Source organism: Sphaeramia orbicularis, chromosome 20 (assembly GCF_902148855.1).
Source record: "Sphaeramia orbicularis chromosome 20, fSphaOr1.1, whole genome shotgun sequence".
Classification (NCBI taxonomy): domain Eukaryota; kingdom Metazoa; phylum Chordata; class Actinopteri; order Kurtiformes; family Apogonidae; genus Sphaeramia; species Sphaeramia orbicularis.
In genome coordinates, this window is record NC_043976.1 from 21,816,672 (window position 1) to 21,938,567 (window position 121,896).

The following is a 121,896-nucleotide window of genomic DNA, read 5'->3' on the forward strand; positions in this document are numbered from 1 at the left end:
TTTTTTCTACATTTAAACTTTTCTAAGTGGTCTAACACCATTTGTTATAATGTCATCTTCTACATTTCTTCTTTCTTAAGTGAAAATCTAATTATTTCCTACACTTTATTTACCAACCAGATGGATGTGATTGAAAGGTTTTTATATCAAAACAGAGAAAGCTGAAGAAAAACAGACTTTTTTCCAGCAAAATATATGATTAATTGAATTTTTTTTTAAAACAAAGATCTACAATTGATTTTTTTTTTCAGACATGAGTGTTATTGGTGAATCGATGTTGCAAAATAATGACAGCGTTTCCATGTTTACTACGAAGCCTCAGAATGTCCAAATGAGACACATATGATCCTACTGAACAGCTGAGAATTAAACATTATAGATCAGTGGGTGTTTTTGGGCATTGGTTTGGTCTTTGAGGAATATTAACAATAAAAAATCAAGTAAAACAGCTATAATTTGTATCCTATAAAACTGATTCCCATTCCACTGAGCCAGCATATGAACAATGTTGTGATTCTGCCAAATATATGTTATTTTCTGTCCTGACATTTCATTGCCAATGCTAGAGCCATGCCAAATGCTTACAGTGTTGTGTGTATATTACCCAACCTCCCCCGAAAGGGAGGCAAGGGGTATTGTTTTTGGTTCAGTTTGTTTGTTTGTTTTTTCACACTCTAGCAGCAAAACTGTTGGTTGAATTCATACCAAATTGTGTTTATAGACTGCCAGGGATCTGATTACAGATCTGATTACATTTTGGGAACAGTAGGTCAAAGTTCAAATTTTTTATGAATTTTTAAAATCTTTTTTTCCCCATTTACTTATAATGGGCAAAATTTCAAATGTTTGTTGCAGCAAAACTATCAGTTTAATTCATACTAAATTTGGTTTATAGATTGCCAGTGACCAAGAAGAGATGTGATTACATTTTGGGAAAGGTAGGTCAAAGTTCAAATTTTTTATGAATTTTTTTTAATCCTTTTTTTCCCCATTTACTTATAATGGGTGAAATTTCACATGTCTGTAGCAGCAAAACTATTGGTTGAATTCATACTAAATTAGGTTTATAGATTACCAGTGACCCAGAATAGATCTCATTACATTTTGGATAAAGTAGGTCAAAGTTCAAATTTTTTATGAATTTTTAAAACCTTTTGTCTTCTCCCATTTACTTATAATGGGCGAAATTTCAAATGTCTATAAATTCATCAATTTTGTTTCAATTTACTTCAAACTTGGCACATATTATATAGAGGCAATTGATATGCTGACATCACCACATGCATAGACATGATGACATCAGCTGGATCAATGACAAATTAAACTACAATACGTACGAGGGGCGGGGTTTGTTCCACTTGTTCCATCTGTGTCCACTCCACTGAAGCCTACGAATTTAGTAGTAGTTCTTTTTTGTCTATGAATAAACATTTAATTAGAAATTTTGCTGTACGGGACTGCAGCCTCTCCTGTCCTTTAGCATTCAGGATACCGAAAGGAAAAATTCCGACTTTGGCCAATTCATTAGTGAGAGGATCATCAAGGACCACAGAGGCCAGTTCTGATGCCTCAATGGTTCTGAGCTGTCAGCGTGAAGGGCAAAGAAACTGCAACAGCGAGCCCAAATCAGCAATTAACAAATAACCTTTCATACTAATTTATGACCAACTCTTAAATCACACTGGAATAATAAATAACGTATATTATAGATCTCATTGGTGTGAAATTAATGTCTACTTTCAGCACTGGGGCATTGGGTTAATGGAGTCTGCATTTAATTCCAAATCAGACAGAAATATTCATCAGTACTCAGTGAATACCCTTTACAATTATTCTGCTTACAATACTTTGACATGTGTGTATTTTATCTGATTCATATCATTAGACCGGTTGCCATGTCTCTGAGATATGCTTTCCTTTTTTCAGAAAGTTAAGAGGATTTCCTTTCTCAATTAAAAACATAATTACATTTTTTGTGACTCGTCAGATGTGCATTAGTTGTCAGATGTGTTACAACCGAAACATTTAGTTCTGACACGGAGCAATTAATGTGTTCTTATAAGCGAGAAAAACTAAGTATCTGTTACTGACACAGCACTCCATTCAAAGGGGGTTCAACTGCTTTCATGATGAGCTTTCGTTGGATGCTGAAAACACCAGAATTATGTGTCTAGCAGCACAATTAAAATCATTGATTTTCTAGAGGGTGGCTACAAGGGGTTTCTGTCCTTATTGATTGTTTGTCCATTCTAATTTGTTGATTATTTCAATTGATTTCAAGCTTTGGTGTGATGAAACCTCTCCATGTAAGCGCAACTTTTACATTAAAAAAAAAAAAGACAGCAACAAATCAAACAAATACTTCTCTTTCACTGTCATTTTGAAATGCAAATCACAGCTGAAGGGATGTATGCACAAGTCAGAGGTTTCTCAAGTCGCTTTTCCATTGAATATTGCGCAAAACTTTACCAAAATGTACTAAATGTCGAAAAAACAGAAGTGCGTAATGTTGGTTTTTCCATTAAATCACAAATGCGATGATTTGTTTATTTATTATCGCGAGATGACACGAGAAGTCATTCTATAAACATGGCGACGAACATAAATATGGTGTTGATTTACAGTTATATTTATTATTATTATTATATATTACCCCTCTATCCCGTACTAAATTAAAAAATGATTGGCTTTCCTGGTGTGTCCACTCATACTGCGACATGTTTCTTCTACTTCTTCACTTGTTGTAACGTCCGTCAACATGCGGTTTTTTAATTCACCTGACTCTAGTTGCAAAAAAAGGTCTTTCCATTGCAGTTTTACGTGATATAGTATTTGCACCACACCCGGAAAACCACCTCTTGCCGGCGCAAAAAACTTTTAATCAAAAAATGAAACTTCTGGCGAAATTGTTGTTTTTCCATTAGGTAAATTTTTACGCGCAAGTGATATTCAGACAATTTGAGGGTCAATGGAAAAGCGACTTCAGTTGTGTCGTAATATTTTAAACACCTCAGTTTAATTAAAGGTCTTTTTTGATGGATGTCTTTGATTCTAACTGCACAAGAGCTCATTAATGCGAACACAGATCCATGGATGCATTTACATTCACATGCACAAGTTGGACCTAAGTCAGTGTGGGCCCGTGAAACTCCTTCTACTCCCAGTGGTCTGCTGCTGGATAAGCCTCTGTTAATTTTACTAACCACCTTGGCCATCTTCTCCTCAGTCATCATTAATCATCCCTCTCCTCTCCTCTCCTCTCCTCTCCTCTCCTCTCCTCTCCTCTCCTCTCCTCTCCTCTCCTCTCCTCTCCTCTCCTCTCCTCTCCTCTCCTCTCCACCCTTCCCCCACCTCTCTGCCTTTGGTTTCCTCTCCTATGGTACAGCCTATTGCTGCTTTGGATCTGCAGTGATGAGATTACATCAGCTGGCTTAATGACAATATAGTGACCTGATAGTTTTCTTGTTTCTTTGTTTTTTGATGCACATATTTATGTAATTATTATCCTTTATATTTATAGCCAATCTAAGCCTTTGGTCACTTTCATATCCATTAAAATAAGATGAATATGCACCCATAGCCATATTAATTTCAGTTAATTCATATAAACTCAAATGGATAGTAACCGATACAAATACATTATTACAAATATTAAGTTGTTTAACTCATTGTTGTATTGTGGCTGCCTCCGCTGCTACCACCACCACAATAATACTAGCAAATTAGGCTACTGGTATTATTATTATTATTATATATTTTTTGTATTATTACAACAATTATTATTGTACCCCTCACTCCCCCCTCTCTCTTTCCCACTTTCATTCACACTCCCCTCTTCTCCTTTTCCCTATCGCCCCAAACCAAGCTATATTGTTTAGTTGCTCTTTACGTTTATTATCTTTTTCATTGCAATATGATGTTGTCATTGTTGTTGTTTGTCATTACTCTGTCATTGTTGTTGTTGTTGTTTTTTGTTTATCTGTTTAATTTTCCCTTTGTTTATGTGCTGCTGTTGTTGTTTTCTGTCCACAATGTCTTGTTAACTATCACTAATAAAAATATAAATAAATAAATAAATAAATAAGATGAATATGCACTTATGAGGGACAGCTGGATAAACATTATTCAACACATTAAGAAAAATTTACCATCACTATTTTCTTATAATGCTTTTCATTTCCTCCTCTGGCATGTCTCATGAAGTGTACATGGTAAAAGATTAGGGCAATATGGCAAGAACCCCTCTGAGATTAATTATTTAACTGCCATATTGCAACATTTGTGCAGGCTGATGACTCACAAATGAATCCATATGCTCCTGTGTCCTAGTGTTTTTTTTTACTAGAAAGAAATGTGCTCTTCTCAGTTTGTGTGGTCAAATTAACCTTGGAAAAGTTCATCATTATATTTTATACACAGGATACTGACCGCTGACATTAGGTTATCATGCTTTGTTCGTGTTTCTACTGCAGATATCTGCATTTTAACAGTTTGACTGACTCTTCTAAATTTTAAAAAGATACAAACTGCGTACTGTTAGAATCTGTTTGGTTTTTATATTTTGCATGCACAGTCATACTCAAAAAATACAAGTGAAAATCTTTCAGAATGTATTATTTTACAAAAATGTCTCTTTTTATACATGACAGCAATGACTTCCCAGCCACAATAAGGATGAGGAAATGGTGTTTAACCATGTGCTTTCTGCTGTATTACTTCAAATGTCATTCCCTAAAAAAAAAAAAAAAAAATCCAAGTTATGAGATTAAACTTCAGAGTTTGAATTAAACTTTTCTCTTTGACTTAGACAAACTCATTTCTCCCATTACAGACATTAACCGCTGCCCTGTGTCCCAGAAAAGTGAATTTGTTACACATCACAGGCTTGACTCCACATATCAGTGAGTACAGTAGGTTAGGACTTCTTCATATCATACAGTTTCTACCACAGCGGTGCCTGCAAGGAAGATGAGTGAGCTCTTGTGGGAAAAAGAAGTAATGTAATTAAAAATTATGCTTGAATATAATGTTCGTGCCCACATTTTTGGTTCAAATGAATAAGAATGTCAGGGATAGTGAATTTCATTTTTCATTTTCCTTTTATTTCACTTTTTCACATTTATCAAATTTCAATTACTGAAACACAAAACATCCTATTTTATCATGACTCACTCTCAAAAGGGGAACTTCACTGTGACATTTTAGAGCAGCATCATTGACTGCACTTGAACTGAGTGGAATGTACTGTGCACGTCTCAGCTGTAACTGACAATGTGGAAACAGAGTGGAGATGTTTAAGGGTGAGGGGATCTCAGCAGCTAGGTTCTGTCTTCAAACACTGAGGCCAATAAAGGTCATATCTCCGCACTACACCCACCCCCACCTGGCATTTCAGCAGAAATAATCTCTCACTGCCAGTTTACAGTCGACCTCCTTGAACACAGGACGAGGACGAGTAATATTTTTACACTTCCACAAGCGGAATGAGGATGTAAAAAAACAAAACATGGGTATTACTAATGATTTCTTGTTTTTATAATGGCGTGTAAATGAAAGGAGGTACCTGCAAATTTCTTAACACTCTTTGCACCAGTGCTGTAAATCAGTGTTTTTCAACCTTGGGGTCAGGACCCCACCTGGGGTCACCTGGAATTCAAATGCGGCCCCCTGAAATTTCTAGTATTTGATAAAAAGAAAAACTTAATAAAAACTAATAAAAAAATATATGGTGAGTTATAGAGACAATCACAATACATTAAAGACATGACAAACTCTGAAGCTGAAACTGAAGCACTGTGGTACTGTTTATCTTTCAAATGTTCATTGTGGTCAGTTTAAGATGCTGCAGATCTTTCATAATTCATAGTTTGAGTTATTGTTTGTTCAGTATTAATTGTCAGCCTTATAAATCCAAGCTGGACTGACTGTACATATCCTGACCAAGGAAAATTAAATTCTCACTTTGTGCAGTAATCTACACTAGGGCTGAAAGATATATCGTTATCGTATCTATATCTAGATATGAACATTCAAGATATTAATATCAAAAAAGCAACGATATAAACGATATAGATTTCCCCTGCGCTCGCCCTTCATGTACAGCTCTGGAAGTCACAACAAATTTCATTTTTACGATTGCCCTTGAATGCACCGCTAAGGCCAGCCAACTACAAACCTTATTTCATGCTTGCTGTGGATCGACAGCAAATAAAATTGCACTTTCCACATTCTTTTGTATTATGATGTTTGTATTTTTCTGAAAAATGCTTAGTTTTTCCCCGAACCCGTAGTCATATCGTATCGTATTGATATCGAGATATCTGGCATGAATATCGAGATACGAAATTTTGTCCATATTGTTCAGCCCTAATGTACACCTGGCTTTTCTGCCTCCGTCCATAATAATATACATTATATAGACTAAATGTCATCTAAAATTAACGTTTATTTGCAACATAGTACAGCAAACTATTACATGATCAAAAACAAATTAATTTTAGCAAAAAAAAAAAAAAAAAAAGGCTCAGTTTTGAATGTCTGGGCTCGCCAGAAATTTGTGATGTCAAAATGGGGTCACGAGCCAAAAACGGTTGGGAACCACTGGTGTAAATAAACTTTGGCTTTGGTTTGGTTTCTTTATGTTTACGCATTTGGCAGACGCTTTTTTCCAAAGCGACTTACAGGGGAAAACCAATTAAATCACTCAATCAATCAAATTTTATTTATAAAATTCTTTGCCATTTAGCTTGAAAAAATGTGTGCTCTTGTGGCATTATGACATTGGTGACTTCAACTCCCCATAAGGGGTGTTACGCCCCATGGAGTGACTCTACAGTATCCATGACACTCCCCCACCAAGTGGCTAATGAGGTCAAATGACGAATTACACAGTCAATTTAACTCAGGGGCTTGGGATTCATACACTGAACAGATTGCAGAGGGTATATTATCCCAAATCCAGGACACCTGTGAAGCAGTAAATCACTGTTTCTGTTCCTGACTGATCATACTGTATGCATAAGAGGACAGAGAGAAAGGTATGCAGAGGCAGCATTAAAAGCACAAGATAAGCTGAAAATTCCTGAAAATCTGTCAATTCACACATTCTCAACACTAAAGCTAAAACTAAAATCTGCAGACGTCTAGGTTCATAGACAGTGCAGCTACTCCTCGTGGGCTAATGTTAATTGCTAGATGGGTAAAGCCACTGTGATTGACAGATGAGTTGCAGCATTGAGGAGACGTGAGAGAGGTTCAAAGTGAAATTAGTGTTGAGCGCTTTGAATTCCTAAAAAGAAATAATATGCTGAAATCAAATAGTAGGACTTTGTAATGCAAAATATTATTTATACGCTCATGAGCAGTCAACCGCTTTTAGCAACACTGAAAGATTTGTAGATGGAAAATTCATTTGCAGAGATCCACATTTAGAAATAGCTCATTGGTCTGTCAACCTTGAATTACATAAAAAAGGATCTAAAAACAGCTTTTACTTTCATCCTCCACTCAGTAGTTTGACGTCAGTGAAGCCACTAGTCTAAGGTACACGTGTCCGGAATACTTGTTTTAATTTTTCACAGGAAAGTCAAGTTTAAGTTTGTACGTTTCACTGAGAGACTCTGCACCAGTGATGAAGTATAGATGACCTTGTGGATGCTCCAAATCATATATGGACTGGAACACTTCTTATACAATAGCATGTGTGTATTAGAGCATGAGAGCACAAGAGCATGTTCTACTACACATTTGTATCCATTCATTCCAAGGCTTTTGTCCAAGTGAAGTGCAATCCATAGAGCGAAGTGAAGTACTGCTGCAACAAGAAGTACACGATGTATTACGTGTTGTATTTATTTTTTTATACTACAAGAATTACATTAATATTAAGACGTGAACAGGGAATAAACCTCGTCTGCACTTTCCTGACTCTTCATCACAAGGTCACTATGATAACTTTAAGTCCATGGCACTGCATAGGCTTTACTGCAAACTAACAAAGACACCTCAACAAAACATGTATCCACAGGTAGTTTATAAGCTCTAATCTGATGGATTTATTTTCCCACTGGCTCCATGTGCAGAGTGAAGTTAACAGCAGCCTATCAGCAAAGACCCAGACAACTAATGTAGCATAAAATGTAGCTCAAAATTTGTCCCATGGTTGGAACGACCCTGTCTTGTAGCTGGATCTTGCTTAATGAACTACAAGGCACCTTGAATGACAAATAAATTGTGTTTTTTAGGCCAACAAACTGCTCAATGCATCACTAATAAGGTTAATTTGAGTCCCACTGGGCAGGAGGCATTAGTCTAAGTGTTTATCCGCTTTAGTGATGTCCCTTGTTGGACTGAAAAAAAGAAACTGTGCTGCCAGTGTCATTAGGGTGACACTAAGTAGAAGGTGAATGTCCAATTTCCTCATCAACTCTTTGCCAAATGAACAGGATGCAATGACGAATTTTATCTTCACAGCAAAATAATGCAGTTGTTATGGCTGTTCATTTGCATATTGCATTTATATACACAAAGGTGTAGTTATGGAGCTGCTTAACAATACATAATCACAAGACTTAATCAAACATACACATGAAACAGGGCATTGCATGTGTAAGACATTGATTTTCTCGTATGTGTGAAACTCACAGTTCCCTGCCTGAATGTCCCATTTCCCCAAACTGATTACAATTACAAATTTAGGTGAGGCCAACACAGCACAATAGTTATCTCCGGCCAAAGAGATAGACTTCCTTAATTAAAAATGGCAGACTTTGAGACTGCTGGAGAATACATTTTTTTCTCTCCTAGATGCTCCCACTATCTCAGTGCTATTCAGTCAAACAGACAGTTTATACATGCCGGAGAGCTAAATGGAGGCTGCTGTTAAATTCACCAGGGCTACTGTTGCATACAGTGAGCCAGATAAGCCTCATTTGAATAATTCCCATATAGCCCTGCTGCTTTATCTTGGAGTTTACCCATCAGAAACGTGTGGTGTTGTGCTTAGAAAGTTGTTAAACGCCACAGCACCACTGTTAATCAATAACAGGCTTTGGGCACCGCATTGTATTTTGCTGCAGATATTATTGACATCCCCTCAGACTGTAAGATCTATAATAGGCTTTGCCTTTTGCAGAAAAATTGACATTTTAAATTCTTTCAGCCATGTCTTTGTTGTTTTGGGGAAAATTCTAGAGGAAGGGGTACATGCTGTGCTACTCTGTGGGTTTCAAACTACATGGGTGTTGATCATACAGAAGCAAGAAACTATCTAGCTAAGCTTCACATTTTTACATTGGGGTGTTAAATCCAAAGTCCATTAAATCACTCTGTATAACAGATTAGTAGGAGTCTTTAGCTGAACACACTGCTGAGATTTCCCACTCCCACAGGTATCCTCAAAGCCATGCATGGCACCTGCAAATTCTTGTGTTAGTTGCTTTAAAACCAAACACTTTAGAGCAGTGAGTAACCGGCCAGTGTCAGGGACAGGACGTAATTAAGAGGAGGACATTAGAGACAGTGCACAACTCTCAAGAGGGTTTATGTGGAAAAAACACAAAGAGAGGAAGAGGAAGACATAAGAGACAGAACAGGCAAAGTCACTGCACAAAGGTCTGAAAAAAAAAAACAAAAAAAAAACAGCTCTACAAAGGAGTTTCTAGCAGCATGCATTAACACTTCGGTTCATTAACAGTATATTTCAAGCTGGTCCAGCTTGTCCAAAGAATGCAAACCAGTAACAATAACACACACAGAGGGACTGAGTCCAAGATTGCCTCTGCAGCAAGAGTATCTGAAGATGGATATTTTTTGCCGGGTGCCAAGACTATTTTGGGAGCCCGAGCCCCTGACTTGTCCCTGGGCACCTTCTGATCAGCTTTGTCATCAGGTGTGAGAGTAGCTACACACACAGTGGATGAGTGCGGATACATCCTGACACTCACACCTAAGAAAAGTAATAGGGCTTTCGAACTTTTTTTAGACAAGAAAAAAAAAAAAAAAAAAAAATAGAAAGTTGCAGGTTTCGCTTTACTGCTCAATTTCTTCAAGAAATTGGCAGCACAGAGGTGGGGGGGGGGGGGGGGGGTAGGGGGAAAATCTAAAGATGTCACCCCTAATGACACTGTAGTAGGAGTTGTAACTACTGTAGGTCATTTTCTATGCGTAAATGTAATAGATTACCAAAGACATGCTTGGATGCGCCCAGTTGTTTTTTTTTTTTTTTTTTTTTTTTTTTTTGCATAACAATCTTTTCAGAATAATTTGAGCAAGTTTTCCATGTTTGATCATGCTGACAGAGCTCAGTCTTCGAGTTGATACCGGCTTTTGTTTGTTTATTTCATTTCATATCTCATTGCCTTATTTTTTTTCTGCTTACTTTTCCGTTTTTCGTTGCGCGGTGGATGCACGAGTAGAAATGAATTCTGCAGCGCGTACTTACTGTTGAAACACACACACACACACACACACATACACATTAGCCCTCCCTTCTGTATTCTGATGCTGATTCGTGTGCGTGGATGAAGTCGTTTCCGGGAGAAGTTTTTAATACGTGCATCAAAAGTACGTGAGGATTGTGGCGCATTGGACGGCTGTAGTGCTGAATGGAACGGAAGGAGGGGGGAGATCATACATTAACTCCTACTGGCTGCAGGGACTCTCCAGTTAATAGAAGCCAAGACAGAGAACAGGGAACACTAAGAACACTGACAGCTTTTGAGAAACAAAAAAATACGACAAATGAAACCCAAAAGAACGTCAACTTAATTTTTTTTCCTCTTATTTGCCAAACCGGGGGATTTTACGCACCGCGCAAGAGTAAAGATAACGCTGCAGAGATGAGTGTTGCGCGGTTCTACATGCTTCTAAAGGACCCCCTCTCCTGATAAAGGGACCAAAGAGGACAAAAAAAAGGCTGTCCATGATATTTTCCAAAAGAAGATCGCAAAGGTGGAGCGATTAGAGAAGGGCTGATGACGGGACTATTAATCCTTTCAGTGCATCAAAAGCACCAAAGGGTATTAGAAACGTTTGGATGGAAATCGGGCGAGTGTTTAGAACTGTTTTTGGTTTTATATGAAACTGGTGATTAGTTGTTGTGAAATATCAGCAAGGATTCCTTTTTTTTTTTTTTTTTAATTGTTTTTCCCAGGAGTAAATTTGCTTTTACATTTTCTTTTCCAGCAAAAAGATTGTATGGTATGAGCACTTTTCCGTTGTGAATCTTCAGAAACTCTCAATCTTTTTTTTTTTCTCTCCAAGTATTCCTAAATCTAAATGGAATTAGTTGAGTCTGAAGCCGTTTGTGAAAGGAACAGACATGGTACATGGACACAGCTTCCATCACGGTAAGACATGCGTATTCATCAGCTGAAGCATACTTGGTCAAAGCATCCACTGCTTACCCAAACATGTCTTACCCTGACGCAGAAGAAGTATAGTAATCCTTTAATCGGTTTAGAGGGACGCAAAATATCAGAGCAACAGATAAATAAGCAAATAGGCAAGGAATAGTGATTTCTGTGGATAAAACAAATATGACGAGGTAAGATACGCACACATTGCATCCTACAACCTGTAAACTCACCGTTGAAGGTCACACTGTAAGTTTATGATGTTTTTTTTTTTGTTTTTTTTTTTTTTTAAGATTTGTCATTTTTGGTAAATACAAAAACAAAGATAGTGACATTCAACAGCTATTCATTATTAACTCTTTTGGTTAGTTCAGTCTGTACTTTTTTTTTTTTATTTTTAAGAGATTTAAAGCAGAAGAGCCACAGATTACACATATGTATAAAATGTGGTGCACAAAGTTACAGTACAGGCCTATAGGTGTTTGGATATGAAAGGCCTATAAGCAGAATACAAGCAGCAAGTTTTGGACTTTTTGACTGTAGAAAAGGTGTGTTCATTACAATTTTGGGGGGTATTCTGTGCCATTTTTGCCTCTTTTAGGTTACATTTGGTAGGTACATCTGTAGACGTCTATACAATCCTGAACCTAAAGTGTGTTCTCTGCTGACTCAGCCCTCGCTCGGCTGAAATAAAGCTCAGGACAAGAGCAGAGGGATGTGTACATGACAGTGAATTTCTTCAAAAATATGTTTGTATTTTCTTCACAGTTGTTGCAAGTCTTCTCATACTTGGGTTGTCTGGGGCAACAAAGAAGGATACAGCAGGTACTGTGATCTCCGCCACCACAACCTCACATCTTTACTGCTCAGATGTCCTCTTCCTTTGCTTTAATATCTGTCTTTTACCTTCCTTTCACTCCATATATTTTTTTGTAGTGAAAAACAATTCTGGAGTAAAACCTGCAGGTCAATGTGGAACATGGGTGAAGGAACCAGAAGGAGGGCTCTTCACTTCTCCCAATTACCCAAACAAATACCCTCCAGACACAGAGTGTGTTTACATCCTTGAAGGTAAATATCCGCTTTAAGCAGCAGCAGCAGCAATAAAAACCAAGGAGATCCAGCTTTTTATTCTCTGTTAAGACATTCCTTTTGTTATCCTCAGGGGGAAATCATTAACTGCTGAGTGAATGATTAGATGTATTCGTTTATTAGACAGGTAGTGGCAACTTGAGACTGTTATTATTTCATATTAGGAGTTAATTTCTGATTCAGTGATAAAGATTTGTTATTGAACTGATTATAGAAGCTCAACAGTTCCTACATTAGTTATGTTGTTTATCAGATGAATTGACTAACAGTCAGGATTTGAGATCTGTATTGAACCAGTGGGTGTGCTGATAATGAAACAGGTTGAATGTTCATCAATGAATGGCTAATACCTCACTCCTGCGCTACATTAGATGGTAATTATTTTCATTGTGTCTTCCAGCTCCTCCAAGACAGTGTATTGATCTACACTTTGAGGAGAATTATTCAATCGAGTCCTCTTGGGAATGTAAATTTGACAACATCGAGGTCCGGGATGGGCCATTTGGCTTCTCCCCAATGCTCGGACGATACTGTGGTCAGCACAACCCGCCTGATATCAGGAGTAGCGGCCGATACCTGTGGATAAAATTTGTTACAGATGGTGAACTGGAAGCGGTGGGATTTTCAGCAAGTTACAACTTTACTGCAGGTAATTTTGTCTGTTTTGCAGTGGTTTGCCTTGCTGGTGTTGTCAATTAATATATATATTTTTTTCCTTTGTAAGCATATCCATGCTCAATAGCTCGAGCAGCAATGCTCCAAATGAATAACAAACATCATCCAGGGAAGACAGCCATGTGGGGGCCTCTTGCAGTTTTATTGATTGTCTGTCTGCACACTCAGTATTTCCATTGGCTATATACTGTCATTGGCTGGGACCCTCTTGTGACTGGGTAGGCTGTTATTTCTCTTCTCTATAGCTGTCATGATGTGAAACAGTGTCAGATTTTAATTTGGTTCAGCAGCATCACTCCTCAGTGTACAGAGCTGGAAGAAGCTGACTGAGCATCGCAAAAGTATTTTGTCTGTATTGTCGAACACAATCGTAGCAATTATGGTTGGGCGTAAAACCGTGGCTTTCTTAATTTGCCTCAAATTTGGTTGTGATCCCATTACACAGGCAGAATGATGACTGATGGCAGGGAATCAGGGCATAACCATGATTTAATATTCTGCCATCTACACTTGACTGGGCTTAATAACACTGTCAACTGTTTAGTGTGTTTGAGGCTTGAAAAGCGCAGTGCACATGACATATAAAGTATGCCAGTTTGTTTCCACATCCACTGTACTTCCAGAGAAATTTTGCCATTGTCGACTTGAGTGAGTCATTGTTTATACGATTAACACATAATGTCAAAAACACTCTTGTGGCTCGAGGCTATTGAAGACAAAGCCATCAAGGTAAAGAGCTACTGTATATGAAGAGCTAAGGGACTCAGTATGAAAGAAGCTATTTTTTTAATATATTCAGAGAGTTATGATGAAGAAATGAAGTCAGAGGGAATGAAATCTAGTTTTAAAAAAAAATCATTAGTGATAGATATGTAAGTATTCACACTTCAAGTTAAGTTACTGAGAGCATCACTATCAAAACAGATGCACATGAATAAAAACAAACTTTAACTCAGGCATGATTCAGTGCTGTGTTGTACTAAGTGTAATCTCCTGAGGCATGAATCTCTCATTCTGCAGATAACTACAGCTCTCTCAGCTTTGATTTACGCTGTAGAAATGCACTTTTTATTTTGCAAATGTGTTAGCAAAATAAAAAACATGCGATAACATCACTATTTTCTATCCAAGTACAAACATCATTTTGCAAATATTAAAAATCTATCTACACAGGAATGATAATTTGTAATTTACCACCCTGAAAGTCAGAGACACTGTGAAAATCTAGATCACATTTTTTTTTTCCTGTAATATGCAATTTACAAATTGTTTTTTGTTCTTGCATCTCTTGGGAGTCTCATTGAAAATGTGCTGAGAGGAAAGAAGCTCTGCCTCTTCAGCTGATAGGAAATATCTGTGGCATATGATTTACATAATTAAAGAAGATAAAAGTCCTGAATTCACTCGACTTGATACTCTGAAATCTGGCGGTGTGAGTAGTGCCTCACATCTGCAGCTGCTTTGCTAACCACGTTAATTCATACGGGCCTCGTCTCATGAATGAGTGAGGGAAAAAAAAAAAAAAAGTGCCAACAGAGATGACATGAATCAGCTCCTTTATTCCTTCCTCAATCATTTTAGGAGTGGAGTGATAAAAAAAAAAAAAAAAAAAAATCTTATGTCTCTTCTTCACATTCTGCCAGAGTCCTTTCAGAAGCCTGATGCTCTTGATGACTAATGCAGCCAGTTAGTATTGCAGTCAGTGAAGAAGAAGAAGAACCAGGAACCGGAATCTCACAATATCCAGTATACGTTGAGCAGCTTGAACGAGGCATTTAAAGTCTGCAGATGTTGTGCATTCAATTTATATGTGGCATCAGAGGAAGGAAGAAATACATTGAACAACAGCCACCAGCGATACACAAAGAACAGTGATTAGATAAACTTGGGTCTCCCAGAAATGTGCTGCGCAATTAATTTGGGAAACAAATTACACCCACATCCCTCCTTCCTCTGCTCTCCTTGTATCATTGAATGTTTGCAGCATATATATTGTCCACTCCTATGTAAAATGCATGTCAGCTGCTTTTTGCAACTATAATGGCAGCTGCATGAGGTTTTAGAGAGCACATATGTGCAGGACTAAATTAATTTCACTATTGGTGAGACTGTGTTGCATCGTAGCAGGATGTGGAGTCCATCTGGCAGGCTGCATGTGTGACTCACTTCTACCTGACTGAAGGAGAATACCTTACTCTGTAGTCAGTATCTTCCCTCCCACCTCTTTCTCTTAACCTCTTAGATGAATCACACACACACACACACACACACAGCTCATCTAGATTATTTAGGTTAATAAGAAGCTGCTCCTGTATTTGCACAAGTGTACATTATAGTATATTTAAATGCCTGCTGATGCACCTTCCACCAGGGTGTCACATGTAGCTCAAAGATATACAACTTAACATTCTGTTGTACGTGCAGAGACCTACCGCAAGTGCATCCCAGAAGTCATTACACAGTACTGCACCTTAATCAAGATTATATATAAAGGCAACTCAGACAATTAAGTGAAGACAGTATAGGACAAAAGGGTAGGCGTTAAGTCATTCTAAAGGAAAAAGGCGTAGGAAGTCAAGGAAATAGTGGAGCCCTTTTCAAACCATGATCCAGCCATGGTACCATTAACTCATTAACTCTGCCTGTTTACACTGCACCAGACAAAAATGTCATAATGCAGTCCAGTTGTGGGTCCGATCAAGCCAAAGTGAACATCAACATGAAAAAGTAAATTTGCGCACATCATTTATCATGTTTGCTCATTTTTTAGGTAAAGACCTCTATTTTATGGAACTGTTATCCTTCTTAACCCATAAGGACCTGGTGTGACGTTTGTGTCAGTTCCCAAATGAATTTTTCTCAATATTTATCTATCCCTAAGTGATTTATCACCATTTATTGTGATATTATCTTCTGTATTTTGTTTTTTCAGTGAAAACCAGGCATTTTTCTACATTTAATTTACTAATCATGTAAATGTTAATAAAAGCTCAGAGTAAAGTTGAGGATTACAATATCAAAAATAGAGGAAACTGAAGAAAAAGTGACTTTTTCAGCAAAGTACATCATTAAATGAACATAAACCCAGTGTGTCCATCCACTTTCATTGATCCAACTCCATGGGTTTTACTGGTGAATCAATGTTGTAGAAGATTACGGTGTTTCCATGGTAACTACGGAGCCTCTGAACATCCAAATGGGTCATATCTGGTGACCACGAAAAGATGAATAACTGTATTTTACACCAAATATTTACATGGATTAGTGGATCAACAGGGATTAAACAGTTTATGTCAGTAAATGATTTTGGTAGATGGTGGATGTTTGGGTCTTTATGGGTTAAAATACCGCTTGTAGAAAAAAAGTTCTAACCGATTTTATCGATTGTACTTCTTACACCACAGCCATGCCTATAAAGCTTGAATTTGACATTAAAAATTATATATAAAAAATTTGAAAATTTAAATTTGAAGGATTAGATTTTCATTATTGTGTGAATATTATTGATATTTATGAGTTTGAACATTTGTAAGTTGCTTAAAAGGCCCTGTCTACATGTTACCACAAAAATACCAATTTTTAATTTTCAAGTTACTTATAATTCAGAAATTTGAGTGAAACTTTCAGAAAGTAATGATCTTTTGATACATTATGGGTGATGCATACAATGGTAAAGAGTCGTCCACATGTTACTATGGCAACCTGTCCACGTGTTACCACATTCTCATGTCAATAAAACAGACTTTTTAATATTTTATTACAAAATTTATTTTCAGCATAGTTGAACATAATATCTAAAAGGTTTTGTCCTACTTGATATCAATTTCTGTCGAGAACCTCATGTTTTGAATGTTTGTGTAAAGCTTAAAAAATTGATGTCTGTTTCAAGTCCACGTGCCACAGAGCAGTTATTTGACATTTTTCACCTAAAAATTTTAACTCTCCAAATTTTGTTACACATAATATTAAAGGGCTTATAAATACCTACACAAATATGTATAATACATGCATATAAGTTACTCTGCTTACATGACAGAAACTATTAAACACAAAATGTGTTCACGTGTTATCACTTGATTGGACCCTTGTGTGAATGTAGATCGAATGTATGTGTTTCATGTGAAAGGAATATAAAGGTGAAATATAAGTGCCCTGGCCAGCCATCTGCCTCTCTCAATAAGAAATCCGTTTGGAATCGAGGGACTTGAATCCAAATATGAAGGCAGGACTAACAGGCACAGAGTAAACCAGTCACAGATAAGATGGACATGATGCTTTTGTTAGAGAAACTTCAGAATACAGGGTGTAATCTATAATTCAATCCTTATTTTGAATCAAACAGCCGACAACAGTTGTAAAGAGATTTGCAGACTTGGAACTGACTTTGACTCGCGACAAAAAGAAGTGTGTAACACATTGCAAAACACCCGCCCCCAAGACTTGTCATTGGTCAGGTATAAAATAGATGGGGCATAATTCACAGCGACCGGACCAGTTCCAGCCTGTTTTCACAGTACTGAATACATTGAGAAAACTGGATGGCTGGCCAGGCTAAAATATAAGCATAATGTCTGGTAACAATAATGGCAAGACATTCCATCCCCTGTTCATTGGATAAAGAACAAATGGACATGACTGGCATTGTGAACAGTAGTTTCTTCATTATTTTAATTGAACATTGTAGGCTGCTAATGGTTTGAGTTGACAGGAGTTGAAATCCCTCATTGATGGGTTCCAAACCTAACACATCATCAAAGTAGAGCAGTATAATTTTAGATAGCAAATATTCTTAATTTGACTTTTTAGAGGCATCATACATGTGGTGTCCATAAAAAGATAATAACTGTGGTAAAATTGTCCTGCCGTGCTAACGTTCATTTTAAATGGCCTGTTTAATGACGATATTTGACAGAATTCATTGCACACAGACCTTGCTCTAAGCTATGGGTTTGTAGCATTAATGTCGTTTGCACAGGTTGCTACACTAGACAGTATATCGCAGTCTGCTTACACTGACACTTACCTTCTCACATAAGTGTTCGGATTTAGTCAGCATTAACTTGCAGGGTTTGTTTAACATGTTGTTTTGCTGCTGCTGAAAAATAATGACGCAGAATTATGTATTAAGTTCATCAGCTGTGGGTCAGGTATCTGAGCTCCGACGTGCAGTGATTGTGAATGATGCAGATACTGTAGAGTTACCCTGATGTGAAAGTGTTTGATTCATTATAAAACTCATGTGGGACAGATTAGGCTTTCACAGTCTGGGTAATTCATGGAAATGCTGTAACTATATGTACGCGAAAATATCAACTAGTGTTAACTTCATCTAGGTACTGGAATAATATCAATCCAAAATGATACCAAAAAACAGAATTTCTGGTCATATAATAACAGCACAAGCACAGGTTAAGCCTCCAGAAACCAGACAAAACCAGAGGAAAACCTACAGTTTGGCTGCAATTTATATGAGGTGGAAAATTCTGATTCAGATCCTACATTGTGGTTCTACCTCAAAAGATCATTATATGATCTTTTGGCCAGATCACCTACCCCTATATCAATTTGCCATCCTTATAACCAATAATCCCAGTTTTCCCTTTTACTCAGACATTGGTATAAGTCTGTTTCTACCTCTGTTCATGGCATAAAGGTAGAACAACAATGCCACCCATTCCATATTCATTCTCTTTACATAGAATAGAGATTAAGAAGATTTTTGCCTTGAATACACTGTGTAAAAGGGACTTACTGTATGTTTAAACTTGCTCACAACATGGGGTTAGTTTTATTTTCTCTCACCACTTTGCCTATTATGCTGCGCAACAATATTTTAGTGATTTTAATATTTTAGTTTTGAATAATACCAGCCTCTGAAACCATGTTCTTACACTATTGCCTACAAGCTGATTTTGGTGTATCCAGGGCTTGGTTTAAAATCTAGCTTTTATTAATTCTAGTGAATTATAAGCTTCCTGTGGTGCACAGTGCGTGGTCTCCTTAGAGTTATATTATTTTTTGAAGTAAAAAAAAACAAGAAAAAATGTCATGGTGTGACCAGCAGCCTTGTAGCCATAATATGCAATATGAAATTGTAAGTGGAACAGTTGAATACAGCATGGACAAGAAGAGAATATTACATCGTGCAAGAACCCGGGTGTGTATTTGTGTGTATATGTGTGGAGGTACTCCTAGGGCAATGTGACCTTAGAACCCTCTGGACTGGTAGATTAAGTGGTGTTTCAGCAACCTTAAGCCAAAGCCAGAGCAAATAAAAGCTGCAAGTTCTCCCCCTCTTGCTCCCTGCTCGCTGATCACTGGCTGTTTGCAGAGCCAAGACCCGGTGAAGAGGCAGATGCTTCAAGATGGAAACTCAGGCAGGATTTGGGCATTTACAGCTTCCTAGGGCAGGTGATGTTCTCCTACTCTAGTAAAAGTATCTCAGAGAAATCACATACATCTCTGCAGACCTGTAAATAATTTAAAAGATGTAAAGGAAATAGGAACTGTGTATATTTTCAGGAGGAATTTTCTGTTGCTCTATTATGATATATTTGGTTATCAACTGTATTTTGGAAATTGTAAATTGATTATTTTAATACTTTTAGTCAGATCAATTCAAACTGATGCCAAATAGATAGAAGAGTTGTATTAATTGGAGTATTGTTTAATATTTCCAAGATTGTAACTGAAATAGGTCAGTCCATACAACCTCATGTGACATATACTTTCACTGCTGCTTGTTGTCTGTGAATTCAGGCCACGTCTAATGAATGTATAATAAAGTGGACACTGATTGATCTAAGCGCCTTATGGTCCTAAGTGGACTGAGAATCATTTTTGGAATGAAATGAGTCAAATGACATTTAAGATTATAACTAGAATAGGATATATGGACCTATCATTAAGGAGGCTGAGCCATGAGATTGAACCTAGATGGGCTCAAACTGGAAAATTGAAAATTGAACCAAAGCGATCGACTCTTCTCTCTTATAAGGAGTTGACTATGGCTGCACTGTTACTGTGTCTGGAAAGAGACTCCGGCTACTTCCCGGGTTCAAATCCGTCTCTCGAGTCATTTGCCAGTGGCGAAACCTGACATTTACATTTTAGGGTTGGTCTTTGTTCATTTGCATCCTATTAGAGCGTCATTCACCCTACTTGTGAATGAAGCTCTAATATGACAAGCCAGGAATACCAATGATGAATCTGGTCAAACCACAGTCAGCAACTAACAAGATCCTGACACTGAAATTAGGATGTTGTTTTGTAATGAGTCTGTTGCTCTATGGCAGTCTTTTTCAACCTCGAGGTCGGGAACCCACGTGGGGTCGCCTTGAATTCAAATGGGGTCGCCTGAAATTTCTAGTAATTGATAAAAATAAAAACATATTAATAAAAAATATATGGTGAGTTGAGAGAGACAATCACAATACGTAAAAGACATGACAAACTGTGAAGCTGAAACTGAAGCACTGTGGTACTGTTTATCTTTCAAATCGGCTAAAATTTGCTTAGAGGTCTTATTTATGTCTTTGTGCATAAGAAATCAATATAAGTGAATCCCCAAAGGAGCTTTGTGTTGGTAAATGCAAGTTATGCAAATTTACAGGATTTCAGTTCTGTTGCAACATGTTGATGGTCATATGAACTATGTTTTCAGCTCAAAAATGTCCAATTTCATCACAATTAATGCTATATTTTCATGTCACAAATGGCCAAGTTATATTTTAACTGAATTTACCTGAAAAACAAATATTCTGTTCTTTTAGATTCCCCAGTTTTTCTAACAAGATTATAAACTACATATCACGTTTTATTTTTACAGGTTGCAATATGGAGTATGGTGCTGATCCATCCTGCTTATGTTACGCCAATACATACATTAAGAATGTCACACGGCACTTTTTAAATCAACAGTTTTCTAATAATAGGCATTTTTATAAAGAAATAACAATTCTATATTGTTATTTACTCTTTAGTGTGATGATAAACTATACAATAAATAATTATGATACTAGTTTTTGCACAGGAATAATTTCTGGAAATGATGACATGGCTGCCGAGCATCAGTATGATGGATTTTGTGTTTTTGTTAAGCTGTTATTGTTTTAGATCCACAATACTAACATTTATGAATAAGAGGAGAATTAGCAATAGTAAGTATATAAGTTTATGACTAATAAAGTACTGGTGCTGACCAGATCATCATGGGTAATGTCACGTCCGTCCACTGTCACGTCCATCCACCAGTTATTTATGCTCTTTCTAATGCTATTTTAAGAATTGTATTCTAATTTATTTTTTCTATTCAGTGTTATTATTTTATATTCTATGCTATATTCTGTTCTGTACTGAATTTGTTAATTTCAATTTAAATACACGTGCATTTCTCAAATGCCACGTCCGTCCACCAGCAAAAGTTTTCACTTACATGTGCTATTCAAAATCCAATATTTCTGAAAATATAGCTTCCACTGTCAAATAATATCAGTAGTCTGTGCACAAATGTATTAGCATTATTTCAACACAGCTCTATGCATTTCTTACAACTTTTTTTTTTTTTTTTTTTGACAAAAATGGCCACTCATTTGACCCCCTAAGTAAATTTTAGCCGTATGTTCATTGTGGTCGGTTTAAGATGCTGCAGCTCTTTCATAATTCATAGTTTGAGTTATTGTTTGTTCAGTATTAATTGTCAGCCTTGTAAATCCAAGATGGACTGACTGTACATATCCTGACCAAGGAAAATAAAATTCTCACTTTCTGCAGTAATCTACACCTGGCTTTTCTGCCTCCGCCCATAATAATATACATTATATAGACTAAATGCCGTCTAAAATTAATGTTTATTTGCAACATAGTATAGGAAACTATTACATGATCAAAAACAAATTAATTTTAGCCAAAAAAAAAAAGTCTCTGTTTTGAATGTCTGGGGTCGCCAGAAATTTGTGATGTCAAAATGGAGTCACGAGCCAAAAAAGGTTGGGAACCACTTCTCTATGGGCAAAAGCAATCCCGGAGAATATGCCAACCTGAGCATTTCTGACATATGTTTCACTCCAAGAGAGTGAAAAAGAAACCCAAGGAGTGCAAATAAATATCCACAGATGCTATGAAGTAAACAGTCACAGTAGTTCGCAACTGTTTGGAAATGCCTAAAAAGCATTTTCTTGAAACATTTTAATCAATATCAACAACAGATGACTGGCAGGAATAAAATAAAACTGGCCTTTATGCTGTAAAATCTTAATAAGTTTGAGATGAGAAACAGCTTGTGCAAGTGAAACCCTCCAAGCTGAAAAATAAGTCATGGAGACGTTGCCCTGCTCATTTTATTGAGGTTCTCTCACCTTTAATATAGCACCTTCGAAAAATACAAATATGTCAAACATTGGTATGCACCAGTAGACCACCTAAGACACTGGAAGCAAATTAAATTCTCTGTGGCCCAACACAGGAAAGGGGCCGATGCACATGGAATCAAGGGGGAAAAAACGGTATATGATCACAGAAAGAAATTGCCTGTGGTGCATTACATGTTTTTCTTATATGATCTCAGTGAACAGTATGTTTCCCTGAATGAGCTGCTTTCTTATAGTCACTCCTCATAAATCACAAAAAGATCATCCACCCAATGTTTTGCTCTAATACGTATTGTCATTACTGCTCCCTACACTGCTGTTCAGAGGTGCCTGCTGTTTCTTTGATTGTTATGGGGTGTATTTTCTCTACTGGGGGAATGCTGAGGTGTACATTACTCACAGTGTAGGTATGCTCTTCCTGTGTAATGCAATTTCCCTCAAGTAATTCTATCAGTTGAAGTATTCTAGTAGTCTCTATTGGTTTGTATTGTCTAGATGACTCAGTTCAGTGTGTGTAATATAGACAAAAAAAAAAAAACAGATTTTTTTGGTAAGGCAGAATTTTCTTCCCTTGACCTAACCTGTCTCATTTCATTAAAAAAAAAATTATGTAGTCATTGCAAAAATAACACTTATTGTTGAGCTCAGCTGAAGTCGCCCATCGCTTGTCACTGCCTCTGTTTTTGCAAAACGAGATGGATAGAGCGAGTTAGCATTGCAGGCACACCTCCTGCAGCTGTGAAAGAGGTCCGTGACACTCTCGCTCATCCTCACTCATCCCTGTGTCCCTCCTTTTTTCAGCCACAACACTAGCCCTTTTCATCTTCCCTTGCCTTTCTTCTTCTCATGCCAAGTACATGGTTTCTGTGTGTTTTGCTTCCAATTCATGGTGAGGTAGACAGACCCTTGTGTGTGTGATGCATCACTTTTATTATTTAGAACTATAAAAGCATGATTGTAATTTACTAAACCAGGCTTTAATTGTCATAGATATGGTCAATTTCCTGCAGGTTATTTTAATATTTTATCCATGTAGTTCTGCAAAGATGGGACAGTAAATACAAATATTAAGATAAATTTAAACTCGGTTAAATCATCTGATGATCATCTGAATACTCTACTGGAACATTATCTTCTGGCTCCTTGATTTAGCAATTACTCTTCTTGTAATTATTATTGTCATGCTAACATGAACGAGTTGTCTTTCTCCTTCTGCCCCTACACCCCCCATCCCCTCTACCTGACTGTTTTTTATCCCTTGTTCTTGTATCTCACTTCCTTCCTCCTGCTTAGCAGAGAAGGCTAAGCACAGAATGTTCACTGGCTTATCACACAATGAGCCTTCACTCAGAGGACAACTAGTCAGTTTATCGCCCCATGGAACTTAACTCAGCATCCAGCAGTATGGCTGATATTTACGCCCTTTGGCTGCTTCAGCTGCTCCTAGCCAATTACCCTTCAGATCAATCAGTGGCTCAGGCTGCCTCCTACTTCCATCCTCAGTGGTAGTTTGTTAGCCAGGCCTGCTGTTCAGCTACAGATGCTATGGGGGTCAGGGCACTGCTCTGTTGTACCTGGAAGCCTGCAGTAATGTAAACCATGCAATTTTGGGGGTTTGTTTGTGACCCGGTTTGGAGATTTGAGTGGAGCAGTTGTCTTGTGAATGTGTGTATACGAGTGAGTGTAAATGTGCAACTTATACTGGAATGTGCATATTTGTTTATGTGTTTGTCTACAGCATGGATCTCCTTGATCTGCAACAGTATCTTGGCTGCTCTCCCATTCAAAGCTCTGTGTCCTTTCTCTGCAACATTTACAGAACAGTCCATTGTGTATTCACGCAGTGTTACATTGTACACATGATGCATATGGTCTCTGCTCGCAGAACGGCATTGGAAATTAGCTGGGCTGTTGTAAATGTGTTTTTTTTCCTCTACTCCCTTCCTCTGTAGGCATAACAGCTTGCCTAGGGCTCTTTGTTTCATTAGCCTATCACCGTGGTGGATCCTTGGCTGTCATGCTGAGAGCCTGACTCTCTCCATTATGCTGTATTAGGTAGCAATGAGATTGAGCTGTGTGTTTTATCTCTGAACACATTAAGGCTTCAACCCATCTAAAATGTCTTAGAGAATTATTCTCTTAAGAGTTGATTGAAAAGGTCTTTTCATATTTGGAAGGTGAAAGAGTTTTCTCTGCTCATCGCTCCCAATTGTACGTCTCATTTCGAAGGACATTGCACAACAGATTGTTTTCCACGCTTGATGGATTTTGCTTTTCTTTTCATCTTCTCATCATAGGGATACTTCATTTGGGAGTTAGTGTATTAACATGCAGGGATAAAAAGTCTAATAACTGGCTCAATAGGAGTATGACTGATGAATGTCCTGTTTTAGCCACACATCCCTCCTCCCATTTTCTTATATCCTTTTTGGCAATGGATTGAATTCTACGTTTCTAGCTTATCCTCTAAGAGCAAAAGTCTGATCCCAAAGGGAAACTAAATTACATTTGGCATCAGGGTAATCTAATAGGTAATGGCAAGCTTTTGTTTTGCCTTTGGGAGAATGATGTCAACAATCATGTTCAACAATGAAGGAGGGCAAGACCATGATGGGATTATGAGATGTGGAATTTGAGTAATTCTTATATTTTAAAATGATAAAACATTTGTAGATTCAAGCTTATGCCCATAACAATATATGATATTTCTGCATTGGAAATGGTTGATGGTATATTTCATGAAATGCAAGTGCTGCCTCAGTCATATACTAGCTGTGCTCATCTATATACTATTAGGACTGTGTCAGAAGGATAATGCATATCATTACCAGTTGACAGGCTTATAGAAGAGTCATGGTAAATGGTTTATGGTCTGAAGGTAGGTATAATCTTCAGAGACCTTACATACCATCATTCTTCGAATATTCTAGTTAGATGAATGATCAGTATAACAATAATGACACAAAATTGTAGAGCTACAGTAGTTTATATTGTTTTGGAAAAGGTGTGGAGAGGCTGTGATGCTCAGTTTGGATAAATGCTGAAGTCTGTGATGTCAATATATTGTAGCATTTCATGAAGCCCATTCATAACCATAACTGTGGAATATTATGGCAGACCAAGCTACACTTTATAGAAAAAGGCCTGCCTGGTTCTTCGGCCTCCTTTTGTTTTCCTGTGTCTTTGTAAAGAATTGGTATTGCCCCCAAAGGATCCATAATGTCAGCTTGTGGACCGTTGAACAGGTCCTGCAGGAAACACCAGGTTAAATTTAAATGTTTAGTGTTTGCTGTGTGTGACATTTAGTTTCCTGGAAGTGTGAAACAGATTGCATGATGTTCCATGTAGTTGTTTGCAGTTCATCTTAAACCATTTCACTGTAGGTGTCAAGCATTTGCTTGGCTCAGGAACCTTGAGTCACATACGCTGAAAGAACTGTCAGTATGACAACGTAACCGGCAAATACGTTCTTAGAGAAGTGTTAGTTATATCACCTTTTTTCCACATTTTCACATCCTTCATTGTTGTCAAAGCTCAAATTGCTCATCCATCTGTGATTATTGAGGTGCAGGGGTGTCCAAAAGAACGTTTTTATTCCTTTCTCAGATCACTGACAGTACACCATTGGAGTCCAGCAAGTCAATTAAGACCATCTTCTTCCACTGGACAACTGAAGCCGTTCTGGCAGATTGCTGAGAGCAAGGACCTGGAAAAGTCAGAAAGTCGATCATGTGTGTTCATCTGTTTCACTCTCAAACAAACACTAACAGCCTGCTGAACAGCATGGCCTTACTGGCATTTCATTTTCTATTTGGCAAGCTCGATTAATCACACCACTTCTATACAATGCGACGCACATGGCCACCCACCGCTGCTGGAGGTCATTATTCCCCTGCACAGGAAAATGTACAGCTAGGAGAAACTGAGGCACAGAAAGACCAAGAACATCACAATGGCTCCAGTACTGCTACATATGAGCGAGACATGGAACAGGAAAGTATCTGCCAGGCAAACGGTACAAGACAGAAAGAAGAAAGGAAAGAGGAATTCAGCGATACAGAGGAAGATTTGGATAGCTGTGAATAGTTTATAGCCAAGCTGCGAGGAGGACTGATAAAAGACTGGGGCTGCTCCATGTCCCCTCAAGGCTGTGCTTCTATCTGAATATTCATTGAGCTGACACTGGCTTTTCTGAACATCGTCTATGAAAGGATGCCAGTTGGCTTTTACCTTGTGGTTTCTAATAAGCCTCTGTGCCTAACATGCATACAAACATTTCTTCATAATAAAAAATTACCCATACACCCACTAACAGACACATCAAATGATTTATTTACTTCTTGTAAGACATCATTGAAACAGTAAAAACAATTTGCACTGTAAAAACACGTCACCACGTAATATTTTTTTCATAGTGACAGTTGTTTGGCTTCATATCTGGAGGACTGGAATTGAGACTATCACACCTTATCTTCTTTCGTGCATGCACTATGATTTTTTATTTGTACTGAATAATAAAATATATCATTGACTGTCTTGGGATAAAATTGCTTCAAGAAAAATTTCAGGTTTTCAAACACACAAACAAATAAACACAAAAAAATGATACATCAATTTCGCACTTTTATGTAATTTTTATTCATTTATAATCCTGGATAGACATGCTTAGAGAACAGCATTTCTGCTAACTTCTTATATTTGCATGATATATACGAAATCTTTGCTGACAATACTGTTGCCTGAATCTGTTTTTTGGAAAATCAGCATTCTGCAGTTTCAGTGCCCCGCAATGATCAGCCCATAGTGAGCTGCATAGAATGAAGTGTCTCTATGTAAACTAGGAAAGTAGCAGAGATTAGTTATTTTATGTGCATCTGTGAATTCCTGCAGATGCAAACACGATGCTGTTCTGCTCTTTGAGTGGGGAGGACATTTCTCATCTAAGGCTGGAGTCAAGCTGGATTTTAGTTGGGGGAAACTACTCAAATCTGTATGCTACTCCTATAATCCGTGTGCACAAACAGACATACACACTGGACCTCTACTGAGCAGCTCCATCTGAACCCTCAGATCAAAAAATCCTTTTCATTTTGTACTCTCGTTTTTTGTAAAGAAGGCGTTGGTTAGTGGTTTTGTATGCTGGCAGTGAAAACAAGTATATTTGCAAGAGAGAGAAAAGAGTAAAGTAATGTGGACCAGCAATTTATCTACATGGGAGACACACACACTCCATATTAACTGCTGTGATTTATCTTTTTGTCAATATTGCACTTTTTTTTGTGTGTGTTTTTCTTAAAAATACTTATAACCAATCTCACCATGTACAGCAATCTTAAATATTCAGGCATAATCCTCTTGGAACACTTCTGGTAAGATGTAGAATTCAAGTGAGATTGAAATCACCATCCCCTCCCTAGATAGCTGTGTGCCGCAAGGACGTAATTTTCTTTTTGCTTAAATTAGAAAAGATTAGGTTGAATCTGTGAGGCTCGGTAGAGAATTTTGTCGCCCTCTGGGCAACACTTACTTTCATAGTATTTCAAAAGTCTGCCAACTTCACCTTCTGATTTAGCTGATATTTGACAGCCTCCTTCTAACTCTCTGTCTGTTTGTTCCAAAAGCTGAAAATGTATGCGTGGGTTACTGCCTAACTGTTGAATTAAAACTGGGCAAAACATTTTTTCTATTATGCAGAATGACTTATCCTTGTAAAGATTCCCAAGTTGTATATTTGCCGTAGACCAATCCATGTAAACTCTCTAGCCTCCAAAGACAGCAAGTAATTCCATCACAAACCATATGCAAAAAGGCAGCTCAACCGCACATATTGAGTTTTTGTTTTGCCTTTTTCCGCTTGTAATCACACAACATTGAACTAATCTCCACAGCAACAGCATTTATTTCAGCACAGCACAAAAGCAATGCAAGGGGGCTTTGAACTGAATTACGGGGTCAATCATGAGACAGAGAAATAAAGAAAAGTGGGGGTGGGGGCACAAAATGGTGGTGGGATTAGGTTTAAACCCCTCAAAAATACCTCATTGTGTGTTTGTAGCTTATAGAAGAGATTGACTGTGATCAGGAGGGAAGTCTGAGTCATTGATTTTAGCGTGCTCTGAGGCTTTGTGGAAACTTAGATTGTGGTAGAAAGAGCTCAGTGAAAATGCTTAAATTGAGTGTGTGGAGTGGAGGGCTTTGGCTGTGGCTTAAACATTCATTTGCTGGTGGCACTAGCATTGGGGTGAGTTTTTAGCTCGTAGCGGCGGATCTCTCGACACACTACTTGTCAAAACATCCGTGGTTTTGTCCTCCTGGCTAAAACAAAACTCAGTAAAAAGCACTGTAAAATGTTGTCATATCATATTAGAGTCAATGCACTGGGATAATGTATTTTATTGAACAGTATGAAAAGGAATGAGCTGCTGAATATTATAATTATAAATCTCAGTTGTTTTTGTTCCTTCTCATTTAGCATTCTCAAGCATCCGTAGTCTTTGTCCATAATGCATTTGCTCTCAGATATATTTTTGAGTACCATAGGGCTCTCATACGTTCATATATGTATGAACATGCTTTGATTAGTAAACTAGGTCAAAGGTAGAAATGTGTGACTTGCATGTTGTGGTTTTGGTGAAATGGGCGTTACGGCGAGGTAGAATACATCCTTATTCACACCATCAACCCAGATCACAAACCCCTCTAAAGATGTGAACTCCAAATCCACCAGAAAGCTTTATTTGAAGGTGAAATCCATAATTTTCCACACACTGTTGCCCTCTGCAGTAGTAAGGTTAATGGCAGTGATGTTGCTAAGGCATGATCTACTACTAAGGCGGTATGCAGAGCTGACAGTTGAGTGAGTTCTTATGGTTTTAAAGATGTTACTGAAGGTGTGCATTTCATTGCCCTCTGTTAGGAAGGAAAATGTGTCAGCTAGCAAAGTGTGTGGGTGTTAAAGCATAAAGAAGCTACAGAATTTTACATGGCAGGGATTAGAGGTGTGGAAATTCCTGATTCAAAGATGCACTGCGACATAATCATACTCATATAAAATCGTGCATCTTCATCCTCTTCTTGTTTTGCACGAGAAAAGGATTTCTTGTTTTGTTTTGTAATGTTGATGTGCTTTGATGAGTCACTAAGATCCTGATATTGCAAAGATGCAGCAGACGCGCACTATTTGAGTTTTGAAACCACTTGATAAATGCATATTTATCTAGCTGTTTGTGTTAATTGATGGAAAAGGAGCCTGGGGCTGTACTCAGGATGAGATAAACTGAGACGCATCAAGAATTGTGCATCAAATGAATCATAATTGAATCAAACTGTGAGGTTGGCAAGGATGTATGTTTTCAGGTTATCTGTCTGTATGACTCTTGCGAACATGATGTTTCAGGAGTATCTTGTGGAAATGTATTTAGTTTTGACACAAATGTTCACCTGAACTATTTAGAATTTAGCAGCAGCCAAATGTCAAGGTCACTGTTACATTGTAATACAGTACTCAAGCCAAAAACAACTGCCTTTAGCTTTGATTACAGCATGCATTCACCATGGCAGCATTTCAGTACGCAATGTCATAGCTTTTTTTTTCATCCAGAGTTGCATTAATTTTTGGCCAAGGTCCGGTACTGATGATGGGAGACTTGGACCACCGTTCAGTGTCTTCTTCAGCACATCCTAAACAATCGCAGCAGGTTCAGGTGTGGACTCTGTGGTGTCCAATCCATGTGTGGAAATGATGTCTCATGCTCCCTGAACCACTCTTTCATAATTTTAGCTTGATTAATCCTGGCATTGTCATCTTTGGATATGTCTGTGTCATCGGGGAGGAACAAATCCACTGATGTTCAGTCCTAGTTATTCAGTATATTCACATTCAGCTTTTTTGGAAACATAACGTTGCTAAACGAAGCATCCCCAGATCATAACACTGCCCCCACAGGCTTGTACTTTAGGCACTAGGCATGATGGGTAATCACCTCATCGTCCTCTCATCTCACCCTGACGCATCCATCACTGTGGAACAGGGTCAGTCTGGACTCATCAGACCACATGACCTTTTTTCATTGAAACACAGTCTAATCTTTATGCTCTGTATCAAACCGATGGTTGTTTAAAAGCTACTCATTGCATCAGTTAAAGTCAAAGAACTTGGGGCCTCTGGTTGGGGCCCTCCTCTGCTGTCTTCAAGGTGGGCACATTATTGTCTCTCGGGGGGGTGGGCTGGATCCCCTGTTCTGTGGGACTGCTGGTTGGTGGGCCTTGGGGTCCTTTTTGTCGGCTGCTGGGCCTTGGGGGGGTTGGTAGCAGTTGCATGGTTGTATTCATCGCACCTCATTCTTTTTGCTCTGCACTGATGCAGTCACTTCACTGTTGTGGGTGATTAATGCGAACAACTGATGTTGTGTTGCTGGTGTTATTTGTGCTGTGGTTGTTTATGATGTTTTGTTCATGTTTTTATTAGGGCTGTCAAAATTAACGCATTAATGCAGATTAATCCATCGTCATGATTAATCTGATAAAAAAATGTATGCAATGAATCCATCTGCAGCACAGAATGACCGGCGACGCATTTCAGACAGTTTGTCCAAGTAGAGTTACCATCACACATGCGTAAATGGGCAGTTGATCCAGTGACAGGCAGCAGAACCAACCCATAAAGATGGAAGACGCTAAACAGCATGTTGACCCTCTGGATGGAAATATGAGGACAAAAAAATCAAGACGGAACAGTCGCCCGATATGAAGTATTATGCACACTCTGCAGGAAGGAGTTTTCTTATCACCGAAGCACTTCCATCTTAAAATACCACATTAACACAAAGCATACATTAGTTGGGGATTCTGCTAGTACGTCGGGTAATGCGTTGGACAAACATGTTAAGTGCATATATATTCCCTTCTTTCTTGAGTCTGTTTGCTCATGCAAAATTAAACAGGATTAATATAGATTAAAAATGAATTATATTTAATTGTGATTAATCGAAATTAACCCACAGCAACCCTGTGATTAATCCAAGTAAAAATTTAAATAAAAAAAAAATAATATATATATATATATGTTTCATTGCAATTGTCATTATTGTTATTGTTGTTATTGGCACTATTATTGTTAATATTTTCTCGTGTGAGGGTCTCTGTCATCTTTTTTTTTCTTTTCTTCTTCCACCCCCTTTGCTGTCTCCTTTGTTTTTCCTTTCCTCTTTTTCCCCGTTTTTTCCTGTCTGGTCCGGCATCAAAATGTGGTTCAACAAAACCCAAAATAAAAATGGTGGAATATCTAGGGGAGCCTTATATACTTTATGAAGTTCCCCTTGGCAAAGCAAATTTGTTCAGCACAACAAGACAGCCAGGCCACCATTCTACTGTTATGATGCAGGACAAGACAAGTTAAAAAAAAAAAAAAAAGTTAGAGAACCTGTTTGAGCTAAAACACTACAGTATTTATCCAATGGAATTATGTTATTTGTACTTTATACTGCTTAGTTAAATCCAGCTGTTGACACTTTTGGCAGTGTACCCTGCATAGACACTTTTCTTTTGTCATTTAATGTGAGTTTGTCATGTAAAAATGATCACTAATTGAAGACAGTATGTGTGTCAATATGATATTTACTTTACCCCCCAAAAGTACACTTACTCTTAATTAGATTTCTTCATAGTCTTTACTGCATATGTGTGTGCAGATGTAAACTGTAACTTGACAGCACCTATTCTATTCTAGTTTGCACCGCTTGTTTTTTGTCAACAAGCCTTAAAATCTCTTTTGGGTGTTCTCGGTGTAATCCTGATTAGGATTGGGTTTTTCCTTTCATTTAATGTGAGAGGGATTTCATCAGCTCAAAGCAACAGTTTGACTGGAGTTCGGATGTGTGAAGCAATAGAAATGATAGTATTTTCTTCCAATGAACTGATGGGATTAAGAGAAGTATTAGACACTGAATGACAAAAGAGTTTACATCAGGGCAGGGCATGTTAGGCAATGATTCCTCCCCATGTCAAAAGTTTCATTATGTGTATTATAACAGAGGGACAGCCAGTTACCATTGTAAAACCCATCATCATTACTTTCCGGCTTCTGTCCCTGTACTTTTTTTTTTTTTTTTTTGCTTTGTGCAATTTGTGCCGCAGCTCGGCCGGCATGATTAGCCAGCGTACCAAAGAGCAATGTTTCATTACATGGCAGTGAGATCTTTATTTGATCCCTCTCTTTTAGCACATTTCCCCATTAATACCCCTTCTGATGTCTGATTAAAAGTCTCGCAGTAATGTCCCTGCAACCCCCACCCGCCCACCCCCCTATACACATACCCTCTATCAGACACAAAAAGCCTATTTGAGAAAATTAAAAATCTTTTAAAAGGATGTAGTTATCTCACCCTTTTCCGACGGACATTTTTATGTAACTCAATTGATGCATGACTGCTTCCATTAACTTTTGATCCCTAAGTTGGTATAAATACTCTTTTCAATTTAGATAGTGGCAAGTGGTGAATGGGGCGTTACGTAGGCGTGCGTGTAGAGTACCGACCTCCGCAGGACTTCTTCACGAATCATTCATTTTTTTTCCTGATTAAGCCGATGTTCACCTGCTGCTGCTTTCATTGCACAGTCGAAAGAATGGCTGATGCTGAGATATACATCTCTCAATATTTCGGTGACTAAAACCTGAGATTGCATATGCAAATTTTTGTAACGCAACCCTGTGTCTGTGTCGCTTAATTTCAACTTAATTAAATCACACTCTGTTTGCTTTATAAGTTGAGAAGATGCTGATGTTATTTATCTTTCCCCCCCCTTCCATTTATCCGACCCATCTTCACTCACTTACCCCGGTTTTATGCAGTGTCGAAGCAACCTTGTGATTTTGCCCTCACACTCATTCCTCTGAGGCTCATAGCTTGTGAGTATGGGGGAGAGTGTGTGTGTGTGTGTGTGCGTGTGTGTGTGTGAGAGAGAGAGAGAGAGAGAGAGAGAGAGAGCAAGAGAGAGAAAGAGAGGGAGATAGCGACACTCTAATGGGGTTTATCAAAGTCAACCTGAATACTCTAACAGTCTGGGCCTGAACATCAAAGCCTAATCTCCCATCCACTGCCAACTACTCTGGACATCCATCAAACACCCAAGCAGGGAAAAGCCTAAATTGACTAAATTGGATGACGGAAATATTTGTATTGTAAGGACAGATACTCTGATGAAGGTCTAATCTCAGCTGTCAATGTGACTGTGAATAAACCTGACATTTTAGAGAGTTAGCTTGAAGTTGCAAGAAGCTTCTTACTTATTTGAAATTGTGTGAAAGAATGAAGAGGCAGTTTGACTCATCCTCATCCATACATTATGCCAGAATGCTGCAAGGTCTGCTTCAACATACTTTATGACATGCTATCGATTCGAAAGAAGATGAAAAGGAAATGCTGTGTGATTTGATTTCTCATTCAGGGGTCTTAATTCCCCCTGACACACACTGAGAAACAGACAGTCCTTTTGATTGCAGTGAATCTGACCAATGGGGTTATTCTCTCTGGGATCAAGAGTGTTTCCCCCATTTTTATTAGACTTCAAAGGTTACATATAGAAATACTAAATAGAGCACATATACGCTATATATATATACACTCATCTGATAGCTGCAGACGCACGGTAATCCATCATGCATCTGTGTGTTTGTTGGAGCCTAGACTATGTCAACAGGGTAGTGTGCATCTTTGTGTACTTTCCTGGCAGTGATAAATGGAACTATATTTTTTATTATAAAAACATTGACACTTACACTGAACAAATGTAAAGGATAAAAATCCATTATGCAGATTGGACTTTGCATTTTCTACAGGTCACAGAAACATATGCAGTGATTGATCATCTTCTCAGCAGCCATTTTGAGTCATTCTTAAATGCTTTCTAGTTAGGACCAGTCCTCTGGTAGAAATAGATTTTGGTGTCAAAGATAGTGCTTAGTAAGATTACACCCCTCTCATTTTTTCAGTGCTTTTATGGCTGTAATATTGTACAGGAAGGAGAAGTTAGAGATGGGACAGACACCATATTGGCCATGTGTTTTAGTTTGTGTCACACTTATATAGAAATGAAATAATATTTGATACGTATCAAATGGAAAATTTTCTGTTATCATGGTTGAGGTCTCAGTGGCAGTTAGGATTATTCTTAAACACTGGAAAACCCCTAAAGCCCCACAGTTTAAACAATGGGTAAGCATGATGATAAAGACTGCTTCATAAGTTTAAGAATAAGGATAGGACTACAGCACCAGTTTGGGAGCCATTCTGGTCTTACATAACTATGACTGACAGTCAGCAGGATGACAGATGAACTGTTTCCCTCTAGTATCTATCTATCTATCTATCTATCTATCTATCTATCTATCTATCTATCTATCTATCTATCTATCTATCTATCTATCTATCTATCTATCTATCTATCTATCTATCTTATTTTACTTTATTTTATTTTTTCTTCTTGGGAACTTCCACGCTTTGTAGCATTTTTGATACTTTTCATGTATGTATAGAAGCCCTGTTTGTTAAAGGTGGGGTCTGAGATGTTTTCCTGGAGCATTTTTTACTATATTCCTTAAAATCCTCTTCACACCCCGATTACAACTAATTAATTAAATGCTCTAACACAAAAATTTAAAAAAAAAATTAGTCACCTGTGGAATGGACAGGAGTGAAAAAAACACCATCCAATCATTTTGAGCACCCAATCAAAATGATTGAACGGTGATATGTCTATCAAACACAACTGCCATTCACACACACACCCCCCCCCCCCCCCCCCCGCCTTCCCCCCTTTGCGCATACCCCTCTTCGAGCATGAATCGCGCATTCCAGAGGCTGGAAGCGCTTGTGCAGGAAGTGAAGCCAGAACCTGGCTATATTAGTTATATTAGGATGGAAAGTTCACCAGCAAACTGTTTTGTCACTAACATAAATCACTAGGAAATGTAAAGTTAGTCAGATAGGTATGAACTGGGGCTGTTCTGTAAGAGCGAGGGTGTTAGATGAGACTGAATGAGGTATGCATGGATACGCGAGCCGGAGCCTCAGCCAGGGACGTAGTCGGCGTTGGAGCCCGAGGCGGGGCTGTACGGGACCGGAGCCGGAGCCTCAAGTGGGGTCGAAGCCGGAGCTGGGGCTGTAGTCGCAGTCACGAGCCCTGCGACTGAATTACGGTCGCATGCGCCTGACAATTTCGGTAGTGCGACTGTTTTTGAGATTACGATCGCACGGTGCGCCAATAAAAAAATGAGCGAAAATTAATGCGTGCGCCTAGAATAATGGCTGCAGAAGTAACTCGTCAGCTGAAAATAAACAAGCTCCACGCCCCGCTGACTGAAGCGGAAAATCTAGTCCCCGCCCCCTCGCGTGCGCAGGCGGCATAAACAAAGGGATCAAATAACTCCACCGACATTTGAAACAATCTCCCGCCAAACCCGGTTAGTAGCGCTGGCGTTGTTCCAAGTATTTTCCCATAACGTAATGTATCCTGCAAGTCAGATGATCATGTTGTGCGAATCAACTTGCTACACGATCAGCTGACCGTAACCAGCGAATCGAGGGGCTAATGAATAAACAACAAGCGGTATCCAGACGTGTACATGATTCGTCAAAAGTTTCTTCCTCAAAAGTTGGTTGTTGCAAATAATGGTGTGATTCGTCTTTCTTCTCCAAGAACCAACTAAAGTATATACCACACATTGACAATTTTTTTGCACCTGTGTCAATGTAAGCTTTTTCTTTCATACTCTATTCAAATACTTTATTCTAGGTTGTTAACATTGCTTAAATACATATAGGAATATTACTTCGTATGGCCAAGAGTTTTGCTTGTTCTCCAAATTTTTTATATTATAGTGGTGCGCCTAGATTTTAGCCTGTGCTCCTAACTTTTTAGGGTTAGGAGCACAGTGCTCCTAACTTTTTAGGGTTAGGAGCACAGTGCTCCTAGGTCAAAAAGTTAATTTTGAGCCCTGAGTCGGAGCCTTAGCTGGTGTCGGAGATGGAGCTGGGGCTGGGGCTGGGCCGGACCGTAGACGACGTCAGAGCCCAAGCCGGGGACGGGGACGGAGCAGTGCCTCAGCTGATGAATTGTTGCTGTGCAGCGCTCGTGAACCCTTGGGAACAAGCATTGCATGTGCCAGTACTCTGGAGGCGTGGCTTTGGAGGGACGTCTGAAGAAAGGGGTTTGGACTTTTGAATTGAGTATTTTCAAAATGTAGCTTGTTTGAACCGTTTTTCTAAGATCTCATACCCCACCTTTAATATTAAGCAACATTGTATGATTGTCATGTACAAAGTGAAAACTCCAATAAAAACTTGAATTACAAAAAAAAGATATGAAATGATATTAAATGAGAATAGGTAATGATAAAGAATTTCACATATACACCATTTTGCAAATAAATCCACGTTACAACTTCAGCAGCAGTATATTTCTTGCAAAAAGGCAGCTGCAGTGTAAAGGAACTGCAATGTTCAATGCACCAGTAACACACATGTACATGCACACAAGCATGCACACACCCTAACTGTATCGTTATTGATTGCTCCTCTCTATTTTGCTGAGACAGATGCTGTTTCTCCCCGGATGGTAGTAGACCACTTGGCTGGTGGCCTCTCCCTCTCTCCTTTACTTCTCTCTCTTTCTAGATAGCTATCCCTCATCAGAAACCACACACCTTCACCTCAACTCATCACACCCCTACTAATCACTTGCTGCTCTGCTCTGCTCTGAATTTTGACAGCTTGCAGCCCCATTCCCATTTTTCCTACACCGCTATGATTCTTTCAGGCTGTTTCCTTCTCCCTTTTCTCAGTGCTGTTTAATAGCATGCATTGTTTGACTTTGCTTTTTTGCCAGCCCCTACCATTTCTCCACAGTCTGCTGTTTTCTTATTCTCTTTTCCCAAAAATCCGTCTCTCACCAGCACCATTATTTTGTGTCAGTCATTGTATGTCAGTGTGTTATTTTGTACTGTGTCCCAGTGCTCAGGTTGTACCCTGCTCCGTCTCTTAGCACCACGCTGGGCATCTTGCTGAGTTAACGCTCACGCTTGGCTGATACTTGTGTCCCACTAAACTCTTCCACTGTTTGTCTGTTTTTTTACAGTGGTGCATAGTTTATCGTTTAGAATTATAATTTATTTTTCCATTTAAGAGGTTGTATAAGGAGAGAATAGAGAAGCTTTATAAAAACATGTAATGAAATAATTTTACTTATGGATTTTGGATTTGTTTATTTTCAGTGACTATCATGTAAACTATTTACTGTAATAGCTGTTACAGCAACTTATCTGATGGAAGCAGATGTTTAAAGAAAGGTGCAGGGAATATAAGTTTTCTTCATCCTCCTCTTTTCCAGTCATTTAGATCAGAATGAATAAATGAATCAGATGAAATAATTTATTTTTCACATATTTGTTAATTATGCAGTTCAGATTCACAGTGCAGAGAAATTCCACATTGTAGGATAGAAATAATCAGACCCATCTCCACATGATACATTTAACACTGTGCCAGTGTCAGAAAGAGGTCTGGTTGAACCCATTATCATACTGCCATAGGGGGGATAAACAACTCCCTGGGCTGCTTGTATTTATTTAAACAAATCACAATCATCTTGGGCAGCTCTAAGCCCAGGATGAATCACTCAAGCCTTTGCAAAGAGTCTGGTGTAAAATTGTTTTGGGAGAACATTTGCACATGGGGAGGCAAACTCTGGCATTAAAATGATTAAATCTCCACCAAAGAGAATACTACAAAGAACCAAGTGGGCCTGCCTTATTATTGCTTGATCCAAATCTTCATCAAAATTACTCATTTTCAGTGTGTACAAGGGAACTGTGAGGTTGTTGTTTCACATAATGAAGGGGACTTTGATAATGGTAATATGAAGATAACAGTAGGGGAGGAGAATTCCTGCTCAGATCGTAAAACCAATGGCAGTCTCATTCCCACAAGTAAGAAAAAAATGTACAGATGTACAAAATAGATCTGCACATATTGTATTATACACTATGCCTCAGCAGATCTGAGGATACTCTGTGTGTGAATCCGCTCATTGCTTGGTGTGCATTTGACAGGCATATACTAGCTCAGATATAGCTTTCACTTTGACATTTCTGTATTACATTCAACTAAGCAGCCACTGCCTTATCGCAATTACACAGAAGTGTAGTTTTTGTTGAGTTAATAAATTTGGAGCTTATGAAGAAAGGCTATCAGCATATTTATTGGTGAAGAATAAACACATGCAATTATGCTAATGGAAATATATTTCAATACTGAAGTTGTTAATTTGAATTAGAGCGGCAACCTGACTACTTCTGGAGCAGGAAATTGTGGTTTAGAAGTTACTCTAGTCCCCAGAAGGCCTCCTTGTTTTCTAACAAGTGAACTGTGACCTGTTGAGTGATTTGGTTGCAGAACCCACAGTTGGAACAGCTTAACCAGCAGTAATCTCCTCATCTGGCACCGTGTGCTGTGTCAAGCACAAGTGTGCTTTATTTCACTCATTCGCTGGCACCCATCAAAAATAGATAGAACTATTTTTAACTTGGCACCTGTGAAATAATGCATGTGAAGAAAGGATAATGACTGATCATAGCAGGTGCCATAAGTATTCATGTTTAAAGCCTTTGGGTTGAGGGAAAATTGGACAGATCTTACTGTGTTTATTTATTCATGTTCAAATCTGGCAGACATGTAGAAAAGCTATGTTGCAGTACAGCTTCCCTGCTGCTCAGACCCTTACAGCTAGTGCTGAGAGCGAGTGCTTGGCTACTTTCCTGTTGCCTTCTTATTGTGCTGGTGGCAGGCAAGAGTCACACTGCCAAGTTGGCCTTATCCCCCCTTAAAGCTACAGTAAATTTGGGAAAAAGCAATATTACTAGTGATAAATGAGGTTGGAGAAATTTAATCTAGAAATAAAATGATTAGTGAGCCAGGATTAAGATATATGTAATTTGTTTTTCTGAAAAAAATCACCTTATCTATGTGTGGAAAAGACTAATAATAAAACTTGTACATGTTTGGGTTGTGTTCAGCTCCCATGGCTGATAAAATGAGGGAAAAAAAACCCTGAAATCAAAATGTCCTACTTCAAATAGGGACTGCTACAAATCTGAATTTCCAATGACAGGAAGAGGAAAATAGGACTAATTTGAATAAATGAACCTCATTAACAAAATGTTCAAGGAGGAAACTACTTCAGTTGTACGTATCCATTAGCTTTTCTAAACTGACAAATTACAGCATTTGCTTTTTCTGTTGAACATCCCACAATCCTTATAAACAGCACGTGTGCGGATCTACAAACACCTGCAATAAAGTACTCACAGAGAGGAGAGCCTGACAAATAATGCAACAGAATCTGCACCGGCACAGGTGGATATTTGCAGCTTGTGCTAACAGTGATAAACTATGTGTTTCTCTCAGCGGAGGAGGTCATTAAAGTTTTTAACTTCAAATGTTTTTCCCAGGATCTCTTCAGTGGAGGTCCAATAATATGCAGGAGGTGCTGCATTGTGTTTTGAACATGTTCAGTAAGGAAACTTTGTTGTTGATGTCCCTTGTGGGGAGATAAGGGTGCTGAATGTTGGAATGGAGGTCATGGTTACTTTCTCATATACTGTTACTTTTATTTTAAGTCTAATATCAAGTTGAATGTTTTAATATTAGTATAAATACTGTAAAAGCTAGGGTTTATTACAATTATTTAAATTGTTTGTTAAGTTTACAACATTTAAGTATCTTCAGATAGTCTGTACCTTCTTAAGCCCTTAAGCTATTTTGTCTGTGTATCCATAGTAATGATACATGACACTTGATTGATTTATCGATTGATTGATTGATTGATATCTTTATTTCGATCATGTAAATGGAAATTTAAAAACAGAAATGCAAATAAATGATAGTCACGAGACTGAGAACAAAACAAAATGGTAACTTAAAACTGCAATGTCTTAAGCCTCAAAATTTACATGAGCGAAAAGGAGTAGGAAGAAGTATAAACTTATCCAAGTCTACCCACTTGTAGCAATACACACATGCTAGACATTCACATAACCAGAACAACATTAGCTAAAAGCTCAACAAAACCAAATTGCCGGACAGATGAACATAATCCAAATAACAAGCACTTAAATGGCCAAATATTGAAAACAAGCAAACAGTTTGAGATTGGCTGGTGAGGTGGACCTTTCTGTATGGAGTTTACATGCCCCCCCTCCCCATGTCTGCTTGGGTTCTTTCCAGGTTTTCCAGCTTCCTCCCACCATCCAAAGACATGCACTAATAGGCTAATTGGTCAATGTAAATTGCCTGTAGGCATGAACGTGGCAGTGAATGGCTGTTTGTCCCTATATGTCAACCCTGTGATGAACTGGTGACACATCCAGGGTGTACTCTGCCTTCGCCTGTTGATAGCTGGGATAGACTCCAGCACCCCTGCAACCCCCTTTGAGGATGTAGCTGCTCAGAAAATGACTGAACGAATGAATGAGTCAGAGACCAGCAGTTGTCATGCATAATTTCCTAAAACAAAAGAACAATGCAACAAACTTTGCAATGCTACGCTAACACTAAGCAGATCCAGCAGTACAACTTATATTTCTCTACCCCTGAAACTCACTCAATGAGCTCAAAGACATACAAAAATAGAGGTTACATCATGAAGTGATCATTGCGCATTGCTGTTTTCAGATTATAACTTGACTAAGAATGAGGCTTCTGTTATGGCTACTCCATTGATTTATGTTACATTGAAATATTTCTGACTGGAAACAAATGATCCAGGGTTTAATGGGTTAACTGTGTTTTCAATATATCATGTTGCTACATAGAAGTGTGCAGGTTGGTGATGAGGAGCATGCCCAGTGTGTCTCACTCTGAGGGGATCTACAGAAACTTTATTCTCATTTTAGAGGTCATTCAGAAAACTTTCTGTTGGCAAAATATGCACACTAGCCTTAATATGGCTTTATTGACTGTTATTTTTTTATGATACATCACACAGAATTAAGTATGCACCATAAATTAAAAAGATTTGCTGCAAATGTTTTAAATATAATCCTCACATTTTACCCTTCTATCCACGGGATGAGAACTGCAGAAAAAGACAGATAAAAGGCAGAGTCTGTGAGAAGCACAACCATAGATACAGAATGGATGAAGAGCCTGACAAGGATTTGTACAGTGCACAGTTGCTACGCAGAGTGCGTTAATTGCAAGTAAACTGCAAACAACATAATTATCATACCCTGCAATTCAGCCACTTACCATAATGAAATTATTTTAACTGACTGACAATATTTATCCATTAGTATTAAAGTTATACTCTGGGTGTAATGTAATGTATAGTGACATAAAAATAAACCCATTCTCCACTACACTGATCCCATAAAATGAAGGAAGTGGTTTCAGTTTGGGAACAAGTCATGAATAAAACATAACGACAATGATGAACTCTGAGGCCATAGTGAGAAAAGAGATTGGAGCAATGTGATGTTAAGTAATGTCTACAAAATAAATATTTATATATGTGTGTATACTCCATAAAGTTGATATGTGTGTTTAAAATGGAAAGGGTTGGTAAATTTAGTATGTTAACATTCTGGTGTGCATGTGATCTCTGACATCTGAGTTGACATATAACATAAAAACCAGCCACTGCATCCTGTATCACCCTGACATTGTTGCCTGTCAAGTTGTGTGTCTCGACATAGATCACATTACCACAGGGCAATACTTGACATCCCGGATGCAAATTGACACTAGACATGTATGTGGCATGTCAAAAGAACATAAACCTCTGGGTCCTTTTTTGTGTCCTTGTTTTTAGACTCTCATCACACTGAGAGCCCAACTACTGACCCTAGAACCTCAGAATGACAGCAGAGACCAACATACATGTTTATGTCAAAACATGAGTGCAAAGATATGGAGATTGGATGATAAACAGTAGCCAATATGAAGCTCATATTGGACACATAACATGATGGGTTAAAACAGTGACAGTATGTCGCGCAGTGGTACAATGACTAACCGGCTTGACATTTGTTAGCTGAGAATGATGGACAAAAGGCGAAAAGATGAAGGAGGAGTGAAGAGGAGAGAGACATTTTCCCTAACCTCTTTCTGTTCTGCACCATGGGATAGGAAGTACAAGTAGGGAGACGTTGACAGAGCTACAGAAAGACAGGTTGGCACTTTGACAGCTGCAATCTCTCCCTCTCTCTCTCTCTCTCTCTCTCTCACACACACACACACACACACACACACACACACATACACACACAAGCATGCGTAATGTGTACATAAATAAAACAGAAGCTGGTCTGATACCAATAAGTACAAAAGAAATGGACAGTAAATGCAGCTACCCCATATCAGCCCTATTACCTCAACAGCTGAACTCTGAGGCTTAGGATGCAAATTGTGTCAGCAACTCCCTGAAGAGGACTGTTAAATTTTTTTATTGAAGCAATATTAAACGTGTACTCCAGGAACTAATAGAGGGCAAAGCCATCAAAACTAAAAGTCTTCAAAGCCCACAGAGCGAAACTGGTGTTGAGTTTATTTTTATTTTTATTGTTTAAGGTTTAAAATAAGGCAATGCCTACTGCTACAGTACTGTGGCACAAAATATTGGTTTATCTATTACCACAGAGCCAATCAAATGTTAGCATTTGAACAAGAACCAATCATGGATACTCTTCCATGAACTCATTAGCCTCTTGTTGCCACAGCACTGTGGTGATATATGGAAGAAAAAACAAATTAGTGATAGTATATAGTATAGAATATGGATTATTGTTGTTAATGCTCTATATGTTGTTTTATGGTGTTCATTGCTCTGTGCAGTCACTGAAATTGAGGCTGGAAAAGGTGGGCGGAGCTACATGTTAGATGCGGCAGTGTGCCGTGTGACTTCTCAGTTCTGTGTCAGTTCAGTGTATTGAGCGCTGTGGTCCAAATTCTGCACTCTGAACGTTGTTCCAGTGTCTGATTTATATCAATGTCAGATTTACCTACCGGTGCCCTTGGTGCAGTGCCCCCCCCACCGACTCCCAACCCCTGTTTGAAAATCTTCCAAAAAAAAATTTTTAAAAATGCTACTTCAACCCAAGTCTTCCACGTTGCAGTCTGATAATTTACCAAGTGCGTTCAAACTCCTCTGTTTTTCAGTATAACCAATTTGCCATCAGATTACTTTGGTACTTTTCAGGATGTAACAAGTTACCAGTCAAGACATGGTATGACAAGGGCGCTGATTGGCTCTGTGGTAATAGACAAACCGATATTTCGTGCCACAGTACTGTGTCAGTAGCCACTTCATTAAAATAAACCTTACTCAAGGATTCTGGGTGATAAATTAAATAATTTATTTAACTATATTTGGACATTTGTCTACCTTTCTATTAAACAATGTGCATAAATCTGGTGTAAAAATGCTAGAATTACTCACCCCGACTGCTGCACCTCTGTCTTCTTAACTGTAGATTGGAGGACACTGTGCTGTTTCTTGCCCCTGTAGAAGACAAAGGCAAAATATGGTTAAAAGAGCTGTTATGCTACTTTTTTGATGAGTTTGCACAAAAAAGATATGTTTGACAGACCTTAGACAGCAATTGATCACCACAGCTTTCAATCACCACTCACACATTGATGTAAAAAAGTGCGTATTGCAGCTTTAATGACCATTCTATCAATAGCTTGCAGTAAATCTTGCCAAAAAGGCTATTGCATTGAAAACTACCAGAATATATTTCTGTCTTCTAGTAGAAGTGACTATTTTAGTGGTCTACCAGGGGGCTACTTAGAGGCTTTCGATGGAAATTGTACAGGGGTAGGAAGAAGAGAAGTAAGATTAAAAAAAAAAAAAAGAGCAAGAATGTGAAAAATGTCCAAGAAAAGCGGAGTTAAAATTCAACCATTCCACCTTTTTCCTTTTACTCCCAAGCTCTTGAATCCTCCTGAGTGTCTAGACCAGGCAGGGCTACATTTCATGGACATCATAAGCACTAGGGACACATATAGATTAGCCCTCAAGGGCAGTCTCCCGTAGATCCCATCGGTACCGACTGATTATAGATTCATCTTGACTGTTCTGCTCCTGCTTGGACTAAGAATATCAGAGGAAGGGGACAATACTTGAACTACTGGGTGCTTGGCTTTGAAAAGCCACAGTCACCATTAATCTTTCACTGAATACGATCAGTGCTGTCCTACAGAAAAAAGGGGCCTCTACATCATGCTGCTCTGGTTTAGGTCAGACATAAGCTATATCCCTCAGCTTTAGCCCTTAAGCCTACATGCTTTTCCAACCCTTTTGTGTCAGTTCATATATTTTAACTTCACATTGTATCAAATGCACAGTCCCTATCATGACAAAAGATTGTACATTCTAGCAGTACACCAATAAAAATATGATATAAATGGTGGGTTCCTGCATTCTGGTGAATTTTATTAACCAGTTTGTGCCATTGGTTTATGCTGGAAATGTTTTGGTTTATGTTAAAGAAAACACAAATTCGAAAAACAGGTAATATGTGAAACAGTGCTTTCAGGTATTCTGTATCACAGTCAAATATTTATTCTCCTGTGCTCTAACAGCCCTCAAAATGTCTAAAGCACAACTTCAAAAAGCATCTGTGATTGTAGTTTTATTAATTTAGTGCCAACAAGCAGCATGTTGAAGAAGGTCTAACCTGAGGCCACTTACATATTTTGAGACTGAGTTAAAACATTCTACAGTTGTAGCTGTCACTCACTAACTGGGATTAACTTGTAGTGTCTGTTCAGCACTATGCACAAGTTTAATTTCACACATTCAACAATTTTATTCAGCTGTTCTTAAAGTGTTTATATGTTGTATTGATTCTCCAAATAGGACAAAGTCATATACCAGAACACACCTAGGACTAAAACCACCAGTGAATCAACGCTATGTATCCACAGGCTGTACACACTGAATAAAGTATAAACCTCATTATTTTCACCTTTGAGCTAAAAAATAATAGCTGATTATATTGATATGTATTCAAAGTAACACTATGTTTTATATTCTCTATGTACTGCATCAGCTGATAGTTTATTATTATAGCTCTGTTAGCTTAGCTCTGTTTTTAGACAAAAAACAGCCACAGTAAAACCACAAATCACCTCTGTTTTCTGTACGGTTTGTGTTATCAATAGCTGCACCAAAGATCTGTTTGGAATCATCCAAACAACCACTAAGACAAGCCAGTAATGTTACATAATAACTTTAGACTTTCATAAACCTTATAATCAAACTCATCCTGGTAGAAGAAATGCTGCACTTGTAGCGTAAGTACTATATTCTTTTTATTTAAAGCTATGTTCAGTGGGGAAAACAACAACAGTACCTCTAGCTTTTATCACACTGGGACATTATTTAATTCTTTAAGTTGTTTCTTAGTGGTTCTCATCCGATCTGGTCACTTTCTGGCATTTGGGTCAATGGTCCATGAAGTCCTCACCATGGGAGATGAGCAGAGTGACTCACTATATCGTCTGTCGGTCACATGAATCTACTGGTTCATCAGTTGATCATATCTTATACATTCAATACATTGGCACTGACCTCAGAAGTCTTTATTCTAAATAATCTAATGACACATTTAGATTTTTTTTTTCCAATATTTGAAAGCACAAATACTATATATAGCCCCTCTGCATGCCCACCACATCTGAAGTGCTATTGTATTATTTCAGATACAGCAGATGTAAGTCTCATATTTTTGTAGAAGCTGTCTTTAGTTGAAACTTAGAAGTGGGTACACAATAAAAGCTCTGTTAAGCAATGAATTGTTTCTATCCATGGAGGCATTAGAGGGCTTGAATTTTGAAATGGGAAAAGGAAGTGTTGCATTTGTTGATACAATATTGCAAATGGTAGCGAATCACCACAAGCTTTTCATTCTAAATATGACTATCTACTTATTAACCAAAGGAAATTAGAAATAATACAAGCCTTTATCAAATAAAAGTCTGGTACTTCCTGCTGCTGTGCCAATATCTATCTATCTATCTATCTATCTATCTATCTATCTATCTATCTATCTATCTATCTATCTATCTATCTATCTATCTACTAATACTTAGTAGTCTTATAGCATTTTCCAAAAATAAAGTCCTCTGCCTGTTTCATGTTCTGATTTGGGGATACAAATGCAGTGTGACTAAATATTAGGAGCATGCCCCCCACCCCCCCCCACCCCCCCCCACCCCCCCACCCGAAATCCACACCTTTGAGTGAAGGTATTTTTTCAGGTTTAAAGCAGGACCTTATGTTTTTACTTTCAAGGGAATTTATCAGATTATAAATATGACTATATGTCTAATATAGATGATGTGGTTGTCCATCAGTGGTCACAGTACAGCCTTTGGCAGCGGTCCAGTCTTGTTAGAGGGCATTTCAGAGGCTATCCCTGACTGAAATGATGAGCCTGTCACTAAAGATGCGTCCATATGGGAGCATGTCAGAGCAGTCATAAAAGTAATGACAGCACGCAGTACAACAAAATGGAACATCTGGACCCACAAAGCTGAGCATGCATGCGAAACTTGGATGTTCACATGCAACCATATAATTGGATGGGGATTGAAATGCATGCACACATGTACATGTCTGAAGCACATGGTACAGCGTATGAATCACAATGACACATCCATGTGCACATACAGTAGATAAATGCACAGCCCTGTGTGAACTCTTCCTCCTGGATCTCTTGCCTGCAGTTTCATTGACCACAACACTATAGTAAACTCATATCTCACAAGCCTCTCAATGAAATGTGTCAGTGCTGACAGCGATCAGTCATGTGCTGGGATAAGGGTGTGATATAATTTATTGTTTGACGCTCAAGTATCACTCCCATATTGCGTGATGGTGACGAGACTAGAGGGTGAGGAGAAAAGATGGACACAGCAGTGGGGGAGGGTATCAGCTGATTACCTATCAGTAGCTCACAGTGCATGCCGGTATTTGTTGCTGTGCCAAAAGGGACTTAATCAAGTGTCAGGAGGTGACTGCAAGTATATTTATGATTGCAAACCAAATTGTATCGCTTTAAAAAAAAAAATAGAGGGGTTCAGGATGTTTAATTGTAGAGAGCAAATCTAATGGGATTTTTCTATTGTGAGTATGTTGATTTAATGAGCACACCAGTGTATCCCCCATCCTGGGTTGCAGCTACAATTTTAATACATTTTGTAATTTAAATAACCTTTAAAACAACTTAGGTACTCATCATGCAATCATCTTTTGCATAAAAACTTTAATCATCACGGCCATGGGTGTTATCTGTGCTATCTCTGTGAGTGTCTATGTGTACACTGCCTGTGAAGTTCTGCTGAAATCTCAATACCGTGTTATTGATTAGTGGCCTCCAGTGCCGTTTATAAGTCAGATTGCCATGTAGATGAAAGTGAGTAACCAGGAGTAATCATGATTGTTAAATTACAGAATCGCTGAGCTCTTACCGCATGGATCAATATGATACAGAAATCGATATACTCGCAAACATTTGGATCTTTTCTACTTCAGTATGAGTGTGAGTTATGAACTTCTTTTTATACACACATACTAGAGGTTGCTGACAACGTCCCTCTTTTTTGGATTTCTTTCCATGAGAAAGGCAATTAAAGCAATACAAGGCTGCTGTAGTGACTTTTTCCTGTAATAATCAAATGGCAGTTGAGTGAACAATCTGAAATTTTGAACATTTTAAGGCAAGTTTTCTAATTAAGTTTGAAGTGCAATTGGGACGTGGATGAGTGATGCTGTTTTTGCTTTTTACTTATAAAGAAAAACGAATTAGAAACTATTTTTACAAAATGAACATGTTCACACATAGATGGTTTAAAAGCAGAGGTAAGAAGGGGATATACAGTCAGGGAAAAAATTATTAGACCATCAAAAGTCATGAAAAACAATGGTAATGCAATCAAATTCTAACTCCTGTGTGTATCATGTGACTAAAACCAACAGAAAAGAAAACATGGAATGCCTAAAAGCACTGTTTTTGGCAGAACAATGCCATAGCTCAGTGGTTCCCAACTTTTTTTGGCTCGTGACCCCATTATAACATCACAAATTTCTGGCAACCCCAGACATTCAAAACAGAGACTTTTTTTTTTGCTAAAATTGATTTGCTTTGATCATGTAATAGTTTCCTATACTATGTTGCAAATAAATCAAAATTTTAGATGACATTTAGGCTATATAATGTATATTATTATGGACGGAGGGAGTAAAGCCAGGTGTAGATTACTGCACAAAGTGAGAATTTTATTTTCCTTGGTCATGATATGTACAGTCAGTCCAGCTTTTATTTACAAGGCTGCAAATTAATACTGAACAAACAATAACTCAAACTATGAATTATGAAAGAGCTGCAGCATCTTAAACCGGCCACAATGAACATTTGAAAGATAAACAGTACCACAGTGCTTCAGTTTCAGCTTCACAGTTTGTCATGTCTTATATGTATTGTGATTGTCTCTCTCAACTCACCATATATTTTTTTATTAGTATGTTTTTATTTTTACTTTTATCAATTACTAGAAATTTCAGGCGACCCCATTTGAATTCCAGGTGACCCCACATGGGGTCCCGACCCCAAGGTTGAAAAACACTAGCTTTTGATGTAAAAATGTAAGTCATTTTGGTTATTATCAAGAAAACCATGGAAAATCACTAGATATCAGCTCTTATATTAAACTCTTATGAGCGATTTTTGTTGTTATCATTATATTTGTCCAAACAAATGTACCTTTATTGGTACCAGTCATTAAAACGAACAAGAAATTGAAGAAAACAAGAGTGGTCTAATAATTTTTTCCACGACTGTAATTACTGAAATACATATGGTTATAGATATCTAAATCAAGCCCAACTTCAGGTTATTGTTCAAGCATTTTGCCTATTCCGTCGTTCTCAAATAGCAAATGAAGTTCAACTCAGCGGTCACCCTCCATTACTTTCTAGTCTGCTCTGCTGGGAGTTGTTTGGAAAAGCAAAACCTGAGGTGGCAAGTGTAAATGCAGTTTTCTGTGTGTAGATAGGAATTTAATTTCTATTAGTATGTGACTACAGTATCACCCTGCTCTCCTTCACCAGCTCTTCCTCTCTATTTCTCTGTTGATTGCATTTACTTATTTGGATCTAATAGCCATGGCTTGGAAATATGCTATGCTGCAAGGAAAGCACTCAGCCTGGATATTTGCCATCATTGTGTTTAACCACTCAGGGTGATTATTTACCTGGCAATTTCATGCAATTTCATACTTAATGTGACATTTTGGGAGAAGTAGCATAATCTTGATGTACACAAAGTAAAATTTCTCTTTCTCTAAATAACATGCAATGAAATGAATGTTCCGGTAAGTGATACCGGAATTGGCAGCCGACTGCCAGTCACTCTGCCGAGTAGTCGCTCCAAGAATAATGTGCTGACTGGTGTAAATATTGTCTGCCTCTTATGGCCTTAATGTGCAATCAGGATTGGTTGGCTAAATTTAGCAGTCTTTTGGAAATAGACTACATAGAGAAAGTCAGTAAGCGTGAAAGAGAGGAGGAAAGACAATAGCGCATAGTTCAGTCCTGGAACACCAAGTTCTGCATATTACTTTTATGAGCTTATGATTGTCTAGATAAGATGAAATGAATCCAACCAAATCCAATTTATACTGATCAAAACTATTTTGCAGTATATGAAGCAGCGATTATTTAACAATGCCATGCATAAGAAAGCAGTGTCATTAGTCTAGTTCAGTTTTATCAAATATTATAGTAAAATAAATGTACAAGAGGGTAAACCATGGCCTTATGTGTCCCTGTACATCTGCTGCTTCACCAGTCCTGTAAGGATAATCCTCGGGGATCAATGAAGAGAATTATTATCATTTCCTTTCTGATTCGGCCAATTTAGCATCTGTTTAATCTGCTATGTAGTATCCGTACTGTATATGTGTGTAGAAACAGAGGTCAAGCAAAGGAGAGACAGAAGATCGAAGCTCGTGGGTTTGTGAGTGTCAGGGTTGTGCTGATTCACTTCTTCCTTTCTTATCCTCATTTGATCTGTTACTTATCACAAATGCTGGTGTTTTGGCGTGAGTTGCATCTGTAATGGTGATAAAAGAAAAGAACAACTTGCTGATGTAGAGAAGGTTCTACACCTGTTAGCAAGAAGCCATTCAGGATGTACTGTATCTGAACAAGGATGTATAAGAGTTTAACATGCAAGGAAGAAGTCAAGGAGATGTTTTTAAACCCAGTTTGGATTGTGCATGTTTGATCATTTAGTGTATCGTGAGTTCACGAGACACATAAAGTAGTCCAGTAAGATTCAGAAGAAATGGAATCTAATTCATAATCTAGTTTACAGTATATTAGCAAAGTTCCAAAAGCACAAAACCATACATTTCCCACATTGCAATATCAAATCATCTGATAGTTCCAGCAACTACCCCATTCATAAATTCCACTAATAATAACCATACAGATGACAAAACTCTGTCAGTGCCACAGTTGAGAGTAAAAATGTTCAATTTTTTTTTTTTTTTTTTTTACTGATTTTTTATTTAACACACACACACATAAACACAAATCCATCAAACACCGAGGAGATGTATAATATGTACAGTTCCATTTGCTTCACGTTATTTTCAAGTCTTTTCTAATTTTCTTATGGACTAGATCTTTGCAAATAACAATCAGTGTCTAATACTTATACAACATAATTCTCATAGTCCATTCCTCACCTTCTCTCCATTCAATTTTGACCTGAGTTCAAGATTAGCAAATGCACTTTACAAGACAAATGTTGCATATTTTAAATGTAAATTAATTCTACTCCTGCTCTCAGTGATTACTTGATTTTGACACTCAACACTTCTTTGGCGCTTGTGCAAAATACCTATAGTAATGTCATTAAAGTGAAATTGGATGTTTACAACATTCATGACAGCCAGTGTCTAATTAAATTGTCCAACTTTAAATGTCAGTTTTGATTCTAGATAGGATTTGCTGTTTTGCCTCATATGCCTAATGTCAGATGTGATGTTATTCTGTAAATGTGCTACTTGTTTTCAAAGGGAACCTGAATGATGGACATTATTACCTTTGCCAAGGAGGTTATGTTTTTGTCGGCGTTGGTTTGTCTGTCTGTTTGTTTGTTTGTCTGTGTGCAAGATAACTCAAAACGTTATGGACGGATTTGGATGAAAATTTCAGGAAATGTTGATACTGGCACAAGGAACAAATGATTAAATTTTGGTGGGGATCGGGAATGGGGGGGTGGGGGGGCCACGGGGGCCCACTGATCTGCCTTGGCAGAGGCCTGCGCTCTCCGAGTGCTTCTAGTGTTTTCATTGGGGTTTGTCTGTTTGTTTGTTTGTTTGTTTGTTTGTTTGTTTGTTTGTCTGTTAGCAAGATAACTCAAAAAGTTATGGAAAGATTTTGATGAAATTTTTAGGAAATGTTGATACTGGCAGAAGGAACCTATTATAAAATTTTGGGGGTGATTGGTGGTGGTGGTGGTCGGGGGGGGGGGGGGGGGGGGGGCTGATCTGCCTTGGCGGAGGTCTGCACTCTCTGAGTGCTTTTCTAGTTTTTTTTATTTTGAATATCAAAAAAAAAAAAAAAACATTTGAAAAGGAGCAGGATGTGCAGCTTAAATACTCCCACCCCTTTACCCAGTCTTTTTCTGCTAATGACAAAGTCCCATGTCAGTTCCTCCAAGTACCTTAACAAATCTTACACGTCAACATAAATTCTAAACAATCCTGCACAAAACAAAAAAAATATTATACATATCAAAAATAAACTCTGTCCATTTCATAGCCGTATTACGCATACAGATAGACTTTACTTCAAACATAAGTAGGCAAACGAAATTCCAGATCCAAAAAGACACTCCAATATATGGAAATAAATCAACCAAAAAAGAAAATAAATATCACACAAATGTACAACAATTTACCTGTGACTCTTCCACAGCATTCAATGTCCGAAAAGGAAACATAATAATGATAATAAATTATTTCCATAAATGTATTATTTCTATAGTGCTTTGGATCAAAGTGCTGTACAACAACAACAATAAAAGAGTGAGAGCACAATTAAACAAATTCTATAAAATATTGGTAATACTTCTGATTTTTCACCACACCTGTTGCTTGCCCTGCTTGTAATAACCATTTTCTTTTAGAGTTCTTGTTGTGCCACACAGCTCCATGGATGTTCTAATATTTATAATGCAGCTGTAAGTCTTATCACAGTTTTCCAGTTTGTCAGTCAGTTTTGAGATCAGAGAGTAGAAACTGTGTATCTTTCCTGCTAAAATTACAATCTACATCTTCATTATTCTCCTTCCTCTGACCATTCTACAGTTTATACATTGTGTTTACATGCTTTCACATATTTCCCCACCACTATTTTTCTCTCTAATTCAGAATAAATTTACTATTCTTGCAACAATTTCACCTTTAAAAGACAATTCATTGCTCTTGTTGCCAATAGCGTGGCAAATATTTTTCTGCGTTCCTGTATTAAACCCACTTGTGTTTGTATTGGCTACTTGCTAAAGTGTGTTTGGCTGCAGTTTATTGCCCCATTGGGTCAAATTGTAGCCTGGTGTTGGCATAGAAAAGTCTGTAAGCCATTGATTCCCCCCTGGGCCCTCTGAACAGATGCAGAGCGGCAGTGAAAATTGAAACAGTAGCCCGGTACCTCTCATAATTCCATGACAGTGAAATGAAACACTATCTCAAGAAAGCAATCAGACTCTCAAATTACCTTTCTTGGGGGGGGCATTGTTTGCAGATCAGCAGAAGTATCCTCGCTCTGTCCCTTTATGTCACTGTATCTCTCTCTCTTTGCCTCTCAGACACTCTGTGTGCAGTAATGAGTGGCAGAGTGGCGATGTTGTGTTGATTTATTGCATGGTTGCCCAAATGGAACCTGGATGGAATGTGTCTGTCATTGGGGCGTCACTTAGATAGAAACACCTGTGATGCCTAGGGACAACTAACTGCTCCATCAGGAACAAATTCCTGCTTGAGCCATCAGCAAATCTTACACACCGACAAAACACGCATGCATGAGACTTTTCAGCAAAACCCTTCAAACAAAAACATACATTCTACGCTGCTTAGTCATTTACTCTAATTTGCTTGTGGAAATTGCCACACATCCAGTATGACAATGTGTGGCGACATAAACTCTAGACAAACACACACATAGGATGGGACATATTGTTTGCAAGGTGCTGGAGTTGCATTGTTTCAGTTGCAGCTTTGTGTCCTTGTCATTGTTTCTCAGGGGCATTATGGGAGGAAGGCAGGAGGAAAGGAGGATAGCAGTTAACAGCTTGATCAATGGAAAAGATGGAGAAACACATGCACACATGGGCACACTGATACACAGCCATAAACAGATTTCACAAATCCATCACTGTGAATAAAGGTGCAAAATGAAGTGAAACTCCATCCTGGCAGCCAAATCCCCTACTGTCCTCTCAAAGCAAAAACCTTTTACCATTTGATGGACACTTTTATTCGATGTGGCATATACTCTGTGAGTGCACGGTTGGATACAATATAAACAAAGATCACTACTGCAGAAGTGTTAGCTTTAACAACTCAACTGGACAGAGCCTAAATATACATATGGATATGTGATCAGACTAATGAATGACCCAGGAAGTGAGCAGATTAATAAATAACCGTTTTTCCTTCAATATGCTCAATAGGCCAGAAAGACAAATGACCTGTAAGTCAATAAAATCAAAGCTAAGTGAGAAACTACACAAATGAAACAATATTCAGTGTTTTTTCCACCAAATTTAGGTTGTGTATTTTACAATGAAAAAAATTACACATTTAAAAATCATAAATGAATCATATGACCCTGGTTAGAGACCTGAGTGTTCAGGTTTTGCCATCCTGATGTCCTTGTGCAAGATACCCAATCCTTATGGCTTTGACAGCATTTCTATAGTTGTTCCCTTATGGTGATCAATAATGTATCGCATGAAGCAGTATTTCACGCACAAGGGCAGAAATCACACAGGTTTTGTAATCTATATGCTTCGGAAATGCAGCGGCAGTCCATTCTCTGAGCTTTGACAGATGATCTCACCTTTTTAGATGGATATTTTCCGACTGAACGTCTGCAATGGAACATACTGGCTCTGCAGCTTCATCCATTTAACCATAAGGAGAAGCCCATATTTGCATTTACTGTGATATTTTTTGTGGCTCTTTGATACAAATACAGGTCAAGGACAGACTTTATTCATGCCTGCTTTAAAATGAATCAGAGTGAGTTAAGCTTCCACTCATGTATTGAGGGGAAAACGTGACTGGTGTTGCTTTGTGCATCATAAGCATGCACTCCTGTCTCTATTGTTTCCTCTATGACTAGTTTAGTACAGTTCTTAACAGGATTGTTGATGTGTAGTTGGTATTGCCTGTGGCACGTCATTGGGGTACAAATCGTTGCTAATCGCTGTTCGGGGCACAGACCCAGCTCACTGGCCATAACACCCAGGGTGTGGTGAATCCTATCAGCCCCCAGCAGATCCTGTGGCCTCCTCTTTTCATAGGCATTGCCCTGTATACTTGTGCTGTCATCCGCGAGGTCAACAAAGCGCTGTCAGAACGAGTGTTAGCTATATAGTTAATCTTTACGACACCATTTGATTGAAAGCTTTTTTCACAATGACCTTTTGTTTCCCCAGGCAATGTTTTTGAACACACTAGATGTATGGCATATGTGTAAGTGTTTTGGGAAGTGGGCTCTGAATGAAGCACTCAAATAAAAAAGAGCAGATCAGCAGTCAATAGAAGAAACTGTGAAAAGTATGACAGGGACATTCACCTCTGCCAAAACTGTTCTTTAGTTGCGATTGGAGGGGTAGGAGGTAATTAAACTGAGGAGCACCTCTTTTCTTCCCCTCTCTTTCTATCTTCCCTCCCGATCTCTCTCTTTCTTTCTCTGCCTGTCTCTCAAACTCCATCCACAGCTGTGCCTGGTGTGATTAATGGCAGCCATTCATTAGCTTGATCAACCACTTTAGCAGAGATTATTAATCAGATGCTTATTTAAATGTCACTGCTGAGAAGCTGAGAGGAAATGAGGCCACTGGGAAATTGAGTTTTTGTGTGTGGGCTCCTTGTGTGCGTGTGTACACTCTGCATATTTGGGTCCTTTTATTCCTGGAATATTGCCACTCACTAACAACCATGAGTTGCTTTTATATGCTGTTTTACATATATAAGGCTGAGCAACTTATGCTGAAAGAATGTAATGTAATGGAATCTAATGTTCAATTTCAAATGAGACATATTATATCTCATTAATAATATATTGTGTTGAGGGTTGTAACAACACATCATTTTACAAGCCTGTGTTAAAAAGAAGAACACAACACTTATGGGATTGTACAGTTATTAGAAATTTACATCTTCTGACAGTTTTGCAATGCTCTGTTTCATTTGTGTGCATGCTTGTTGTTTTTCAATAAAGGACATTTCTCGCTACTGAGCCACACTGGGCTAATCAGGGCCTACTCATGATTTGTTTTGGAAATTTTTGCTACAACAAAATCGTAATGAATATTTTTGTGTCTGGCTGCCAAACTAAATCACCTTTGCTGCACTGCTAGCATTACAAACACGTTTTTGGAGAAATCTGACAAGCAAATTTGAGCTGGCATTTGTAAGCTGCTTGTGTTTACTTCTTGGGGGCGTTTGTGCATAACTTCTGTCAATTCAGCTTTTTTTCTGTGAATCTACCTGTACACCTGCAATACATTAATAGACAGATGATACATGCTTACATATGGCAACTGCAAGAACATGTGTAGTGTTTTATGCTCCTCAAATAGCATGATATTATGTGTATGTGTGTCTCTAAATGTTGCTGGAGGGTAACATGAAGTCTCTGGCTTTAAAGTGAGCTTTTTCTGTGTTGCAAAGGGTAAATACAGTAAGCCCCAGAAGATTACACTCTTAGGCAAGCTTTATGAAGAGAGGAGAGGGTGTGGCCACGTGTGGATGTGCTCTGAATTCAGTTCACTCAGTCAAAGGCATTTATACGATGCAGTGGAGAAAGATAGCACCATCGTGAAGCTGCAGCATGGATACAATGGCAGAGACGAACACACATATTATAGATGCAAGGATATAATCTGCCGCAATGAAATTTCTATCAGTGCTTACTTTGGTGTGTTTGCACAGTAAATTCCATTTATTATCTGTGGTACAATTGAGGTTTGAGGTCCAGTGAATAATGTGACTAAACTGGGTGCACCAGCTTAGAAATAATATGGTTAAATCTCGTGGTGCTATAAAGTACATGTACTTTATTTATTTCATCAATCATTTTATCAATCTGTGTAATTGATTGGATCGATTTATCAAGAAGGGCAGAGAAGGAGAGGAGGTGATTGATGATGGAAGAAATGGAAGCTTCTTGATTGAAATTCAAGAGCCACATTGTAAAAAGGTCAAGGGTCACACGTGATGCATTTATAGGCAGAGCAGCCGCTTACTTGGACCTTTGTTTCCATGCTAAGTGTAGCCTTTATCAAAGGTGTGTGGATGTGCACTTGTGTTTGTGTGCATGCGTGTGCCAGAAAACATGTATGTATTCCGGTGAGGCTGCTTGGCCTTCTGATTGTAGTGGGTTAAGTGATGCCAAAGCCCAATAATAAATCTGTGGTGCAACCAGCTCAGATGACCTGAAGGTCACTGTTTCATTAACTGTCCTCCACTTTGATTTTCTCATCCTTCATGCCTGTCTGCTTCCCTGCCTGCCTACCTGGCTGATGTACACATCCAAACATCCTGCAAAATGTAACAACACATTTCATGTGGTACATATCAACAGGCTAAGAAGAACTGTCTGGACATTTTAGAAAATGCACTCCTGTGTAACCTTGCACTGGTGAGAAGAAACTGCTGTTATATCTGTGAGTATACGAGGCTAAAGCTGAAACCTTTTCTTTTAACGACAGTAACAGCAGCTTACAGTATATGCTTTCTGTATTTTATATACAGTAACACTTTCATAAAAAACAACTCAGGAGTGACATACACATTAGTCATCTAGTGTGATCAATATTTCCTGTGTCTGTAAAAAGAAAGCAACTGGATTACTTTGATTTATTTTTGTCTGAAAAAAGTTAAATAATTACAGCAAATACTTGCGTTAGGTTCTTGGAAACAAAAAACAAATGCAACACTTCTGTGCTGGAGTGTATACTCCTTTGTCAACCTCTCCAGATGGAGGAGCGATCACAGTGTGTTGATAATGTGGGTGGATTTGTTTGAACTCTATAAACAAAGTACTGCTTTTCCCAAAAGACAAAAAATGTTGTCCATGTTCACCCCCACGTACCTGTCCAAGGAAAGAGGAACCACTTGTATTTTTTAAATTACACGGTATTCCCCATTCCGCTTTTTATAGATCGGCTCATTTGAGCCTTAGTTGAAAGCAACAATTAATCAGGAGAGAAACAGTAAAAGTCTCTGGAGAAGCTTACAAGTACACTCAAAGCACCTCTTCTGGCCAGATTTGTGTTCACCTGAATGCTTTACTTTGTCCCAGTTGGTACTGAAAGCACAGAGGAGAGAGGAGATTTGCACTGCAGCCTTGCTAGATATTAACACAGCTATTCAAAAGCCACTTCTTCTTTTCAGCATGAGGTGAGGTTCACTTATTCTGAATCCCCACCTGAATGCAGCTGGAATACATCCAAGAATCTCTCTCCTTTGATTATAGGTTTTATCCAACTAGTGTCATCATCACACATGCTGAATGCTCATCCTCCCTCGCTCACTGTTCCACTTAGTTTTTTTTTTTTTTTTTTCCGTCTGATTTCCTGTCATCAGGCATGTAGTGTTGCCAGGTATGGGAATGCTCCTCATGTCCAGTTTAAACACTGAAGCTCTGACTCATGTCTAGACATAAAAATTAGGGCATACACACAGACAAAAAACTGTGACATTTAGAAAAGGTGTTCATGCTGTGCAATCAGCCCTCATTTTCCACACTGAGCTCAGTCAGTAGTAGCCATGTCTCGATTTGGCAAGGAACAATCAGATTTAATGTGAAGCCTTTTTTGTATTTCCCATTTCCGCAGGCTGTGTCCTCAAAAGAATGCAGCCCAGAGCTCACAGCTAACAGCGTATCTTTGAAAGCACAACCGTTCTGATGGTTGGAATAAAAAAGGATAAGCATTATCATATTTAATGCAGTGAAGGTTTTACTTCATGGTGCCATTATAGTGAAATGGTAGCTCAGATAAAGTCCAACGACTTAATAGTTTTCATTTTCATTTTCTTTTATGCTATTGAAAACTGAGAAGGAACTATTCAACAATGCAGCTATTTGAAAAAAGTTTTGAAATAAGTGACAAAAAAGGCTCATCATAATGTGGTCATTTCCTATATTATTGTGAAAGTGAATTCCAATTTTCATCCATTTCTTTTTTTTTTTTTTTTTTTTTTTTTTTTAATTCAAGAAAGGAAAACAATATATGATGCATTTTAGATACAGCGTCTTGAATAGTTTTTCTTAGTTTAACCAACCGAATCCTCTCCCTCCCACCCTGCCCTCATACATACATACAAACTACCACTAAACATAGAACAAAACAAAAAAAATAAAAAAAATAGATAAGTTAAAAAATAAATAAAGGGGGGGGGGGGGGGGGGTACACAATAACATAAATTATGATATTGGTAAATTAAATAAGGGACACTTTCACTCATTATTTCTAGCTGAGGGCGTTGAGCCTATCAAAATACAAAATTAAGGGGTCCCATAACTTATGGAACTTTCCAATTTTCATCCATTTCAAAGTTATTTATATTTTAAAAGACGCTACATCGGAAACTCTGCTGTAATTGATTAGGTGAAACACACGTGCACACGCATGACATAGGCAGGTAAAAGACAGGTGGATATTGTTCAGGAGTCAATTTCTGCCTTCTGTGAAGTCATCACAAGAGTGATACTGAATCTATGGGGATGAAGAAAAGGCTATGATGTTGCACTGGCAAGATGAGGTAACGCATCTCAGTGAGGCTGGGGTTGTTGATGTAATTTATTGCAACATTATACAAAAAAAAAATGTTAAAAACCTTTCACTTCAAGCTGACTTTCAAAACTTTTGGAGAAGCTTTCCTTATCTTCAGCTGGCAAAATATATTGCCACTGCTTGGCTCCATTTGTTTTTTATTCTAAGTGTGTAAAAGTTTGTTAAAGCTTAGCGTAACAGTTCCCAAAGGTCTACAATAATTTTCTAAAACCTTTGTTAAGGACATTTTTATGTTTCTGCACTTCCATTTATCTCTGTTAAGCTGTACTTTTGTTTTGTTCTGATGCTGCAAAATGGAACAAAGATAAGACCTAAACATAAAGCATGTGGTGAGCGAGAAGGAGATTTCTTTACACACTAGTATTGTGTGTCTGGGACCTTGTCGCTAGTGTGAGTGAATAGAGACACAACAGAGCAGCTCTGGTTTGTTTATTACAGGGAAAAAAACTCAACTAACTGGTTTTCACAGTTAAGTGTATTTTTCTCTCTCTCTCGCTCTCTCTCTCTTTTTTTTTTTTTTCACAAATTATAATTGAAAGAAAAAATACTGTCTAATGTGCTGTAGAATACAACTTAATAGTTTTGATGTGGAGGCTGACTGAAACATCAGAAGAAAATTTTCTTCATAACAACTTGATACTGATCCTCCAAATTTACTAGTGAAAACTTAATTGTTTGGAAATTTGTTTTAGATTTTAACTAGTAGCTCTTCTCTGGGTACTTTATGCAGATTTTATGCAGGATAATGCTGGGGTGAACGTATTTTCTTCATTTACATTTATTCCAATTTAAGTGTATTTTATGTATATTCTCTATTTAGATGTTAGACAGGCTCGGCCTCTGCCGGTATTTAAATCACGTCTAAAAACATACTTTTTCTCGTTGGCTTTTAATCAGTTTGTGAGATGTTTTTTTAGATTTCCTATGTTGTTTTTACCAGATTTGAATTTGTCTTTGTTTTTATGATGGTTGAATTTTGTTGTTCTTAGCCCGCACTGCATCTTCTGTTGTCACCGTTTTACTTATTTATTCCGTTGTTTTATGATTCGTGTGTGGTACTTTGGCCAGCTGTAAAGTTTTTAAAGTGATTTATAAATAAAGTTGGTATGGTATGGTATGGTATGGTATGGTATGGTATGGTATGGTATGGTATGGTATATCATTTTAAAACCTTCAACGATTTCACACAATTACATATTTGTTCTATAAAAACAGCAAGAATTAGGGTGAAATGGAATTTAAAACAAATAATTTCTTAAAAAGAGCTCATTTTCACCTTAATATGATAAATAACAGCCTGCATCATGCCTCATCTAGTATGGAGACAGTGGCTAAAATAATTAATAAGGGCACCGGCTTGTAGTTTTGTGTGCAGGAAGTTCCTGTGTGCACTGATACACCTGATTGTTTCTGGCTCTGGGAGATGCTCTGAGTTTTGTCATCATGCATTAAAAATGAATGCCCCTATTTTCCCCTATCCCTCTTCTGCTCTCTTCTCAGATCCAGATTTTGCAGACTTGGGAGTCCCTCCACCTCTGCCCTGTAGGTATACTCCTTCTCTCTCCCTTTCTGCCTTTCTCTCTTATCTTCCTGGTCTCAATCCCTTTCACCTTCTTTCTGTCCTCTGTCTTACTAAAACCTATTTTACAGTGTTTCCCCAGTTTTATATATTGTTTGTGTTCTATATTTGTCTAATGCATGTGTGTGCTGGTGTTATTTGTGAGTTCATGTGTTGCTTGAACCACACATGTGTGTATATGTGTGTGTGTTTGGGTGTGTTCATGCATGTGTGTGTGTTTCAGCATGTCAGTATGACATGGTTGGTCCAGAAGGTATCGTTGAGTCTCATCAGATCACGAGAGATGGGAAGGCTGGCGCAGCGGAGGCCGTCGACTGTAAATGGTACATCCGTGCTCCGCCTCGCTCTAAGGTTAGTAACATAAGCTACGTTTCCATCCAGCTGTGAATTAGATTTAAAGTTGCATTCGGAAATGTCATGTAAAATAAAGAGGAAATGAAATGTTCACGTCAACTGGGTGAGCTAGATGACAGCGGAATGCGGTTAATGACGGGAAACAAACCAAGAAAAATTGATGCCGCAAGACCCGTTCATTTGACACATATTGCATGTGTTCATCACCATTCCTTTTGATATTCTCAGTTTCAGATATTGAGCATATTTTCTTACTAATTTGCTGTTTCTATTCAGCTTTCTTACACACATGCAATAAGATCAGGGACAGAGGGTTGCATCAGGAGGCTTTGATATTGCAAGTGGGTTTGTCTGCAGCTGTCAGCAGTATCCCAGTGTAAGTGTTTGTGGTTGAGGGTAGACTTGTTCCCCTGCAAGGGTCAGACAGATAGGCAGAAGGGTTTACTTGGGGTCAGACCCATTTTTTTTAATCAGCGAGCTGTTGCCAAGAGGAATGAAGGGATATAAGGCAAAAGAGAGAGGGAGGGGGTGGGGGTAGACCGAACAGAGAGAGGGAGCCTTAGTCCTGATGGAATAGCAGTGCCATGTATTTGGACCCTGAGGCCTCCCACACCATGTATTTGTTTTCTCTACCGGTGTTCGCCACATTCCCCACATGCATATACAAATACAGACATACATGCACAAGCTCACACACATACACACTTATGATACACTCTCTAACACACACTAGGCATGCCTCCTTATCTTCTAGCTGTACCTGTGCTGCATTAATGCCACAGGATTAAAAGTTTCCAGAGGGTAGAGCTGCAGTGCAGGAAAAGGCCACGTTTTACAAATGCTATAACTTCTCATATGAGTCTATATGGCATAATCATACACGCACAGACACAGTCCAGTCCATTATGGCACTAAATCTTCTACTGAAATGGTGCTGGCCCACATGTGGGTGCATTTGCCAGGTTTGATTTACTGGAAGAAGTCCACATTTTCACTTTGACTTTTATGGTTGGAACAATTCATTCAAGGACAGAAGGTATTACAAGGCTGCATTTTATAGATTTCAAAAGGGTTGGTCACATTTATAATACTGTAATTGTAAAGGGAAAAATGACCTACAGTTTATTTCTTTCGGATCTTCATAAAATACGTTTAAGAGTTTATCCAGACCTTTTTAGGAATGTATGATAATATATCTAACATTTACATAAAAACATCCCATAAGCATTATACTGACATCAGTTATTGCCATTGGTTGAAGGTGGCAATATACAGTATATTCACTCACTGTGTTAAGATACACTTTAGAGGTATGTGCAACTAAAGCAAAAGTGAAAGCTCTGGTTGCCAGTTTCTTTTCAGATGAATATTTTACACAATGGAAGCCGACCATATTCACATTCCTCTGATGTCACGTTCAGGGTTAGAAGCTCACATATTGTCCACAAAAATATAATGTCATAGTGCTGTGTTCAAGTGATATAAATACAGGGAATCTGATAAAATATTGTGTCACTGTCTCTCAACTGCTCAGCAACTGAAAAGACAATAGGTAATGAAAACTGTGATGAATATTGCACTATATTTCAAAGTAAAATAACACTTTTTACACCTCTAGATAACAGCTACTGTTCAACTATTTCCTTGCAAGCATTACTGATACCAAAGGTTGATTCTGAAATATCAGTGCATGTACAATATTTAAGCCTGGAAGGAAATTGGACTAGAAATCACAATGCTGATCTATTTTCCAGGGAAAGTGTTTTCATCATATTTCCTGGTATTCAAAACAACATTATCCTAACTGAAATACATACATCTGTGTAATGTTCATATGAATTGCATTAGGTACAAAACTGTTTCAATTACATGGTCAGAGGCAGAAAACACTAATATTAACAGCTGCAAATAAGTGGTTGAATCTGTATGGTAACTGTTGTGTAACACTGAACATCAAATATACTGTTTAAACTTGAAATATGATCAAACATCCCTTCCCATTTTGAGCATCCATTGAAATGATAGAAATTCATCAGATTTGCTACATTCAAGAATGCAGCAATATCAAATAATGTTTTTAATAATAGTGTTTGAGTTTCCTATCTTGAGCATGGCATCAGAGAAAAATAGCCACCCTGTGAATATGGTCCACATGAAAGGCTCTTAGAATAAGGTAAACAACGTAACATTTCCGACTTGACTCAGTAAACACAATTGTTCAGGAAACATCCCACGTAATATCTGGATACACAAGCTTATGGCCCAACGGTCGATGCCAAGAAATGTCCTGAACACACCATAACAAGAGGAGAATAGAAAATGCAAGCAGAGGGTCTCTGCAGGTAAATACACCACCATGCATACACCATACTGACACAGGGTCACAAGGGATGACTGACAGAGATTTTACTGTAGGAATTTATATGTAGTTTTGGGGAAAAGTTACATATTTTGTCTTTAAATATTAAACCTGGTTTCCAGCCCTTTTGGTGTCTGATGTATTCTAAGAGTAGTGCATTGCTCTCCATGAGATGTGATGCCTCTGAGTAGTGATGTTAATTTGTAAGAATGTGTGCATTATCCTAATGCCCCCAGGAGTGAGATAAGGCAGCTGCAATGTCAGCTTAATCATGTCATTATTTGTTTCACTAATTCAGCAACTTAGATGTCACCCTTTGCCTTCGTTACATCCATAGTGATCATTTTACATTAAATATCATACAATACACATCAGGAACACATTCATGTTAAAAGTATTAAAATAAGTATTCCTTCACTGAAGAGGACTATAATTAGGTTTAATTGTATATTTAAATAAATAAATAAGTTTCTGCGCCACACGTGTACATGAGTTGAAAGGCTGATGATAATGGTGACTGATTCATGGCCACATCAGCTGCTGAGCTCAGATGTGACATAATCTTTGAATCACATATTTCCAGCTTATTTCCTTTTAGGAATGGCCTTCAGAGATAACCGCTTAAAGTGGCAAGGCCACAGGGACTATAAGACCACATATTCTGGCTAGAGTGCCTCATAATCAGTACTCATGGATCAGTACATTAAGTGTTACTTTGAAACAAGCATTAGTTGAATGTTGCAGTCAAAAAGCATCATTGATCCCTTAGTTCCTCTAAGTGGAAAATCAGCCAAAAGACCATTGCTAAAGCACCAAAGAAGATTATAAGTCATTTTTAGGTGTGTGTGTGTGGGTGTGTGTGTGTGTGTGTGTGTGTGTGTGTGTGTGTACGGTATGTGTATGGATTCCTGTGTGTTTGAGGCAAGGCCTGTGTATGTGCATGAAAGACTGACAGTGAGAGTGAGTCTGGCAGTATGATGTATTTCACTTGGTCTGAATCAGTGTCATATTTTGCCCTGCAGGAGCGTCTCACAAGGCAAGGCATGGGCCAAAGGCTGACAGTCATTGGCACTGATGGACAAGGCAGAAAATAAAAATTTTAGTACAAATCTATCTTCAGCTGCACATAGTCCTAAATCTTCACCGGCGCTCTTCACACTCAGACATAAAATATAAAAAAATAAAAAAGAATACTGTATCCCTTTGTCTGGTTTGGTTTCTCACTTCCTCTGTCTTTCTAAAACATACGTGCACATGTTACTGCAGTGGAGTCTGTGCAGAGGATACCATCCTCCCCCCACCACAGTGTACATATGTGCATACATGAGGTTGTGCATGCACTGGGCAGGGCTTTCATTTCCCTGTGCTGATACAGTACTGCACTGTACCCAGTGTGCCAGAAACAGTAGAGAGATAATGACATCCTATACCGGAGGCTCTAATTAGACTGCACCGAAGTACTCCAGAGAGAGAGAGAGGCAAGGAGAGGGGGACAGGGGAGGGGGAAAAATGGGAAAAGAGGGGATAAGGGAAAGATTTACTTAATAATGCATTTTATCGAAGATCTAAATGTATAAGGGTGACGTTAAGGTCCAAGAAGGCAGATGGCAGAGAGGGACCGAACTAGAGGTATAAAGAAAAGGAAGACAGGAGGGGGGAAGAGGGGACAGATAGAAAGACATATTGTTTGAGTAAGCAATAATGGCCATGTGTTGTTGCCAGAAGTGACAGCACTGCGCCAGTCTTAATGGCGTAATGTGATTGCTTTACACCACAATGTTATTTTAATGTCAGTTTATCCTAAAAATCAACTTCTGGGAAATAAGTTCCTAAACCATATTAATAAGCTTATATATCAACTTCTTCTGGCATCCAAAGAAACATTAAAACACTAGCTGATAATAAGCCTATGTAAGAGCATCATTTATAAGGATGCAGTGGATGCCAGAAGGAGAGCTGGATTATGACTGTTAAAGTAAAAAAAAGAAGTTTGGTAACTAAGTTTTGCAAAACACCATGTCTATTTAACTGCAGTCTGGTTTTCGAGTACGATTTCTTCACTGCATTTTTGTTTGGATAGGTGTCCAAATTCTGCTGACAGTGGTTATTTGTAGAGGATTAGAAATAATAACTCATTTGCCTCATTTGACCGCATTCTCCTCAGACATCATTTACGTCCTGTCTGTTTAAACACACCTGCACGGACTGTCTGACACAAAGATAATGACCCAAATATGGACGTGTAGTTTTTCTAATTGCAAAGAAGAGAACGAATTCTGTTAAAGGCACCTTTTAGCAACAGTGAGAACATATTCTTCCAGAGTCAGTGATGGATTCTACATCATTATTGGGCACTGCAGAATCGATGAAGAGGCAGCCTGTTTTCCTGCTGGAGCCAATCTCTTGCCTTACTAATTGGTGATTGTATCTATCTGATCCATTGCTATCATTTGGCTTTGTGATGCAATGTGCTACCTTATTTTTCTCCATCATTGGCCTGTTTGAAAGCTTTACCAATAGAAGCATTAGAGAAGCAAGATCAAAATGTTTTATTTACAGTTTGCATCTGTTGGTGTTTGCAGGTATGTGTGCATGAAGAATTTATGGCTGAATGATGTAATAAAAACAATATTTTTTTACCATAAGGCTGTCATCTTTTACAACATAAAAGGGCCTACAAGGCAGTAGTTGTTTTTTTTTTTTTTTTCCAATGTATTGCCCACCTCTGCAAAATAACAAAGAAGCCCAGTACCTTCCTGTATAGAAATTCCAAAGTTTACGGTTCACATGTGCAGAAAGACAACTGCAGCTGAATTTTTTTATCAGTGCATCTGTAGAAAGTAAAATGCCCCCAAACTGAGCACTTCTGCCAAAACAAACAAAAAAACAAATGGTGCCAGGCACAACAAACCCTACCCCTCGCACATATTGTAGCTTATTTTGGCATCGATCCTGCTGATGTCATCATGTCTATGCATGTGGTGATGTCAGCATATCAATTGTCTCTATATATGCGCAGAGTCTGATGTAAATTGAAACAAAATTGTTTTTAGACATGAAATTTCGCTCATTATAAGTGAATGGGAGAAGAAAAAAGATTTTAAAAATTCATAAAAAAATTAAACTTTGACATACTTTTCCTAAAATGTAATGACATCTATTCTGGGTCACTGGCAATATATAGACTAAATTTGGTATGAATTCAACTAATAGTTTTACTGCTACTGACATTTGAAATTTTGTCCATTATAAGTAAATGGGGTAAAAAAAAGTTTTAAAAAATTCCTATAAAAAATTTTAACTTTAACCTACCGTTCCCAAAATCTAATGAGATCTATTCTGAGTTACTGACAATCTATAAACTCAATTTGGTATGAATTTAAATAATAGTTTTGCTCCTACAGACATGTGAAATGTTGCTCATTTTTAAGTAAATGGGAAAAAAAAAAAGATTGAAAAAAATTCATTAAAAAATTTAACTTTGACCAACTGTTCCCAAAATGTAATGAGATCTATTCTGGATTACTGGCAATCTACTAACCAAATTTGGTATGAATTCAACCAAACAATTCCCCTTGCCTCCCCTTCAGGGGCAGGGTAATACTGCTACAGGTGTTGGATTTGCATACAGAGATGATGGGGGGAAAAACTCTCTGTCTTAATACTGAGGGGAGGCATTACCACACCCAGTCATCTGGAAAGATGGACTTGTGGAGGACAAAGCTGTAGGTTGTAACTGAGACACAGGCATAACATGTATTTATTATCAGATTTAAGAAGGAAGCAATTGTGGCCCAACTTTTGACTATTTTCCTCAAAAATCAAGGTTAATGACGTCACCATATTTGGTGCCTTAACCATTAATTAATTAAGTAAGTAAGTAAGTAAGTAAGTAAGTAAGTAAGTAAATAAATAAATAAATATCCAAGAAGTAAATATAAAAAATACTAGAAAAACATGTGTAAGGTGAAAGGAACATGTATTTCAGAACATTAGACCAACATAAAGTAAGTGCTAATACAAACCCTTGTCCACATCTACATTCTCCCTTTGAACATCATTCCTTACATTAGTACCATTACTTCATGGTACCTAACAAAGCAGGTACACTCACTGTTCATGCAGAGGTGGACCTTACAGACCCTGTAGACCACATTGGACCTGAAATTGTTGACTCACTGTCCTCACTGGAACTGGAACTGTCACTGTCTTGTAATGTGTGTGGAAATTACCAAAAATAGTCACTTGCCTGATAAAGGGTTAAGACTACAGTATATAACATACCCTACTGTAAAAGTGCATCATCATGGGTCGGCAGTAATTATAGCTTCTCAACTGTGTTACTGCTGCTTTTGTAGATTATAAAATATTAAGCTTTGATGTAGTTGAAAGACAGGGAATGCTACATATCACAGTGTATTAAGATAATGATTGAGACAGCAGCTCTGAAATATCTTATATAAAATAAAAATAAAACTGTCAGTCTCTGATGTTATGTTTGAAAAACTCCAACCCTCCAGATTCTCAACTGTCGTAGAAGTCAAGGTGGGGGATTTTGTTCTTTAGTGATCGTAGCTTATATACTTTAATCAGTTAATAGCACGTGATAAAGTCAAAGGGACAGATACATAAAAGGACTGTGTCCCTTTTATAAGTGCAGAACTGGTGAAAGTGAGAAAATACAGCTTATGATTCACATAGATTCTGCAAAGGGTGGAATTTACTGCAAACTGCACCACCCAGCACATAGCACTAATGTTGTGCCTTTATTTGCATGCATGTAAATTACGGAACATTCATGCATTCAGTGCAAAATCAGCTCCTTTTATGCAAATAAGTCTCATTGCAAAAAACATTAAATTCACTGCAAACTCACTCACTCACTTTCTCAAAATCTTTGTGTGTGAGTCTTGAATAATACAATTGAATTGAGGTCTACTGATATCAAGCACAAAATATAATGTCAGATATTTTAAGGCATGGTCCTTATGCATGTTATGTCAGAGTTTCAGAGATAAAAGTACAAAAAACGCACTTATGCTGCTCTAACACTGTAATGTAGGTACTGCTAATGCACCATGCATAAATGACTTTGGAGATGCTGTGACATACATCTAACCTCGAACAGAAAACGGAAATTACAGATGTATTCAGTGGTACATAACATTATTTTAAGAGTCAGATATTAATCAAGCATGACTCGGACCTGCCTGAAATACATTGGTCTATTTTGAAGATATTTCATTAGATTTTAATAAGATACAAAGTATTTCGGAGCATGTTTTTGTTATTGTGGAGAACATTTAAGACACACTACCTGAAGGTTTTCCCAGTTTCTGTGGTTTTCATTGTGGATCAATCTTTGCTGAAATATGAAAATGTGTTTCTCACCCAGTTTATGACATGCTTACCAGTATTTCTGGCAGAAGCACATACATCACAGGTGTTAAACATGTGGCCCGGGGACCAAAACCGGCCCGCCAAAGGGTCCAATCCGGCCCGTGGGATGAATTTGTGAAATGCAAAAAATACAGTAAGATATTAACAATCAAGGATGTTAAAATCATTTTAGGTTAATTCAATCTAAAGTGGATCAGACCAGTAAAATACTATCATAATAACCTATAAATAATGAAAACCACTCACTTTTCCCACATTTTTAGTGTAAAAAAAGTAAAATTACACAAAAATATTTACATTTACAGACTAGCATTTTACAATAAAATGTGAATGACCTGAAATGTCTTAAGAGAAATATGTGGAATTGTAATATTCTGCCTGTTATTAAATGTTTTGTATATTTGTAGATCCACTGTGATCTGTACGTTATAATGCACATGTAAATGAATAAAGTATATTGTTAAAACTGTTAAAACTGTACTTATTTTTCTTAAGAATTTTCAGGTTCATATTTATTCATGTTATGTTCAAATACAGTTTGTAGATGTAAACATTTTCATTACAGAATTTTACTTTTTTCACTCAAAAACATTATTTATAAGTTGTCATCCTATTATTTATATTATTTTACTGGTCCAGCCCACTTTATATCATATTAGGCTGTATGTGGCCCCTGAACTAAAATGAGTTTGACACCCCTGACATACATTTAATAAATTTTTTACACATTAAATTGGACTTGTGTGGCAAAAAGCTGCATGGAAATGAGCCGTTTACAGTTACAAATGATCAATTACGAAAATGTCACGCAACACTGGACATCTTCCTTGTAACATCTGTCAAGAAATTATGTTTAGATACTTTTTTAATCTGTCAGCATTCTAAATAATTAGGCATCAATGCAAATATGTTTCCTCTGTGGGACATATTCATTTTCAGAGGGCACCGGCTTCCCATAGGCAGCACTTTAATACATGCATTCATCTTTGTATTGCAGATTCAACTGACATGAGCAGTAGTTCTTCTGTTGCAGCATGGCAGGCAAAAAAAAGTGCTGCTTCTTGTGACAAAGCCAATATAGTCAGCAGAGTGGCAGAATATGACAAACTCTTATTAGACAGATGATTACTGACACCAATATGAAACCTTGGGGGAATTGGGTAGCTTGTTTTCCCCCATGGATCTTTTTCACTTGTCATGTTGTTGAAGCCAAGTTGACATTGCAAGGTCCATTATCCTGCTCCATCTGTAGCTTTCGTCTTTGAGCATTTAAAGCATCACATCTCCCTGTCACAGTTCGGGAGCGGTTCACTCATTAAACGTAATGATGGCTAGAGCTCTGCGCAGCGGACCAGAACCATAGCTGTGATTGGACGATCTCAGCCTGATGAATGACTGACAGACAATGATGCTGGGGCAATCAGGAAGTGGGACTTAGCCTAGAAAATCAGTTGTGAAAATTCAAGGTGGAAACCAAGGTGGATATTTCACTTAACAAAAGGAGATAATAAGAGTCCATTTACTGATTATGTGGATGGAAAGGACACCTTTGACAGAAGTATTTGATTGTCTGTAATTCATCGGTGACAAGTGATGTCAAAGAAATGTTGTGGATGTAAAATGAGCATTTAATGGGTGGGATTTACTCTAGAGAAGCCAAAGCTGGTGATGGAAAGTCCAAGGTCCCCTAAAATTTAACAAGGTTGTAGGTTTTGTGTAATGCTTTATCTCAACAGATATGGATAATGAGTCTAAAGCTAATAGACCCTGTCTGTCTGAGTCCTCATTTGATATGCGTGTGTAATGACTTTATACAAGCAGCAGTCTGTCAGTCTTATTTCATTACAAAGCTGCTAAATCAGGCACTGGGATAATGAGTAAGATGCCATAATAGGAACTGAAATCTTTCTTCTTGTCCTTCTTTCTTGTTTTCCTCACCTCTTTCCTCTGTTAGATTTAGATGTTCTGAGTTTCTGCCTGACTTCTTCTTTCTGTCTTTCTGATTTCCTCCTCTCTGCCACCTTGAATCGGACAGATCTACCTGCGTTTTCTGGACTATGAGATGGCCAATTCCAATGAATGCAAGCGCAATTTTGTGGCGGTGTATGATGGTGGCAGGTGTGACTTTCTGACATTTTCAATCTCACTCTCCTTATTTTTAGGATATTATGTAAAGGGCTACAGTGGTCAAAGCTCCTCGGTAAATTTGAGGCCATTAGTAATTGTTGTGATTATAATTTGATGTTTTTTTCCAATAAATCTGACTTAAATATTTGCTTATCTTAAGAAAATATTAATGGTTTGACCAGATCCAGAGCACATACCACTGTGAAGTTGTGTTGTAGAATATGCTGTTGTAGAATATAACTTTATTGTTAGGAATCTTTTTCTTTCTATCTCAAAGTAATTTATTTTATCGAGGTAAAAAAAAAAAAAAACATTGATGTTTTGAGATAATATTATAATAGATTCATTAACTTTAACCAAATGCACTCCCATACAATGTAATTTATCTTCAGATCATGAAAATATTTATTAAGTGATGCCTAAAATCTTATAAACACTTATGGCTGATCTGCAGATTACTGAGATGCACGGTAAATTGCTATGTTACCTGATAATGAAATAATGTGGATTCTTATCTCATCCTGTCTTACTTCAGTTCAGTGGAAGACCTGAAAAGCAAGTTCTGCTCTACAGTGGCCAATGACATCATGCTGGTTTCCACACTGGGCGTCATCCGTATGTGGGCAGATGAGGCCAGTCGCAAGAGTCGCTTCCGCATCCTTTTCACAACCTACCAAGAACGTAAGACACAACTCAAAAGCAGATTCTTACATTGTATTTATATATATTACATGCGGTGGTCTATTGCCACATTACCTCCCTACTGTATGAAACTGATTAGCTTTATTAATCTGACGACATTGTTCACTGGCGGTGACACAGACTCCAAAATAAAAACAGTCTCATCTTTAGTGTTAGCCATTAAAGGGAGATGGAAGCTTAGTGGCCACGGTTATTGCCAGTGATATTCGATGCCATTCACAGAAAAGGTACTGTCAGAGGTTTCATTTAGTTTTATGGCCATTTAAACAGCAAGCAAGCAGAATCCAAGGAGCATGATTTCCATTACAGGGAGTATTGCCTGTGGGAAATTTTCAATATGACAGTATTGGTGGATTTGAAGTTCAGCCACAGGCAGGGAATATATTAGTCAGCATCGGATGGGTGGGTGGGTAGTTAGGTAGGTAGGTAGTTAGGTAGTTAGGTAGGTAGGTAGGTAGATAGATAGATAGATAGATAGATAGATAGATAGATAGATAGATAGATAGATAGATAGATAGATAGATAGATAGATAGATAGATAGATAGATAGATAGATAGATAGATAGATAGATAGATAGATAGATAGATAGATAGATAGATAGATATGCACACAAACACAGTCCTCCTCATTGTCATTCACTGCTTTTCATTGATGGAGCGTGTACTTTGACAGGGGTCGCAGAGGTCATTCTTTGTACTACTGAGGTGAATGAAGAGGGTTATGTGTACAGTATCTCAATGTCATTCATTGTTTTTAAATGCCACAGTTCCATTCACGTATTTTCACACACACAATGTACATTTATTATTGACTGTTCACTGTTGAGCACTGCATCAGAATCTTATGGCAAATGAATGTTAAACAAAAAAAAAAAAAAGACTAAATAAATAAGAACAAAAACCTATACAACTTGAACAAAAATACAGTGATCAGTACAGTGACTTTGATTCATTATTTTATGCTCCATTTATTTGATGTAAAACTGATCATTCCAGTCATAAAGCATTACTGATGTAAGTCTGTCACTATCATATTTGGATGACAGTTAAAAGGAGCAAGAAATGCCCATAGAAGGAATTTGTATCTACAGGTATTTAAAAGCAAAGTGAATTAACCTTTTTAGTCCAATATGGATGAATCGATTTGTCAAATGTCACAAAGTATTATCACAACAATTAAGAATGACCTGCTCACAAATGGCAATCCATTTGTGCTCCTGATCTGATAACTTCTAGTTTATATGCTTGTATGTGTCTGTTGTAGGATGACATATGTGTAATCACATCTTTATACTGAATGAGCAACAACGGTATGAGCAGATTTGTTTGTGTTGTGAAGACAGTGTCGCTTTTGTAAGGCCTTTTCACCAAGCAAAGCCAGGATGTACTGTTGCCGGGGCAACACGTCTGCCTAAGTCACTCAGGCGATCCCTTGCCAGACCTCAGCCTTTAGAGCAGCATCCACCACCACCACTCAGCAGCACTGCACCAACCCTGTCAACAGTGAATGCACAGGTGTACCAGAGCTGTGAAAAGCAGAAGCAGTGTAATAAATAGGTCCATCTAGTGTCTACGAAGAGAAAATGGAAGTGAAGTTCCAATGTTACAACTTTGTGAAAGTACACTACATGCATGGCATTAAAAGAAATGCTGTAGGACGCGACGTTACACCACACTAGAGCTGCACAATATAACGTTTGAGTATTGTCAACGCAATGTATGTGTGCGCAATAGCCACATCACAGGTCCTGAGATTTAGGAGGTAAATGAACTCAGCGTGTACTCATCTAATTTCAAGGGTACCTGACACACACTGCGATCCACCAATCACAATCATTCTTCATCAGTTTGGAGTGAATCATCAATAACAACATTGAAAAATGAGCAACGACCAAGAGAAAGTCACCAAAAAGAAAAGCACCATCAGTTATCTGGAATTATTTCAGCTACAAGAAGGATGATATTGAAACACGAGTTCTGTGTCGACAGTGTCGTGCACCTGTTGCCACAACGAGAGGTAACAACTAATTTGTTTGACCATTTACATGGGCACCACACAGCTATTATATCCTCCTGAGTATTTTTTCATACCGCAGTATATATCGAAGGGTTAAAAAAAATCGCAATGTCATTTTTTTCCAATATCATGCAGCCCTACTCCACGCATCAGGTGAAAATAGTATATTGTGTAACAACAAGTCAATGTGTACTCTGTTGCAGGTGCACTTGTTGGATTTGCAGCTTATGGGACAGTTTGTACAATAAGTGCTCCCCAGCTTCTGTAGATCTTAAGCCTTTTTATGTTTGTGCACAGCTGCAAGTTCCCAGTGGGACCAGCGGATTTTAGAAAACCATTCAGAGCTGCTGACTCCCAGTGAGATGCTCCAAACGAGGGAGCAATGTTCCCAAACGCAAACATCAACCTTTATCATTTTTGTGGTGTTCACACCTGCTCATACAGATTTTACTGTTTCCTGGGTCAGAGATACGTGCACACACACACACACACATGCACACGCGCGCGCACACACACACACACACACAGACAGTCCTGCAAAAATTCCACTGAATAAATCTGCAAATGTGAATCAAAAAAACTGAACCAGATCTTTACCCAAGAAGCGATTATGTCTTAGGTAATAAATGTGCTTGTGTGACATCTGAGCTGTCAGCATGGTTATGCCTCATCTCTGGGGTTGCAGATGCAAATTTGCTCTGGCTTCACTTCACACATCACTATTTGTTTCTTGCAAAGCTTCTTTACTGTATGCATGAAAGCATTTGAGAACAACGGTGTATGCTAATGTGTGCCAATATATGCAATATACAGATCTTTGTTAGATTTTAGATGAGATTATGAGATTACTAGCGCGTTGACCCGTGGGGAACCACGGATTCTGAATGTTGTAGTTTTTATGCTGGGGAGAGCTGACTTTTGGGGGAGGATGTTTGTCTATATTTTACAAGTACTGACAAAAAAAAATGTTTGGTAAATCATTCTTTAAAATCTAAATAACAATATCGAAATACTGATATCTAGGGACTGAAGTTATTAAACGCATTGTTCCTGTTTTTATCTTCATTTCCCATCATGCAGTGTGGTACTGCACTTCCCGTCAACCATCATGGGCATAGCAACATGATTGTAAGGCTATTGTATTCCAAAATTACTAATATTTCCCAAAATATTGGTCCTATCAACTTGCCAAGATATTTAATGTGGTGATGGGACTATTCCTCAAGTGTAGGTACCAAATTGGCCAATAAAAAACACCTCAATTTCTCAGAACCGTGCAGACACACTCACTCACTCACTCTCTCTCTCTCTCACACACACACACACACACACACACACACACAGATGTTCTGAGACGTTATAGTGCTATGATGTCGATATTGCACCTGTACACTTATCTTGGTTGATTTGGGATTAAGAAGAATAATGTAGGGATATTGTGTTTTAACAATATCATGGATGGATGGATGGATTGATTTGTGCCATTTATGTGAACTATTTAGATATAAGAAGAATGTATGTCAAATTGATGGTTGATAATATCTTAGACAGAATGCTGTGTGGTAAAAACAATACACTGAAAAATAACTCTAAACCCAAAGTCAGTTATGCATTCCACACACATATACAGACTTATCTGACTAGGAGATAATATCAGTTTATAATATACTGCACTACAAACATATCTGCTGCTAAAATTAAGGAACATGGAAAGTTTTAGACAGGGTATCTACAGCTCCTAAAAATATCCTGTATAGAATGAAAACACACAAGCCACCTCTATAATGGTTGTTTAATTTTAAAAATTCATGATAACCCGTTGTTGCTTCTAGCACTTCACTGCAAAAACCTTGTTGCTCCTGAAGCCTCTCTGCAGAGACACTCAGACTATTTTCATCAGCTCCTCATTGTTGGAGTTAATTTATGCTTCCAGTAGTTACTCGGGGTGTTTCTGTGTGGGCAAAAGGGCAGTTTTATTACAAAATGTCTTGAAATTAATTTCACAGAAGATTAGTGTGGAGCACGCTCTTTATAGCGTCTGGTCTCACCCTGTGTTGTGCAGAAGAGACAGGAAGATTCAGAGGCCAAATGTGAAGGAGAGGGCTCCCTCTAGTGGTTTTTAACAAAAGAAGAAAAACTGTTTCAGCTTTGTCATACAGAGTATAAAAGAGACAGAAACAAAGGCAGCAGAGAGAGATGAGTATTAGGACACACACAGAGAGCCAATATGACTCAGGAAATGTTGGCAAAAGACCAAAGCGGATGGGACTCAGAAAGAGATAGAGATAAGTCACTCTAATTTGGTGTGTTATTTTTCACTTGGGATGAGCGCTGGGATGAAAACAGCAATACATCACAGCAGTAACTCTGTCAAATAGTCCCCAGTTTTGCCTTAGCACTGGCAAGCTGCTTTAGTACCTGTACTAGTGTTTGGTGTATGCATATGTGTGAGTCAGAAAGAAAGACACACCACAGCATGTGTGTCAGCAGATGGTAAATCATATGAAGACTCATGAGTGGTGATTCTTTAATACTAAGGATGGACAAACATCAATGTCATTTATGTATATAATCATTATACATATTGTATGTGGTATTTGGAATTACAGTATACTGATCTAGAATATTTGCTAAGAAATTCAATAATAATGATAAGTCAATAAAAATGCTGTGAAATAAATACCTCATATATCAAGGTGTCTTATTACAGTGATGCAAATCCTCTAAATCTTATAGTGCCATAAAATATGTCATGTTCTGTGATTTGCAGTATTTTCTGCAATGGACTAATCCAACAGTGATAATAAAAATGAACAGGAATAAAACTCCAATAGTGAATTTACTACTGTATACAGTAGATTAAGAGTTTTAGCTTAATAGTTTTAGTTTAATAGAAACATTGTTCATCCATGACTAACAGGAGCAGTGAAATTCATTAGTATCATTGCTTGTTGAAAGCAAGGGCACCTTGGCTTTAAATTATAGTGCTATATGATGATGGAGCCTTTAACATTATCACGCTGATTTTATGACCATGTCTTACTGATGGGTGGATCTGCCCTCACACTGTCGTCATAGGATGGTGGAGGCCATGCTGTGCCTCAGGCAGGTGTCATGTTGCACCACATGTTTGAGGACATGTTCTTATTCATCACCCGCTTTAGATGTCTGTTGACAAGTCTGTGCTCCATGTGTACAAATAAGCATCTTTCATGAATAGAAATGATTGGTTTTGGGTGTGTCATGTGTGCATATAATTCTTAAATGTCATAGCTCTGTCTCTCTAGACACTGCATGCACAAATACAGTACACACATAAACAGACCCACACCAAGATATTCATATCCACAAGTTGTCTTTGCAAATGTTTGAAGAGGTGGATGAGGATGAAAATTCATGAAGAACAGATGGATTCAGGGAGAACAGGTCTGATCTGAGTAATGCCCATCCAGAATTATTTTCCCCAATTCTGGCGAGTTGGAACTCCTCTTCTGCTTTACTTCTAATACTGAGTTGTACTGCCACATATTTACATGTCCTACAGATATGCTTTTGTTAATTACATGAAACTTAAAGAGATTTAAAAAAAATTATGTTTAGATTTTATTAGATTACAAGTGAGTGTGTAAAGAGCATCATGGCAATTAAGAGAAGTCATTTTCTAATTTGCTCTATCCTCTTCTAGCTCCTTGTGATGCAGATGCCTTCTTCTGTCACAGTAACATGTGCATAAACAACACACTGGTGTGTAATGGCATGCAGAACTGTGTCTACCCCTGGGATGAAAACCAATGTAAAGGTAAGACATTACATTTGGGATCAGTCATTTGACCACTTAGCTTCAAATGAAAGAACATTTGTTTCTCATCAAGAAGTGTAGTTGGATATTTCAGCACCACGGACAGCAACACTCATGTAGCCACAAATAACCTCCATCTGCTGTGACTGGACTCTATTGCTACTGTTATTAATATTACAAGAGGCATTATTAGCATTTCCCCTTTGGCACTGGTGAAACTGCTATCAGTAGTAGAGAGGCTGTATTGCCACTATGACAAATACAGTCAAATTAAAGTTTCACATTAAATATGTTGTGATAATCTGATGCTCTGATTGAAATGCTAGTACTTTTCTTGATGATAAATGAAAAGGATAAAATGAAAAGAACTGGCATGGGAAATAAAGTGATGCAAATGAAGTGAAAATCAAGCTCACAAATGTAAATTTTTATGACAAGCAGTAAAACTGACAAGCGGTAATGTAGATTTAATCAGTCAGTTTTTAATATCAGACTAATCCTTTTAAAAAAAAAAAATACTTGTTTGTGGATTACAGATAGTATACATGTAAACTCTGGCCTCAGTTGCTCTACTGTGGTTTTTTTTTTACTCTTTAAAGGTACCTTTTTACTGCATTTCTATGCCTCGAGGCAGGCAACATCCCGGATCTATACATCGATCCCCAGTGCTTTGCTGCTTCATAATTTATCTTCTCTTCTGACTGAGATTTCCTGATTGCAGCATCTTCACATATGATGTTATTCCAATAATTAGTTGAGATGTGTGATAGCTTTGGGGATAAGCCATTTTTCTATGTATTTTATCGCCAATTAATTAGTCTGCTGTTCTTTGACCTTTCATGACCCACCACTATATATAAGCACATAGCTTGAGATCCATACTATGGCTCCTCTGGGACCACTTGGATTGCAACTTTAACATCAATAAATGCAATGTGTTTTTGATGATGCTGTAGTGCTTAGCTTGCAGTTGGTATGCGTTTTAGTTTGTTCCTCCTTGAAAGAAGCTGTCTCTTATTCGAACACTCTCTTTCACCTCATAAACTTACTGTAGGCGAAAAAGGATGACAATGAAATCTTTGTATTTTGAATACATAATGTAATCCCGAGGCTTTAAAGGTTGAGTAAGTGATTTTAATCCAGTATACTTTTGTCAGATTCTGCAAATACCTCCTGACGGTGCTGAAAAATTGATGTTTATACACAACTCAAGCTCTTAAAATGGTATTAGGTAAAACAGTTTCATAATGTCAGTCAACAACAGGGTATGTTTGGGCTCAGTTCATGCTAGTGTTGTTGCCTTGGTGTGAGTGATTTTGTGGGGAGGAGCTTCTGAATGAACGCTGAAGGGAGGGGTCTGTTGTTGCTAGGGGTGTGTCTCGACAAGAATCTGGCAATACTATACAAATCACAATACTAGGATCACGATACGATATATCATGATACTGTTAAAAAGGCAATTTTTTAGTTTGTTTCTTTATTTATAATGATTATTTCTTGGAAGAATTGAATTACACCAGAAATATGCACAAATACTAAACATATTTTTATTTGATCACAAGAGAATCTAATGCTATATCACAAAATTTTCCTCTGTTAAAACTTAAATTATGTTTTACAGATATTACAGTTAAAGGTCCTGCTCAAATGTTCATATTCTATTAGTTCATAACTAGCATTATAACATTATTTTTGTGCAATCCTGGCAAAGGAACTGTGCCTTTCTCAGACAGTAAAAAGTGCTTTTAGGATGCTTCAAATAACCATTATTTAATAAATCAGTGTTAAATAATAATGAATGACATATAAACAATAAGAAAAACAAAAAATGAACCTCCACCATATCTGCATTTTAAATTCCTAAAAATATCAATACAGAACTTTTTAATATCGATACAGTATTGTGAAATGAAATATTGTGATATATTGCAGAACCGATATTTTCTAACACCCCAAGCTGTTGCTGTTATGTTAAATATAGACAGTCTGTGTCAGGATGGGCTTACTCCATGTTTTACTGGTGTCACTGACATATAACATGAATTCAATAAATTATGCGTCACGATGAGATGTTTAAAATCTGCAGAACTCAGCAAGACGAAGCTATGTTTCTCAGTCCTCTGTGGTTTAGTAACACATAAAGCCACGGCAGTGCCCACATTTATCCTCATTAGTGGTAAAATGTCATGTTTCATCCCTTTTCTTTCATGGTTGTGAATGTAACCATTTACTGTCATTGGAGCTCAGTGTGCCATGTTACAAGTTCATGCATGTGCATTAGTGGTTCATCCACTGTTTAAATGTCAGAAAAGGACCCAGATTGCTTCTCTCCATAATGTCACTGCTGTACTTTGTGATGAATATACTACAGCTTTAAGTCACTATGACCTGCTTGATTGCTCGTGAAAGTCATGGCCTTAATTTCTGCACATGATTAGGTCCATTTTTTAAGGTGATATCGTCACATGTGAGCTATGCTTTTCTTCTTCTGTTCTTCTTCTGCTCTCATAGGGATACAAGTTCAGGGTCCACATGTTAATTTGCAGCTTCATTAATGTTTGTATGTGCATTGTTTCCGCAGAGAAGAGGAAAGCCAACATCCTCGACAACCTGAACAACACGAACGGGACCATAATTGGTGTCACATGTTGCATTGTCCTCATCCTGCTCATCGTCTCTGTCATCGTCCAAATCAAGCAGCCACGTAAAAAGTACATCCTTCGTCGTGAGGACTTTGACCCCACCATGTTTCAGGAGGTCTTTGAGCCGCCTCACTATGAGCTGTGTACTTTACGGAGTGCCACCACAGCCGCAGCAGCCTCAGCAGATTTAGTGGACTTAGCGGAAGACTTTGAGAACTACCACGCCCTTCGCCGTGCCTCCTCACGCTGCGTCCATGATCACCACTGTGGCTCCTCCTCCAACCCTGGTTCCGCCCACTTGTCCCAGCTGTCACTCAGCGGCCGCGGTAGCCGTGGAAATTTGAGCGGCCGAGATGCAACGGCCGCCACTCTGCTTACAGACCTCCCACAGCCGCCGATGGCAGTGCGGCCTTTGCTGCCAACCACAGGAAACCGTAGGAGCATCTTGGTCATGAAGCACAGCTACTCACAAGAGGCAGCGGACAATGGGTGTGACCTGGACGACGACCTGGAAGAAGTTCCCACCACCAGCCACCGGCTTTCACGCCACGAAAAGGCAGTACAGCGGTCAGTATCCATAGATTTCTGATGAGGGAAGAACTCTAGAGTTAACTATGGGGTGTTTGAAATGTCCGTGGGATATTTACTTTTATGTTTCCTTCTCATTTTAGCTTTGTTCTTCCTCTCATTCTTTTTTTAAGATTATGATAAGCTTCTTTTTTTGCATTGATCCTTGTTCCTCCTCTTTCTATCATTAAATACAATTCAATTTATTTTCCAAAAAGGGCTAAATTATGATAGAAAATTTTGCCCCCTCTTGCATGCTCTTTGTTGAACATGTCAAGCGGCCCCTGCTACTAACTAACTACTGAATGGAGATTTATAGCTTACATCTATAGACTCTGCTGCACACTGAGGTTTTTTTAAGCTCTATAAGCAAACACAGACCTCATTTTAACAGATATTAATTCTGTCATCAGTCTGATATTGACTATTAACACAAGGGCTTGAAATGGTGCCTAATACTCATAGAGATCGTTTACTGACATAAATGCAAACTATTATATATAAAATATGCATTTGTATACTTAACTGTGGTACTAAAATATGACTACATTAGTTCAATATTTTGGCATGAGAACAACTTTTTATAAAAGAAAAAATATTTTCCTGTGTACATGCACCTTGACTGCTTGAAAAGTAATTGTATATGTCACAAAAACAGTATGTGAAGATACTAGAGTCCTTTCTTTGGAGAAAAAACTTGCATGCACTTTCTGTGTGCTCTTTCCAGAGTGTTCTTGACTGTTTATTAATTTTCTACGAGTCTGCATGCAAGGCTCCCACAGACTAGCAAAGCACTAATGACATCTATTGCTGTTATGTAGCACATTATGCATTCTGACCTCTCTATGCAAAAAGAGTTTGATATTAAATGAAAGAGCCATGACATTTCAGGTTCTGCCTCATTGGCTCTTTGAGCAAACATGAATCAGAGTACAACACAACTAGGGTCTAAGAGACAATCTCAAGGTAAGCACCCTTATCCAACAATCAACATCTTTATATGTTGTGTAGTCATCATTTGCCCAGTCAGTATATACTTTTATGTAAGTTTTTTTTTTTTTTTTTCCTTTTCTGTGATTTTTGCAGTTTATATTTTATTTTTTTAATTGTTCATTTTCACCAAGATGGTTCTCCTGCTTGCGGCCATCTTGTTTACTGAGTTTGTTTGAAGTCTCTGTTATGCTCAAGTTTGCTGTATGCCCTCTACACCCGAGGACATACTGTACATTGTGTTATTCAGTGGATATTCATTAGCATGGACCTTTTTTAATCATCTTTAGTTGATATGTCTAACCTCTCAACTTCTCTCCCAGTAGGCCTACAGTAAATACATTAAAATAATACTTGTGTCAAGGCCACCTAAAAGCACAAAAAGAGAACACAATCTCAGATATTTTAATTAACTCCTTCTTTGCAGTACATTCAGTGTTGTACTTTAAGTACTAAAATAGCACATTAATCAAGTTAAACATGCCAATAATGTTCTTGTAATTTACAAGTCATCAATGATTGCACATTTATACAAATTTCCTCTGTAGTTTTGCATGATTTATGTCACTTGTAGTATTTGATTTTGTGTTTGGTTAATTGTGACGCATAGTATTTATGGCTTTGTGTAACATTTTATGTGTGTGCGCCACAATTATGCATCCATGAAGTTGCCAAAATAGCACAATGTAACAAATTGATATGACAAATTCCATCTAGAAATTGTTAACTAATAACAATAGATGCAAAGCTTTAGACAGTTATGCTTGCAGCTTTGTGTTTGCATTTAAATGGAGCAGTCACATAAAGTGCTACCCATTGTTTTGTCGTTTAGTGTGAAAAATGTGCTGTCCTGTTGTGTGTGTCTGCTTATGTTCTACATTATGTTGCATTGTCTCCATCATGTAGACTTCTTGAGAATAGTGCAATCCTGGATCAGTACGAACGGGCATCACTGACATATGAAAAAGCGGAACGGAGATTTACACCAGCATGATGCTGATGATGAAGGGACACGTTGACGAATGGATATTGAGTATGAATTTGTGTGCAAAGATAAAAAAAAAAAAGGACTAGATGAACAAACTTCAGCTGCAAAGATCCGAACTGGGAATTTTTTTCTTGAAAACTAGTCAGCTCTGTACTCTAATGTAGAGGATCCAGATTTTTTTTGTCTCGCCGGAAAGATATGGACCTTTTAGAAAGAACACGAACTTAAAATTTGAATCTGAGACGTAAGTCAGAAACTTATCTGTCATCATCATAGATTTCTCATTGATAATCAAACTAATGTGATCAAGCATCTTTGATTTTTCAGCATGCATTTTTCAAATGAGTAGCATACATACTATGATTTAAATAGCAAATTATAGATGCCTGCAGTTTGGTCAAATTTAGGATGATAGATTTTATTTGCTTAGTGAAAAATTGGATTATAATTCAACTAATTGCTAACAAAATTAAGTTGTAATACTGAAGAAGGTTAAAATTTTGTAACAAAACATGGCCCACTTGTATGGCTTGTGCATGCTTCTTTGATATCCATTAAAACATTAACACATTAAAATTAACCTGTAAAAGCCCCCCATTTACTAATACTTTGTCATATGGACAAAAGAAATATTGATAAAAGCATTTATTTAATTGCATTGCATGCCTTTGCTTAGCTTAATCATTAGATAAGTCCTGTGCTAATAAATCTAATTCATTTTTAAATGAACACGGCGCTGCCTTTTGGAATATGTTGATTTTTTTTTTTCACAGGCATCTTTATTTTGACAAAGAATAATTGTTTTTTTGGCAAACATGTTCACTTAAAGTCTGTTTGTCTTATAACTCTTCTACTGTAGGAGCTTGATATCTTTGTAACAGACTTTTATACAAGGGCAAATTGACAGAATGACAGTTTTTAAAGTTATTAAAATTATCTTTCAGGGCTGGTTTTATTGATGCTTTGTAAAATAATTAACAATAAAGCTTCACCTCTTTTGTTTGTGTTAATGCTGTTTGGTCAGTAGTTATTCTGCCCCCTTGACTGTTTTCTCAAAACGTCAGTACAAATCATCCATATATCACATTCTGTTTAGGTATTTGTTTATTTCTTGTGGGTGGATTGCTTTAAAGATGAACTAAAGTGCCAGAAAGGTTTGTTTCACTGAACAGAACAATGCAATGAGTTAACAAAAAACAAACAAAACAAAACAAAAAAAAACCCTAGGTAATCACAACTATCATTAAAAACCTTTTGTGTTTGTCCTGAAGAGATTAACCTTGTGTAGTAATGCAGACAGTTTCAGAAAAATATCAGCCTCACTCTCTAAAAATAGACACTTTTATTTGTTTAATTAAAACAGAATAGCTTGTATTATAAGGAGAGTAAGAACAGTGAATCAGTTCTGAGCACAAATATATGAACACACAGTTCATACATAATACACACACTTACATAAACCATGTCTTTGTTATTGCTCTTTGTCATTGTCCAAATATCTATTTTCTTCTTATGCATCAATGTTATGGTATTTGCCATCTATGTGTACATTATTTTTTTGTATTCAATGTATGTGTTATTTCCATCCATTCTCTCCTCTCTCTTTTGTCTCCATACACACAATCATACGCTGACACATATTCCTGCAGATACTGAATAAAATATTTTTGTTTTCTATATACTCGTTTTTCCTGAGTTCTTTTGTGTGTTGTCTCTTGTTGTAGGTATCAAAATAACACATGTATTTACTTTTTTTTCCCTGTAAAACACAGGCACACACATTCTGTGCACCAACAAGGTAGGGCTGGGCGATGAGAAAGATAGTGGTTCTTATTGTGATGTAATTTTATATCATACCGTGATATCATTTTCATACTATATCATGATCATTTTCCTTGAAGATCTGCTGCTATCATTAAGATATAGCTTATATTGCGTAATTAGACTTTTTTTATATTTATATAGGGTTTGTGTTTTTTTCATTGTCAAATGGAACACGAAATGTATGAGTATTTTGTTGTTTTACTCCTTTTTACTCATGCATGTTTTGACATTTGTTATTGTAATTTTAGGGATGCACTGATATAGCTGATACTGTTTGATTATTAACAAGAAACAAAGACATCTACATTATATCTAATAGGCTATCCTAACTGTTTTAAAGTCAATTAAACAGATTTATGATACAACCTTTAATAGAATACAGCAGTTAAACATCTGCCACTGTCAGCGGTGAAATGACAACTTACTATATATGCTGATATTGGCTGATATATCAGTGCATCCTTATTTTAAATGTTCTCCCTTTAAATGTGTAAAGTGTTCAAAACCACAGTTAACCATCTGGTTTCTTCAACATTCACTCAGGACCAAAAATCAGCCTATAAACATGAGAGAAAAAATGATTTGATATTCATTGTCATAATTAGATGTGAATTGATATGAAAATTTTGCATCATGATCACATATTTGGCCATATCGCCCAGCCATACAAGAAAGTCATAAACCCATCTGTCAGTATCTAGATCAAGGCAAACTAAGTAATTAAGTGAGTTTGAACCAGTTAAATCACAAGTAGACAACTATAAGGCCCAGAGCATACTAAAAGTGTTTTCATTTCTCTGCAGATACATCAGACAGGTGCATCATTCCTCTGCATCTTGCCAAGTCTGACAGCACTCGGAGCTAAAGTTTCTCTCCCTTGTGCATCTTGAGTGAACTGTTGCTCTGAGCGACTTTACTAATGTAGAGTGTTGTGATGAGAAATATATTAAAAAAAAGAAGAAAAAAAAAAAAAAAAACGGTTTGTGGTGTATGGATCAAGTGTTTGTTTTTTTTTTTCCCTTTGGACTACAGAGATGCATTTTCCCTACCTGTGCTTCACAACTGGCTAGGATTGACGAGCCATGGGACGCTGACAATTTCAGATGTGGGACTAAAATGTTGATTTTTGAAGATTAGAATACCTTTAATGTAAAGCTATTCATGGAGAAAAAAAAATACTGAATCAGGTTTTTAAAAATCATTTTCATGTAACCATTAAAGTATGAAAATGCATATTTTAGCTGCTGAATTCATCTTACATATTTTTTCTTTTAAGTCTTTAAAGTAGAGTGTCATTTTTAATTCTAAGCATTTGCTGGCAGCGCTGTTGAGAAGATAAAAGAAGAGTATATAGAAACGAAGAGTTTATTCAAGTTCATATATGGGTGCATTCATGATTCTACTGAACCATCAACTGAGATTTAATTAACCTTCGGTTCAACTTTTTGCTTATTTTACTGATTAAACATTAATTCTGTATTTATTTTACTGTCAGAATTTCATTGCATTGTTGTGCTTTTTTAAAAAAAATTTGCATATTTATTTGATAACACATTAAGAAAATGCTGGACAGAATGTTTTCAATAAACTAACGTTTACTGATTTTATTGTGATTATTTATTTCAGCGGTTATGAGAACACCAGGCCTAACATTTCTGTCTTCGTAAAATGTTTGATCTTTAGAAATCCATTTACATCCAATAATTCTAGTAAACCTTAAATACAGCACATATTCCAATGGCCTATTTTAAGAGCTTTTAGGCCTCAATAAACTACTGTAAATATTTTTCAAGAAAAAAGGTGGAGATGGTTTTGACACATTATGTTCATGTGTGGGATTAAAACCGGGGAAAAAAAATAAAAATACGAACAGTTACCTGAAAATGGCTCCGACGCTGGCTACGCCCCGACCCCGGCTGAGGCACTGACTCAGGCCCCAACTCGGGCTCCGACTCCGGCGGAGGCTCCAGCACGGTCCCCGGCCTTCATGGCTCCGGCCTGCGCTCCAGTTCTGACCCTGGCTGAGGCTCCGGCTCGCGGATCCATGCATACCTCTTTCAGTCTCCTCCAACCCCCGTGTTCTTACAGAACAGCCCCAGTTCACCTACCTATCTGGCCTTAACGTTACATTTCCTACTGATTTATGTTAGTGACAGATCAGTTTGCCGGTGAACTTTCCATCCTAACATAGATAACATAGCTAGGCTCTGGCTCTACTTCCTGCACGAGCTCCAGGTCTCTGGCAACACATGATTCATGCACAAAACGGGGTACGCGTGGGGGCGGGACAAATGGCAGTTGAGTTTGATAGACATATCACCGTTCAGTCATTTTGATCGGGCGCTCAAAGTGATTGGATGGTGTTTTTTCAGTCCTGTCCGTTCCACAGGTGACTAATTACCTCCGCCAAGGAGGTTATGTTTTTGCCAGGGTTTGTTTGTTTGTCTGTCCGTTAGTGTGCAACATAACTCAAAAAGTTATGGACAGATTTTGATGAAATTTTCAGGGTTTGTTGGAAATGGGATAAGGAAGAAATGATTAAATTTTGGTGGTGATCGGGGGGGCACAGACCAGAAAATTTCATCAAAATCTGTCCATAAGTTTTTGAGTTATGTTGCATGCTAACGGGCAGACAAACAGACAGACAGACAAACAAACCCTGGCAAAAACATAACCTCCTTGGCGTGGGGGGGCCCACGGGGGGGGGGGGGCACTGATCAGCCTTGGCGGAGGTCTGCGCTCTCCGAGTGCTTCTAGTTTTTTTTTTTTTTTTTTTTTTTGTGTTGGAGCATTTAATTAACTGGTTGTAATCAGGGTGTGAAGGGGATTTGAAGCAATATAGTAAATAATGCTCCAGGAAAACATCTGACACCCCACCTTTAACTTGCTAGAAAAATCCCATGGGATGAATTTACAAAAGTCAAGGTGTTAAAGTCATTTTAGTTCAGGGATCACAAACAGAAAATAACAAAATAAAAATACACTGTCGCCCAGTGGTGGAATCATTGTATTTTCACACACATTCTCGTTTTTAATCCTGTTTAATCAGGTGTAATGAATACAAAATGTACAAGAAAATAATTGCAAAAGTGAAATTCAATGAAAAAACAAACAAACAAAATGATCAGCAAAATTAATAAAATAATCAACATAAATGAAGAAAAATGAAAACAAATACACAAATAATTTCTCAATGATGGAAACAAAAAGAATGACGTAAAATGAACAAAACAAGCAACAAAAATAAAATCATTGATGAATTAAGGGTGATTTATATTATTGGTGTTTCTAAATGTTTTATTTGTAGATGATCAACTCACACAGAACTGAGTTAAAATTTAACTGATCTGTCTTCCACCATTTCATGTACAAAACACATCTACACAACTACACAACACATCTACACCAGTGGCGGCTGCTCGTCTTTCAGAGAGGGGAAGCTCATTGTCGGCTTACATCAAAAAAAAAAAAAAAAAAAAAAAGTCACGTTATTTAAACATAAATTTGGCCCTCCCATCCTTTTTAAGAAAATGGTCAGTGACCTTATCGCACCAAGTAAACAAGAAAACGTTGAAATTATGTTAAATTGAAACAAGGAAGTACAATGAGTGTGTTTTATTTACAGTGCAAGAAATGAACAAGTCATTTCATAGTGGTTTCTCTCTCAATTTCACAGCAGAATGCGCGACGGTATTAAACTGAACTCTGTCAAGTGAAGGAGTAGATCTCAAAATAGCTGTCAATCAAATGTGATTCAGCCTTTCGGCTGATCCTCCAATCAGCATGTGGAAGCCCGGTGTCCAGCCCGGCCGAGGTCCACAGCTCCATTCACCCCCAGAGACGCCAAGCATCCGGGGGCGGGACAAAATCGTGGCATTTATCCAATTACCATCCAGTTTTGAGGCAATGAAAAAAACTGTTCCACTCAGTCCCATTGAAGTGCATGGACGCTGAGCGTTTACGGGCAAATGCACTGACCATAGATCGTATGATAAAACAGCACAACGGGAATGTATGAGAAGTGAACATCAAGTCCGCTGATTTGTGATAAAGCTGATTCTGAACGAACTCGTCTTTGAGATGAACGTGTTCTAACACATTTGTAGTCAATGAAATGTCAACACAACTGTACATATTTGACCATTTAATTTTTGTAATTTTAGGGGAAGCCGAGCTTCCCTTGCAGTCTATGAGAAATCGCCTCCAATCTACACATCACACAACTCGCTTTTCCATTGACCCTCAAATTGCGCAAACATAACTTGCACATAAAAATTTGCCAAATAGAAAAAAAGACAATTTTGCCAAAACTCTTGTTTTTCATTTAAAAGTTTTTCTGCTTGCAAGAGGTGGTTTTTCAGGTGTAGTGCAAATGCATATCATGCAGAACTGCAATGGAAAGACCTTTTTGTGCAACTGGAGTCACGTGAACAAAAAAAAACGCATCTTAATTGATGTTACAACAAGAGAAGAAGAGTTTTAAAAGAAACATGACACGGTATGTGTGGACACACTAGGAAACCCAATCATTTTTTCATTTTGTACGAGATAGAGGGGTAATATATAATAATAATGAATATATCTGTAAAACAACATATTTATATTCGTTGCCATGTTTATGGAATGACTTCTTGTAGCATCTAGCGATAATAAATAAACACATCATTGCATTTTTGATTTAATGGGAAAAAACGACATTATGCACTTCTGGGTTTTCAATATTTTGTAAATATCGGTAAAGTTTTGCGCAGATGTCCAATGGAAAAGCGTCTACAGACACACTGAGGATCCTGGATAAATGAGTGTAAATCCTCCAAACAGTGGTTCAATGAATGTGGTTTTGAAGGTGTAGATGTGGATCAGTTTGTCAGAGGAGACTCTGTAGAAGGACACAGATCCAGCAGGACAGTCCACATACACTGATACTGTACCGGAGGAGGAGGAGGAGGGCTGATGGAGGTGTGTGTATTTGTTATTATGATAGACCCTGTATCCACCTTTATAACAGCACAGACTCCAGGACTTATCCCATCCAAACACACAGTCTCTACTCTTTCCTTTCCTTCTGATTCCTCTGTAAGTCACTGATATCCAAACCTCTCCACTCCACTGGACCTCCCAGTAACAGCGACCAGTCAGACCAGTTGAACACATCAGCTGAGGCTCATACACAAATCTGTCCTGATGATCTGGATATGACTGAACCTTCTTCACTCGTTCCACCTTCTTGTTGTTTTCAGACAGTTTGAGTTTTTTGTTCACTGTGTTTGGATCCAGGGTGAGTTCACAGAAATCTGATGGACAGAAGAAAACACAAAACAGCTGCAGTTATTGATCAGGGATCAGCTTGATTTGACATTAGAGAAAGACTAGAGAATGACTTGTTTGTAATTGTGTCCCTGGTTCACACACTGTTACTGTGACACACATGACCATATGTTGGATTGGTGATGTGTGTGTTTTATAGCTGTAAGCTATCTGCTGGCTGTGCAGTCACAAGGAAAGATGCCGCATTAGTTGGAATATAAAAGGACAGTTAGAAAACCTCACCTAGTACCACATTACAAACACTAATACTCAACAAAAGGAATAAAAACTGAAGACACTAATCAGTCAAATTAATCATCAATCAGTCAAATCAATGAAAACGAACAAACAACAAAACTAAATACAAAATTAACAAAACTAATAAAAGAAATATAAAATGAAACAGCAAAAATGAAACAAACTGAACAAAATAATCAGAAGAATGAAGAAAATACTCAGAAAGTTAATAAAACGTTGATTTTGTTGAATATTTAAAGGGTGTCCTTTGTAACTTTGCTGTTCTCACTCTATTTAATTAGTTTTTTGTTCTTTTTGGTTCAGTTTGTATTTCATTAAACACAAGTCATGATAGTTCAAGTAGTAGTTCATAAAAAGACCAAACACAGAAGTCATGAAGTTATCATGAAAATCTTCCACATAAACATCACTAAATAAATGCTGGTTATGTGATCACATAGATAATGTGTGTTCCAATGCAGATGACTGATGGGTAGCAGTGTCACAGCACTTTAAACCTCCACAGGGTGGAGTTCTGATGGTTCTGTCCAAACTCATGATGGACACAAATAAAGGTCTGGTCTTAGTCACTTTTATTTCACAGAAGTAGAGGTCAACCAATAGGGGTTTTTCTAAAGCCGATTTTTAAAAATTCAGTCAGGTGACGGCCGATATCTACAGCCAATTTTCAAGGTCGATATTTAAGGCAGATTTGTTTTGTTTTGTTTTTTAAAGCACACTGACTGCAAAAACTAATTGAAACACTCAGATTATTAAGATTTTTATGCAGAAATATAAATGAAATGATTAATACACGTACACATAGTACTCTTTTAACATTTATTGAACTTCAAGTGCTGCCCACACAGGTGCCTGATCAAATGTCTTATAACATTTTAACTACTGATCAAATATCGGCTTTCAAAAAAAAATTAAGGCCGATATTGAAGAAAATAAATATATCAGCCCAATACATCCGCCGGCCGATATATCAGTCTACCTCTACAGAGAAGCTCTGAGATGTGAGGTGTAGTTGTGGTTTTTCTGGATCATGTCATGTAGGCAGTAGTCAAGGACAGATAGACAGGAAGTGGAATTTACTGACATTTCATTCCAATGGTTCTGTTCAGTCTTTGTCTCCAAGTTCACTGTCAAAAACCTTCTGAACAGAAACAAACTTTATTAACAACCACCTCTGCACACATTTATTCATTTAATCTTTCCCTTTTTCCTAATTGTCCATAAAACCCATAATATTACAGCCTTTATCTAATGGATAATAAATGTTTATGGAAGTAATTGGATGTTTTGGGTTGAACTTGTTACTATGACAAACTTTCCTCCTGATGGACTCAGCTGTGTTTTTGACTTTGTTATTTGTTCATCTTCCACCTTTATCAGACAGTGGCACAAGAATGACACTAGAATGATCCATAAAGACAGAGGAGGTGTGATTGGCCAATGGGCTGAGGTTCTGAGGGTATTTGTGTCCATGTGATCCATGTCCTGACCAATCAGCTGTCAGCTCACCCTCTGTCTTCACTGACAGTTGATGTGTTTTCTAATGTGGCACCAGCTCCCACTGTATGTTCAGGTTGGGTTTCATCTGTAATCCAATGTAAATCCACTTACATTTCCTCAGACCTGGTCTTAACCATCGGACTCCACTGGGCTCCAACCTGAAAGGAGGGGGGGGGGGGGGCGGAGTCAGAGCAGCATTACACATGGACATGACATCACTCTGATCCACTCCAGCTTTTCTGTTCACATCCAGTCAATGGTTCCTGTCTGTCCCTTATTGAAGGTCTGGGTCTGTGACCGTGGTTTGGAACTTCAGTAAAGAATGTGGAATCAGCTGTGACAGTGTTCCTGTCAGCTCCACCTGTTCTATCACACATTATCAGTATGTGCATCAGCTCAGTCCATACCTGACAGTGTCCAGTGTCCAGTGTGGATCCTCCACTAGAGCAGACAGCTCCTGTCCTGAGTCTCCTGGATGGTTGTAGCTCAGGTCTAGCACTCTGAGATGGGACGGATTGGACTTTAGGGCTGAGACCAGAGAAGAACATCCTTCCTCTGTGATCAGACATCCTGACAGTCTGCAACACAAAACATCACACATCACCTGAGGAGGGAAAAGAAGCAGCATCAGCTGTTGGATAGTTATTCTGTGGACGGATTCCATTCCAAATGGGATTTCACTGGAGCCAGTTTCTATTGCACTGACTCGGTTCAGGACAAGATCTGAACTGGACTAAGACTAGTCCAGTCTCTGTCCAAAGTCTGGAAAGACCTGATCTTTAATTGTTTCTCAGACAAATTTAACTGGATGAAGACTGACTTTGACCAAAAAAAGACAAAATGTCCAGATATTGGTCCAAAAACATAAAGTGCAAAAATGAACAGTTTTGTCCAGAACTCTGCTGCCAGGCTCCTGACCCACACAAACAGGAGAACCCACATCACTCCCATCCTTAAATCTCTCCACTGGCTCCCTGTTCTATATCGTCTTCATTTCAAAATTCTTGTGCTAACTTTCCGGGCCCTACATGGCCAGGCCCCTGCATACATTGCTTCCCTGATCCAGCCCTACAGCTCGACTCGTAGCTTGAGGTCTTCAGGACAGTACCTGCTGATGGTTCCACGGACCTGTTTTAGCACACGCGGTGACAGGTCTTTTAAAGCTGTGGCACCACGTCTATGGAATGACCTGCCTCTACACCTACGGTCCATGGACTCTGTAGAGAGCTTTAAGAAACACCTCAAAACCCTCCTGTTCAAAAAGGCTTTTAGTCTCCCACCTGACCCAGGACCACCACAGACTGATTACACTCTATGTATTCATCATAACGTCCTCCATGTGTCACCCCCCCCCCCCCAGTCTCTCTATATCTCTATCGCTCTCTCTTTTCTCCTCCTTTACTCTCTCTCTCTTTAACCCCAACTGGTCAAGGCAGACAGCCATCCTTCAGGAGTCTGGGTCTGCTCGAGGTTTCTGCCCGTTAAAGGGAAGTTTTTCCTCGCCACTGTCACCAATCACAAGTGTTTGCTCCTGAAGGATTCTGTTGGGTCTCTGTAAACTTAATTTGATTCTGATTTGAATTGATAAAGCACTTTGTGACTCTGTCTGTGAAAAGTGCTCTATAAATAAAATTTACTTTACTTTACTTTACATCCTTCACCACCTCCAAATCAAAGGTTCAATGGTTCTTGGGTTCCAGTGTTTGAACAGACAAACCAGTTCCACTCCAGTCCAACCCTCAGATTGTCGACACTTTATTGTCTTTGGATAATATCTGTAGATTTAGACTCATGTGGTTCAAATAAACCTTCATACAGTTAAATAAAGGAACATGCATGTGTTTGATGTCAGACACTGAACAGCTGGTCTGAAAACCAGGTCAGACTGATCCACTACAGGTACATCATGGATTTAATCATCATTCACACTGTTTGAACAATCTAAACCTCAGACTCTCCAGTTTACAGTCTGGACTCCTTAGTCCATCGGACAGGATCTTCAATCCTGAGTCCTTCAGGTCATTGTTGCTGAGATCCAGATGTATAAGACTAGAGGACTGGGATCTGAGAACTGAGGACAGACCTTCACAGCTTCTCTCTGACAGGTCACAGATACTCAACCTGGAGGACACAGATGATATTTGGATTAAAATCAGGTCAGGTCTGGACTGAAGGACCATCACAGTCCACATAGATCTCAGTTTGTACTACAATTTAGATCCAAATAAAGTTGCACAATTTAGTGGAAAAACTTTTTTTTTTTTTTTTTATTGTAAATTGAGTCGTTTGTTTATCAAAGAAAAAGCACAGATGAGTCCTTTAACAATGTCAAATCAAACATAAAACTGAAACTAGAGTAAAATTACCAAAACTTCAAAATAAAAAGCACTTTAATGTTGTGATTTTCATTTTTCCTGTTTTCCACAGTACCTCCATCTGTTCAGTGTCACTAAATCCAAATCATCTCCATAGAACACAGGTTGTGTTGAACTTTAATTTCCTAATTTTCCATCTGGATCATCCTAAATCCACCTAAATCCCGACCTTTAAATTGTGATCTTTGTCCATTTTACAATTACAAAGGTTGATTTAATCATTACTGCAGTGGCCCTGAGGTGCAACAGCCCAAAAAAGTATCTACTATAAGAAAAAAAAAAGAGATTGTGATTTATTTAAAAATAAGTATCTGAAAAATAACCCTAACCCTAATAACCCTAACCCTAATAACCCTAACCCCAAGGGTTTTCTGTATTAGGCATATGAAGTTTTATATTTTCAAACACTCTTTTTTTTTTTTTTTTTAATTGACATTCAGCATCAGACATTCACATTCAGTACATCACATGTACATATAGTATACATTTGTTGTCTGCTCTAAATGCCAGAATATTTTTGTTCTGTCAAAAAAACAAATAAAAGAAAGAAGGGAAAAAAAAGAAAACTACTATGAACAGGTAGGTAGTGATCTTTTCCATTCAACACAAATACTATTTTGTGAAAACAAAATCAGGCCTATAGGGTGTGACATAGTTGACCCAGTTTTCCCAGTATGAAGCAAATTTCTCCAATTTGTGATTAACAAATGCTGTTATCTTTACCATTTTATAAATGTCCATTGTGATTTCCATCCATCCGTTTAAACTTGGGTTCTCCTGTGATAGCCATTTCCTGATAATTGTCTTTTTACAGGACACCAGCAAGATATTCAATAAATGTTTATCTCTTTTTGGTCATTCCTGAGGTATGAGTCTGAAGAACATAGTCTTACTCTCAAAGGGTATTTCACATTTAAAAATATCCTGTAGGGCATTGTGTGTCTCTCTCCAATAATCCTTCAAGTAGGGATGGGAATCGATAAGAATTTAATGATTTTGATTGCATTATCGATTTTGCTTATCGATCCGAATCCTTATCGATTCTCTTACCGATTCTCATTGGGTGAGGGAATAAAAGAGTACAAAGGGGTGTGTTTGCATTGACTGTCTTTTATATTTCCATCTATGCACAGAAAATATAACATATACAGTATGTACAAATAATAATAACAGATGACACTGGGCCCGGTTCGGGGGGGGGGGGGGGGGGGTGCAGTGAAAGTGAAACTTAAGACACTTTACTAATTCCTCTATTGCCGCCACATGTATGTAGTGGAACCAGTTCGATTCAGCTCGGCTCCCATTGTTGTGCACCTCATTTCCTTTCTCCTACCTTCGGAAACTTGTATTTGAGGGGGTACAATGTTTGTTGCCCACACCGAAACCGGAATTGGGCCCGGCGTTCACTCTGCCGCTACATTCACAAGTGTCGCTAAGTGGTGTATCAAATGCATGACATTCCTGTAAATGTATCACATGCTGTGGACAAATGTTTGAGTATATTGGAGGGATTCCACCCTTTTGAAGACATGGAAGCTTTGTAAGTGTTCCAGTGGACCTGGTGTCGTCTGTGTGGACCATTTCTGCCTCAACACCATGCTGGCTACATTCTGACCAAAACAGTGCAGCGTACGTGTGACATCATTGCGCATGCACACCAAAAGGCAAAATCGATAAGCAGAATCGTTAAGCGGGCAGGCAAACGATTCCAAGGAATCGAGCTACTGGGATCCTCAATTCCCATCCCTACTTTCAAGACAAGGCAGTCCCAGAAAACATGGTAATGATATGCATTTTGATGACCACAGTTTGTCCAACAGACAGGGGAGTTATTGTCATGGTGAGACTACTGGGAAGGTGTATTAAAGTACCTAAGCAGGCTTTCCAGCCAAACTCCCTCCACTTCTGTGAGCCGGTACACTTCCATTGATACCTCCATATTGTTGTCCATTCTTCCTCAGATATAGTTATTCCACCTTCCTCTGCCTCCGCTATTTTTTGGTTAGCGTTGGTGAGCTCTGCTTTAATATCGTTTAATTGTTCTTTTGTGTCTTTTCGGAAGTCCCGAATCTCCTCCAAAACTTTGGCTAAGCTTACATCATCGGCACCCTTTGAGCGAAGGTTAGCATTAGCTCCGCCATCTTGTACTTGTGTAGGAGAACTATCCTCCGGGTTTTTTTCCTTTACAGGCTCTGCAGTGGTGCTTTCTTTGTTTGCATGCTTCCTCCCCATTCTTGCCCCTCTTATCCATTCATGTAATATCTGAAAATTTAGTATTTGACAGTCTAACAGGACGAAATATTTATTTTTGCGAGGGAGCCGTTACTTCAGCCATTCAGGGTGATGACATCACCGGAGAAAAACACTCTTTTTTTTAAGAAATATATTTTTAAATGAGTAATTGTCTTTTGTATTTGGATGATATTTATTTTGGGGTGTTCATATTTTAAAACCTAACACTGAATTAAATTTTTTATGTTACTCAATTTTATTTTGAGACACTTTTTTTTTGTAGAAGTCTATTAAATCATACAAGTTTATTTTATTTCTTTGTACAAATTTATTTTTTATTACAAGTTGGGTTTTTTTAAAGAGAGTTTTTTTTCATGCAAGTTTATTTTTATTTAAGGGGTACATTTATTTTTCAGATACTACTTTTTAAATAAATCATAATCTCTTTTTTTTCTTATAGCGGATAATTTTTTGGGCCGTGGCCCCTATGGGCCACTGTAGGTTACACTTGTGTTTGACTGGATTGTGCAGCTCTAGATCTAATACACCTGCATTTAAATAAGTAGAACATGATTTAATAAAACTCAGTCAGGACCAAAAGATCAGAAAGAATTGAATTCAGATTCTAACTTTATCTGACCTGAGAGTCTCCAGTTTACAGTCTGGACTCCTTAGTCCACCTGACAGGATCTTCAGTCCTGAATCCTTCAGGTCATTGGTGCTGAGGTCCAGATGTATCAGACTAGAGGACTGGGATCTGAGAACTGATGACAGACCTTCACAGCTTCTCTCTGACAGGTCACACATACTCAACCTGGAGGACACAGATGATATTTGGATTAAAATCAGGTCAGGTCTGGACTGAAGGACCATCACAGTCCACATAGATCTCAGCTGAGGGAGGAATACGATGCTGCTGAGAGTAGGAGTGGTTGGTTGGGTTCCACTACTAGCATCTATATTTCATTATTTGTCTTCTCTGTGTTCAACTCATGGTGTGCAAAAGTGTTAAAAACTCCACTTTGTGGTTGAGGAGGGGCGGGCCTAGCCTTACCTATCAGGCCACACTCACACATTTAATAGGAAGGATCAGGCTCAGCACACCCTCTTTTCCTTTGCTGGATGGAGCATGTGGTCTGAGTAAGAGACTAAGTTAATGCATTGACTGGATATAGATGCATATGTGAGTAAGTTGTACTTAATTCTGTGGTTATTTGAATCTCCCTCAGTATGTTAGGAATTGTTTGGATAATAGAACTATTGTTTCCCTTTGTTGAACATTGACATCATCTGATCCATTCATCCTGTAAATAATCCTGCTGAAGACTAAAATAAAAGCATAAAGGGAATCCCTGACCAGTTTCATATCTGACCGTATGCCAGTGCAGAAGTTTGAATTATTGAATCTCAATCAGCCCTTTAACATCACCCTTCATAGTTTTTACAACTAGTGTACACTAGTTGTAAAAACTATGAAACAAAAACAAGCTATGAGAACTGCATGAAAAACCAGATTGCCCCATAAACACCCACTAACTTCAATGATTCACGGTAATTTTCGGGAGTTTACAGAGAAGTTCAGCTATACCAGAAACTGCCGGAAACGGAGCGTCAGAGGTGGGGGATATGGAGGGGTGGGGGATTAACACCTCACAGCAGAAGTGTGAATGGCCCTAATTTACATTTGAATGTTACTGGCAGACGACATGTCTGGCCTCAGAAACACCCATTGGATGTTTTTTTTTTTTTCTCTATCAACCCATTGGATGCTACCATACACATTTCAAAGGACAGCTCACACGTGACAGGACAGTATTGGTCATCTGTGCAGCATTATAATATGCCCCACCCTTTAAAAACTAGAAGCACTCGGAGAGCGCAGACCTCCACCAAGGCTGATCAGTGCCCCCCCCCCGCCGTGGGCCCCCCCACGCCAAGGAGGTTATATTTTTGCCAGGGTTTGTTTGTCTGTCTGTTTGTCTGTCCGTTAGTGTGCAACATAACTCAAAAAGTTATGGACAGATTTTGATGAAATTTTCTGGTCTGCACCCCCCCCCCCCCCCCCCCCGTGGGCCCCCCCACCCCTGATCACCACCAAAATTTAATCATTTCTTCCTTATCCCATTTCCAACAAACCCTGAAAATTTCATCCAAATCTGTCCATAACTTTTTGAGTTATGTTGCACACTAATGGACAGACAAACAAACAGACAAACAAACAGACAAACAAACAAACAAACCCTGGCAAAAACATAACCTCCTTGGCGGAGGTAATTAACTTAGAATTTAAAAAGTAAGTAAAAGTAAGTAGTAAGTAAGTAAGTATAAAGTTATTTTTAAAATAACTTTATTTTCAGCGCACTAACCTCCACTTCCTGGGGGTTACTTCCTTAGCATTAGCCACATTAGCTGAAGGACTTAAAAATTTTCAGCCTATGTTTTTATTTTTTGTGTTGGCCTTGATTTTAAAGCATGAGATTTTTATTTTCAAACACTCTTTTTTTAATGTATTTTTTAAATTACTAATTGTCTTTTTTATGTGGAGGATATTTATTTTGGAGCAAACGTAAATTAAATTGTTTATGTTGGACTGACACTTTTTTTGTGGAAATCTATTTTGTTTGAGGAGATTATTTTATCTAAAACAAAATCATACAAGTTTATTTTATTTCTTTGTACAAATTTATTTTTTATTACAAGCTTTTTAGGAGATAGCTGTTTTTTTTTTCATGCAAGTTTATTTTTATTTAAGGGGTATATTTATTTTTCAGATACTTCTTTTTAAATAAAGCGCAATCTCTTTTTTTTTTCTTATGGTGGATAATTTTTTGGGCTCTAGCTCCTCTGGGCCACTGTAGGTTACACTTGTGTTTGACTGGATTGTGCAGCTCTAGATCTAATACACCTGCATTTAAACAAGTAGAACATGATTTAACCAAGTAGAACATGATTTAATAAAACTCAGTCAGGGCCAAAAGATCAGAAAGAACTGAATTCAAATTCTAACTTTATCTGACCTGAGAGTCTCCAGTTTACAGTCTGGACTCCTTAGTCCATCTGACAGGATCTTCAGTCCTGAATCCTTCAGGTCATTGGTGCTGAGGTCCAGATGTATCAGACTAGAAGACTGGGATCTGAGAACTGAAGACAGACCTTCACAGCCTCTTTCTGACAGGTTATAGACAGTCAGTCTGCAGAAACATAACAGATTGGTTTGTTATATTAAAAACAGTGTCAGATTAAACTGATCTTCAATAAACTCCACTTCAATTCAGTTCCAGTAGTTCTAGAGATAATCACTAGTTTTGGTCAAATATCAGGTTATAAAGTCAATGTATCACAGAGCTACTATTTCCTATGAACACTGAGACAAACCGTATGGACCTTCACTGCTGTTCATTAATGATTATGGTTATGACCCCTTTATTTATCTGGGGGTCTCAGTAACACGTACATTTACAGATTTATTTAAAGAGAATCTACAACCAGCACTGAAGACCAAACAGGATCTGAATCCATGGTCCACCATAAACTAACTCAGATGTTTGATGGACTGGAGCAGATGTGCTACTACTGTCATACACCTGAAGTGGATTGGATGTGAATTCCATCAAGTTATGATGTTGATTAATATGATCAGTGTCGTGGTTTGACGAGGAATGAAGAAAGTGTAAAAATGTCATAAAACAGACTCTAAATTCAATAAACTCCACTCTGTCTGGACTCACACAGCTTTGTTGGAGGCTTTGATGACTGGCAGCAAATTCAGAAGAACCTCCTCTGTAGAAGAGTATTTGTTCAGGTCAAACTCATCCAGATCTTTATCTGATGTCAGTAAGATGAAGACCAGAGCTGACCACTGAGCAGGAGATAGACCATAACGGAAGAGACGTCCATCTCTCAGGTTCTGTTGGATCTGATCCACCAGAGATCGATCCTCCAGTTCATTCAGACAGTGGAACAGGTTGATGCTTTTCTCTACAGACAGTTTCTTATTCATCTTCTTCTTGATGTACTCAGCTGTTTCCTTATTGGTCTCTGAGCTACTTCCTGTCTGTTTCATCAGACCTTGTAGGAGTCTGTGATTGGTCGGCAGTGACAGACCCAGGAGGAACCGCAGGAACAGGTCCAGGTGTCCATTTGGACTCTGTAAGGCCTGATCCACAGCGGTCTGGTAGAACTGTGTCTGTGCAGATCCAGACCTCCGGGATGTGGTTTGTTCTTCTGACAGCAGATTGACTCCAGTGTTGATGAAGGTCTGATGGACATGAAGAGCAGCCAGAAACTCCTGGACACTCAGATGGATGAAGCAGAACCTCTTGTCCTGGTACAGTCCTCTCTCCTCTCTAAAGACCTCTGTGAACACTCCTGAGTACACTGAGGCTGATCTGATATCGATGCCACACTCTGTCAGGTCTGATTCGTAGAAGATCAGGTTTCCTTTCTTCAGCTGCTCAAAGGCCAGTTTTCCCAGAGACTCAATCATCTCCACGGTCTCTGGACTCCAGTGTGGATCTGTCTCAGATCTTCCATCATACTTGATGTTCTTGACTTTGGCCTGAACCACCAGGAAGTGGACGTACATGTCAGTCAGGGTCTTGGGCAGTTGTCTTGTGTCTGTGGTCTTCAACACATCCTCCAGAACTGTAGCAGTGATCCAGCAGAAGACTGGGATGTGACACATGATGTGGACGCTTTGTGACGTCTTGATGTGGGAGATGATTGTGTTGGTCTGTTCTTCATCTCTGAGCCTCTTCCTGAAGTACTCCTCCTTCTGTGGGTCAGTGAACCCTCTGACCTCTGTCACCATGTCAACACACTGAGCAGGGATCTGATTGGCTGCTGCAGGTCGTGTGGTTATCCAGAGGCGAGCAAAGGGAAGCAGGTTCCCCCTGATGAGGTTCATCAGCAGCACATCCACTGAGGTGGACTCTGTGACATCAGTCAGGATCTGAGTGTTGTTGAAGTCCAGAGGAGGTCGACACTCATCCAGACCGTCTAAGATGAACACCACCTGGAAGTCTTCAAAGGTCCAGATTCCTGCTTCTTTGGTTTCAGTGAAGAAGTGATGAACCAGTTCCACCAAACTGAACTTCTTCTGTTTCAGCACATTCAGCTCTCTGAAGGTGAATGGAAATATGAAGTGGATGTCCTGGTTGGCCTTGTCTTCAGCCCAGTCCAGGCTGAACTTCTGTGTTAAGACTGTTTTCCCGATGCCGGCCACGCCCTTTGTCAGCACTGTTCTGATTGGCTGATCTCTGTCAGCTGGTGTTTTAAAGATGTCTTCACATGTGATGGTTGCTGGTAGTCTGTGTGGGTTCCTGGATGCTATTTCAGTCTGTCTCACCTCATGGTACTGGTTGACCTCTGTAGCCCCTCCCTCTGTGATGTAGAGCTCTGTGTAGATCTGGTTCAGGAGGGTTTTGGGATTTCCTGCTTTAGCGATGCCCTCAAACACACTCTCAAACTTCTGCTGCAGGTTACGTTTCAGTTTCCGCTGATGAACTCCAGACTGACTTCCTGAATGCAGACCCAGATAAAACCATCAGTCTCACAGTAAATCCAAGTATTTTCATCTGTTCAATCTGTACAGAATTGTCTTACTGCTGTGCAGATGCTCAGCCAGCTCCTCCTGCTTCATCCGCCTCAGGAAGTTCAGTGTGATCTTCAGAAAAGCCTCTGAGCTCCTCCTCTGCTCTTCATCCTCATCACTCAGACTCTCTAAGCATTCTGGGTAATCTGTACTCAGAGCCTGGTGGAACTTCTTCAGTTCCTTCTTGACAAATGTGCAGATGTTCTCCTCCAGCAGCTGGAACAGAAAACATGATGAAAGACATAAAGTCCAACATGGACCAAAGCTCAGATCCATGTTGAACACAGTGACGTCCACTGGTCTGAAACCAGCAGCAGGAGATGATTGAACAGAACAGATGGACCAGTAGATGTTGGGCATGTACACACCTTAAATATGGAGTCCAGTTGAGTCTGATCCTGTGGACCACTGGCAACCTCTGAGCTCTGCTGCACCACTCTGTGGACCAATCATCAACAATGAACTCACATTATGTTTGTCCACACTGACACAAACAGGTGGACACACCTGGATGTCAACATGAGTCACATGACCCCCGAGGGTGGGAAAGGTGTCCTGGTCCTGCTGATCCCTCTGAGAATCAACATCTGAGTCTGTTTGGAGCTTCACACTCACTGAGTTTAGCTCAGGGGTGTCCAATCCTGGTCCTCCAGATTTACTGTCCTGTATGTTTTAGATTTTTCCTTCTTCCAGTCCACCTGATGGTCATTACCAGGCTTCTGCAGAGCTTGATGATAGGCTTATCATTTGAATCAGATGTGTTGGAAGAGGGATACATCTAAAACATGCAGGATAGTAGATGTGGAGGACCAGGATTGGACACCCCCAGTTTAGTTGATCTCATCTACATTTGGATGAAACCAACAGCTCTGTCCTAACAATGTGTCTCCTCACCATCTGCACTCATAACAAACAATACAAAGGTGTTCAATGGACCAGGAATCAACCCTGGACTCTGATCCAGTATCATCCAGGACCAGGTTCCACTACAACAACAGGTTTTCATTGATCAGGTTTATTGTGATTCTCCTGCCAGTGTCTGACTTTTATTAGACTGAAGGAAAAGACCATGTGACCCCGACGGTTCAACAGGACTGACTTTAGGTCGGACATAGAACGCCAAGTTAGGACTGACTGAGCTGAAAACCCTGTTGGTGAATCTGGACCAGATCTGAGGTTCACGTACTGAGTCTGTGAAACATGGTGTCTTTTAAACTCTTTCAGGTGATGCATGGAGTAATCACTCTTCATGGACACACAGCTGGGTCCACGTCCGGGTCCGGGTCCAGGTCCGGGTCCAGGTCCAGGTTCAGGTCTGTGAACATTGATGGTACAGTGGTTTTAGTGCTGAACTCTGATATTGAACTGCTTGATGTTGTACATTGTGTTACATAATTAAACACAATACAGTGAAATCTAACTTTCTGGAACATAGTGTAGTTTAATATAAAAACTTTCTTTTAAATATTTTAATATTATAATATTTAATATTTATATATTTAATATTATAATAATATTTTAAAATATTTTAAAACAGGTGGGTAAAATATTATAATTTACAAGAATAAAGTCGTACCCTGCTCGTCCAAAGCAGTATTATCTGTGTTGTAGAAAGTATTTGACATTAATTATACTTAAATATCCTCAGTATCAGTAGATCATGCATATATTCACTGGGGTCAGTACACAGTCTGCTGTAAATGCACTTTGGATCAGCTGGTTCTCTGGCCTAGTTTTGGACCCTGTTTGTCAGTGATGATGAAACCATGTATATTTATTTGTTTCAGGTAAAAAGACCGATGATCCCCTACACCCTGGATGTCAGGATACGCGATTTCGGGTCACATGTCAATGTTCGTGGACCACTTGTTCTTTGGTAGCTCGTACAGATCCATGTCCAGTCCAACTGTCCTTAACTTAATTTCATATTCCACATTTTTCCCTGTCTTGCTGTGTTTACTGCAACACTCCATCATGTTGAGAGGTTGGTTTTACCCCTCAGTTGGACTTAGAGGGGCGTGGCCCGGGGGGTAAGTGACGTAAATGCATACCCTCTATAAGAGGGTGGACACACTAGTACAACCACATGATCTTAGTTGTTTTTTACTTCCCCTCCATAAAACAGTTCCGTTTGTTTTTCATTTGACTTGTACAGGTCATAGGTTACATTAACGGAGGACAAAGTTTTGAAATGATTTATCGTGGTCTAATTTTTTAAATCACAAAAACTTGGCATTTGAACAGATGTGTGTAGACTTTTTATATCCACTGTATACGACATAGTCAATGTTAGGATTGAATCTGAACAGTGTCAGGTTTTATGTTGAAAGGTTTCACAGGAAGTGTTAGTGTCCTGTTGTGTCTGACTTTTATTAGACTGAAGAAAAAGACCATGTGACCCCGAAGGTTCAACAGGACTAACTTTAGGTCAGACATAGAACGCCAAGTTAGGACTGACCGAGCTGAAAACCCTGTTGGTGAATCTGGGCCAGATCTGAGGTTCACTTACTGAGTCTGTGAAACATGGTGCCTTTGTGGCATGGAGTAATCACTCTTCATGGACACACAGCTGGGTCCAGGTCCAGGTCCAGGTTTGTGAACATTGATGGTACAGCGGTTTCAGTGCTGGACTCTGACTTTACATGTGGTCTTAGTGTGATTCATATCCTGCTGCAGAAGAATCCAGTTTCATGTGGACATTAAAGGAGATGCTGTTCTCTGTCAAATGTTTTCTGACTCTGCTGTGACCTCTGACCTCTGATCTCTGACCTGATGCTCATATGTGAGGACTCAGGCTCCAGGTCTAAGATAAGAATGTGTTAAAGCTGAAACAGATCAGTGGACCCTCAGACCTAAACTCAGACTGAGCTCTATGAGTCATTTATCTGGACCTTGTATGTTCGTCCACTGAGGGTCACTCAGTGCTGTTCTGATACTGACGATCACTTACTGAGGCTCAGAAACACGTCTTCTTTTAAAGTTCATCGGGTAATCCATGGAGTAATCACTCTTCATGGACACACAGCTGGGTCCAGGTCTGTGAACATTGATGGTATAGTGGTTTTAGTGCTGAACTCTGACATTGAACTGGTTGATGTTGTACATTGTGTTACATAAATAAACACAACACAGTGAAATCTAACTTTCTGTAACATAGTATAGTTTAATATAAGTAAAATAAATTCATGTCGTGTCATTTAATGTTACATTAATCCGACAGTTTTAATGAAGCGTTTTACATGAGTTTAATATTTTAATACACATAATACCAGACTAGAACACATTACATGTCAGGGTTATTAGAGTTTAAACTTAAACAGCAATAATAATAATAATAATAATCACAATCATAATCCATCCATCCATTTTCTCCCAGTTATCTGGGGCCGGGTCGTGGAGGCAACAGTTAGGGATAAAAATAATAATGATGATGATAATAATAATAATAATAATAATAATAATAATAATAATAATAATTATTATTATTATTATTATTATTATTATTATTATTATTATTATTATTATTGTTGTTGTTGTTGTTATAAATGGATTTTAAAATTACAGTAAATATTACATACGACAGTCTGTGTTAGGATTGAATCTAAATGGTGTCAGCTTTTATTTTGAAAGGATTCACAGGAAGTGTTAGTGTCCTGTTGCATCCGACTTTGATTAGACTGAAGAAAAAGACCATGTGATCCTGACGGTTCAACAGGTCTAACTTTAGGTCGGACATTGAACGCCAAGTTAGGACTGACTGAGCTGAAAACCCTGTTGGTGAATCTGGACCAGATCTGAGGTTCACTTACTGAGTCTGCGGAACACGTCGTCTTTTTAAGTTTTTCAGTCGACCCGTGGAGTAATCTCTCTTCATGGATCCACAGCTGGGTCCAGGTCCTGTGGGGGGTCTGTGGGTGGTCTTCCAGGGAGGGGCTCCCTCCTCTCTGTCCTCACTCTGATCCATTCTGCTGAACCCACATCAGAACACAAACCATCAGTTCAGACCTGAATCCACACTGATTCAACCTTTACATGACAAACAGCAGCTCAATGTACTTTTATTTTGAAAGGTTTGACAGGAAGTGTTAGTGTCCTGTTGTGTCTGACTTTTATCTGTAGACGACGAATGAGGCAGGTCAGAAACACGTTGAAGTCAGTTTATTTGACCTAAAAAGCAGCTCTTTATCACCAGATCAGATTCTAGTTCAACAGTCAAAGGTAAACAGTTATCAGAGTCCAATCAAAACAACTTCATGAATCCAGACTGATTTCAACATCAGAAACGTGTAAAGCGTTTCCAGATCAGTTTATTGTCACAGACTCAGATCGAAACGTCCTGATTGGATTCAAAGAGTCACAAATAAAACTCACCTGTGGACATCGAACAGAAAAGGATTTGTGTTTGTCACTGCTGAGCTGTTTCCTGGTTTAATCTGAGTCTCACCTGTAAAGACATAAGGTATCAGTGCCTGCAGTGGGAGGAGCTCTGGATGGTGATTGGCTCGATTGTTTGGTTGTCACGTTGATGCTTTGACACTGTAAATGTGCAGCAGTAAACACTGATTCTGCTGCAAATTAATCATCAATCCATTTATTATTGATTCATCTATGAATAACCATCAACCTGTTAATTACATACATTATCAAATCATGTCATAGACTTTCAATTAATTTTTTTCTTTATGTCAGTGACAGTTTTAGTTGATGGTAAATGTATATGTTCCATAAACTAATACATTTTGGATCATTCTGGACCTACATATATCACTGCAAGACATAGAAAGTCACTGATGAGGTCAACTCACATCCCTGAGGAAATCCACATGACCGTGGACCTGAACATCCTAGTGGTGTTTGACCTCCCACTCTGTTCAAATCTCAAGTCCTGGTGTCAAACCCACAGGTGGATCAGACTAAACGTTGGTGTGATGGCCTGAACACCACTGAACTCTGTGACCTCTGGAGCAGGTTCATCCTCTGCTTTACGTTCATTCTGGATCCTGAAAGCGTCTGAATCTCAGTGAAAATGATCCAATCACATCCAGACAACACAATAAAATTACTGTGATTGGCTCCGGGGTGTGTGAATCTTTAATCCTCCTGGGTTAAATTTCAGAAAATTATTGACCTTTTGCTAATTTTGAGTTGAACTGAAGAGGTTTGAGAGATTAATACAGAAAAACACAGATGCATGATGATTTTCTGTCAGTATTTTTTCCATGTGCATCTTTAACTGGGGGGTCTCCAAGGGGCAGTAAATGTACAGGAATGCAGAAGGGTTCATGTCTACAGTCATTATCACAGTGAAAACCACAATCACATGTTACTGCTATCTGGTTTTTATGGGAACTGCTCTTTTACAGAGAAGTTTTACCACATTATTATCAAAATCTAAAGAAACAAACAGATTTTTACTGTTTAGCTTCAACGTTTCTTACTCAGAAGTCATCGAGTTAATATTTGATGTTTCAGGACAAAAGTTCACTGATATAAGGGTTTATCAGGAGTTCCCACAGTCCTTGAACGCACCGCAGTGACGCTGAGTAGGGCCTCCATGCGACCCGTTTTTATTCCCTAAAAGTTCTTTATTATCTAGAGATGGTGAGATGAAGCCTCATGAGGCATCGAACCACTTGAACCAATTGGTTTCATTTCTTGAAGCTTCATGTGCACACGAAACCACCATGTGTATAATCACAGGCAGCTGTATCTGAACCACAGAATGTGTGATGCATTGAATTTTTGGGTCTGTTATGGCACTTGGGAATGATTGAATAACAAAAAAATGTATGACCAAATAATTTCTCTACATAAATTATCACATATATGTATAATAAAATATTTTTGAATGTATTCTGTATGTGTAAATTTCCCCCAAATGGTAGTATCATATGTGGGAGGTTGTGTAATGTTTTTTTTTTTTTTGTAACTTTAGGAAAATGTCATGGACTTCAACAGGCAGAAGACAGTGATGGTGCTTGTGGAACTAGGAAGAGGACACTGAACATGCTTGTGTAGCTTGGACAAAGATGTGCAGGATAGGGGAGATTTTAATCATTTTTATTCAGAAATAACAGTTTCTCAGCAGTTTTTGGTTTGAAGTCATTCCTTTTTTTTTTTTTTTTTTGACACAACCTCTCTGGCGTTTGAAAACACCCTTTCACATGGTACAGAAGATGCACAAAAACACAAGAGCAAGATTATATAAATTGGGGTACAATAACTTTTTGTCTCTCCCAGTACTCCAGATAACTAACGCTTATGTGTCTGAAATAATGTTAGATTTAGTTTACCTTATTAGGAGTTCTCAAATCAAAATGTTCACACACAGGGGAAATCCTCTTCTTCTTAGCTGGCTCCATCCTCTTACTTATCGTTCTCTTCTCCCACCCCTGAATCTTCAAATGATCTCTCTCTCTCTCTAAACCACAGGTGTCAAACATGCGGCCCGGGGGCCAAATCCGGCCCATCAAAGGGTCCAGTCCAACCCTTGGGATGAATTTGTGAAATGCAAATATTACATTAAGAAATTAACAATCCTTTTAGTTCAGGTTCCACATTCAGACCAGTTCAATCTCCAGTGAGCAGGATTCAGTCAAATACTATCATAATAACATATAAATAATGACAACTCCAAATTTTTCTCTTTGTAAATGTAAATATAATATTAAATGTATAATATATATTTACACTAAAACCAAGTATAATTTTGCAAAAACCTGAGCAAATATGAACAACCTGAAATGTCTTAAGAGAAGTACATACAATTTTAACAAAATTCTGCCTTTTACTACATGTTTTGTGTGTTTGTAGATCCACTGTGATCTGTAAGTTAGAATATACATGCAATATAAATGATAAACTGAGGCATAATATTGTTCAAATTACACTTATTTTTTTCAGTTTGTTCATGTTATTCATACCTTTTGAAAGGATAGTTTGTAGATGTAAACCTTTTCATATTATAAATTTACTTTTTTCACTCTAAAACAGAGAAAAGTTTGGAGTTGACATTATTTATATGTTATTATGTTATTATTTTACTGGTTCAGCCCTCTTCAGATCAAATTTAGCTAAATGTGGAACTGAACTAAAATGAGTTTGACACCCCTGCTCTAAACTCTTCAAACTACCTCCAAACTATATAAACGTTATCCAAACTCTAGTATCCAAACTATCCAAACTCTGTTCAAACTCCGCACTGACCGTAACTCTCAATCAAAAAGCCATATTTTGAACAGAGCCTGAGGGGTTTATATTGCTGTCAAACCTGAATCAGATAGAACAAACTCTGAACCACTTTGCAAAGCAGTCACGTGGTACAGCCAGGCAGCGAAGCTACGGACGCCATCATTTTCGGTTCCTCCCCTAAATGAAGCAAGCTTCAACACGTGCTTCGTAGAAACACCCTCTCCATTAGTCGACACACGTTTCGAAGTGTGGACACATCCCGTAACATCACTATTATTATCCTTTTTTTATTTATTATCTTTATTATCACCTATTAGATGGTCGTGTTTGGTTCAGGTGTGACACCAGGTTCAGTTCTAACCACTGTCCCGTCCACATGCCCCCCCATCCAGACTAAACTCGGTTCAGTTTAATTCAGGGGTGTCCAGTCCTGGTCCTCGAGGGCCAGTATCCTGCATGTTTTAGATGTTTCCCTCTTCCAGCACACCTGACGGTCGTTATCAGGCTTCTGCAGAGCTTGATAATAGACTTATCATGTGAACCAGGTGTGTTGGAAGAGAGATACACCTGAAACATGCAGGATAGCAGCCCTCGAGGACCAGGATTGGACACCCCTGGTTTAATTGGTGTCAGTGCATGAGTCAGTCCAAAACCTCCTCCTCTGAGTCGGACCCACTTTCAACAGGCCTCAGTGACAGATCCAGTTGTCAGAAACCAGTTAAACTGACACCAAGCGGCGGGTTTTTACGGTTCAAACTGGAGCTAAAAGTCCAGACCCACAGTGACCACCGTCAACAAAGAGTTGTTAAAGGGTTAAACAGGTGAACTTTACCTTCAGATGCAGTGATCTGGATGAAAGATGATGGACAAAGAAATGAAAGAAAAAAGAAGAAGAATACAGGGAAGAGTTTATGAGACTGACTCACTGACAATTCACACAAACATCCTGTGGAACCGGATTAAATCTAAACAAAATGGACGAAATCCAATGTACAGACACAAAAGTGCAACAAACTGTCCTGATAAAGGCTGTGATACAATCAAGCATTTATTCAGAGTCATTTTAAAGTAGAGATCGACCGATTATCGGCCGGGCCGATTAACGGCGCCGATATTTGGAAATTTGACATATATCGGTATCTGCCTTTTTTTAATCCGACGGATTAAGAAATCAATCAATCAATTAAATCAATTTAAAACTGAGTAATTTCGGCTCAGATGTAGCCGCGCCTCTCTCTCTCTCTCTCTCTCTCTCTCTCTCTCTCTCTCCTGCACTATCCACTCTGCGCCCTCTGATTGGTTGACGTGGAAGCTGTCCTCACACACACAGACTGGGACTGATTTGGGATGAGACTGTGTTCTACATACATTTTCTCCATTACTAATACATAAAGCGTTTAGAGTTTTTTAGGCGCTCTCTCTTAATCCCACACACATGCTTTTCTATCACAGACTGTTTCCATTATTTTATTACTATATTATCAGCAGTCTAATTCACACCCGTCAGAAAGTAATATGAGTTAGCAGAGCTGCCGCTAATGTTTACTCTGCTCTGACGTTCTTCTGAAACATTAGTAGTAGTTGTGAGATGCAGAGCACAGGGATGTTTAGTACAGTTTCAGAAGAGTTTTCTGCGATTACCTTTGACACATGTGTTTTCTCTCCGGAGCTTCTCACACGACAAAACTTCGCCTCTCTGCGGTGTGTACACTTCCGCGTCGGATTTCGACGCGGAAGGGGTACCCTCTGCGTCAAATAGTGCCGCTGTGGGGGTCTGACCATATGCGTCGATTTCTGACTATTTGGGATGAGACTGTGTTGGTATGTAATGTAATAGTGTGTGTTTGCGTTAAAGTCACATGAAGAACTCTACAACTCACAACTACTAATGTTGCTGTGAGCTTTCTAGTCCTATGATCTGAAAATTAAAGTGAAGATGACAGAGAGTTAAATTCAGAAGTGATTTATCTGAACATGGTGGAACATTTTAAATCCTGTGTGTGCTCATTAAAGCCCTAAAGGCTGTTTGTGTTCTTTCAGGAGTTTAACTGCACTCATAGCAACTATTATACTTTTTTATGTAGCTTTTGTCATATTAATCATTAATAATGTAGCAACATAGTTTTGAATGACAGGGTCACTGCTATCACATGGTAAAATATAAAATTTAATAATGAAATCAACTAAAGGCTTCCCAAATGTTGTAATAAATGAAGCATGATGAGTTGAGCAGATGTCAGCATGTGGCCCAAGAGTTTACAAGAGTCTCCCTGTATTTTTGTTGTGTTTGAACTTAAAACAAAGATAAGTCATTATAGTTATATTTCAATTTTACTTTATTTACTGTGGAAAAATTTAAGGGAGCTATTTATGTAAGCTTTTATTCAACTTTATAAGAGATGCTTCTGAGTCTAGGAAATCCATGCACTTCTGGAGCTATTATTTTCTATTTGTTTGATTAAATAAACATGTTTTAGGCATTTAAACGAAGTTTAGTGTTTGCGTTATTCAAAAATTTTCACACCGATTTTTACACTTTTACTGCAAATGAATATCGGCTCCAAATATCGGTTATCGGCCTCCTCTAACTACTAATAATCGGTATCGGTATCGGCCCTGAAAAACCCATATCGGTTGATCTCTACTTTAAAGCATTGAACCAAGACATTTAGTCAAGAATTAACATCAAACTAAGTCATAGTTTGATCAGATCAAAGTCTAAAATACAAACCTTTTACATTTTTAAAGCAGCTCTGTGACATTATCTGGTTCAAATGTAAATAAATGATTTGCTTAATGCCTACATAGAAATCACTGTAATTCATTTATAGTGATATTGTACAAAGAAGGGAGACTTTTTAAACACATTTTTCATTTATTCTATACAAAGTCAACCACATATTTGTAATATAAAAGGACAATGACATAATCTGTGTTTTTTTCCCCCTTATTTGTGAAGTGTTTTCTGTTGCTGAACACACATGCGTAGTTCTGGATTAAGAACTACATTTCCCTGATTTCCGGTGAATTGTGACGTCAGCATCATGCGCCACAATGACCCAAATTGCACGTCAGTATCAAAGTACTTTTTGACTCTGATGTTAGCATGTTTGTTTAAGTAAAGTATCGTCGCTTCTATGTTTCTGTAGCCTACAGTAAATTATGTAAATTCTGTATGTTAAAGTAATTTTTTGTATGCTAACAAGCTAGCTTGGTTTGTTGGCTGGCAGTGCAGGTAACAGAGTTGAAGCTAACTGATATTTACAATGGCTTATAGACAGATACTGCAATCCCTTCACCGCAGTTTGCATCAGAGCGCGTCACAGTATGCTAGGCAGACATGCAGACTCACACAGGTTACCTTGCACAACCGCACACACAGAGCAGTTTCTACTTTATCAAGACTGACCTTGCAGAGGAGAGACGAGGAGTCCTCTTCTGTGCTGAGCTGCTTCACTCAGGTGCCGACACGGAGGAGCATTTCCCTTGACTTTACCGCCAGAAATAAAAGCAGCCCTGAAGACAGAGACAGTGGGGTGAAGTCAGTCTCCAGATTTCAAAGTGGGAGCCCCAAACCATCAGCAACACAAAAAGGTAAACCAGATGCAAACACTTTATTTCAGTCATATTTCATTCAGCTGTTTACTTTTGTTAGACTGTAAATCCTGTAACCTGTCACTGTTTCTGTTTCAGTAAAAGAAGCTGGCAGAGATTTCACTTACTTGATTGTTATCCTCATTGGACTTGGAGTTACAGGTAATAACAGGATTAAGATTTAAAATGCTGCATCTACAAAAATATGTGTTATCATTCGGGTTGTGTATTGGCAAGAATGTGGCGATATAATACAAATCACAATACTAGGATCACGATACGATATATCAGGATATATCGTGGTACTATTAAAAAAGGCAATTTTTTGTTTGTTTCTTTTTAAAAAATGATTATTTCCTGGAAGAACTGAATTACACCAGTAATATGCACAAATACTAAATGCATTTTTATTTGATCAGAACAGGATCTAATGTTATATCACAAAATGTCCCTGTGTTAACCCTTAAATTATGTTTTACAGACATTACAGTTTGAGATTCTGTTCAAATGTTCATATTCTATTAGTTCAGAACTAACATCAGAACATTATTTTTGTCCCAAACAAAGCAGCAAACATCTGCCTCTCAGACAGTAAAAAGTGCCTTTAGGATGTTTCAAATAACCATTATTTAATAAAACAGTGTTAAATAATAATAAATAAGATGTAAACAATAAAGAAAACCAGAAAACAAAAATTAACCTCCGTCATATCTGCATTTGAATAAATGCCTAAAAATATTGATGCAGTACTTTTTAATATCGATACAGTGTTGTGAAATGAAATATCGCGATATATTGCAGAACCGATATTTTCTAACACCCCTAGTTATCGTCTCAAGGTAGTGATGTGTTTTGGTCTGTTTGTGTATTTCAGGTGGGCTACTGTACGTAGTGTTCCAGGAGCTGTTCTCATCCTCAAGCCCAAACAAAATCTATGGGAAAGCTTTCAACAAAGTCAAATTGCACCCAGAGGTACTGTTATTTCATTCTTATGTCAAATATGGTCATTTTAATTAAACCATCTTCCAACACATGGTTATTATACTGTGTATTGTTTACTTGTCCATCATTTGCAGTTTGACAGCTTTCTAGCTCTTGCAAAAATGGACTAACTGATGTTTAAATTTTAGGTAATTGGTGCATTTGGGGAGCCAATCAAGTGTTATGGTGAGACTACCCGTCGAGGAAGGAGGCAGCAAGTCAGGTGGGAATTTTGAAATTCCAACATGCCTTAAGTGGCATGTTTTCATCTTCTAATGCTCTTTTTATACTTGTAGTTGATATTTGTTTTTATGTATCGTGTCAGTATTTCTGTGTGTAAACAGTACAATGTGGAAAAAACTACATTTCATTAGTTTATCACACATAGAGCTCAGGCATATGAACATAGCCATTTGTGTTTAAGGTGTTTAATTTTCCTTCCACCATAGTCATCTGGAGTACCTGAAGGATGGATTGAAGCATATGAGACTGAAGTTCTACATCGAAGGGTCAGAGCCAGGCCTCAAAGGGACTGTACATTCAGAATCAAAAGAGGTTGGCATTTTCTGAACATTTGATATAAATACCTGTATTAAATATATGCATCATAGCATATGCCAGTAAAGGAGCTCAGTTGTCAAATGTTTCCTATTGTAGTATTCCATTCCATAGGTCATTTTATTGCTTCACTATTATACTTAACAGTTCTTGTGCTTCATTAAAGCAGACAATTCATTTGTAGTTTTATTAACATAAATAATAATAATAATAACTTTTTTGTCATTTTACAGAATCCTGAAACTGGAAAGTATGAATTTCGTTACATATTTGTGGACATAGACACTTATCCAAGACGGACCATCGTTGTCGAAGACAACCGATAAGAAAGACAATGGATTTACCCTCTTAGTGGTGTTATGTCACTGATAAAATGTAATTAAAGGCAAAGTATGTTATATTTCTCGCTTGTGATTGTAAATGAACTGTTGAAACTCAGTGAACAAGGAAGCGAGAGCAGTGGTCAAGCCAGTAATAGACTGAATAGAAGAGTGAGCAGCACAGTGAGGGGAGAAAGAAAGAGAAAAATGTAATGTTTTGTCTGGATTCTGAGGTCACAGTGGTTATATTCTAAAAACTCAAATAAACATAACCCACCTTTGCAAAACTCTATGGGAATGTTCCAGAGGCAACTTACAGATAAAGCACAGGTTATCTCATTTCCGACAGGTATGTTTAAGGCTACAGGCTCAAAGCTCTGTGTGTAGGTGTGCACTTTGCCCAGAGTTTTGTCTCTCAGAACTGTGCCAAAAGATAAGAGCATCTGTAAGTGGCGTTTCTGTTTTTATGTTTTCCACTCCTGTATGCTTCATGAAGACATTATTGATTTGCTGGAGACACAAACTCACTGGTTAAACAGTATACACACTGACAGGATCAGAATCAGTGATTGAGAAGGATCATTATAAGAGTAAATACTGTTTAGGGAAAATGTTAAATACTTGGCCTTCATTTAGGGGAAAAAAATTTGTCATTGGACAAATAGTGGAGAAAGTGTTATCAATTTCCATAGTAAATTATGCTACATGTGAAACAGGAATGATTATTGTTGGATTAAAAACTGACAAAAAATATGCTTTGCATTTGGTAAGAGGGTTTATTATGCACTCGTGTATGTTGTTTTCTACATTATGTAAATTTGTGAGTATGTTTGATGTGAGTTTTGATAGTTTGAGCAAAAATGTCTAGATCATCATTCTAATTTTCAAGTGATTTGTATTGAAGGAAGATACCCAGTGTTTCATGTTTTTATTAAAGTAAAATATGTTGAGACAGATTTCTTTATATTAGTGTAAGTTTCTTTTTTATTAAAGGGTTTTCATAAGATCAGAACATATGGTTTAATCAAAGCATCTTTTATTTAATTGAAACTTTTTTTTAAGTTGGTTAAATCCTGCATTACATCATAGTCACCATTAGATGGTGGTAGAGATGCGGGTGTTACGACAACCTGGTATGACCTTTGTGTGTTTTTTTTTAGATAACTGAGGACACCATTTTGTCAGCTTTCTTACGTATTTTACTAAATGGTTTGTTAATACTCCAGACGTGTTATGTAAACTTACACAAGAACTATTGCTCATCTTTATGGATGTTTGATGTAAATTTTAAACAGTGAAAAGATGTTGATAACTTAGCCAATTACTGACCGTATTTCTTTTATAGTGGTATTTTATTTGTATTTTATGACTTGAGTCATCTTTCATATAAAAAATAGTCTTTATTTGGTCATATTTTCACCCTTTGTCCCATGAATCTGCGATGCCTTTCCAAACCCCCGGAAATATCAAACTTTGCTCTTGAGCACAGTGAAACTCTCCAGTTATACTCAAAACATGCTTTTTTTAAAAACACATTTACTGAGACATAACATGGGGAGAATGCTTTTCAACTGCTTCGCTCGTAAGAGTTATTATTTACATGTCCAAATGTGGTCCACAATGATACTTGCATATATTATTATTAGTATAATTAATATATTGTGTTATTTCCCACAGTGAGGTTACATTAATGTGTTGCTTTTAAGGCGACTGTTAGGAGAGGGGCTTGGGCTGTTTACATTGCGTCCACATGATAACCTGTACATGCGCCTCTGGTCAGAAATGGCTGTTTACGAAAGGCTTTGAAGGCAACAGTCTCTGGACGCCGCCCACTGTGAAACCAAAGGCAGCATTGAAGCACGGGGATGTGCTAAGTCAGTTAACGTTAGCTAAAACTCTGTGGGAGTAGTACAGTTATTTCCGCGGTGTCAGGTTTTGGAGTATGTCGTCGAGTAAATACCAAGGTTAGAGTGTCCGGTGTGTAAACTAAATAAGATATGTGAATAACGCAGGGCAGTTAGAGTTGTTTTTTCCGCCGCGTGGGTAAGTAGAGTAGCTGCTGTTATTGTTGTTGTGGCCTGCTACTTACCATAGCCTAGCTAAACTAACGTTAGCTGTAGCCACTGCTGGTGCCTGGAGCTCTACTCGCATCACATCCCCGAAACACACAGGGAAATGACACACCTTTCCACCTAACTCGGAGAGCCAGAAAGTAAGTAGCTAGCAAAGTTAGCCGATCAGCTGTTGATAAGTTACAAGATAGTGGATGTTTACTACGCTAATACGAGTGGATGTTCTGAGTTTATTGTGTAAGCCATTAAATAATGACGAAAGGAAGTAATGTTGCCAAAAGGCTTGTTGTCACAGCAATTTGTGTTTTTGTGTTTGTTTAGGGATCAACAACTTGTTCCTCAGCTATGACAGTCTCAGTCCAGTGATCAACATCTCACAAATATGGAGCTGTACTGGTACATGTAAGTACTGATTTTGTATTTGTGTATATAATCTTTTCCAATGAACGGGGCTGCTTGGAAGTGTTGCTCAAAGCTGTCAAACAAATCCTTCAGCTGATCCTGTTTCTCATCTTTCTTTAACAGAGTTGTTATTATATTCATCATCATTAAGATATTCTTCTATGTGTGCTGGTACCGGTCAAGACAGAGGCAACTGGCAGCCTACTTGAGCAACCCACGCAATGCTCAAATTGTCATTGTTGGAGGAAGAGCCTACCTTCATCAAATGTGTGAGAGACAGAGTGTAAGTGTACACCCCCATAGTCAAATGAAGACTAACTTGTTCTAGGTTGAGACACAATCTAGCTGTCAACTGCTGAGGCCTCCAGGATATGACTTTGGTATGGTCTAGGTTAAGTGTATAAGGTTTCAAGGTTTTGTAAGGAAAAATAATGGGTTATGTAGGCGAAGAGACGTGAGTGTAGCAGTAACAGTGAGACTGAAAGAGGAAAAGAAAAAAAAGTCACGCTCTTGTTAAATTTTTGCAGGGGAGTTATTTGCTCTCAGGTGGTTTCCAAACAGGGGCTTTCACTTCGCATACAGTGACATGGCAGACTGCCTTTACAGAGATATACTGTTGGAGGATGTGTACATAGTAACTATATGCTTCTAGTTTGCATGTACTTGTATACTTACATTTTACTGTTAAGTTTGTTTGACCTCTTTGTCATTAGACATCTGGACAGGGCAGCTTATGTTCAGAGAGTGAGTACAAATTTTACCTCTGCCTGTGAGATTTTTTGTGCTTACATCAGTGAAAGCAGAGAGAGCAAGACAAGACCAGAGTGATTCACAGGAATTGATGTGTCCCTTCTCAAAGAAGTAGATATTTCAAGTCTTTTGATATTCAGTGTTTTAATTTCCTTTATAATTATTCAGATCTCTACTATTCTATGCTCACTAAGAGAAATTTGTCTTTTTATTGCTGTTTTTGTATTGTGAGTGGCTTTGTTCGTTTTACTGACACATGCTTTTCATTAATATTTTGAGATTAGCTCCAGAATACAGGGCTGTCTGGCATTGTCACCTTCAAGATTTCATTGGATGGAGTCTCTTTTTTTTATTCTTCTTGTGATATGACTAGAATAGTAATGCCTTTCTCAACAAGTATGAGTCTGTGTTTTTGTAGGCTATGCTGCAGGTTTGGACACTCACAATTAGTGTACAACTCCAGGTCTTTCTGTTTTAGTGCCTCTTTAAAACACCTGGAAGCAATCTCTGTAATTCAGTACCTGCCAAAATGTGCTCTGTATGTCATCATAAAAGAGGTTTTTCTGACATTTTTCTGTCTAATTTGTAACTAATTGCCGACTCCCTGTGACTGAGTTCATCAACACGTTACTCTTATTGCAAAACTACAGTGAGACTGACAAAAGTAATAAATAATTAAAGCAGAAGTACACATAAAAAGTCCATTTAGTGTTTTCCTGTTAATCACCACCCTCCCTCAGCTTTTGAGTGCTTCTAATCACTAGTTACTTCTTGGCAACTCAGGCTACGATATTTTTAGCTGTGTTTTGAATATTTGTGCAACAGGAAATGCTCTGGTTGTTTTATTTACTAAAAAATGTGGAGAGTGATGTTGAAACTGAGATGCTTGGCCTTTGGACTTGATCTTCCTCTAAACCAGTCGCAGTCTCATGTGTCCTGTCAGAAATATTTCTTACATTCTAGAGAGTCCAGTACACCACAAGGTTGCTGTTAGTAGTGTCTTAAACATGTAGTGGCTAATTAGAAATTCTGTAATATGCTGTTTCTGTTTTCAGCTGAAGCCCTCCTACATCTTCTTGCTCTTTTCCACACAGCAGACTTTCCTTCTTTACTTTTCCTTTCCAGCTCTGAGTCATCTTCAGTCTTCATCAGACCCTTATCTCTTTTTGTCCTGCAGCTCCTCGGTTTGCTTCCTCTATCTTTCCTGCACCCTTCTCTTTTCACCTTTTCCTCCTTATACTGTTCTTCTGCCTGTCCTAGCTCTTCCTCTCCCCCTTGTTGTTTTCTCTGGTGTATAATGTTCCCTGTTTAGGTTTTAATGGAATGTGTAGCAGGGAGGCCCTGTGGTCATCCATAACCCGGCACCCTGAAAGTTTTCTGGAGATTCGCCAAGACGACTCGAATCCTAGGTTTAGATTAATCAAACACAGTGGAGACAAAAATGCTTGATGTAATATCACTCTCTAAACCTCTTGGACAGTGCGGGCAGTGAGGTATACCATGAGCAGCCAAAATACCAAACTCATTTCATTCCACCTCAAGATTAGTATCTCAATTTCACAAAGTTTGTATGTGGGTGTGTTGAAGTGTGTTCGTTGCCTTAGACCTCAAGTGATGGCTTTAAAGGAGGTTTCGTAAATCTTGTGTCATAATAACCAGCATTAGTCTCATCTCTGCAGACGTATACAGAAAAACTAGTTTTGTTAGTAGCTGGTTTTGTCAGCAGTGTTGACATTCAGCGTTGACTTTATCTGATAAATTTGACGTGTGTGTGTTCCCTCTTTTTTCTGTATCTGTATGTGTAAGTACTTGACTACATGTATATACTGTATATACAGGATGTATAAACATTAGAGCAGTACGATAGCAAGATGTACGTTGTATGGTGTTAGGAAAATGTATAACTTCTCAGAAATATTCTCTATAGTTTAAATCATTGTGTCACAAATAGCACTTTGAACTGTAATATATATTTGTTTTGGCACATTTGTGTTCTACAGTTAAAGGGAAAAAAGGCATTAGGGCACCACAAATAAACCGACACATGAGAACATAACACAGAATTAGGAAATTCTGGAGAAGAATTGCTTTTATGGAACTTCTAAATAAAAGAAGATAATCAAATGTGATTGTGTGATGGTAAAGTTATGGTAAACCATTTTGTAACTGAATTTATGGAGCTACTACTGTGTTACAATATATACCATTATTGGAATATAAAATCGCATGTATGATGACTGAATGTTTTAGACTTATCACAGCATTTATGTATGCTTATGCTTTTTTTGTGTTGTTCTCCCTATGTAGCAAACCTCTGTCTGGCCAAGTTGGTACGGTGTTCAGGATGACCTGTCAATAGAAGAGCCTTCCACAGCCCTGCCCCCAGCTGCATCTTTCTCCCATCTGGACATGCCGCCACCATATGAGGCAGTCTCTGGAGGTCAGACAGTAACACAATAATTTATGACTTCTTTCCAACCTCGTCTTCATTCATTGAGCTCTTCAAAAGTAAACTTAGCAGTGTTAGCTTAAAGCGATGTCCTTCTAGTCCAGGCGCTGGACCCAATCAGACCATTCTCAGCACTATAATCTACCTTATGAGTTAGATTTTTAATGGGGACCTACTGTAGTCATTATTTATGAGTTAATGCAAGTCTTTCACTATATACTCTCAGTTTCCTGCTTTCACTGCGTACTCGTGGTTTTCAGTTCTGCTCAACTGCTTGCTAATGTAGTTAATAATATCTGGTTCAGTTCCTTTTTCGGTACATAAGCTCCTGTTGCCCACTGAACTTCCTGCTCAGTGCTATGTCAGTACCATCTTAAAAACAAATTGTTTGGGGTATCAGGATGGTTCTGGTGGCTCCAGTGGACCATTATCATTATTAAGTGTCATACCTTCATGATTTACTCCTCCTTCATTATAGAATGTTGATTCTCATATTTTGTAAATGAAAGTAGTTTAGGTTGTATAAGTTACGTCTTGGTCACTTAATTTGACGCACACAGCGTACTTTGTTTTCTTTATAGAGACAAAATACCCTTTTGTGATTAAAAATAAATCAAAATGAAACCGACAGTTTCAAGGTTCTGTTTTAATATTCTTCATGCACCACTCATGTGTCAGCAGTTTTTAAGAGTGCCTTGGTTGATATTTGCCATTCACGGGGAAAAAAAGCCACATAGCCAAGGCTACACAGAAAAAAAGAACTTAAGTGTAACTATTTATACATACAAAAAGCTAACTTCCCACAGAAGGCAATGCTGTTTCTGCCATCAAATTTTTTTTTCAGTTTTTGCTCTAATTCTAGAAAACAAGCTCAGTCATGTTATTAAATGAACTTTGTATCTAATAAGTGTGATGTTGTCCTTGCTTTTTTTTATAGTACTTACAAGCAAATGAAGCAGCACAGGTCTTTTACTCTGCTTAGGCTTCTCCATTTCACGCAAGAATGACTCCAGATTGGTATTTCTCAAAATGAGTCATGTTCCCATACAATTTCATGTGAATTTGAAGCAAGCAGTTATCTGAAGGCAACAATTTAGGTTATGATAGATGTAGCTTTAGTGGAGAAAAAAGATCACAGCATTCCATTGTTGTTTTCCATCTAAAATAGCCATAATGTTTTTTTTTGTTTTCCTACAGATTAGGTCAAAGAATAATTAAGTCTTCTCATTATTAGTCCGCACTACCTCTTCCAGTGCTGGCTATGTTTTTACATTTTATTGACTTAGTGGGAGGCCGGTACAAGCTGCTGATCAATGAT

At 38.2% G+C, this 121,896-nt stretch overlaps 3 protein-coding genes across 8 annotated transcripts; 2 read left to right on the forward strand and 1 right to left on the reverse strand.

Moving 5' to 3' along the window:
• The first annotated feature begins 10,594 nt into the window (after positions 1–10,594).
• Positions 10,595–86,165, forward strand: neto1l (neuropilin (NRP) and tolloid (TLL)-like 1, like). 6 transcript variants are annotated; one of them, XM_030123702.1, is made up of 13 exons: positions 10,595–11,348; positions 12,123–12,179; positions 12,291–12,425; positions 12,847–13,095; positions 61,149–61,190; positions 61,451–61,578; positions 71,376–71,458; positions 72,003–72,148; positions 77,872–77,985; positions 80,567–81,194; positions 82,086–82,160; positions 84,945–84,970; positions 85,800–86,165. In XM_030123702.1, the coding sequence occupies exons 1-11, from the start codon at positions 11,321–11,323 to the stop codon at positions 82,144–82,146; spliced, it is 1,671 nt and encodes a 556-aa protein (XP_029979562.1). In that variant the 5' UTR covers positions 10,595–11,320; the 3' UTR covers positions 82,147–82,160; positions 84,945–84,970; positions 85,800–86,165. The 6 variants fall into 6 exon arrangements, with proteins under 6 accessions (XP_029979562.1, XP_029979563.1, XP_029979564.1 ...); XM_030123703.1 differs by lacking the exon at positions 84,945–84,970 and having other exon boundaries at positions 85,800–85,858; XM_030123704.1 differs by lacking the exons at positions 84,945–84,970; positions 85,800–86,165 and adding an exon at positions 83,091–83,136.
• Positions 86,166–89,644: 3,479 nt separating this feature from the next.
• LOC115411643 (protein NLRC3-like) lies at positions 89,645–106,701 on the reverse strand. Its single transcript, XM_030123841.1, has 12 exons — positions 106,633–106,701; positions 106,071–106,229; positions 105,212–105,298; positions 103,448–103,576; positions 102,630–102,699; positions 102,273–102,477; positions 100,397–102,188; positions 97,309–97,482; positions 94,009–94,182; positions 92,469–92,639; positions 92,173–92,219; positions 89,645–90,290 (listed from the first exon to the last, which is right to left on the reverse strand). The coding sequence occupies exons 2-12, from the start codon at positions 106,223–106,225 to the stop codon at positions 89,767–89,769; spliced, it is 3,528 nt and encodes a 1,175-aa protein (XP_029979701.1). The 5' UTR covers positions 106,226–106,229; positions 106,633–106,701; the 3' UTR covers positions 89,645–89,766.
• Positions 106,702–112,486: 5,785 nt separating this feature from the next.
• timm21 (translocase of inner mitochondrial membrane 21) lies at positions 112,487–115,863 on the forward strand. Its single transcript, XM_030123326.1, has 6 exons — positions 112,487–113,046; positions 113,146–113,208; positions 113,921–114,018; positions 114,177–114,250; positions 114,477–114,582; positions 114,819–115,863. The coding sequence occupies exons 1-6, from the start codon at positions 112,719–112,721 to the stop codon at positions 114,909–114,911; spliced, it is 762 nt and encodes a 253-aa protein (XP_029979186.1). The 5' UTR covers positions 112,487–112,718; the 3' UTR covers positions 114,912–115,863.
• Positions 115,864–121,896: the final 6,033 nt, after the last annotated feature.

Coding starts and splice junctions, on each gene's coding strand:
- timm21 (XM_030123326.1), top strand. CDS start 112,719: ATGGCTTATAGACAGATACTGCAATCCCTTCACCGCAGTTTGCATCAG. Junction 113,209..113,920: donor CATTGGACTTGGAGTTACAG/GTAATAACAGGA, acceptor TGTGTATTTCAG/GTGGGCTACTGTACGTAGTG. Junction 114,583..114,818: donor TACATTCAGAATCAAAAGAG/GTTGGCATTTTC, acceptor GTCATTTTACAG/AATCCTGAAACTGGAAAGTA.
- LOC115411643 (XM_030123841.1), bottom strand. CDS start 106,225: ATGGATCAGAGTGAGGACAGAGAGGAGGGAGCCCCTCCCTGGAAGACC. Junction 92,640..94,008: donor TGTAAACTGGAGAGTCTGAG/GTTTAGATTGTT, acceptor TTTGTGTTGCAG/ACTGTCAGGATGTCTGATCA. Junction 90,291..92,172: donor AAGACCAGGTCTGAGGAAAT/GTAAGTGGATTT, acceptor TCTGTCCATCAG/ATTTCTGTGAACTCACCCTG.
- neto1l (XM_030123700.1), top strand. CDS start 11,321: ATGGTACATGGACACAGCTTCCATCACG. Junction 12,426..12,846: donor GTGTGTTTACATCCTTGAAG/GTAAATATCCGC, acceptor TGTGTCTTCCAG/CTCCTCCAAGACAGTGTATT. Junction 13,096..61,148: donor AAGTTACAACTTTACTGCAG/GTAATTTTGTCT, acceptor CTCTCTTCTCAG/ATCCAGATTTTGCAGACTTG.